Source organism: Oncorhynchus mykiss, chromosome 8 (assembly GCF_013265735.2).
Source record: "Oncorhynchus mykiss isolate Arlee chromosome 8, USDA_OmykA_1.1, whole genome shotgun sequence".
Taxonomy (NCBI): Eukaryota; Metazoa; Chordata; class Actinopteri; order Salmoniformes; family Salmonidae; genus Oncorhynchus; species Oncorhynchus mykiss.
Genome location: NC_048572.1, coordinates 35,485,197 through 35,627,030, shown reverse-complemented (window position 1 = coordinate 35,627,030; position 141,834 = coordinate 35,485,197). Strand labels below are relative to the sequence as shown.

Here is a 141,834-nt window from a genome sequence, read left to right as displayed (position 1 = left end):
GGGACATTCAGACGAGCCAGGGACTTTGAGGGGGAAGACTGTGCTCGGATACTGGAGTTGAGACAGTCTGAGTCTAATATCTTACCATGCAGCCCATAAATGATCAATTACTTAATTCTTGTTTTTGTTTCAAAGCGTCTTTGAGATTCTTCTAAATTAAATAATATATGATGCAAAACGTATCATCAAGGCAAGTTACAATTTGCTTTTTGAAAGTCCTATATCTTGAAAACTTGATTGCTGACATTTAAAACATTTTGGGACTATGAACAGTCCTTCAAAAATACCAAAATATTGTTTTTGAGTGGATTATTCCTTTAAGGGTCGATATGAGATTAGGCAATAGTTTATTGCTTGTCAATACTGGTGAGAAAGATTAGGCTACCTGAGCAATCCTTTTAGATACTGAACAAAAATATAAACACAACATGTAAAGTGTTGGTCCCATGTTTCATGAGCTGAAATAAAAGATCCCAGAAATGTTCCATATGCACAAAAAGCTTATTTCTCTCAAATTTGGTGCACAAATGTGTATTTCATCCCTGTTAGTGAGCATTTCTCCTTTTTCAGGATAGTCAATCAACCTGACAGGTGTGGCATATCAAGAAGCTGATTAAACAGCATGATCATTACACATGTGCACCTTGTGCTGGGGACCATAAAAGGCCACTAGAATGTGCAGTTTTGTCACACAATATAATGCTACAGATGTCTCAAGTGTTGCGGGAGCATGCAATTTGCATGCTGACTGAAGGGATGTCCACCAGAGCTGTTGCCAGAGAATTTAATGTTCATTTCCCTACCATAAGCTGCCTCCAATGTCGTTTTAGAGAATTTGGCAGTACGTCCAACCGGCCTCACAACCGCAGACCACGTGTATAGCATTGTGTGGGCGAGGGATTTGGTGTCAACATTGTGAACACAGTGCCCTTGTGGTGCGGTTATGGTATGGGCATGCATAAGCTACGGACAATGAACACAATTGCATTTTGTCGATGGCAATTTGAATGCACAGAGATACCGGTACGAGATCCTGAGGCCCACTGTCATGCCATTCATCCGCCGCCATCACCACATGATGTTGCATGGCCCCATGTCGCAAGGAGATGTACACAATTCCTGGAAGATGAAAATGGCCCAGTTCTTCTTCGGCCTGCATACTTACCAGACATGTCACCCATTGAGCATTTTTGGGATGCCCTGGATCGACGTGTACAACAGTGTTCCAGTTCCTGCCAATATCCAGCAACTTCACACAGCAATTGAAGAGTGGGACAACATTCCACAGGCCACAATTAACAACCTGATCAACTCTATTCAAAGGAGATATGTCGCGCTGCATGAGGCAAATGGTGGTCACACCAGATACTGACTGGTTTTCTGATCCACGGCCTGACCTTTTTCTTAAGGTATCTATGACCAACAGATGCATACCGTATATGTATTCCCAGTTATGTGAAATTCATTCATTAGGGCCTAGTGAATGTATTTCAAATGACTGATTTCCTTATATAAACTGTAACTCAGTCAAATTTTTAAAATTGTGTCATGTTGCGTTTTATATTTTTGTTCAGTATACATAAGGTGCCCAGGGGAAGGGTTAGCTGGGTAGGTAGGTGCTAAGGGCCGATTTGGAACCGAGCCATGGTTGTTAATACAAAGGCAGGAGTTCTGTGCTGTTCTGCATGAGCTGCAGGTTTTTCCCACATACCTCAGCATTCTGCTGATCCTGCTTCCAGGAACTCTTGGCCTCATCAATGATCAAGTCTGACAGTAGTCCGTTTTACTGACACTCTGTGGTGAAGTTGAGAAAATGCATCAAAACAGACTGTTCACAAGTTCAGGGAATGTTTTTCCTCTTCCCCGCAGGGTGCAGTCTAGCAGCTTTACGGCCCTGTTACACGATAACCATCGGGAGTCCGGCATTGCCAGAGTAAATCCTTCCTTTGAAATCAATGAAGGCTGGCTGCTATACTGCCTGTGTTGCGCTTGCGTTGCATCACGTCCAATGGCGTCCAAGCTCAATAATCGCATTCATTCTATCTTGCGAATTGAAATAATGAGAGAGAAAGAAGATTTTTGGTTGCATATGGCCTCGACTATACACCACTGGTTATTGTACTAAGATTTAATGAAGTCAAGAAGCTATCTAGCAGAAACTCTAGCTAGTTCACAATGTAAAACAAAAGCAAATTGTGTCATTAGAGGATCATTTACTACAACCACGAGCAACAATTTAATGAGTACTTGCGAAAAACTGGACCAAAGATATTGTACACGCATAATCAATGAATATGGTACAGTATGGGAAAATATCATTAAGGGTGCATTGGTAAATTCACCCTGGAGTGCCAGAGTGCGCTCTGGGCATTTATAAATGAGCGTTCAGAGCGCTCTCTGCTCTGGCCGAGGAGTAGGGTTGATCCAAGCGTTCTGACCTCACAAGTGCAGTCAAGCAGCGAAGCTAACTGGTTAAAGCTGGCTAGCTTGCTAGCTACTTCCAGACACAAATGAGAGAACCTCACTCTGACCATTTTACTCGCCCTAGCATAGCTGGTTAGGCTGTTTTCATGTAATCGAGAGCACTGGGGAATGTAATTATGCTGTTGGCAACAATTTAATTACGTTTTTTTGCAGAGTTGACTGACACTGGCCATATTCATCGGGTGTTGTGCGTTCTTTAATTCATCAGTTATTCTGCGCTCTGGCACACAGACGAGATTGCTCTGAAATCTGAGTAGATAGCCAGAGTGAATTTACAAACGCACCCATAATGTATCTAAGAGAGCATCATAATGTTTTTTGGTTGACTACTAAATTGCCAAATTATCTACCCTACTCTGTGCCTCTAAAAAAAAACTAATTGGGAGCAAGATCTGTTTTTGAGACACCGAATATGACATTTCCACCATATGGTAAGCGTCTCAGCTGCAGTCGCGTATCCATCTTAAAGGATTACATAAGTGGTGCTGAAACCACTGAGTTATGAAGAACGGCTGAAACTCCTGCTGCTACAGCAGTGTTTCTACTGTATGTTCACATTTTCCCAGATGTCGTTGGTGAAAATCTATTGGTTGCGGGTGGCGGGTTTTGGGGCTATTTCTAAATTGTACGGCTGCCATGACAATTCTCTTAAAATAAATACACAGTACCAGTCAAAAGTTTGGCCACACCTACTCATTCAAGGGTTTTTCTTTATTTTTACTATTTTCTACATTGAAGAATAATAGGGAATACATCACAACTATGAAATAACATATATGAAATTGTGTAGTAACCCCCAAAAAGTGTTAAACAAATCCAAATATATTTTATATTCTTCAAAGTAGCCACCCTTTGCCTTGATGACAGCTCTGCACACTCTTGCCATTCTCTCAACCAGCTTCACCTGGAATGCTTTTCCAACAGTCTTGAAGGAGTTCCCACATATGCTGAGCACTTGTTGGCTGCTTTTCCTTCACTCTGCAGTCCAACTCATCCCAAACCATCTCAATTGGGTTGAGGTTGAGTGACTGTGGAGGCCAGGTCATCTGATGCAGCACTCCATCACCCTCCTTGTTCAAATAGGCCTTACACAGCCTGGAGGTGTGTTGGGTCATTGTCCTGTTGAAAAACAAATGATAGTCCCACTAAGCGCCAACCAGATGGGATGGAGTATCACTGAAGAATGCTGTTGTAGCCATGCTGGTTAAGTGTGCCTTGAATTCTAAATAAATCACTGACAGTATCATCAGCAAAGAACCCCACACCATCACACCTCCTCCATGCTTCACAGTGGAAACCACACATGCAGAGATCATCCGTTCACCTACTCTGCATCTCACAAAGACACGACGGTTGGAACCAAAAATTTAAAATTTGTACTCGTCAAACCAAAGGACAGATTTCCACCAGTCTAATGTCCATTGCTTGTGTTTCTTTGCCCAAGCAAATCTCTTCTTATTATTGGTGTCCTTTAGTAGTGGTTTCTTTGCAGCAATTCGACCACGAAGGCCTGATTCACACAGTCTCCTCTGAACAGTTGATGTTGAGATGTGTGTCAATTTCTGAGTCTGGTCACTCTAATGATCTTATCCTCTGCAGCAGAGGTAACTCTGGGTCTTCCTTTCCTGTGGCGGTCCTCATGAGAGACAGTTTCATCATAGCACTTGATGGTTTTTGCGACTGCACCTGAAGAAGTTCTTGACATTTTCCGGATTGACTGACCTTCATGTCTTAAAGTAATGATGGACTGTCATTTCTCTATATGAGCTGTTCTTGCCATGATATGGACTTGGTCGTTTACCAAATAGGGCTATCTTCTGTATACCACCCCTACCTTGTCACAACACAACTGATTGGCTCAAACGCATTAAAATTCCACAAAGTAACTTTTAACAAGGCACACTTGTTAATTGAAATGCATTCCAGGTGACTACCTCATGAAGCTGGTTGAAATAATGCCAAGAGTGTGCAAAGCTGTTATCAAGGCAACGGGTGGCTAATCGTTAGCTGTCTTATCGGCTGCTATCTGAATATGTCCATCGGACAATTTTTTGGGGTCACTATAACTATCTATTTTGCCAATTGGCTTGGTCCCCTCTACCACACGGAACCCCACTAATCTACCGACGGAAACGCACGAGGTGGCTAAAAACAGACCTCCATCCTCTGCCAGCTTGCTACCGATGGCCCGGCTAGCTGTCTGAATCGCTGTGACCCCAGCCAACCTCACTACTCACTGGACCCTTATGATCACTCGACTAAGCATGCCTCTCCTTAATGTCAATATGCCTTGTCCATTGCTGTTCTGTTTATTGGCTTATTTCACTGTAGAGCCTTTAGCCCTGCTCATTATACCTTAAACCATCTTTCACTTCCACCACCCACACATGCGATGACATCACCTGGTTTCAATGATGTTTCTAGAGACAATATCTCTCTCATCATCACTCAATGCATAGGTTTACCTCTACTGTATTCACATCCTACCATACCTTTGTCTATACATTATACCTTGAAGCTATTTTATCGCCCCCAGAAACCTGCTCCTTTTACTCTCTTCCAGACGTCCTAGACGACCAATTCTCATAGCTTTTAGCCGTACCCTTATCCTACTCCTCTTCTGTTCCTCTGGTGATGTAGAGGTGAATCCAGGCCCTGCAGTGCCAACCTCCACTCCTATTCCCCAGGCGCTCTCTTTTGATGACTTCTGTAACCGTAATAGCCTTTGTTTCATGCATGTTAACATTAGAAGCCTCCTCCCTAAGTTTGTTTTATTCGCTGCTTTAGCACACTCTGCCAACCCGGATGTCCTAGCCGTGTCTGAATCCTGGCTTAGGAAGACCACCAAAAACTCTGAAATCTCCATCCCTAACTACAAAATTTTCAGACAAGATAGAACGACCAAAGGGGGCGGTGTTGCAATCTACTGCAGAGATAGTCTGCAGAGTTCTGTCCTACTATCCAGGTCTGTACCCAAACAATTTGAACTTATACTTTTAAAAATCCACCTCTCTAAAAACAAGTCTCTCACCGTTGCCGCCTGCTATAGACCACCCTCTTCCCCCAGCTGTGCTCTGGACATCAAATGTGAACTGATTGCCCCCCCATCTATCTTCAGAGCTCGTGCTGCTAGGTGACCTACACTGGGACATGCTTAACACCCCAGCCATCCTACAATCTAAGCTTGATGCCCTCAATCTGACACAAAAATCAATGAACCTACCAGGTACCACCCCAAAGCCGTAAACACGGGCACCCTCATAGATATCATCCTAACCAACTTGCCCTCTAAATACACCTCTGCTGTTTTCAACCAAGATCTCAGCGATCACTGCTTCATTGCCTGCATCCGTAATGGGTCAGCGGTCAAACAACCTCCACTCAAAAGCTCCCTGAAACACTTTAGCGAGCAGGCCTTTCTAATCGACCTGGCCGGGGTATCCTGGAAGGATATTGGCCTCATCCCGTCAGTAGAGGATGCCCGGTTATTTTAAAAAAAATGCCTTCCTCAACAACTTAAATAAGCATGCACAAATTTAGAACCAGGAACAGATATAGTCCTTGGTTCTCTCCAGACCTGACTGCCCTTAACCAACACAAAAACATCCTATGGTGTTCTGCATTAGCATCGAACAGCCCCCGTGATATGCAACTTTTCAGGGAAGTTAGAAACCAATATACACAGGCAGTTAGAAAAGCCAAGGCTCGCTTTTTCAAGCAGAAATTTGCTTCCTGCAACACAAACTCAAAGTTCTGGGACACTAAAGTCCATGGAGAATAAGAACACCTCCTCCCAGCTGCCCACTGCACTGAGGATAGGAAACACTGTCACCACTGATAAATCCACTATAATTGAGAATTTCAATAAGCATTTTTCTACGGCTGGCCATGCTTTCCACCTGGCTACTCCTACCCCAGTCAACAGCACTGCACACCCCAAAGCAACTCGCCCAAGCCTTCCCCATTTCTCCTTCTCCCAAATCCAGTCAGCTGATGTTCTGAAAGAGCTGCAAAATCTGGACCCCTACAAATCAGCCGGGCTAGACAATCTGGACCCTTTCTTTCTAAAATGATCTGCCGAAATTGTTGCAACCCCTATTACTAGCCTGTTCAACCAATCTTTCGTGTCGTCTGAGATTCCCAAAGATTGGAAAGCAGCTGCGGTTATCTCCCTCTTCAAAGGGGTGACACTCTTGACCCAAACTGCTACAGACCTATATCTATCCTACCCTGCCTTTCTAAGGTCTTCGAAAGCCAAGTCAACAAACAGATTACCTACCATTTCGAATCCCACCGCACCTTCTCTGCTATGCAATCTGGTTTCAGAGCTGGTCATGGGTGCACCTCAGCCACACTCAAAGTCCTAAACGATATCTTAACCGCCATCGATAAGTAACAATACTGTGCAGCCGTATTCATTGACCTGGCCAAGGCTTTCGACTCTGTCAATCACCACATCCTCATCGGCAGACTCGACAGCCTTGGTTTCTCAAATGATTGCCTTGCCTGGTTCACCAACTACTTCTCTGATAGAGTTCAGTGTGTCAAATCGGAGGGCCTGTTGTCCGGGCCTCTGGCAGTTTCTATGGGGGTGCCACAGGGTTCAATTCTTGGGCCGACTCTCTTCTCTGTATACATCAATAATGTCGCTCTTGCTGCTGGTGATTCTCTGATCCACCTCTACGCAGACGACACCATTCTGTATACTTCTGGCCCTTCATTGGACACTGTGTTAACAACCCTCCAGACGAGCTTCAATGCCATACAACTCTCCTTCCGTGGCCTCCAACTGCTCTTAAACGCAAGTAAAACTAAATGCATGTTTTTCAACCGATCGCTGCCTGCACCTGCCCGCCCGTCCAGCATCACTACTCTGGACGGTTCTGACTTAGAATATGTGGACAACTACAAATACATAGGTGTCTGGTTAGACTGTAAACTCTCCTTCCAGACTCACATCAAACATCTCCAATCCAAAGTTAAATCTAGAATTGGCTTCCTATTTCGCAACAAAGCATCCTTCACTCATGCTGCCAAACATAACCTTGTAAAACTGACCCCCCCCCTACCGATCCTCGACTTCGGCGATGTCATTTACAAAATAGCCTCCAACACCCTACTCAATAAATTGGATGCAGTCTATCACAGTGCCATCCATTTTGTCACCAAAACCCCATATACTACCCACCACTGTGACCTGTACGCTCTCGTTGGCTGGCCCTCGCTTCATACTCGTTGCCAAACCCACTGGCTCCAGGTCATCTACAAGGCCCTGCTAGGTAAAGTCCCCCCTTATCTCCGCTCGCTGGTCACCATAGCAGCACCCACCTGTAGCACGCGCTCCAGCAGGTATATCTCTCTGGTCACCCCCAAAACCGATTCTTCCTTTGGCCGCCTCTCCTTCCAGTTCTCTGCTGCCAATGACTGGAACGAACTACAAAAATCTCTGAAACTGGAAACACTTATCTCCCTCACTAGCTTTAAGCACCAGCTGTCAGAGCAGCTCACAGATTACTGCACCTGTACACAGCCCATCTATAATTTAGCCCAAACAACTACCTCTTCCCCTACTGTATTTATTTATTTTGCTCCTTTGCACCCCATTATTTCTACTTTGCACATTCTTCCACTGCAAATCTACCATTCCAGTGTTTTACTTGCTATATTGTATTTACTTCGCCACCATGGCCTTATCTCACCTCATTTGCTCACATTGTATATAGACTTATTTTTCTACTGTATTATTGACTGTATGTTTGTTTGTTTTACTCCATGTGTAACTGTGTTGTATGTGTCGAACTGCTTTGCTTTATCTTGGCCAGGTCGTAATTGTAAATTATGTTCTCAACTTACCTACCTGGTTAAATAAAGGTGAAATAAATAAAATAAAATATATTTTGATTTGTTTTAGACTTTTTTTGGTTATTACACTGCGACCTGTATGCTCTAGTCGGCTGGCCCTCGCTACATATTCGTCGCCAGACCCACTGGCTCCAGGTCATCTACAAGTCCATGCTAGGTAAAGCTCCGCCTTATCTCAGTTCACTGGTCACGATGGCAACACCCACCCGTAGCACGCGCTCCAGCAGGTGTATCTCACTGATCATCCCTAAAGCCAACACCTCATTTGGCCACCTTTCCTTCCAGTTCTCTGCTGCCTGTGACTGGAACAAATTGCAAAAATCGCTGAAGTTGGAGACTTATCTCCCTCACCAACTTTAAACATCTGCTATCTGAGCAGCTAACCGATCGCTGCAGTTGTACATAGTCCATCGGTAAATAGCCCACCCAATTTACCTACCTCATCCCCATACTGTTTATATTTATTTACTTTTCTGCTCTTTTGCACACCAGTATCTCTACCTGCACATGACCATCTGATCATTTATCACTCCAGTGTTAATCTGCTAAATTGTAATTATTCACCTACCTCCTCATGCCTTTTGCACACAATGTATATAGACTCTTTCTTTTATTTCTACTGTGTTATTGACTTGTTTATTGTTTACTCCATGTGTAACTCTGTGTTGTCTGTTCTCACTGCTATGCTTTATCTTGGCCAGGTCGCAGTTGTAAATGAGAACTTGTTCTCAACTAGCCTACCTGGTTAAATAAAGGTGAAATAAAAATAAAAAATAAATTCCATGTGTCATTTCATAGTTTTAATGTCTTCACTATTATTCGACAATACAAATTGAAGAAAAACCTTTGAATGAGTATCCTCATCTTTAGACTGGTACTGTAAATTTCACTGTGACCTGCTGCTGCTGACAATCAGGCAATGAGCAGGCTGTTACTGAGTGAGTGAATGGTGGGGAGGGGGAGGGCCGGAGGGGTGTGGCATCACACCGACAGGGTCGTTGCATTTTGGTACACCAGAAGTACATTCATTTCCAATTGAATGCTGCGTTTGCCTTGCCGCATTGGTACAGAGGCAGTGCGTTCTGTGTGGTGCACACCTTGGATGTTTCCGAACGTATCCGTCATGCATAGGCTTGACCTAAACGGTAGCAGAAGTTAAACTTTTGTTGCACACATATCCAGATGATGCTGCATACCATTTTGTGCAATGACTCTGTAGGTGTGATTAAAACATGAGAGAGTGCTGCAGTTGAGGCTGCTGAGTCACGGAGACAGACATGTTGACACGGAGACAGAGAGACGTGTTGTGACAACTTTTTACTAGTTTTAGCTAGGCTATTTATGCCTCTATCACACCGATAGCATTATGGCGCAAAATGGTAAGCAGCATTATCTGGATAAATTAATGTCAACATTCACTTTCTGTTACCATTTCTGCCAAGCCTTCTACACATACAGATTGAAGCATAGGGTACTAGCCCCCCCAAGAACAATGTCGGGTTGCTGATGTAAAAAAGCAACGTTTGAGGCAAAAAAAAAGTTGTATTTGGATGAAGGTCATGCCTAGGCGAATTAACTTTAATAGGAAATAAATGGCTACAGTTTACTCTTTTTTTGTTGTTTGTTATTTCATGAATTTTTTTTTTTTATCCCGGTAGAAGATTATGGCATAGGGTTTTACCCAATTGTGTCTTGTCTTATTGTAATTATTTAAATAGAATATGGGGGGGGGAATGGTGTTGCGCATGTCACCATTAATATCTGCACTATGAGGAGATTTGATGTAAAGTCCCTCCTTTTAATAACTCACTTGCACATTAACTGTCTTTGTTCTTTCTTTGTTCCTTTTCCACACAATCCATTATGTACAATTGCACTAAATATTACTTGAATAATGCAAGATTTAAAATCCCAGCAGTTTTTAAAATGACATAACAATAACACTAATTAACCCAGTGTAACATTGTTGCTACATCAATCTTATGCTCTTCTATTGCACAACTCTAATTTCTACATTGGTCACAAATAAAGCTATCCCCCAGTAAAATTGGAGCACAACTCATGAGCACACCTCCTGCACCGCTCACACCTGATTCCAGTCCCCACCTGTGACAGTAGCTATTAGTGAAAAACGACCATGCTATTGTTTGAGGAGAGTGCACAACAACAAAACACTTATTAGGACAACTGGTTTGATACATCCACCTCTGAAGGGAAGTAATGTACTTACATTCAGTAATCTGGCTCTGATTTGTCATCCTGAGGGTCCCAGAGATAAAATGTAAGATAGTTTTGTTTACTAAAAATCCATTTTTATATTCAAATGTAGGAACTGGGTTCTACAGTTTGAACCCCTGCAGTTTCTGCCAAACAATAACCAAATGTTTGTTTTTTGAAGTTAGGCCAAGTGTTTCTTGCACAGAGATTTCGAGATCCTCTGTCCATCACTCAAACTCACCTGTCAGATTTTTCTGTAGTTATGCACAAGCGCAAACTGGATTTATTTCAGCAAGAAGGCTGGCTCTCGAGGGAGTGTGGTGAATGGCCTGGAGTGCCTGGATACAGCCCTTAGCCAATATAAGGCAATATACCACAAACCACTGAGGTGCCTCATTGCTGTTATTAACTGGTCATCAACGTAATTAGAGCAGTAAAAATTAATGTTTTGGTAACATTGGTAACCCATTTATAATAGCAATAGGGAACCTCAGGGGCTTGTGGTATATGGCTGTTCTTTGTGGTATATGGCCAATATACCACAACTAAGGCTTATGTCCTAAGAACAGCCCGTAGCCATGTTCTAAGAACAGCCCTTAGCCGTTGTCACACCCTGATCTGTTTCACCTGTCTTTGTGCTTGTCTTCACCCCCCACCAGGTGTCTCCCATCTCCTGTCCTTATCCCCTGTGTATTTATACCTGCGTTTTCTGTTTGTCTGTTGCCAATTCGTCTTGCCCCGTCAAGTCCTACAAGTGTGTTTCCTGTGCTCTAGTTTTCCCAGTTCTGACCTTTCTGCCTGTACTGACCCTGCCTGCCGGCCTGTACCTCCCTGACTCTGATTTGGATCACGACACTTTGCCTGCCTTGGCTTACCTTTTGCCTGCCACTTGTACCATAATAAACTCAGACTCGTTGTAACGCTTGTCGTCTGGGGAAGGAGAGGAGGACCAAGGTGCAGCGTGGTAAGTGTCCACATTTTAATGAACACTGAAAACAATAAACAGCCAACGAACAGTCCTGTAAGGTGCAACACGACACTAAACAGAAAATAACCACCCACAAAACACAATGGAAAACAGGCTACCTAAATATGGTTCTCAACGATTGACAGCTGCCTCTGATTGAGAACCATACCAGGCCAAACACAGAAATAGACAATCATAAACAAACTAACATAGACAACCCACCCAACTCACGCCCTGACCATACTAAAACAAAAGACAAAACAAAGGAACTAAGGTCAGAACGTGACAGGCAGGAGGAAGGCTCTGGCAGCGCTGGACAGGCGGGAGCACCTGTAGGGAGGAGACAGAGAGACAGCCTGGTACAGGGGGCTGCCACGGGAGGGCTGGTGCGTGGAGGTGGCACCGGATAGACCGGACCGTGAAGAGCACTGGAGCTCTTGAGCACTGAGCCTGCCCAACCTTGGTTGAATGCTCCCCGTAGCCAGGCTAGTGCGGCGAGGTGGAATAGCCCGCACTGGGCTGTGCTGGCGAACCGGGGACACCATGCGTAAGACTGGTGCCATGTACACGAGGAGACGCACTGGAGACCAGATGCGCTGAGCCGGCTTCATGGCACCTGGCTCGATGCCCACTCTAGCCCGGCTGATATGAGGCGCTGCAATGTACCGCACTGGGCTATGCACACACACCGGGGACACCGTGCGCCTCACGGCATAACACGGTGCCTGCCCGGTCCCTCTCGCTCTCCGGTAAGCACTGGGAGTTGGCTCAGGTCTCCTACCTGACTTAGCCACACTCCCCGAGTGCCCCCCCCCCCCCCAATACATTTTTGGGGCTGTCTCTCGGGCTTCCTTGCCAGCCGTGTTCCATCGAAGCGCTGGCCCCATAACCTCCTGCCTCCGCTCTCCTGGCTGCCTCCACCTGTTCCCATGGGAGGTGATCCCTTCCAGCCAGGATCTCCACCCATGTGTAGCAACCCTTGCCGTCCAAATGTCCTCCCATGTCCAGGAGTCCTGAGATCGCTGCTGCCCGATACCACGCTGCTTGGTCCTTTTTTGGTGGGTGGTTCTGTAACGCTTGTCATCTGGGGAAGGAGAGGAGGACCAAGGTGCAGCGTGGTAAGTGTCCACATTTTAAATATTTTAATGAACACTGAAAACAAAACAATAAACAACCAACGAACAGTCCTAAACACTAAACACTAAACAGAAAAAAATCATAGACAAACTAACATAGACAACCCACCCAACTCACGCCCTGACCATACTAAAACAAAAGACAAAACAAGGGAACTAAGGTCAGAACGTGACACTCGTACTATCCGCCTCCTGTGTCTGCATCTGGGTCTTAGCTTGATGGGAAATTATCTGGAGATTTTAATAAGGGTGATTTCTCTTCTCTTGCAACATATTGTTAAACTCGCAATAATTATTATTTTGATGGAAAAAATGTATTTTGCGTCTTAGCCTACATCACTAAAAAATGACTGATGTTCCTTCTTAATTTGCTCAATAACACTATGGAACAAGGGTTTATTGGATAAATGTAGCAGCCCCTCTCTTGCTGTGACAAACATTTTTAGCCTAGTTTTCAGGCCTTGTGGGCCGGTTTTCTAAGGTCATTGAACTATAGATTTTTGCTAGACCTGGCAAACCTGCACGACAGTGATCGCCAAATCCGAGCCAGTGTAGGCATTACTGCTGGTTTTCTTTACTCCCTAGTGGACCAATGGAGACGCATTATCTTCGCTTCCCTTCAAATCCCACATTCATGGAAAAACTGTGCTAAATCTTGCAATCGAAAGAAATGGCACTGAAAGCTAAGAAACAGACGGAGAAGGAAAATATCTGAGTAACCTAACTAAAGGTACGTGTAACTGCAAAATGGATTCAATAGGGTTGTTGGAAAAGTTTAGCTGAACAATTTCTGTATTAGTTTTCAAATCATTTGCTCTAGCTTTTAAATAATTTGCTTGCAAGTGTTTTTGTTTTGCTTCCGATATCATTTTTGTATACAATTCTACTCATTTTGCACTCAGTTTCTTACATTTTTTATTTCAACAATCTATAATTTAACCTTTCCTCTAATATTATTTTGACATTTTCAACTTTATTTTTCATGTTTATGGTTAATTTTATTTTGAATTCAATACTTAAGGTGTGAAACCTAATATAATTTATTCATATCACTGACTAGCAAGATTTCTCTCACCTGGTGTCCGAGTGCTGAATCAGTCCGTGATAAGAGGCCTTCTTCTGTTCTGACCTAGAGGTCTGGATTTGAGAAACGGTGCCTGGCTGGGCTATATCTGTGCTGCACATGTCTATAAGCTCTGTTTGCTCTGATACAAAGGCTGGCATCTGGTCAATGCTTAAAAGAAAATACCCTTTTTTAATAAATCTGGATCATGGCTTACAGACAGAACAGCATTTGCATTCAACAACAACAGAAGGTATATTGGTTTATTTTCTTTTGTCTCCCCCCCCCCCCCCTCTCTCTCTCTCTCTCAAATTCACCTTGTCTCCAGTGGATTTTTTTAACTGAACTGAAGCGAGAATAACATTATTTCAAAGATCACTGACATATAAAAGGGAAAGTAGGCTACTTATTTAATTATACCCCCTAAAGAAATACATCGTTTCAATTCAAGTGCATTCTTGATGTGTTGTCAGCTTCTTAAACATCGCAGAGAACTCACAGGCGCACCTCTGACACCTAGTTAATATTCACAACCTGTCTATCCATTCCATTGAATCTGAAGATGGCGCGTGGGATGCAACTTTCTGATTGGTGTTTAAAGCAACTGCGTTACTCCTACCTGTGTGTGTGTGTGGTTTTGTTTGTTTGTACTAGCGGGCCTATAATTGTAAATCTTGCTCAGGCATGACGACATGGGCGCCCAAGCATTTTGCTTATTTAGGGAGCATTTATTCAGGCGATTGGCCGTCTGATTGACAAAGGCAGGGGATGCTAAAGCCTGCTACTTGTTATGCAGCTAAAGTCTGTCAAGCCTCCAACACCTGCTCTCTCAGATGCTTATTTCATTAAGCGCTTCTATCCCATGTTGAAGAGACTTCTTGTTTTTATGATGGATTGGTGGAAGGTTAGCCTGGATACCATTCTGTCGCTCTCTGCTTCAGACAACTCTTCTAGATTGTTGTTGCCATGCCAAATATTCTGGCCTTCACCGCATCTAACAGTTGGACATTACATTAAAATGTGTTTTGGTGTTGCTGTTTGTCCAAAAACTTTCACCCAGAGCACATAACAATACAATTTACACTTCGGTTCAAAAGTTTGGGGTCGCTTAGAAATGTTGTTGTTTATGAAAGAAAAGCCATTAAAATAACATCAAATTGATCAGAAATGCAGTGTAGACATTGTTAATGTTGTAAATTACTATTGTAGCTGGAAACGGCAGATTTTTAATGGAATATCTACATAGGAGTACAGAGGCCCATTATCAGCAACCCTCACTCTTGTGTTCCAATGGCACGTTGTGTTAGCTAATCCAAGTTAATCATTTTTAAAGGCTAATTGATCATTAGAAAACCCTTTTGCAAATATATTACCACAGCATTAAAACACCAGTTTCAACGTCAACAGTAAAGAGGTGACTCCGGGATGCTGGCCTTCTAGGCAGAGTTCATCTGTCCAGTGTCTGTTCTTTTGCCCATCTTAATCTTTTCTTTTTATTGGCCAGTCTAAGATATGGCTTTTTCTTTGCAACTCTGCCTAGAAGGCCAGCATCTCAGAGTCGCCTCTTCACTGTTGACATTGAGACTGGTGTTTTAATGCTGTGCTAATATATTTGCAAAGGGGTTTTCTCATGATCAATTAGCCTTTAAAAATGATTAACTTGGATAAGCTAACACAACGTCCAATTGGAACACAGGAGTGATGGTTGCTGATAATGGGCCTCTGTACTCCTATGTAGACATTCCATAAAAAATCTGCCATTTCCAGCTACAATAGTCATTTACAACGGGTACTATTTAATGAAGCTGCCAGTTGAGGACTTGTGAGGCTTCTGTTTCTCAAACTAGACACTCTAATGTACTTGTCCTTTTGCTCAGTTGTGAACCGGGGCCTCCCACTCTTTCTATTCTGGTTAGGGCCAGTTTGCGCTGTTCTGTGAATGGAGTAGCACACAGCGTTGTACGAGATCTTCAGTTTATTGGCAATTTCTCGCATGGAATAGCCTTAATTTCTCAGAACAAGAATAGACTGACGAGTTTCAGAAGAAAGTAAATTGTTTCTGGCCATTTTGAGCCTGTAAACGAACCCACCAATGCTGATGCTCCAGATACTCAAACAGTCTAAAGAAGGACAGTTTTATTGCTTCTTTAATCAGAACAACAGTTTTCATCTGTGCATCTGTGCTAAAATAATTGCAAAATGGTTTTCTAATGATCAACTAGCCTTTTAAAATGATAAACTCGGATTAGCTAACACAACGTGCTGATAATGGGCCTCTGTACACCTATGTAGATATTCCATTAAAAAGAAAATCAGCCGTTTCCAGCTACAATAGTCATATACAATGTCAACACTGTATTTCTGATCAAATGTATGTCATTTTAATGGACAAAAATGTCATTTTCTTTCGAAAACAAGGACATTTCTAAGTGACCCCAAACTTTTGAACGGTAGTGTATTGTACCTATGTACCTATCAAAACCAATCCTAACTGGGAAAGAAGTAGAAGCAAAGCATACAGCACAAATCCTCCCCAGCAAATTTAAAGTAGGAAATCCACCAGGATTTGACCCTGAGCCCTTTTCTGATATATTATTTATTATTTAACATTTATTAATGATGTCCCTGATACTCGCGCTGCTCTGTACTCTGCCTTATGAGTGCATGCATGTGCTAGTGTGGCAAATATCAATTTCCATTCCATACGTTTGGTTACAGATTAGACTAATTCTCAAATGACATCATTTTCCCCACATAGTGCACCACTTTTCCTTTAAAATATGCACATAGTCACTTACCCGGCCTTTCACTAGGGGCCAGCTAAATAGCTTATCACAAATGACATGCATGAAGCGGTTCACTTATACCTGTCCAATTGCTGCTGTGGTAACAGCGGTTGAGGTGTCTCTCTGTGAGGATCATTGGCGCTCTTGACACTGACACATATAAATGTTGTGGTTGTGGTTCTTTGCGGTGAGAACAGCTCGCTTCTCTCAGATGCTATTTTCATGCAGAAATATGTTGCCAAGGTAACAGAGACGTGAGAGGCTGAGTGAGCGCTGGGAAATTATCTGAATTCCAGGACTGCAGCAGTAGTCGTGGGGCGAGCAGAGCCCTAACATACGTTACTCTGCATCAAGAACAGGGCAGATAGGTTCACTGACAACAACAAAAATAACATTAGGCCTACCATTGTGTAGCTTTGAAACATTGAAATGTCATATTTTAGCCTAGGTGTCTATGTGACAATTTAGCCAAAATGTTCCTCGTACGGATCAAAGTGTTTTTCTCATCCACCTCCCTCTCTGTCTTTTGATGTAAATGCAAAGCGTTCAAATGCAATGCACATCACAAACGTGTCAACCTTTTTATTTGATTACTTCTATTTTATAATCCTTATCAAGTCTCCTCCTCATTCCACCCAGTTACCAAATGTGCCACGTGCGCTCCTCTTCAAAAGAGTATAGCTATTGCGTCTACATTTGGGGCGGCAGGGTAGCCTAGTGGTTAGAGCGTTGGACTAGTAACCGGAAGGTTGTGAGTTCAAACCCCGGAGCTGACAAGGTACAAATCTGTCGTTCTGCCCCTGAACAGGCAGTTAACCCACTGTTCCCAGGCCGTCATTGAAAATAAGAATTTGTTCTTAACTGACTTGCCTGGTTAAATAAAGATAAAATAAAAATTTCAAATCAGCGGTCTCAAAAGCACTGAATAGCAATAGGAATGGCTGTATCCTGTAGCTGGTTTTACACAGAAAACAAGGTCACGTTTTAGATCAAAATACCCTAAAAGCCTTGTTTCTGATGAGCTAGCTGACATTTTCTCCTTAAACACATGGATTCCCACCTGGGGCACGGTGCCATAAACATAACCCAGTGACAACTGATCAAACAAATTATTGTATTACTATTCGACTGATCAGTTCATTTGATCAGTCCAATTTTCAGTTTGTTTAGACAAGTTAGTGCAATATGACATTCTGCCCAATGAGACATTGTTTGAGAATGGTTTGATATCTCAATTTACTATGCACAGTGGAAGAGGAAGCATCAGATATCAAAGATTGCTTCTTCGAATCCCTGAGCCGGCAAGGTGTTAACATCCCGCCGAAATGAGCAAGGCACTGAACCCTAAATACTCCAGGGTCACTGTCGATAATGGCTGATGTGTCACGACTTCCCCCGAAGTCGGTTCCTCTTCTTGTTCGAGCGGCGGTTGGCGTTGCCAGTCTTCTAGCCATCATCAATCCACTTTTCATTTTCCATTTGTTTTGTCTTGTCTTCTCACACACCTGGTCTCAATTTCCCTCATTACATGTTGTGTTTTTAACCCTCTGTTCCCCCCATGTCTTTGTACCCATTTGTTTATTGTTCTGGTTTCCGGTGGTTTTATAAATAAAACTGCTCGGTTGATTAGCCAGTTTTGCTCTCCTGCGCCTGACTTCCCTGCCGCCAGTTACGCACTCCCTTACAGAATCCCGCACCACTAATGGAGTCAGCAGGAGCAGGTGCCCCTGGTATAGGGGTGGAGGAGCGCGTCCGGGAGCACACAGCAATGCTCCACAATCTTGGCACCGCCATGGACCGCGTTGTCCAAACAATGGATCGCTGGGAGAGTTCTTCCAGCTCCTCCCCCAGCACAACTGGGGTCTCCACTACTCGTCCCGTCCCCCCTTCTCCTGGGATTTGTCTCGCCCTTCCAGAGGATTCGTCTCGCCCTTCCCCGGGAATATGACGGGACGGCTTTGGGCCTTGAGAGGGTGTCCGCCCTTCAACTCATGCCTCTCTGGTAAAGCCCTGAAGTGGGCCAACACCGTGTGGGGAGAGGGAGATGCAGCGTTGGACCATTTCGAAGAGTTCACCAGCCACTTCTGGGCAGTCTTCGCCACCCGCCCGAGGGTAGAGCGGTGGGTGAGCGCCTCTTCCGTCTGAGGCAGGGGACGAGGAGCGCCCAGGAGTTCACCCTGGAGCTTCGGATCCTGGCCGCCGGCGCGGGATGGAACGACAGGGCCCTGATCGACCCTTATTGTTGCAGTCTGCGCGAGGACGTCCATCAGGAGTTGGCCTGCAGAGACACCACCCTCACCTTCGACCAGCTGGTGGACCTGTCCAACCGTCTGGATAACCTGCTGGCTACCCACGGACGTCCAGATCGGAGTTTGTCGGTTCCAACCCCCGCACCACCTCTCTGCTGGGAGGTGCGGTGCACAGGGAGACCAGAGGAGGTTCCAGCTCGTACACCATCTGTGGCCGCAGAGGTCACACTGCCGGTCGGTGCCGGGTTGGTTCCTCTGGGGATTGAAGCAGCAGGCAGGGCACTCTGGCGTCACCCCAGGTAAGCCGGCACCATTCTCACCCAGAGCCCTCTGTTGCACATATGCAAGTTTTCCCCGCATTCCCCGCATAAGGCGCTCGTCGAGTCAGGCACGGCTGGGAATTTTATAGATAGATCGTTCGCCCATAGTTTAGGGATCCCCATTGTTCCCGTGGCTGTGCCCTTCCCCGTTCACGCCTTAGATAGTCGACCATTAGGGTCAGGGTTGATTAGGGAGGCCACCGCTCCTCTGGGCATGGTGATTCAGGGGGGTCACAAGGAGATAATTAGTCTCTTCCTCATTGACTCTCCTGCGTTTCCCAAGGTCCTAGGCCTACCCTGGTTAGCTTGTCATGCATGACCCCACTGTTTCTTGGCAACAGAGGGCTCTCACGGGGTGGTTGCGAGAGTGCTCGGAGAGGTGTTTAGGGGTTTCCGTCCACAGTGGAAAGTCCAGACCAGGTCTCCACCGTGCGCATTCCTCCCGAATATTCCAACTTGTCTCCCGCCTTCTCTCAAAAGAGGGTGACTCAATTACCACCTCATCATCGGGGGGATTGTGCGATAAATCTCCTGGTAGATGCTGCACTTCCCAGGAGTAAAGTTTATCCCCTGTCACAGGCGGAGACGGTGGCTATGGAAACATACAGTATGTCACTGAATCCCTGCGTCAGGGGTTCATTCGGTCCTCTACTTCACCCACCTCCTCGAGTTTATTTTTTGTGAAGAAGGAGGGAGGTCTGCACCCGTGTATTGACTATCAAGGCCTGAACCAGTATAGCTACCTGCTACCGCTCGTAGCCACAGCGATTGAGTCAATGCACGGGGCGCGCTTGGCTATGGACGTGAAGGTTTATGTTTCCTCCTGCTCGGTGTGCGCCCAGTGTAAGGCTCCTAGGCACCTGCCAGATTTAAGTTACAACCCGTTCCACAGCGGCCGTGGTCGCACCTGTCGGTGGATTTCCTTACCGATCTCTCCCCCCTCACAGGGTAACACCGCGATCCTGGTCGTTGTGGATCGGTTCTCTAAGTCCTGCCGTCTCCTCCCTCTGCCCGGTCTCCCTACGGCCCTACAGACTGTGGAAGCCTTGTTTACGCACATCTTCCGGCACTACGGGGTGCCTGAAGAATATTGTTTCTGATCGAGGTCCCCAGTTCACGTTGCGGGTCTGGAAGGCGTTCATGGAACGTCTGGGGGTCTCGATCAGCCTTACCTCAGTGTTCGCACCGGGGGACCGGGTCTGGCTCTCGACATGAAACCTGCCCCTCTGCCTGCCCTGCCGGAAGCTGGGCCCACGGTTTGTGGGGCCATTTAAAGTCCTGAGGAGAGTGAACGAGGTTTGTTACAGGTTACAGCCTCCCCCCAATTACCGTATTAAGCCCTCGTTCCATGTGTCTCTCCTCAGACCGTTGGTGGCTGGCCCGCTCCAGGATTCTGAGGTGCGGGAGATTCCTCCGCCCCCTCTGGACATTGAGGGGGCCTCGGCGTACTCCGTTCACTCCAAACTAGATTTGAGGCGTTGGGCGAGGGGCCTTCAGTACCTCGTGAAGTGGGAGGGGTACGGTCCGGAGGAGAGGTGCTGGGTTCCGGCCGAGGACGTGTTGGACCCTTCAATGCTGCAGGAGTTTCTCCGTCCGGATCGCCCTGCGCCTCGCCCTACGGGTCGTCCCAGAGACCGGTGTTGGTGCGCAGCTGGAGCCGCGCGTCAAGGGGGGGCCTAAGTCGGTTCCTCTCCTTGTTCAGGCGATTCTCGGCGCCTCCGGTCTTCTAGCCATCATCGATCCATTTTTAATTTTCCATTTGTTTTGTCTTGCCTTCTCACACAACTGGTCTCAATTTCCCTCATTACATGTTGTGTATTTAACCCTCAGTTCCCCCCATGTCTTTTTTTTTAACCATTTATTTTTTATTTAACTAGGCAAGTCAGTTAAGAACAAATGATTTGTGCGGAATTGTTTATTGTAAGTGCATGCGCACGCTTTCTCTGGTGGGTTTTGTACCCATTTGTTTATTGTTCTGGCTCCGTTGATTTCCCAGTTTTGCTCTCCTGCGCCTGACTTCCCTGCCGCCAGTTACGCACTCCCTTACATGATGCGTCTCAGGGGGAAGTTGGGATATGCAAGAAACACATTTCCATCTCACACTTGTACAGGTTAAAATCACTTAAACAAGCAGTGAAACAAGACAAATATAAGCAACCCCTATTTGAGCAGGCGGAGCTTTGGTGTTAATAAATAGTTTTACTGTATTTGTAATCGCGGGATAAACTAAGAGGGATGACATCCATGTAGTGATTTGTTGTTAAATGACCCGTCTTCATATATTACATACGATCAGCAGTTTGCAGAGGATCGACCTATTTTGACATTGCCCATAGGCACAGATCTAGGATCAGCTTACCTTCCCTCAAACCTAACCTTAACCATTAGTGAAGCAAAAATGCAACACTGGCCTCAGATCACCAACTAGGGTCAACTTCATCTTACTCTGCATCGCTGACTGCAGGGGGCCTCTCTGACTGAGTTGTGTTTGAACAAAGAGAAATGGTCCCTGACTCCCCTAGCAGTCTCTATCCTCCAATATCCTCCATTACCGGAAATCTGCAGTGATAACAAGATTAGCATAAGCTTTGTCTTAGCAAGTCACTGAGAATGAAAGGGCTTCTTAGAGAGGATTAGTCTCCTCTCGCCCTTTGCCAGGAGCTGATAGTTATAGAGCTGACTCTGACTGACTGGCAGTCTGCTAGCCCATTAGGTAGCTCCTATTCACATTTCTCTATCACTGGCTAATCAATGAGGAATCCATCACTACAGGTGCTTAGGAGGGAGACAGAGAGAAAATAACCTCCATAAGCGATACCAGCTATCAGGCAAATGGGCAGAAAATGGTTCCTAATGGTGCCTGGCTTGTCTGGTGTAAACTGCTGCCAGCCTCTTTACCCATCCCCCCCAGAGCAGATGAGGAACTGGGAGAGAAGGAGAGAGAGGCATAGACAGAGGATAAGAGTGATAGATACAGAGTGAGGGAAGAAGAGAGCATAATGAACACGGGGTAGAATGATAGAGAGACAGGAGAGAAAGCATAATGAGAAAAAAGTGAAAAAGAGAAGAAGAGACAGAGAGAGGAGAGATAGAGTCTGGGAGAAAGTGTTTGAGACAGACAAATCAAATCAAATTTTATTAGTCACATGCTCCCAATACAACAGGTAGACCTTACAGTGAAATGCTTACTTACGAGCCCCTAACCAACAATGCAGTTTAAAAAAAATACAGATAAGAATGAGATAAAAGTAACAAGTAATTAAAGAGCAGCAGTGAAATAACAATAGCGAGACTATATACAGGGGGGTACTGATACAGAGTCAATATGCGGGGGCACAGGTTAGTTGAGGTAGTATGTAAATGTAGGTAGAGTTATTAAAGTGACTATGACTAGATGACAACAGAGAGTAGCAGTGGTGGAAAGAGGAAGGGGGGGGGGGCAATGCAAATAGTCTGGGTAGCCATTTGACTAGATGATCAGGAGTCTTATGGCTTGAGGGTAGAAGCTGTTAGAAGCCTCTTGGACCTCTGGGAACCCATGCCTACCCTGGCATGGGTCCCCAGATCCTCAAAAGGTTCTACAGCTGCACCATCGAGAGCATCGAAAGTACTGCCCAGTACATCACTGGGGCCAAGCTTCCTGCAATCCAGGACCTATATAATAGGCGGTGTCAGAGGAAAGCCCATAAAATTGTCAGAGACTCCAATCACCCAAGTCATAGACTGTTTTTATCTACTACCGCATGACAAGTGGTACCGGAGCACCAAGTCTAGGACCAAAAGGCTCCTTAACAGCTTTTACACCAAAGCCATAAGACTACTGAACAATTAATCAAATGGTCACTATTACATTGACCCCCCCCCCCCCCTCTATTTGTTTTGTACACTGCTGCTACTGGCTGTTTATTTATACATAGTCACTTCACCCCTACCTACATGTACAAATTACCTCTAACCTGAACCCCCTCGGTACCGGTACCCCATGTATATAGCTCGTTATTGTTATGTTTTATTATATTTTACTTTTGTTTATTTGGTAAATATTGTCTCAACTCTTCTTGAACTGCGCTATTGGTTAAGGGTTTGTAAGTTAGCATGTCACGGTAAGGTCTCCACTTGTTGTTTTCGGCACATGTGACAAAGTTTGATTTGATCACCTAATAAATAAAAACCTCACATGGCACTACTCCTGAAAAAGTGAATTGGGCCGGATAAGCTGAAGTGGACTCTGCTCGGGAGTCCCCCGAGTCTCAAATGGAATAGGCCCGAGTCCAGCATGTTGACTGGGTATAGAACGCCACGAGACCCTAACCCGCTTTGTTGCGCTCTGCCAGCTGTTGTTTGCCAAGTGTGCTAAGCTGAATCATGCTGAAAAATAACGTTAGTCCAATTTTGATAATTGCTGACTGCAGGAATGTCCACCAGAGCTGTTGCCAGAGAATTTAATGTTTATTTCTCTGCCATAAGCCGCCTCCATCGTCGTTTTAGAGAATTAGGAAGTCCAACTGGCCTCACAACCACAGACCACATGTATGGTGTCGTGTGGGCGAGAGGTTTGCTGACGTCAACATTGCGAACAGAGTGCCCCATGGTGGTGGTGGGGTTATGGTATTGGCAGGCATCAGCTATGGGCAACGAGCACAATTGCATTTTATCAATGGCAATTTCAATGCACAGAGATACTGTGCATCTGTTGCCATCCCCTCATGATTCAGCATGATAATGGATAGCCCCATGTCACAAGGATCTGTACACAATTCCTGGAAGCTGAAAATGTCCCAGTTCTTCCAAGGCCTACATATACACCAGACATGTCAACCATTGAGCATGTGTGGGATGCTCTGGATCGATGGGTACGACAACCTGTCCATTTCTTGCCAATATCTAGCAACTTCACTCAGCCATTGAAGAGGAGTCGGACACCATTCCACAGGCCACAATCAACAGCCTGATCAACTCTCTCTATGCGAAATAAATGTGTCGCGCTGCATGAGGAAAATGGTAGTTGCACCAGATACTGACTGGTTTTCTGATCCACACCCCTACCTTTTATTTAAGGTATCTATGACCAACAGATGCATATCTGTATTTCCAGTCATGTGAAATCCACAGATTAGGGCCTAATGAATTTTTTTCAATGGACTGAGTTCCATATATGAACTGTAACTCAATAGAATTTTTGAAATTGTTGCATGCTGCGTTTATATTTTTGTTCAGTATAGATTGGTGTCTATTAATTGAGTAGTATTTAGATAACTGGTCTGTAGTTCAATCAGACTTCAACCAAAAACCAGATATCAACCAAAATAAGATGTGTTTTTCATGATGTCAAAAACAAGTCATGAAAATGCATCTTAATCTGGTTGTGATCTGGATATAAGATGTCCCGGACAGATTTTAACCAGTGAGAGACGTCTTTATCACGTCGTATGCCCACTGGGAGGAAGTCTTTAGTTTTGATTTGACCATTTCAATTATCCATCTCTCCCTCCCCCCTCCCAGAGCAGGCAGACTACTGGAGCTTCCCCGAAACAGCCATCACATTGACTAATAATGAGAAACGTTAATTCTGGACCCATTTACTGCTCTTAATAATGCATACGCTTTGTAATTGTCTTTGCATATACAGTATGACACTGTGTGCATGTCACACACACACACACACACACACACACACACACACACACACACACACACACACACACACACACAAACACACACACACACACACACACACACACACACACTCCATGTCCTTCTGCAAGACAGATCTCTGGTGGCTCAGTGATGTTATCTGTCTTGCCTCAGGCTTAATACTTTTAAGGAAAATATGAGAATGTATCATCAAATTAAGTGAAATCAAATGTTATTTGTCACATTCGCCGAATACAACAGGTGTAGCACCTTACAGTGAAACACTTACATACAAGCCCTTAACCAACAATGCAGTTTTAAGAAAAAGACCTACAAAATCAAATAAATAAAAGTAACAAATCATTAAAGAGCAGCAGTAAAATAAAAATAGCGAGGCTATATACAGGTGGTACCGGTACAGAGTCAATGTGCGGGGGCACCGGTTAGTCGAAGTAATTGTGGTAATATGTACATGTAGGTAGAGTTATTAAAGTGACTATGCATAGATAATAACAGACAGTAGCAGCAGTGTAAAAGAGGGTGGGGGGCAATGCAAATTGTCTGGGTAGCATTTGATTAGTTGTTCAGAAATCTTATGGCTTGAGGGTAGAAGCTGTTTATAGAAGCCTCTTGGACCTAGACTTGGCGCTCCAGTACCGCTTGCCGTGTGGGAGCAGAGAGAACAAACAGTCTATGACTCGGGTAGCTGGAGTCTTTGACAATTTTTAGGGCCTTCCTCTGACACCGCCTGGTATAGAGGTCCTGGATGGCAGGAAGCTTGGCCCCAGTGATGTACTGGGCCGTTTGCACTACCCTGTGTAGTGCCTTGCGGTCAGAGGCCGAGCAGTTGCCATACCAGGCAGTGACGCAACCCGTCAGGATGCTCTCGATGGTGCAGCTGTAGAACCTCTTGAAGATCTGAGGACCCATGACAAATCTTTTCAGTCTCCTGAGGGGGAAAAGATTTTGTCGTGCCCTCTTCACAACTGTCTTGGTGTGCTTGGACCATGTTTGTTGAACTTGAAGCTCTCAACCTGCTCCACTGCAGCCCTGACAATGAGAATGGGGGCATGCTCGGTCCTCCTTTTTCCTGTAGTCCACAATCATCTCCTTTGTCTTGATCACGTTGAGGGAGAGGTTGCTGTCTTGGCACCACACGGTCAGGTCTCTGACCTCCTCCCTATAGGCTGTCTCCTCGTTGTCGGTGATCAGGCCTACAACCGTTGTGTCATCTGCAAACTTAATGATGATGTTGGAGTCGTGTCTGGCTGTGCAGTCTTGAGTGAACAGGGAGTACAGGAGGGGACTGAGCATGCACCCCTGAGGGGCCCCCATGTTTAGGATCAGCGTGGCGGATGTGTTGTTATCTACCCTTGCCACCTGGGGGTGGCCCGTCAGGAAGTCCAGGATCCAGTTGAAGAAGGAGGTGTTTTAGTCCCAGGGTCCTTAGCTTAGTGATGAGCTTTGAGGGCACTATGGTGTTGAACGCTGAGCTATAGTCAATGATTAGCATTCCTTTTGTCCACGTGTAAAAGGGCAGTGTGGAGTGCAATAGAGATTGCATAATTTGTGGATCTGTTGGGGTGGTATGCAAATTGGAGTGGGTCTAGGGTTTCTGGGATAATGGTGTTGATGTGAGCCATGACCAGCCTTTCAAAGCACTTCATGGCTACAGATGTGAGTGCTACGGGTCAGTAGTAATTTAGGCAGGTTACCTTAGTGTTCTCTGGCACAGGGACTATGGTGGTCTGCTTGAAATATGTTGGTATTACAGACTCAGACAGGGAGAGGTTGCAAATGTCAGTGAAGACACTTGCCAGTTGGTCAGCATATGCTCAGAGTACACGTCCTGGTAATCCGTCTGGCCCTACGGCCTTGTGGATGTTGACCTGTTTAAAGGTCTTACTCACATTGGCTGTGGAGAGTGTGATCACAGTCATCCGGAACAGCTGATGCTCTCATGAATGTTTGTGTTACTTGATTTAGCTTGTCTGGTCGGCTTGTGTCACTGGGCAGCTATTGACTGTACTTCCCCTTGTAGTCTATAATAGTTTGCAAGCCCTGCCACATCCGATGAGCATCGGAGCCGGTGTAGTATGATTCCATCTTAGTCCTGTATCGAGCTTTGCCTGTTTGATGGTTCGATGGATGGCACAGCGGGATTTCTTATAAGCTTCTGGGTTAGGATCGAACTCCTTGAAAGCGGAAGCTCTACCCTTTAGCTCAGTGCAGATGTTGCCTGTAATCCATGGCTTCTGGTTGGGGTATGTACGTACAGTCACTGTGGGGACGACGTCATCGATGCACTTATTGATGAAGCCAGTGACTGATGCGGTATACTCCTCAATGCCATCGGAAGAGTCCCGGAACATATTCCAGTATGTGCTAGCAAAACAGTCCTGTAGCTTAGCATGTGCTTTCTCTGACCACTTTTTTATTGACCGAGTCACTGGTGCTTCCTGCTTTAATTTTTACTTGTAAGCAGGAATCTGGAGGACAGAATTATGGTCAGATTTGCCAAATGGAGGGTGAGGGAGAGCTTTGTATGCGTCTCTGTGTGTGGAGTGATATAGAGTTAGAGTTTTTTTCCCTCCTGGTTGGACATGTAACATGCTGGTAAAAATGAGGTAAAACGGATTTAAGGTTCCCTGCATTAAAGTCCCCGGCCACTTGGAGTGCCTCCTCTGGATGAGCTGTTTCCTGTTTGCTTATGGCAGTATACGAACAGGAAAGCTAGCTTTGTATGCGGGCGTGTGTATGTTTGTATCTCAGGGGTTGTTCAAAGCAGGAATCCGCAGTAGGTGGAAACAGTGCTCCACCACCCTTGTTATTGTTTTTGTTACTAAGCTGAGGAGCGTTGTGCAGCATGGTACAATTACAGTAGGCTATGTTGTAGCTACAATCTGATTTTGTCACCTTGAAGAAAGTCCTAGTTGATTTAAAATTGGTACTTAATGCAGGAAAAACTAAATGTGTGCCGTTTTCTAATTCTCATAGAAATATTTCAGATGGCTTACACATTTACGCATTGGATAATTCTTTCATCGATCCGGTTCCCCCAATAAATATCTGGGCTTTTGGATTTACAATCATTTTACGTTTAAAAAACATATGGATGAGTTTATGAAGCTCAGATTTAAAGTAGGCTAGCCTTCTTTTATAGAAATAGATCATAACTTCACTGTTAAAATGTACAAATATGAGACACCAAACCCGTTCACAGGGATGGCTAACTCTCGAGGTTCAACTAATATGTACCAGTAAATCTGCCTTCACTTTTAGTGCCCCCCATTTTTTAGAATTGATTACAAAACTCCCAACATCTTGACTGGTGCTTCTATGGCAGTCTATGACTTTAATGTTGAATGAATTTAATGAGAATTGCAACTGTTTGGATTGAATTTGTGGTGGTTGAAGCTTTAGTGTTGATTCTGTCATTTGTAGATTTATTTTATTTTTATGGATCATTTTGAATTTGTTGTATTGTTGTCCTCAGGACACCAATGCAATTGGGAGCCTGGTCTCAGTTGGTTCCCCTGAATAAATAAATGTTTTGTTTTTTTAAGTTGAAAAAAAGTCATTTACATATTGTGCTCTTTTATCGCACGTGCAATGATGTCAGAGGTGGAAAAACTGTGTTCCTTGTTTGCAGTAACGTCTTTGTTGTAATTTAGCAAACGAATGTGCTGTTTCACCATTAAGGATTCCAGCTTTAAGAAGCTTCAATGTTTCACATATGTCTGACAGGTGATTTAGCCCACTCTATGAAGGGGTGCCAAGTGTTTACAGAACAATCTAATGCAACATTGTTAGCACCCCTGTCATCAACAGTTAAACATCTCTATCATCTTCTCTCTCTCTCTCACTGTGATCGTAATAGCCCGTTCACACTGAAACAGACTCAAAGATCACTTTAAACCATGCAATTGGACACAAATTGTTGCCATCAGTGGCCTGGTGGGATAGCTACTCTCCCTGTCCCAATTACAATTAGCAAAAGATAATTGTAGCGTCAGTAATCGTTCCAGTAGATTTCTTTCGGAATGTTAGCGGTTATGAACCAATTCTGAGAAACACATGTACAGCGGGACAAAAAGAGTATGCCAATCCATCACCTGTACCAGCAGGTAGTTAATGTAACAGGTATGATGAATATGTGAGAAATAATTGGTGGATCAGTTCCCCCCACTGAGAAGTAATTGGCCAGCTTGCCTCTTGCTCTGACAGTTGGTTAAAGCCCAGTGATCTATGATTGACTGTTCAAACCCCTACTGAGAGGTGATTGGCTGTTTGACTGACTCCGACAGACTGGCAGGGCCAGTGACTCATGATTGGCGGGTGAGTCTTTCAGCGGGACAGCGATTGGGTCTAAGGGGCATTGCAGGTCAGGATTTGATGACAGGGCGGTGTTCAGTGAGGAAGAAGAGCCCTGTAGTGGATCAAGGAAGGATGGTGGGGAGCAGAGGGTGCAGGAGGAGGGAGTAGGGGCAGATGCGGGTTAACAAGGGAGGAGGGCCGGAACCCCGCAGTGTGTGAGGGTAAACGTGTGGTTCTGTATTTGGCTGCAGGGCACACTTCACTCGGCATTGGTCCATTGCCACCACAGGAGGTTGGTGGGAACTTAATTGGGGAGAACAGGCTCGTGGCAATGACTGGAGCGGAATTAGTAGAATGGTATCAAATACATCAAACACATGTTTGATACCATTCCATTTGCTCCGTTCCGTCGATTTATTATAAGCCTTTCTCCCCTCAGCAGCCCCCCGTGACCCCCCCACCCACCTCACTCCTGCAGAGGTGCAGTGAATGCTGAGAAGCTGTAGGCTGCATGGCTGACTTACACAGATGCTCTTTTCTCTCCTCACTTTCTCTGTGTTTCTCTTTCTGGCCTCTCCTTCGCTTTCTTTACCTCCCCACTCTCCCTCTTTCTCAAAAATCCCTCTTCTTCCCCTCTTCCTGTCACGGTTCCCTTTCCTCCTCTCCCTTTCTCTATTCCCTCTTCTCATTCTCTCTCTCTCTCCCCAGGAACTCATGTATTATTATCACACACCTCTGGCACCCTCAAGAGACTGAGTGGACGTCCAGACCCGGCTCCTCCACTACACGTTTATAATTATGCATAATGAGAGAGAAATAAATATTAAAAGACCCGGTCTGTTTGGATGACATTAATTCATTTATGTCTGACATATGTGCAGCACATCTTAACAAGCCTACTGTTTAATACTCAACTATGTTTTACCAGAGAGTTTCAGAGCGAAGGTAATGGGCTGTGTCTCTTTCTCAAGGTGCAGCTCTAATTCGGCCACAGTCAGACCACATGAGAACATCTATCCAACATCAAAACCGTGGATTCAGAGCGCATACTGTCTAACAGCAGATAGAAATACTGATCATATGATTGAAGTGAAATGGACCCCACTCTCCACAATCTGAAACATTACTGTGATTGCAGATTAGTTTCTGTGACTGCAAGGCCCATGATGCCATGATTCCTACTGACCGACCGTCCGTCTTTAGCGTCATCTCTCTCTCTCTCTCTTCCCCCCTCTCTCTCTCTCTCTCTCTCTTCCCCCCTCTTTCTCTCCCTCTCTCTCTCGGCAGTGCCTGACTGGTATCCTCCTCACGAGGCTCTCTCTGACTAGGAGTGTAGATGTGCAGGCGGGTAGGGGGAGGGAGAGGGAAAGGGGAAGTCCCAGGTGACTAGCATGGCCTCTTTTCATCATTTGCTTCCCATTGCCTTTGAACAAACACAGGAGCTGAGAGCAGGGATCTGTCAGAGGTTTTACCGTTCTTTCTACTCTCAGTGAGAAGGAGGGGGGATTTAAAATGTTTTAAGATTATAATGAACCTTAAAAATCATTACAGATGAGATGATTCTCCTGGCTGGCTCGCCAGAGAAAAATATATTTCTTTTGTCAGTCATGACTCAAGATTGAAGGTAGTTTGAGATAGATTCTATCTACCAAAATGTGGGCTAGGTATCCCTCTGCATGTTATGTTGTCAGACTTCAGAAGGGTTAGTGTCAGACGGTGCCTGGAAAATGGAGCTGAAACTGAAATGACTTCTGCTGTGTCCTCAGTGTTGCATTTCATGTGATAGGACTTAAGAAAGCTACAGTAGAGACCTGGCAAATGGATGTCACAAGCAATAACTGTACAGGTATTTTCTACATTAGATAGATTTTTCTCATTGGTTTATTTATACTGGTAAACATCAAACAGAAACAACAGCAAAATCAAGAGCCGACTTCTCAGATAGACTACTGTTTTGTGGCTTTCGTTTTCTCTTTTACCAACCAGTCAATTTACAACGGTTCTTGGCCTGACATGACAAATGATGTCTTAATAATAGTAAAAAAAACATGAAAATGGACCACCAATCCTTTATCGAGCCTCATCCACCTGTTGACGTATTGGAATCGCCCCAGTCATCCTGTCTGCGTTGGTTTAGACTGTCATGTCAGTTGCGACAGGAATCCTATGAGCGTGAGTCTTTAGGTGTAATTACGTGATAAAAATGTATCGATTCAACCCGGAGGGCAGTATTAGGCTCAATCAACACCGACGGGTTGCCATGAATGCTGCATTGTGCTGTGTGTCTGGTGCGGCCTGATGAAAAGATCCAGCTCTGTCACTAGACTGAGGAGTGCGGACCAAATGGCACCCTATTCTCTATATAGTGCACTACTTTCGACCAGAGCCCTGGTCAAAAGGTTGAGCACTATAAGAGAATCGGGCGCCATTTGGGACACAGCCTGGATACCTTGTGTTCTACATCTCGGCACATTCACAATTCCTCCAAACACCGCCGCCAAGTTAATTGAGACATGTCACCAACTGTCTGAAAAACTGACGACAAGAAATATGTCCATTCATTGTCTACACAGTTATTGTAATCACTTTAAGTAACAGGCAATGTTATAACAAGCTTGATCATCCATCCCTTTTTCACCCTCTCTCTAAATGATGCTAGACCTCCAAGAATACTGCATTCAGTACTATATGAACACTTACGGGTATCGTGTTAGCCTATATGTTACACAACTCAACATTTTTGTACATGAAGTTGCTTTATACATTTTCTTTGTGCCTTTCATCAAAGTTATATCCGAAGTCGCTATACAGATGACTTTGAGAGGATATTTGCTTTTTAGGTAGAAAAACAAATGTGAAACATTTTTAAAACCCTGTTTTGCTGCCTTGTCTTCAGATACACAAGAGGAATCTATGGGTCTTGTAGATAAAAGACAAGGCATAAAGTTATTGTATGCTCCACGACGGGCCACAAATCCAATCCAGTAAAACAAAGAGCCTATAAGCCAGTAAAATCCAGATCATAGAGTGCTTTCAAGAAGCCACTCAGATCGGGACAGCTTGTCTCTGCCTCTGCGTATGTTTGCCATTGCACTCTCCAACGTGGGCAATTCTCCACTCATGGACAGACTGCGTTTGGAGCACAAACTCCCGCCAGGTTTTGGCTGCTGCTGTACCAGGCTGACATAGCAGCGCTCCTTGTACGAGTCCACGTTCAGTGAGTGCCGCCGGTTCACCCTCACACCCCCTGCTGGTACCGTCATGTAATGGTGGGAGGAGGCTCCAGGGGGGCGCGGCCGCCTAGCGACCGGCGTCCATTTTGTGGAACGGGCAGGAACAGCAGCCATTTTGGCTTCTGACGAGTTATTACGGTTTGTGTTCTCTAACTCCACATCCATCTGGCCTTCGGCTCGGCGGGCTTCTCCGGGTTTCGAACCTCCGGCGACAGTGATATCGGCCCGTTTTTGCCTCAGGGTGACCGGGGAGGCAGGGTGCCAGGAGTGGCTGGCTGAGGAAGTAGAGACAGTGCAGTCGGGGATGGAGGGCTTGGTAGATGTGGTGGTGGTTGGGGCTGGGGGTTGCTGCTGCTGCTGCTTGACCGGTTTGCGAGGAGGAAGGGCCACCCTCAGAGACTCCTTGTCCTCCGTCTCTGGTTTCTCTGGCTGGAGGATCTGCTTGGACAGAGATTTGGACATGGCCTTGGGGACACCGCAGCCCTGGAGCTGACCGTCACTGCTCAGAGATGGGATCTCACCCATCTCCAAAGCCTTATGAAAGAGATTGAGAGAGATTTTATTCATCCCCAGGGAGAAATGACCTCAATATTCATCATCACATCTGTACAATACAAATAATCCAGAGACAGTAGCCCCAAATAACAGAGTACCACTCAATACTCCTACCTTATCCTCATCGCCTTGGTTACAAACTCGGTACCTCACGATGAGGAAGATGATGAAAGCTAAGACAGACGCCACGATGATCCCTCCGATGATGACCACGATGGTCCCTCCCAAGAACTGGGACTGCATGAAGTGGCAGCGGAGGTACTGGGGCTCGGTGGTGAAGCGGACACACCCCACCACCCGCGTGGCAGTCAGGGAGGTCACCAGGTCATCGTAGATGGCCAGCACACACAGGTCGTACTGTGTACCGGCCGCCAGGTTGTTCACCAGGATACTCTTACTGCTCGAAGGGATCATTCTGAAAATACAGAGAGAGAGATGGATAGCGTGGAATGAAAGAGGTGAGAGCATACTAGACCAACTGTAGTATACTGTACATTATATTGCAATAACAAAGAGCACAGGGCTATGGCCTGAAAATGGTAAGAGATGAGAGAATGCCATAAACAGCATTGTCACGAGTGGACGAGTAACAAGGTTGCAGGGGTTCCAATGGTTAAAAAAAAGAAAGTAGAATTGCTAATGTGCAGTGAAAGGGGTGAAAGAGGAAAAAGAATACTTTATTGTCCAAATGAGTTATTTTTACCCAATCCCCCGAGACACAAAAACCCCTACTGAGAAGTCGGAGGCATTAAAGATGAAAGATTGTATGCACACCCATCTCTCAGAAGAGAAAGTCACAATAGATCCAATGGCTCGGTTGTTGGATCATGGTGCTGTGTGCTTGAATGACCCGGAGCTGTGGATTTTTTTATTCCCAAATGGATCTCTTACGATCAATATACTGTATGTACAGTATTTGTTGACTGTAAGTCACTTTGAATAAAAGTGTGTTCTAAATGGTCACGTCACATTGTATCATGAAGATAAGCTTCAAATATGGAAAGAAAAGAGTTGCCGGATGAAAGGACATTGTGTAGACTCATTTCTCAGAAGGGGCCTGAAAGATCTTCAGAAGCTTTTTGTAACATTCTGGTTTCTCTTTCATCTCGGCTTCTCCTTACAGCTCAGTGCTGACATTTCATTTTGATTCTGTTGATTAGGTATACTACAGTGGGGCAAAAAAGTATTTAGTCAGCCACCAATTGTGCAAGTTCTCCCACTTAAAAATATGAGAGAGGCCTGTAATTTTCATCATAGGTACACTTCAAATAGGACAGACAAAATGAGGGGAAAAAATCCAGAAAATCACATTGTAGGATTTTTAATGAATTTATTTGCAAATTATGGTGGAAAATAAGTATTTGGTCACCTACAAACAAGCAAGATTTCTGGCTCTCACAGACCTGTAACTTCTTCTTTAAGAGGCTCCTCTCTCCTCCACTCGTTACCTGTATTAATGGCACCTGTTTGAACTTGTTATCAGTATAAAAGACACCTGTCCACAACCTCAAACAGTCACACTCGAAACTCCACTATGGCCAAGACCAAAGATCTGAAAAAGGACACCAGAAACAAAATTGTAGACCTGCACCAGGCTGGGAAGACTGAATCTGTAATAGGTAAGCAGCTTGGTTTGAAGAAATCAACTGTGGGAGCAATTATTAGGAAATGGAAGACATACAAGACCACTGATCCCTTGATCTGGGGATCCACGCAAGATCTCGCCCCGTGGGGTCAAAATGATCACAAGAACGGTGAGCAAAAATTCCAGAACCACACGGGAGGACCTAGTGAATGACCTGCAGAGAGCTGGGACCAAAGTAACAAAGCCTACCATCAGTAACACACTACGCCGCCAGGGACTCAAATCCTGCAGTGCCAGACGTGTCCCCCTGCTTAAGCCAGTACATGTCCAGGCCCATCTGAAGTTTGCTAGAGAGCATTTGGATGATCCAGAAGAAGATTGGAGATTGGAAGATTGTCATATGGTCAGATGAAACCAAAATATAACTTTTTGGTAAAAACTCAACTCGTCGTGTTTGGAGGACAAAGAATGCTGAGTTGCATCCAAAGAACACCATACCTACTGTGAAGCATGGGGGTGGAAACATCATGCTTTGGGGCTGTTTTTCTGCAAAGTGACCAGGACGAATGATCCATGTAAAGGAAAGAATGAATGGGGCCATGTATCATGAGATTTTGAGTGAAAACCTCCTTCCATCAGCAAGGGCATTGAAGATGAAACGTGGCTGGGTCTTTCAGCATGACAATGATCCCAAACACACCGCCCTGGCAACGAAGGAGTGGCTTCGTAAGAAGCATTTTAATGTCCTGGAGTGGCCTAGCCAGTCTCCAGATCTCAACCCCATAGAAAATCTTTGGAGGGAGTTGAAAGTCCGTGTTGCCCAGCAACAGCCCCAAAACATCACTGCTCTAGAGGAGATCTGCATGGAGGAATGGGCCAAAATACCAAATACCAAGAAAACGTTTGACCTCTGTCATTGCCAACAAAGGGTATATAACAAAGTATTGAGATAAACTTTTGTTATTGACCAAATACTTATTTTCCACCATAATTTGCTAATAAATTCATTACAAATCCTACAATGTGATTTTCTGGATTTTTTTTCATTTTGTCTGTCATTGTTGAAGTGTACCTATGATGAAAATTTCAGGCCTCTCTCATCTTTTTAAGTGGGAGAACTTGCACAATTGGTGGCAGACTAAATACTTTTTGTGCCCCACTGTATATATACAAAAGTATTTGTATCAATTATGGACCCGCCAAGGCAGCAGCTACTCTAGCCTGGGGTCCAGGAAAATTAAGGCAGTTTATACCATTTTAAAAACATTACAACACATTCACAGATTTCACAACACTCTGTGTGCCCTCAGGCCCATAATCAACCACTTCCACATATCTACAGTACAAAATCCATGTGTACGTGTGTGTATAGTGCGTATGTTATTGTTTGTGTATGCAGGTGTATGTGTTGCTTCACAGTGCCCGCTGTTCCATAAGGTGTATTTTTATCAGTTTTTTAAATCTAATTTTACTGCTTGCATCAGTTACTTGATGTGGAATAGAGTTTCATGTAGTCATGTCTCTATTTAGTACTGTGCACCTCCCTTAGTCTGTTCTGGACGTGGGGACTGCGAAGAGACCTCTTGTGGCATGTCTGTTATGGTATGCATGGGTGTCTGAGCTGTGTGATAGTAGTTCAAACAGACAGCTTGGTGCATTCAACATGTCAATACCTCTCCTAAATACAAGTAGTGATGAAGTCAATTTCTCCTCCACTTTGAGCCAGGAGAGATTGACATGCATATTATTAATGTTAGCTCTCTGTGTACATCCAAGGGCCAGCCGGGCTGCCCTGTTCCGAGCCAATTGCAACTTTCCTAAGTCCCTTTTTATGGCACCAGACTACACAACTGAACAGTAGTCCTTGTTGATGGTGATGTAAAGAAGGTAAGCCTTAAGAAGGCTGCTTTATTATGGACAGACTTCTCCCCATCTAAGGTACTGTTGTATCAATATGTTTTGACCATGGCAGTTCAACTTGCTCAATTTCCACATTATTTATTGCAAAATTGAGTTGAGGTTTAGGGTTTAGTGAATGATTTGTCCCAAATACAATGCTTTTAGTTTAATAAATATTTTGGACTAACTTATTCCTTGCCATCCACCCTGAAACTAACTGCAGCTCTTTCTTAAGTGTTGTAGTCATTTCAGTCACTGTAGTAGATGTATAGTGTTGAGTCTAGAGGTCGACCGATTAATCGGAATGGCCGATTAATTAGGGCCGATTTCAAGTTTTCATAACAATCGGAAATCTGTATTTTTGGGCGCCGATTTTGCCGATATTTGTGTTTATTTTTATACCTTTATTTAACTAGGCAAGTCAGTTAAGAACACATTCTTATTTTCAATGACGGCCTAGGAACGGTGGGTTAACTGCCTTGTTCAGGGGCAGAACGACAGATTTTCACCTTGTCAGCTCGGGGGATCCAATTTTGCAACCTTACAGTTAACTAGTTCAACGCTCTAACCGCCTGCCTCTCATTGCACTCCACGAGGAGCCTGCCTGTTACACGAATGCAGTAGAAGCCAAGGTAGATTGATACAGTGCCTTGCGAAAGTATTCCGCCCCCTTGAACTTTGCGACCTTTTGCCACATTTCAGGCTTCAAACATAAAGATATAAAACTGTATTTTTTTGTGAAGAATCAACAACAAGTGGGACACAATCATGAAGTGGAACGACATTTATTGGATATTTCAAACTTTTTTAACAAATCAAAAACTGAAAAATTGGGCGTGCAAAATTATTCAGACCCTTTACTTTCAGTGCAGCAAACTCTCTCCAGAAGTTCAGTGAGGATCTCTGAATGATCCAATGTTGACCTAAATGACTAATGATGATAAATACAATCCACCTGTGTGTAATCAAGTCTCCGTATAAATGCACCAGCACTGTGATAGTCTCAGAGGTCCGTTAAAAGCACAGAGAGCATCATGAAGAACAAGGAACACACCAGGCAGGTCCGAGATACTGTTGTGAAGAAGTTTAAAGCCGGATTTGAATACAAAAAGATTTCCCAAGCTTTAAACATCCCAAGGAGCACTGTGCAAGCGATAATATTGAAATGGAAGGAGTATCAGACCACTGCAAATCTAGCAAGACCTGGCCGTCCCTCTAAACTTTCAGCTCATACAAGGAGAAGACTGATCAGAGATGCAGCCGAGAGGCCCATGATCACTCTGGATGAACTGCAGAGATCTACAGCTGAGGTGGGAGACTCTGTCCATAGGACAACAATCAGTCGTATATTGCACAAATCTGGCCTTTATGGAAGAGTGGCAAGAAGAAAGCCATTTCTTAAAGATATCCATAAAAAGTGTTGGTTAAAGTTTGCCACAAGCCACCTGGGAGACACACCAAACATGTGGAAGAAGGTGCTCTGGTCAGATGAAACCAAAATTGAACTTTTTGTCAACAATGCAAAACGTTATGTTTGGCGTAAAAGCAACACAGCTCATCACCCTGAACACACCATCCCCACTGTCAAACATGGTGGTGACAGCATCATGGTTTGGGCCTGCTTTTCTTCAGCAGGGACAGGGAAGATGGTTAAAATTGATGGGAAGATGGATGGAGCCAAATACAGGACCATTCTGGAAGAAAACCTGATGTAGTCTGCAAAAGACCTGAGACTGGGACGGAGATTTATCTTCCAACAAGACAATGATCCAAAACATAAAGCAAAATCTACAATGGAATGGTTCAAAAATAAACATATCCAGGTGTTAGAATGGCCAAGTCAAAGTCCAGACCTGAATCCAATCGAGAATCTGTGGAAAGAACTGAAAACTGCTGTTCACAAATGCTCTCCATCCAACCTCACTGAGCTCGAGCTGTTTTGCAAGGAGGAATGGGAAAAAATGTCAGTCTCTCGATGTGCAAAACTGATAGAGACATACCCCAAGCGACTTACAGCTGTAATCGCAGCAAAAGGTGGCGCTACAAAGTATTAACTTAAGGGGGCTGAATAATTTTGCACGCCCAATTTTTCAGTTTTTGATTTGTTAAAAAGTTTGAAATATCCAATAAATGTCGTTCCACTTCATGATTATGTCCCACTTGTTGTTGATTCTTCACAAAAAAATACAGTTTTATATCTTTATGTTTGAAGCGTGAAATGTGGAAAAAGGTCGCAAAGTTCAAGGGGGCCGAATACTTTCGCAAGGCACTGTATTTTAGGAAGAAAGGACAAATCTAGAATTTTAAAAGCCCTTTAAATGAAATGCCCTTTTATATAGACTACATGGAACATTCTATAAATCTGTCACTCATTTTAAGGTCATGAACTGAATTATTTTCAAAAGAAACATTGAACATCGTTTGGTCAAATCATAGTGTAAAAGCAGGTGAGCTGGTTTTCCTCTTTTAGGCAATTTTCTGGTGTTTTGTGGTGGAAAACGGAGCGAGTTGAGCATGACACGACAACCCTGTTACCAATAGAGAGTCAGGCAAAAGACAATTAACAATGTCATATTTTTTGTGAAGCTTGCATACAATTGCCACTCCCTGTTACACACAACAAGCTTCCATTCCCCCTGTCACAAGGAGATTTATGGAGGATTTAAGATAAAGTCATCAAAACTGTTACTTTATTTGGTACTTAATAGGCACTTACTATAGTCTTTTTTGTTTTTACCTCTTGAAATGGGAAAACATGTTTTTTATTAAATTGAACATGACAGAATGTAAACATTTTCTCCAAGTTATTCAAAAGGCACCTAATTGCTGGAATGACCCTGTACTGTATACGTACTGTAACACACTATACCAAGGTGACTTTTTAAGTCACTGAACAAGAATGTCAGTAAATTAATTACTTCATGCGGTTAGAGTAACAGCCCGTCAAACAATGAAACTTTGCACATTTGACATTTGAATACATTTTTCAACAACTGAAACACCCCTCAACACCATCAGGAATACTACAACAGACCATTGTGCCTAGTTTTTGCTTGTTCTCATTTGGTTCTGAGAGTCGAAATGAGGCATCAATATCACTCATCAAAAAACAGTCCCTATATAATTCCAAGGCTCACCTGTAAACCAGAGAGTCATCGTAGGTTCCGTTGTATTGGATCTGGAACATTCGGATGCCTGGTATACTCCTCTGGAAGTTGAACCTGACCAGGACGGAGGTAGACGTTGCCTCAGTGATCACCACCTTCTTCTCCTGGCTCGTCTTCGTGTTTCCCAGTGGCACCATGCCTCCGCCCTCCCCACCATCACCCGTCTTCATTACCGTGGCGATATCAGAAGAACCTGGGTTCGGTTCCTTCTTCACAGTACTGTTGGTGATGTGTGGGAGTTTGACGATCACCAGGTCCACAGTTTGTTGAGCCTCCCCGGCCGGGTTGGAGGCGACACAGGTGAAGGAGCCTGATGGAGCGATTGAGAACTTAATTATTATTATTTTTAACCAAATGTGTATTTTTTGTTAGGGGGGGGTTGAAGGTACATTATCCATGTTAAATGATATGTTTATTAAAACATGTACCAGTAGGCTGCTACTCAAAAAACCAGTAAGAAAAACATCATGTTTACATGTTTACATATTTTTACATAATACTCATCTCGTATATACAGTTGAAGTCGGAAGTTTACATACACTTAGGTTGGAGTCATTAAAACTAGTTTTTCAACCACTCCACAAATGTCTTGTTAACAAACTATAGTTCTGGCAAGTCAGTTAGGACATCTACTTTGTGCATGACCCAAGTCATTTTTCCAACAATTGTTTACAGACAGGTTATATCAATTATAACTCACTGTATCCCAATTCCAGTGGGTAAGAAGTTTACATACACTAAGTTGACTGTGCCTTTAAACAGCTTGGAAAATTCCAGAAAATGATGTCATGGCTTAAGAAGCTTCTGATAGGCTAATTGACATCATTTGAGTCAATTGGAAGTGTACCTATGGATGTATTTCAAGGCCTACCTTCAAACTCAGTGCCTCTTTGCTTGACATCATGGGAAAATCAAAAGAAATCAGCCAAGACCTCAAACCTCAAAACAAAATTGTAGACCTCCACAAGTCTGGTTTGGGAGCAATTTCCAAACGCCTGAAGGTACCACGTTCATCTGTACAAACAATAGTACGCAAGTATAAACACCATGGAACCATGCAGCTGTCAAACCGCTCAGGAAGGAAACGAGTTCTGTCTCCTACAGATGAACGTACTTGGTGCGAAAAGTGCAAATCGATCCCAGAACAACAGCAAAGGACCTTGTAAAGATGCTGGAGGAAACGGGTACAAAAGTATCTATATCCACAGTAAAACAAGTCCTATATCGACATAAAAGGCCACTCAGCAAGGAAGAAGCCAAGAAAGAAGGAAGAAGCCAAAACCACCATAAAAAAGCAACTTTTTGGAGAAATGTCCTCTGGTCTGATGAAACAAAAATATAACTGTTTGGCCATAATGACCCTCAATATGTTTGAAGGAAAAGGGGGGAGGCTTGCAAGCCGAAGAACACCATCCCAACCGTGAAGCACGGGGGTGCTAGCATCATGTTGTGGGGGTGCTTTGCTTCAGGAGGGACTGGTGCAATTCACAAAATAGATGGCATCGTGAGGAGGACAATTATGTGGATATATTGAAGCAACATCTCAAGACATGAGTCAGGAAGTTAAAGCTTGGTCTCAAAGGGTCTTCCAAATGGACAATGACCCCAAGCATACTTCCAAAGTTGTGGCAAAATAGCTTAAGGACAGCAAAGTCAAGGTATTGGAGTGACCATCACAAAGCCCTGACCTCAATCCTATAGAACATTTGTTGGCAGAACTGAAAAAGCATGTGAGAGCAAGGAGGCCAACAAACATGACTCAGTTACACCAGCTCTGTCAGGAGGAATGGGCCAAAATTCAGCCAACTTATTGTGGGAAGCTTGTGTAAGGCTACCTGAAACGTTTGACCCAAGTTAAACAATTTAAAGGCAATGCTACCAAATACTAATTGAATGCATGTAAACTGTATGTAAACTTCTGACCCACTGGGAATGTAATGAAAGAAATAAAAGCTGAAATAAATCATTCTCTCTGTCACGGTCTTCCTCCTCTTCATCTGAAGAGGAGAGGCGAGAAGGATCGGAGGACCAAAATGCGGCGTGGTATGTGTTCATGGTGAATATTTAATTAAAGAAAGCACTGAACACTGAATACAAAAACAATACACCAATAACGACCGTGAAGCTATAAATGCGACCTGTGCTGACACAAGCAACTAGCATTGACAATCACCCACAAACAAACAGTGCAACCCAGGCTACCTAAGTATGATCAATCAGAGACAACTAATGACACCTGCCTCTGATTGAGAACCATACTAGGCCGAAACATACAAATCCCAAAATCATAGAAAAACAAACATAGACTGCCCACCCCAACTCACATTCTTAAAATTAAGTGGTGATCCTAACTGTCCTAAAACAGGGAATTTTTACTTGGATTAAATGTCAGGAATTGTGAAAAACTGAGTTTAAATGTATTTGGCTAAGGTGTATGTAAACTTCCAACTTCAACTGTGTATTCTATCCTATTCTATTCTATATTAGTCTATGCCGCTCTGACATTGCTCGTCCAAATATTAATATGTTCTTAATTCCATTCCTTTGCTTTAGATTGTGTGTATTGTTAGATATTACTTGTTATATATTACTGCACTGTTGGAGCTAGAAAAACACGCATTTCGCTACAGTCGCAATAACATCTGCTAAACACGTGTATGTGACAAATACAATTTGATTTGATTAACAGCGTTTAAGTGATAATAAATTCAGTATAAACAGAAAAAGAAAAACAAAAAAATAAGTAGGCCTCCAGCCCAAGCTCCCATCCCATTCCCCCAATCCCACCCAGCCAACATGTCTCCATCCAACCCGCCCCACCCCCTACCCCCACTCCCAAATAAACCATGTGAAGGAAAAGCAGCCAACAAGTGCTCAGCATATGTGGGAACTCGAGAGAATGCCAACTTGAGAGAATGCCAAGAGTGTGCAACGCTGTCATCAAAGAATAATCTTAAATATAAAATATATTTGGATGTTTATCCCTTTTTTGGTTACTACATGATTCCATGTGTTATTTCATTGTTTTGATGTATTCAGTATTATTCTACAATGAAAATAGTAAAAATAAAGATAAACCCTTGAATGAGTCGGTGTATATACAGTGTGTATATATATATATATATATATATATATATATAGAGAGAGAGCAAGAGCGAGATGTGTTGGGCTTAAGCCAAGATTATTCTTTACAGAGTCAAGGATATTTGTCCAGGGCTCAATTGTTCCTTGACTAGCACCATTTATTCTCGCTGTTGATAATTCTAATGTTATAGCTTCTAATAGTAACTGTATTCACTTATGAATTGGAAGAGAGTGAGGTGATTGCAATCTAAGAGCCAACATCTTTTTGCAGCAGCAGCAGCAGCAGTAATCGTCTTTGATTGATTGAGAGATTCAAGGAGCTATCATAGTTAAGTACCATAACAGACGCAAAGCATAGAATATTTACATTAATATAATTCATAATGAATTTTGTGACTTTGCCCCAGAAGCATTTAACTGCAGGGCACTCCCACATCATACGGAGGAATGTTCCTACCTGATTTAGGGGACACAGTGAACAGTTGGTGTTAAATACAGTCTGTAAACAAACGTAAAATGTATATGTTTATGGTTCGGGTTACAGGATGCCAAGGTCATATTTTTTTCCATATTCTGCTCAAGTTAAAAGGTCGTTCAGATTTTAAAAAGTTGTTTATATATTATAGAGATCAGTCCTTTTCGAGAGCCTAGATCAATTATTTATAAATCCCATCATTGGACAGTTCAGTATTTGGGTTTCCCAATGGACTCTATAGGCCAGCATTGCTGTAAATATACAGTGCCTTGCGAAAGTATTCGGCCCCCTTGAACTTTGCGACCTTTTGCCACATTTCAGGCTTCAAACATAAAGATATAAAACTGTATTTTTTTGTGAAGAATCAACAACAAGTGGGACACAATCATGAAGTAGAATGACATTTATTGGATATTTCAAACTTTTTTAACAAATCAAAAACTGAAAAATTGGGCGTGCAAAATTATTCAGCCCCTTTACTTTCAGTGCAGCAAACTCTCTCCAGAAGTTCAGTGAGGATCTCTGAATGATCCAATGTTGACCTAAATGACTAATGATGATAAATACAATCCACCTGTGTGTAATCAAGTCTCCGTATAAATGCACCTGCACTGTGATAGTCTCAGAGGTCCGTTAAAAGAGCAGCGAGCATCATGAAGAACAAGGAACACACCAGGCAGGTCCGAGATACTGTTGTGAAGAAGTTTAAAGCCGGATTTGGATACAAAAAGATTTCCCAAGCTTTAAACATCCCAAGGAGCACTGTGCAAGCGATAATATTGAAATGGAAGGAGTGTCAGACCACTGCAAATCTACCAAGACCTGGCCGTCCCTCTAAACTTTCAGCTCATACAAGGAGAAGACTGATCAGAGATGCAGCCGAGAGGCCCATGATCACTCTGAATGAACTGCAGAGATCTACAGCTGAGGTGGGAGACTCTGTCCATAGGACAACAATCAGTCGTATATTGCACAAATCTGGCCTTTATGGAAGAGTGGCAAGAAGAAAGACATTTCTTAAAGATATCCATAAAAAGTGTTGTTTAAAGTTTGCCACAAGCCACCTGGGAGACACACCAAACATGTGGAAGAAGGTGCTCTGGTCAGATGAAACCAAAATTGAACTTTTTGGCAACAATGCAAAACGTTATGTTTGGCGTAAAAGCAACACAGCTGAACACACCATCCCCACTGTCAAACATGGTGGTGGCAGCATCATGGTTTGGGCCTGCTTTTCTTCAGCAGGGACAGGGAAGATGGTTAAAATTGATGGGAAGATGGATGGAGCCAAATACAGGACCATCTGGAAGAAAACCTGATGGAGTCTGCAAAAGACCTGAGACTGGGACGGAGATTTGTCTTCCAACAAGACAATGATCCAAAACATAAAGCAAAATCTACAATGGAATGGTTCAAAAATAAACATATCCAGGTGTTAGAATGGCCAAGTCAAAGTCCAGACCTGAATCCAATCGAGAATCTGTGGAAAGAACTGAAAACTGCTGTTCACAAATGCTCTCCATCCAACCTCACTGAGCTCGAGCTGTTTTGCAAGGAGGAATGGGGAAAAATGTCAGTCTCTCGATGTGCAAAACTGATAGAGACATACCCCAAGCGACTTACAGCTGTAATCGCAGCAAAAGGTGGCGCTACAAAGTATTAACTTAAGGGGGCTGAATAATTTTGCACGCCCAATTTTTCACTTTTTGATTTGTTAAAAAAGTTTGAAATATCCAATAAATGTCGTTCCACTTCATGATTGTGTCCCACTTGTTGTTGATTCTTCACAAAAAAATACAGTTTTATATCTTTATGTTTGAAGCCTGAAATGTGGCAAAAGGTCGCAAAGTTCAAGGGGGCCGAATACTTTCGCAAGGCACTGTATAAATAAATGATTTGCCTGGTAATGGGTGAAATATTGGCGGATGGGAGTATGGATCATTGTTTTTCAATGTTGAACTTCATTAACATTCACAACTCTATGAACATTTATTAGCTCTCCTGTTTCCTTTAAAACAAAAGGGAGAACTAAATGTAACGGGAGAGCAGAGGTCATCGTAGGATCATTTTGATACAGATCAAATGGTCTGAAAAGCTGACCTCGGGGCCTACTGAAAAACAAGAGCATACAAACAGAAACACTCAACATAGTCGACCACAACAGATGTTTCAATGACACCCACCTGAGTCCTTCACAGTGGTGATGAGGATGTCCAGAGTCCCGTCACTGTGCACCACGGCCCGGGAGGAATTGGACATGAGCCGGCCGTCTGGCGCAATCCAGTGGATGATGGGGTCTGGGTCGCCCCTGGCCTTGCAGCGCAGAGCTACACTCTGACCCTCCAGCGCTCGCAGCTCCTGGAGACGGTTAGATGGTGGTAGGGTTAGCGATATTACCGTGATAGGTATTGAATTATCCTTATTAAAACAGTTATCGTGGTTAGCAGTAGCATGATAATCGATGTTTGACAATTATTGCAATAAATGTGTTTATTCTGGAAAGGGATGAGATGATGATCAAAATTTAATTCATTATCATATTAAAAAAGTGTGTTCAGTGATAGTTACTTTTTTGTCAGTGTCAAATAGCATGATAAAAACAGTTATAATGCTTCTGTTATCAGTGGATTATTGCAATCCTATTGACAAATGATCTTATTATCATCTCAGCCTTACCTGGGAGTGTCTGGTGATGAGAGGCGGCTCACAGAGGAACTCTTCTTCAGACACGGTCCAGAAGTACCGTCCAGCCAGGTGCTGCGGAGCTGCACACGTCTCCAGATCATCCTCCCGCCTCAGCCTCCTCAGCCACAGCAGCTCACAGTTACACCTCAGTGGGTTCCCCCCAAAACTCAACGCGAATGACGACGGGCCCATGCTTCCTGACGTGGCCAGAACCCCAGCCCGCTGGAACACAGGGTCTGGCGGAAGCTTCTGGAGCTTGTTGGAGGTGACGTCCAGCCGTTTGAGCTTCTGCAGGCCGGAGAAGGTTCCTATAGGGATGTAGCTAAGCATGTTGTGGTCCAAGCCCAGGGTGTGGAGGCTGGTCATTCTCTGGATGGCCACCCAGGGGGTGCTTTCCAAGTTGTTGTAGGACAGATCTAACTCCTCTAGAGCCGTGAGATCATTGAAGGCCCCAATGTGGATATGAATTAGTTGGTTGTTGTTAAGAATGAGATGGTGAAGTTTGGACATCCCACTGAAGGTGTCGTTGGTGAGCCTCGTCAGACGGTTGCTGTCCAAGTGCAAGGCCCTGAGGTTCTCCAGATCTTTAAAGGCGTGAGGCGAGATGGAACCGATGGTGTTCCGAGACAACGTCAGGTCCTGAAGCTTGGTCATGTTGGCAAAGTCCCGCTGTTTGATGCTCGTGACGAAGTTGTCGCCCAGACGCATCTCGACGGTGTGCCGGTCGATGTTTGGCGGGACGAAGAGGAGGCCCTTCTTGTCGCAGAGGGTTGCCAGGTTGGGGTTGAGCATCTGGCAGACACAGCGTTTTGGGCACAGCTGGACCTTGTGGGCCTTTACAGCCATGCCAACGACCATCAGGTAAACTAGCAGGGTCTCCATCAGGCTTTCCAGTCAGGCAAACACACCTGGCCAGATAAGAGAGAGAAAGAATTGTAATATCCTACGTGGAGTTGGATAGAGATAACCCCAAGACACTGATCTAAGGTAATTTCCGCCTAAATAGGAGACAACATAGAAAGGATATTAATTACATGCAGTTGGATGAAGTTTCACCAGACTGATCTAAGGTCTGTTTTTTTTCTTCTCCTGATAGGATGGCTGCGTACGCTGGAGTAGAGACTGGAGAGAAAAGATTGTATTTGTTCATTTGGGTACAGCTACTCTTCCTGGATCCTGGGGTCCACTCAAATCACAAAACAAAGCAATCATATACACCCACACAAAAACAACGAAGTAGAGACGAGAGAGACAGAATTGTATTTGGATTTCCATTAGCTGTTACTTTATCCAGAGCTACTCTTCCTGGGGTTCAGACAAAACAGAACAAAACAATCATACACCCAGACAGAAACAATGCCAGAGACAGCAAAGTATTCTACTCTGAATCCTTAGACCTTAGAAAAAGAGCTCCGCGGGTAGTCTAGTGAGTAGCGGGGGATACTGCAGCTGGAGTTGCAGAGAGAGTTCGCCTAACTACACCTGCTCATAATGAGTTATATAACTCATTCTTATTGGCTACATGTACAGTAAACATGAATCTACCATGCGTGTCTCATGGTTCTTGATTACGAGAGGAAGGTGCAATGTCCAACGCCTAAAGATCTCACAACAACAGCACAACTCAAAAGCCTAACCTTTAGAGACAGAATGTTTTACCTGCTTTGTCATCATTGGTTTTTCTTTGGTCCTCGGGTGGCAGGTAGCCTAGTGGCTAGAGCGTTGGGCCGCAAGGTTGCTGGATTGAATCCCTGAGAGGACACGGTAAAAATCTGTTGTTCTGCAACCTGAACATGGCGGTTAACCTACTGTTCCCTGGTAAGCTGTCATTGTAAATAAGAATTGATTCTGAACTGACTTGCCTGGTTGAATAAAAAAATAAATGTTTTAAATAACTGAGGTTATATCTCTGCGTCTTGAATAATGTGTCAGTATAAATGCGTTTTTAGCCGACTAAAAGCCTGGAAGCTCTCTGTACACCTTCAAAAGCTTTTTCCACCTGCAAGCTTTTGATATAGAATCTGTAAAACAATAACCTTAACTGTCAAAATAGTGTGAGGAATTTGAAGAATGTCTCGAAATTCTCCGAATGTGTCAGGGAAGGAAGGATTCTGCAGATGGAACATGAGTGACAAACTGCCATGGGGGAACGTTCTGTTGGAACGCTAACGGAGACTGAGGCCTGGCGGGAACATAGTGACAACACCTGTCATCCGACAGCTGTAAAACACATCCCGGCCTGACGACTAAAGGGAAAAGGTTGCCGCCTAGGAGTGTGCGGCCCGACAATAAAAACGGGAACACAGTGATATCATTTTAGAGAGAGCAAGAGCACACACTGTCTCCCTGGTCTGACATTTCAATGAACGCCACGCTACATAAAAATCCCACTTTTCTTGGAGAACAGGTTTATGCCCTTGTTTTACAGGACGTTTTTAACCACGACTGAGTAACAGTTATAGAAATGTGTTGACTCTCGGTCCCGTGTTGACTGGCTGGTGCTGGTGAGAGGGGAGTGGTAGCCCTAGCAGTGAGGGCCGAAGTAAGTCGATGACAAATGGACTGTGGAGTAATTGTTAAATGGACAAGTTATGACACTCCTTAAGCAAGGCGAACGACTGCCAGATCGTGACCCGAACTGAAGAAAGACGGCTGGTGGTGTGTGGGTGTGAGAGAGAGAGAATGTGTAATGGGAGAATGTGTGTGTGTGTGTGCGTGTGTGCGTGTGTGTGTTGAGGGGTTAGGTGTTTGTCTGTTTTTGTGATAGTGGTTGCGTGTGTAGGTGGGTTTGCATGTGTGTAGGTGTGTGTGCTTTTCTGTGTGTGAAAGAGAGATCGCGAGTTAGTATGCGTGTGAGTGTGTGTTTATGCGTGCGTGTCAACCAGCCTTCTGCTTTGCTCCGGATGGCACAGCCTCTGGATGTGCAATGAGGCAGAGAGGGCCTGCTCCTTCCCGACTCAAATGGCAATGGAGACGCGATATTGATTCACTCCGTAGAGATGGGGCTTTTTTCGCCGGTGATAACTCAGCCAAACGTGAAGAGAATGGTTGAGACGGTTATCACTGCGAAATTCGTTTTGTGAGGACAAAAGTACAACCCCGTCGCCAAGACATGATGAGCAGCAGGAAATACATGTCGGCGCCTGTCTCCCTAATTTGCATTTAATTACGGTGGGGTTTCTACACAGCCATTTGCATAGCAGGTCACATTCATCCCCTAGATGAACAAATAACTAGATAATCAATCAATGATTTAATCAATGCTTTACTCAACCTTAGAATGTCAAACCTTAGATAATATAGAGAACACTTTCAGACACACACACAAATGCACACACTCACACACACACACACACACACACACACACACACACATGGGTGGATTATTCCTATTAGAAAGCAGCTTGGTAGACATCAACCTTTACAGTGACACTCAAGCGCAATGGCAGCAGCAGAGGCATACTACTGTTTTAGTGGAGGATATCTATGCTCTCCCTGGGGCAGCGATCATCCAGAAAAGCCTTATACAGCATCCTACACACACTCTCTCTCTCTCTCTCTCTCTCTCTCTCTCTCTCTCTCACACACACACACACATAAACACACTTCTGCAGCAGGCAGGCAGCTGGGCCAGTTGGGTCATGAGGGATCTGTTTTCAGATGGTCTAACGTATGCTGGGCCTCATATAGAGAAAGCCTCTACTGCATCATCACATTGCTGCTGGGCCCTGGGCTTGGATCTGGGGGAGGAGAGAGAGAGAGAGAGAGAGAGAGAGAGAGAGAGAGAGAGAGCAAATGCTTGTCATGCCTACAGATGAAACTTCTGCATAGTGGCCCTGTCTCACCTAGGTACTGCAGAGACACAGCTAGATACTGCATTCTCCATCGGAAGGAAAATGCTTTCAGTACATGTATTGAGGTTGTGGTACGAAACTGATATTTCATATTTTATAAGGAGAAACACATTAGGGGCTTGGTACCATTACAGATACCCTCATGCTGATATAAACACTTTCTGATTTGTTGACCTGGAGGGAATTGTTCACCACATGAAATGAGTTAGTGTTTGATTCAAAACATTCCTTAATTAAACTGGAAAATTGCTGTTGAATGGTTTAAGTATGTCCTGAACACACCATCCCATCAGCCTGTGTGTGTGTGTGTGTGTGTGTGTGTGTGTGTGTGTGTGTGTGTGTGTGTGTGTGTGTGTGCGTGTGTGTGTGTGCGTGCGTGCGTGCGTGTGTGTGTGCACATGTGAGAGCGAGTCAGAGAAAGAGTATGTGTGGGTGGGTGTGTGAGACAGAGAGTGTGTGTTTGTTGGAATACCAATTTACATCAGTGTCTGCCAATGCGATGTGCTAGGTCTAGGGTGACATCCTTGATACCATGGCAACACCAAAACCTCACTTTGGGATGGCATGTATTTAAAGGTTCATTCTCAGACAACCGAATACTGCGTTGAGCCGGTACTATTGTCCCACAGTTTTCAATGGCCTATTGGATTCCAATGCTACTACGGCAGGTCCATAAATAACATCTGGTGTTTTGTTTGCCATTGGGGTCATACTTTGATGAGGTCCGAATTATGGAGGAAAAGGTAAATTACATTTAGCGTGGCCTAATGAATGGGGTGACTGAATCCAACTGATCTTATAGCTCTCTCTCTATTTCTCTCTTTCTCTTTCTCTTTCTCTCTTCCTTTCTCTTTCTCTTTCTCTCTTTCTCTTTCTCGCTCACACACACACACACACACACCGTCAGATCGATCTACACAGAGGCATAAAATAATACTTCAATCCTTTGCTTTCCTTCCCATTGATATTAGATAGGTACCGTAGGTAACATGGCTGAGGTGACCTAAACCGTGGATGTAATGAGCTGCCAGCTACGTTCTCCAGTCGAGGGGATCCCAAAGAACTGTGGGGTCTGAGGTGGCACGGGTTCAGTTTCAGAATGAAGAGGGACGTCGTAGCAAGCTGAGTGAACAGGCCCCTCTCTATCAATAGAATTGTCTTCAGTGCTTTTAGAGTCTTCTTTTTTTGGTGTGAACCCTCTTTATCCCTTTTGGCGTGAAGATCCAAAAATGCATCTGTTGTTTTTCACCCTTTAGAGGGAATAGATTGTTTCTCCTGGCAAATACATCCAATCCTATGAGCCGACTAATCAATAGGCCCACTGTTTGCCTTCCCCACTTTTTTACTGAATATGCTGTGCATTCAGCAAGGCTACTGTGAGGTAAGCAATGTAAATTAGGTCGATGTGCTCACTCTACTGTAGCCCAAGCCACAGCTCCTTGGATGCGTTGGTGGTGGAAGGAGCTATACTACACAGCCCTCTCTTTTTAGACTATGAATCATGTTGGTGAAAGACATAAGCATTGCCTTCAATAGAAAGGCTACGCCAGGATGAATGTTTTCGGCGTGATATGGAATGTTGTGATCAGAGAGCGTTGTAGCCTTCCGAGCAGTCAGCAAACAGAAGCATTATAATCAGGCCTGCAGGGTGCTTTGGTGTGGCAGTTACAATGGTGCCTCAGGCTACCATGAATAATCAAATAGATGATAACCAACACCAGACATAAAAAGATGAAACACGTTGATAAGTTATTAGGGCCACATATTCACATTTCAGAGAACTGTATCAACATGCATCCGTATTGAACTGTACCTTGTCCAATCTTTCATTGGGTTACTCAATCCAGGCTGTTTTATTAAACAAGATAACAAGTGAATGACTAATTTGCATTCCAGTAAGGGCTGTTTATGGCTAATATTTTGTTTGTGGTCATATTTCATTCTCTTTTACCACTCTGCAAGTTATTTTGGTTGGACTGACAAGAACCCATATAATGCCGAGCACAAGCGCAGTCATTTCGCATCTTAATTCAATTTGATGTGATCCACCATGCATCTGTAAGTGGACAAGACGATAATTGGTACATTACATGATTTTCAGTTTCAACTAGACAAAAAACCTCAGCATGCAAGCACGGGGGTTCTATAAATACAATTTGTAATCTGACCGCTTTGCTCATCATCTGATGGGATTTTTTTTGACCTTGCGGTGTTATAGCCTAGCTTTTCAAAGATCTAGGCGCATGACAGCTGTCTTTAGGAGATTCCTCACCTTTTCAGATACCCCGCCGTGAGGCAATGAGGATGGGAGCCTAATTGCAGTAAAAACCGTACTGCTGCTCCCCATGCAATTTCTTCAAAGCCGATTACCCAAAAGAGTTCAACAGCAATGCAATGCATTTAAGGCTATAAAAATATTGCTTAAAGTTTACCTTGAAGACGGAGCATCAACCCTGTTCAATCTGGGGTAGTAGGCCTACCGCGTAAATTCTTCCGCAAATGCTGTTATGAGCGCCAAAACATTTTGACAGAATTCTGTGTAATGTAAATGGTGGTTCCTTGAGCCGACTCAGGTCTCCCAAAAATGTGCGCTGGATCCTAATATAGTCTGTGAGAATGGCCTTCGAAACCAGCGATGCCCTTCAAGAAATCCATGACCATAGAAAGCAACATTCCAACGCCTTACTTACTTCCCCCGGTGTATCTACGTGGGAAATGCTCGCTTGGTGTTGGCTATCTAAAAGAAAACTGCAGGAGGATGAGGTCCCGCTATCGCTTTGAGTCTACAGCTTTCCAGCTACACCACACTCGGACGGCATGAACCGTTTAATAGCAGAGAAAACGCCTTTGTAGCGATACGGCGCTGTCTACTGACTGCTGGTGCTGCATTCGGATCGCGTAGAAGTCAGATGTTCGCATCGCTTTTTCTCAGCAGGTCCGCAGGTGACATGCGGGCTCAAAGCAACCTAGTCAGACTGACACCCCGCTAGATCCCCTCTGTCCTCCGGTCCCGGCGTCACACAAGTCGTGGACTATACTATCAACCTTTACCCGCCAGCGAGCCAGCTCAATTTCGCGGGTGACCAGAGGTGCACTGCTGTGCTTGGAATGGTAATCGAGGGCGCCCCCCAGCACTAGGGCCATTTGTGCATTCATCCACAGACAGACAGACAGTTGCAATGCCTCCCAGCACAATCTTGCACCTGTACACTGATTATTTAAATTAGTAGGCTGTATGAACTCAGCTTCACATCTGACAATGCAGTGTCCCTATAGTAGGCTATATGGAAATACTGTATTAATCACCATGATGTTATTCATTTATCATCACAATGATTATGAGCTGAACACATTTATAAGCAATCATTAAGCCAATTAAGCTCAATGATTTGATGCAGTGACATACATTTTAAGAATTGATCTGGTGCAGGCACCTCTGCAAACAAGCAAGCACACAAATAACCAAAAATGTATAGGCTTTTGAACATGTGGTGAAATAATAGCCTTAAAATGTGTATGATCTATTGGCAAACTGAAAGATTGCCATATGCTAATTTCAAAAGCTTTCAAGAGATGCCCAGGTAGTTGGGTACCAACATGACTACTTCTGCATTCGATGAGGTCACAAGAAAAGGGCAGGTTGGCTGTAACCATCTTGGCACTCTCTGCCCTGTCTTTGGCACCCACTCCTCAGGCTAAAGCACAGGGCTAGCCAAAGGCTACTGCTGCTGTGGTTATGTAATGGAGGTGGTTCGGTGACTCACGGGGTGGCAGGGTAGCCTAGTGGTTAGAGTGTTGGACTAGTAACCGAAAGGTTGCAGGTTCAAGTCCCTGAGCTGACAAGGCACAAATCTGTTGTTAGCTCAGGTAGCTAACACAAATATTTAGGTCTCAAGCAAGGTTGTGATTTTAATCTTTATTTAACTAGGCAAGTCAGTTAAGAACAAATTCTTAATTTCAATGATGGCCTAGGGAATGGGTTAACTGCCTGTTCAAGGGCAGTCTAGGTTTTAGCCCCGCAGGCTTACACGGTTTTGTGACTTCGTAGGTCATCTTCTGATCTTATTCTGCACTTCTTCACGTTGACAAAGGTGTGTTCTCTAAATGCATTCTCTTAACAGGAAATACCATCAGACTCGCTGTTTTGGTCCTCAAAACAAAGCCCTTCCTGCCTCTTAGCCCAGCTCCTCATAATTCACAAGGTGTTGGGTTTCATCTACTACAGCATTGCACTGAGGAGTTCTACTGCGAATCAATATATAGCCTCATTCAGCCACTGTATACAGGCAGGGTTGAGATCAATAGAGACAATGTATGCCCAAGGTGTTGGAACGAAGAAATCTATGGTGATTCCAGGAGCCTTTGCAGTTTTCGTGTGTCTAATATATTCTTTAGAATGCAGAAAATGACATCCTGTTGTTGTAGCTTTCATTACCTAGTTAATCAATAAAGGACATTGTGACAAGGCAACTGTGTCCCACTTGTTCATGGACCAATGGAGTATTAATATTCTCCAATCAAACCTTCCTACTCTATTGGACCATGAATAAGTGGTCAATCTGGAGATGGAAGAAACGCAAGCCTGGTTAGGCGAAGTGCTGGCTAGCGGAGTAGAACATATTTTTAGGAAAAAAAATGAGAATAAGTGGAACATAGCCTTGGGCCTTTGGCTAAGGATATGTATCTGTTATGCATACTATGCCAGGAGGTCTGGATCCTATTGGCACATGTGGTAGTATAATAACTACAGGGTCATAGTCCTAAACCCTGCACTGAACCTGGTGTTACTCCTCAATCACTATGATATTACAAATGAAAGAATCAGAAAAACATTCATACACTCTCCACAACACCAATTTAATCACAAAGCGCCTTACAAACCCCTATCGTTGCAATCAATGTCAACATCAACATCTGTAATTGATTGGAACGTTATTGCTTCGTCATACACAACTAAACCACTCCTCCCTCCAAGGGCAAACTGCAACGCATTGACCGGTCTGCCACCGTTTACCAGAGGGGAGTGTTTGGAAGAGGGGGTGTCTGGGGTGGGCGGGGATGGCAATGATCTTTTCTGCACGCCCCCCCCCCCCCCCCCCATTGCCATCCCCGCCCACCCCAGACACCCCCTCTTCCAAACACTCCCCTCTGGTAAACGGTTCAGGGCCATCATGACCAAAACAACCTGACAGCTGAACAGTTTCTTTCCTCGTGCTGTGTTCCTCACCAATTGGCCATCTGGTCCATAGAAACTAAGGGACTATGCACTCTCTGCTGCGCACTGCATCAAGCCATCTTCGACCTGCACATATAATAACCGCACTACCGTAATTGCACTCTGCACATTAACACTGCATGTGAACTGTACATAGGCACCTGTTGTTGTACTACATCACAGAGCATTCTTACCTCTGCACATATATATTTATAATGTACATTTGTAAATCCTCTCTGTAAATTCTCTTACTGTACAGTTTGATGCATACTTTATCTATTTTGTATATAATGTACATAAACTTTGTGTAAATTCCTCTGTCTGTATTCTGTCTGTTGTCTATTGCTAGTAGCACATCACCAAGTAAAATTCTAGAAATGTTAAATATACTTGGCAAAAAAAGGTGATTCTGATTCTTACCAACAACACACTGACCGACATTTAATCCATTCACGTTTCTTTTATCAGACACCAAATTCCATTCACTGTTTCCTGTCGTTGGGGAGCTGTTTGTAGGTGAAGGAGTCGTCCCAGTCCCCTGTCCTGGTGGGGGGGGGATCTGCGATGCTGGGGCTCCACATTGGCTCTGAAATCCCCAGAAGCCCACGCACATTGGCAGAGATGGGGGGGGGGGGGGGGGGGGGGGGGAATACAGGGAGGAGCTGAGCCAAACCATAGGCTAGATCTAAGGGTCATATTCAGTAAGGTACGTTGTAGAATCTTCAGATAGAAATGTATTGTATTTTAGAATAGACATGTCCCTCTGAAATGTACAGAGTGAGGAAGAAATGGCAGCTCTATTCATAGTATTTCTATCTGCAATGTTCAGTAGGTTGCACCCTTCTATTTACAGGAATGTTCAGTTGTGCTTGAAATGTAGGGATAACCCTAACTTAATAAAAGGCTATAAATTATGATATGACCATGCACATTAGAAATATAAACCCAGGGTCCAGTTTAGATGCTACCCTCGTTAGTTGGCCTATGAAATATGAATTATTCTCAGTGCTGAATCTGATTGTCTGCATTTGGTTGTGTATGATATATCATGTTGTGCGACCCATCTTGAATAATAAGCCAACCACCAAGATGGGAAGATTGCCCAATGTTTTCTTATTGGGTTGGAACAATCCTGCATACATTCATGGTGGCGCTTCCAGGACATTTTAGTGCCTTAATGCAGAGATTACTGTAGTCTAGCCTATTTCTACTTTACATTCAGACCTTTTCAATCAACATCACTCTACTGAAATTGCTATAAGTATCCAATGCAGGCTTAGAATCTGAAAGCTTCTCAGCTTAATTTCCCTTTACCTTCATATCCTCAAAGTCTGTGATTCCTAATCTTGACAGATAGTGGTAATTTACATAAATCAGCTTTTTACCTGTGATGAGGTTCTCAGTGAACAGGCCTGGGGTGGATAAAGACAGAGTCGTTGACTAGTCGCCATCAGCAAAGTGGACTGCTGTGCACTAATGTTAGGCTAGCAAAAATAAAATGGAAAAGTTATTTGGCATTGTAAAGAAATTAGTAACTTCATAAAACAATGTGATAGCTCACTCACTGTATAATGTTGATATCCTAAGGATCCTATCCATTTTGTCAAGGCCTGGCAACTCCAGTGAAGGAATGCCATGGTGTGTGCGTGTGTGTGTGTGTGTGTGTGTGTGTGTGTGTGTGTGTGTGTGTGTGTGTGTGTGGTATCATAGAAACGGTCACATGTCAAGCTAGGTTGAAAGTGTTTATGTCATCTTCAACCTAGCTGTAAGGAAAGAAGCTAACGTAGCTCAGCCACAGTTTTCCATTGGGTCAAATTACTTTGCTCACGCCTAAATATAACATGTTAGGTATAGAAATAGGTAACTTAATTATATCATAAAAACTCAGACCAAGGCCAATGTAAAAAGTGTCTGTCACATTATAAAAAGTGGAATCAGGAATAAAGTAATGGAGTGACTTATTGACTATGGTCTATTCTATACTATTATAATTTATTCTACCTTATTCTATAAAATTCAATTTACTTAATTTAATGTATGTTCCGAAAAAAGACCAGCTCTCACATTTAAGCTCTGTTGGATAAGAAAAAAATGCATAAGGTGAAATGATGGACTCGATTTTGCACCAATGAAAGACATGTAACAGAGCTGGGGCGGGCACTAATTGTAAGGGTAAATTATTTAGCATGGCTCGGTGTCCTGGGTGTTTGGATTTGATACATTTTAGACCATTCCATTGGTCCTTACGTGAAATTCACTCAACCGGAATACCGGACCGTGTAAAACGAATTTGCCCAATGTCAACGACGACTGGTCCCTAGCATGAAAGGCCAGCCAATCCGCTTCATATATTTTGGGGCGTGTTTTTGTTTTCGCCAACTGATTGGTTCTTGTCCAAGCGTTTGTCCCTCACATGTTGCGTCCTCTTCACAGGACTCTAGCGTTTCCATTTCACAGATGAATAAAGTATCTGCTGCATTCATCAACGTAGCCTAACTTTGCTTTCTCATTGAAAGATCAAATAAAAGGTGCATCTTTTGCGTTTTCTACGTTCTCAGTCTGTTTGACTTCATCAACGTATAACTGCTAGATAGCTGACTTTATAAATGGCCAGAGGTGTCTGTGTTTAGGGACTGCGGTGTGTGTACTTTGGGCTGAAAGCAATCACAATCTCTTCTACCATGGCAGGGATTCTAGCGAGATCGTTATGGAGCAAAAAGGTCAACCACATTCCCCGTGCAGCTTTTCTAGCTAAATGCATTGTTTTATACTTGATTGGCTAGCTAGCTATATAAATTGCTAGCATTATAGCATGGCACGGTAGCTAGTTAGCAAAGTATCGCCACACTTTTGGGGAAAAAAGTCTAAGCAGTCATGTAGGATTATATCCTTTTTACCATTGCAACGTTAGCTATATTCTGTAGCATGCGGTCAATGCATGATTAACAGGTTGAACGAGTCAACTAGCTAGCTAACTAGCTTCAATGTCACAGTTAGTTAGCTTAGCTAACTAGTTAGCTAGCAGAAAGGTAGGGTTTTGGATCTTAGCTATCTGGTCAATGGCAATGAAAACGTAACGTTGACAATTGATCCTCGTGTGTCCTCTCTTCAGGCACCACTTCAGATGGGTCTCATGTGTTATTCATCATCATCAGTGGTGAGTTAGCATCTTGCAATCGTATAATAACTAGATTTATGAGTGGTCGTATGTATACTGTAGCTCGCTATCGAAGACTTGTAGTCAAATATATGCTCATTCAATCTACATCTGCACAGACATGTTTGACATTGTCGATGACATGTCCATTGTGAGGTTGTCATTTCCTGTCTTCTTGCAGCCCACCACCAAGCTGTTCATTGACGGCAAGTTTGTAGAGTCCAGCACCTCAGAATGGCTGGACATTCACAACCCTGTAAGTGTCAATGCTTACACACATACACCACAACAGGTGTACACAATGTATAAGCCGGTCGGGTCGGAAGATGAATATGTCTTGGGGTGTCATATTTTAATCTGTATGATTTGCAAAGTGTAGAAATGGAAGCCTATTCTTTACATCCAACTGACCCTTGACATGTTTATGCACTAACATTAACTATAACTCTGCATCTACTTCAGGGAAACTTGCTGTTGACTTGCTTTTGGCAAGGCAACTATATACTGCTGTTGAATGCAGAATCAGCTACACACCCAGAAGACCATAAATCTCTTCCCTACAAATAATTTCATTTAAATGTTAGCCTAAAAATGATTTATGTATTATTTATAATGCTAAAAACCTTGGTAAAAGACAGAACTCCCCCTCAAGCATTCAGTCTCACTAAAAAGACCATGATGAAGCGCTATCTGACTCAACTGCCTATTCTACATGTCATGATATAACGTTATACCTGTACACAATCCATTTTTACGTTACACCCTCCTGGACATGCCCCTTATGTAGTGTGTCTCCGTTCACAATGACATGATTATTAATCTATTGTCCTTCTCTCCCTACCTCAGGCCACTAACGAGGTGGTGGGTCGCGTGCCCAAAGCCACCCAGACAGAGATGTTAGCTGCAGTAGAGTCCTGCTCCAGGGCCTACGCCTCCTGGGCCGAGACCTCCATCCTCACCCGCCAGCAGATCTTCCTCCGATACCAGCAGCTCATCAAGGAAAACATTGTAAGGAAAGACCCTGGTCTGAAAATGGGCCTCCATAGGAATGGTTCCCAATATTTTGTTCAATGTAATGCCTTTTGAGCTGTATTGAAAATCGTGATCCAAAGAATAAGCTACAAACAAGTTTCTTTGCAACAAACATGAATGTTCATCAAAGATGTTTGGTTCATTTATTTATTTTCATCTGTGTTTTCAGAAAGAGCTAGCCAGGCTGATCACCCTGGAGCAGGGCAAGACTCTGGCTGACGCGGAGGGAGACGTCTTCAGAGGATTGCGTAGGTAGACCAGTCATGCTAAGTAGGCATGGGGAAACACGGGATAAAATGTTTGAACTGATTGAAACGGGGAGATACGACAACAACTTGTCTCTGTAGTCTGTATTGAAATCTCTGTTCTGCAATCGCTATCTCCTTGCACCACAAATATTTCACCCTCTGCCCACCACTTCTATGTCTTTCACTGCTACTCTTATCTCTAAGAGTAGCAGTTTGACCTTCTGCTTCCTGGCTTTTACTCACCGTCTCTCTGCCCCCTAGAGGTGGCAGAGCACGCCTGCAGCATCACCTCCCTGATGCTGGGGGAGACCCTGCCCTCCATCACCAAAGACATGGATACCTACACCTACCGCCTGCCCATCGGGGTGTGTGCTGGTATCGCCCCCTTCAACTTCCCTGCCATGATCCCTCTGTGGATGTTCCCCATGGGCATGGTGTGTGGCAACACCTACCTGATGAAGCCTTCCGAGCGCGTCCCAGGATGCACCATGCTGCTGGCCAGGCTGCTGCAGGACGCAGGGATGCCCGACGGGACCCTGAACATCATTCATGGACAGCACGCTGGTAAGACCAGGGGGCATGTGTGTGATGAGTCTTTATAAAACATGCTATTGAAGTGTGTCCTGTTTCCCAGGATGTAAGGAAAAACCAGGCTATGCTGATCATGTGTGTTAGCTAGTGCCTGAGGTATATTGGTAGTCTTTGAATGTCCTGTAGACCCAGCACTTTATGTTAAGTAAACGCTTTGCCTAATGTGTGTGTAGGTAAATGTGTTTAAGTGCCGTAGGGGGTAGCAGTCCATATAGGAAATACTGTTTGTTTTGTTGCAGGTTTCATTTCCAAGGTGATTACACCTCCATCTTGTGCCCTTACAGTGCCATGTTGAGGAGTGAAATAATGACCTTTGACCTCTTTCCGTAGCCGTGAACTTCATCTGTGACCACCCTGCCATCAAGGCCATCAGCTTCGTGGGCTCCAACCAGGCAGGAGAGTACATCTACGAGAGAGGATCCAAGAATGGCAAGAGAGTGCAGTCCAACATGGTAAATATGATAACCGAATAGGGTCTATGAATAGGGTCTATCAATTGGCGACTAAATGAATGAAGGGAACCCTTAGACGCTTAGGGAAATATGTCTGCCTTAAATTGTCTACAGTGCCCTTAACCATACTGCAAGATGAATAGTTCTACCACATTATCAACCCTGAACCAGTAGATGGCTAAAGTTCCTTGAGTTTCTTATTGCTTAGGTCTATGTCTTTGCACATTCTGAAAACGCATGTCAGTAAACCTACCAACCCTTGTATTCTGCCTCGTAGGGAGCTAAGAACCACGGTGTGGTGATGCCTGACGCAAACAAGGAGAACACTCTGAACCAGCTGGTGGGCGCAGCCTTTGGCGCTGCAGGACAGCGTTGTATGGCTCTCTCAACCGCCATTCTCGTAGGCGAGGCTCGTGAATGGCTCCCAGAGCTGGTGGAGCGCTCCAAAGCCCTGCGCGTCAATGCAGGTACAGTGTCTTGCAAAAGTATTCACCCCCTTGGCGTTTTTCCTATTTTGTTGCATTACAACCTGTCATTTAAATAGATTTTTATTTGGATTTCATGTAATGAACATACACAAAATAGTCCAAATTGGTGAAGTGAAAAACAATAACTTGTTTGTTTTTACAGTGCCTTGCGAAAGTATTCGGCCCCCTTGAACTTTGCGACCTTTTGCCACATTTCAGGCTTCAAACATAAAGATATAAAACTGTATTTTTTGTGAAGACTCAACAAGTGGGACACAATCATGAAGTGGAATGACATTTATTGGATATTTCAAACTTTTTTAACAAATCAAAAACTGAAAAATTGGGCGTGCAAAATTATTCAGCCCCTTTACTTTCAGTGCAGCAAACTCTCTCCAGAAGTTCAGTGAGGATCTCTGAATGATCCAATGTTGACCTAAATGACTAATGATGATAAATACAATCCACCTGTGTGTAATCAAGTCTCCGTATAAATGCACCTGCACTGTGATAGTCTCAGAGGTCTGTTAAAAGCGCAGAGAGCATCATGAAGAACAAGGAACACACCAGGCAGGTCCGAGATACTGTTGTGAAGAAGTTTAAAGCCGGATTTGGATACAAAAAGATTTCCCAAGCTTTAAACATCCCAAGGAGCACTGTGCAAGCGATGATATTGAAATGGAAGGAGTATCAGACCACTGCAAATCTACCAAGACCTGGCCATCCCCTAAACTTTCAGCTCATACAAGGAGAAGACTGATCAGAGATGCAGCCAAGAGGCCCATGATCACTCTGGATGAACTGCAGAGATCTACAGCTGAGGTGGGAGACTCTGTCCACAGGACAACAATCAGTCGTATATTGCACAAATCTGGCCTTTATGGAAGAGTGGCAAGAAAGCCATTTCTTAAAGATATCCATAAAAAGTGTTGTTTAAAGTTTGCCACAAGCCACCTGGGAGACACCAAACATGTGGAAGAAGGTGCTCTGGTCAGATGAAACCAAAATTGAACTTTTTGGCAACAATGCAAAATGTTATGTTTGGCGTAAAAGCAACACAGCTCATCACCCTGAACACACCATCCCCACTGTCAAACATGGTGGTGGCAGCATCATGGTTTGGGCCTGCTTTTCTTCAGCAGGGACAGGGAAGATGGTTAAAATTGATGGGAAGATGGATGGAGCCAAATACAGGACCATTCTGGAAGAACCTGATGGAGTCTGCAAAAGACCTGCGACTGGGACGGAGATTTGTCTTCCAACAAGACAATGATCCAAAACATAAAGCAAAATCTACAATGGAATGGTTCAAAAATAAACATATCCAGGTGTTAGAATGGCCAAGTCAAAGTCCAGACCTGAATCCAATCGAGAATCTGTGGAAAGAACTGAAAACTGCTGTTTACAAATGCTCTCCATCCAACCTCACTGAGCTCGAGCTGTTTTGCAAGGAGGAATGGGAAAAAATTTCAGTCTCTCGATGTGCAAAACTGATAGAGACATACCCCAAGCGACTTACAGCTGTAATCGCAGCAAAAGGTGGCGCTACAAAGTATTAACTTAAGGGGGCTGAATAATTTTGCACGCCCAATTTTTCAGTTTTTGATTTGTTAAAAAAGTTTGAAATATCCAATAAATGTCGTTCCACTTTGTTGATTCTTCACAAAAAAATACAGTTTTATATCTTTATGTTTGAAGCCTGAAATGTGGCAAAAGGTCGCAAAGTTCAAGGGGGCCGAATACTTTCGCAAGGCACTGTATTTTATTTTAGACAACAGAAAAGTGGTGTGCACATATGTATTCACTCCCTTTGCTATGAAGCCCCTAAAATAAGATCTGGTGCAACCAATTACCTTCAGAAGTCACATAATTAATTAAAGTCCACCAGTATGTGTATATATCATGCATGCATGCATACATACATACATGCATACATGCATGCATGTTCTGAAATGCACCATGAAGACCAAGGAGCTCTCCAAACAGTTCAGGGACAAAGTGGTGAAGTACAGATCAGGGTTGGGTTATAAAAAATATCAGAAACTTTGAACATCCCACGGAGCACCATTAAATACATTATCAAAAAATGGAAAGAATATGGCACCACAACAAACCTGTCAAGAGAGGGCCGCCCACCAAAACTCACGGACCAGGCAAGGAGGCCATTAATCAGAGGCAACTGAGAGACCAATGATAACCCTGAAGGTGCTGCAACGCTCCACAGCAGCGATTGGAGTATCTGTCCGTAGAACCACTTTAAGCTGTACACTCCACAGAGCTGGGCTTTATGGAAGAGAGGCCAGAAAAAAGCCATTGCTTAAAGAAAAAAAATAAGCAAACACATTTGGTGTTCACCAAAAGGCATGTGGGAGACTCTCCAAACATATGGAAGAAGGTACTCGGGTCAGATGAGACTAAAATTGAGCTTTTTAGCCATCAAGGAAGACACTATGTCTGGCACAAACCCAACACCTCTCATCCCCACAGTGAAGCATGGTGGTGGCAGCATCATGCTGTGGGGTTGTTTTTCATTGGCAGGGACTGGGAAACTGGTCAGAATTGAAGGAATGATGGATGGTGCTAAATACAGGGAAATTCTTGAGGGAATCTTGTTTCAGTCTTCCAGATATTTGAGACTGGGACGGAGGTTCACCTTCCAGCAGGACAATGACCCTAAGCATACTGCTAAAGCAACACTTGGGTGGTTTAAGGTGAAACATTTACATGTCTTGGAATGGCCTAGTCAAAGACCAGACCTCAATCCAATTGAGAATCTGTGGTATGACTTAAAGATTGCTGTACACCAGCAGGAACCCATCCAACTTGAAGGAGCTGGAGCAGTTTTGCCTTGAAGAATGGGGAAAAAATGCCAGTGGCTAGATGTGCCAAGCTTATAGAGACATATTCCAAGAGACATGCAGCTGTAATTTCTGCAGAAGGTGGCTCTACAAAGTATTGACTTTGGGGGGGTGAATAGTTATGCACACAAGTACATTTTTGTCTAATTTCTTGTTTGTTTCAAGGAAACTATTTTGCATCTTCAAAGTGGTAGGCATGTTGCATAAATCAAATGCTACAAACCTCCCAAAAATCTATTTTAATTTCAGGTTGTAAGGCAACTAAATAGGAAAAATGCCAAGGGGGGTGAATACTTTCACAAGGCACTGTACCTCTCACTCTTTTACTTAAAGGGACTTTCAATGCCTTGTGTGGATTTATGACTTTTTTTCCTCCACAAAACTTCTTACAAATCAATGTTTTCCCCCTATGTGTGAGAACATTGATTTAATTAAACATTTCAAATAGTACATCCAATATGACCACCAGCGCCAGTCCACATAGTGTATGTCATAGAATATAGTTCTAATTGTGTGTTTTCTTCCTCTGTGTATTTAGGTGACCAGCCGGGTGCTGACGTGGGTCCTCTGATCTCCCCTGAAGCCAGGGCCCGTGTTGAAAAGTTGATCCAGAGCGGCGTGGACGAGGGAGCTACGCTGCTGCTGGATGGACGCAATGTCCACGTCAAAGGATACGAGAATGGCAACTTTGTAGGGCCCACCATCATCGGCAATGTCACGGTAAGGGGTGGGTGTCTCTTTAATATTAGAGCTGATCCAACCCTAAAGTATTTTTATAAAAAATATATTAAACTGTCTTAGGTCAGTTAGGATCACCACTTTATTTTAAGAATGTGAAATGTCAGAATAATAGTGGAGTGTTTTATTTTAGCTTTTATTTCTTTCATCACATTCCCAGTGGGTCAGAAGTTTGTATTAGTATTTGGTAGCATTGCCTTTAAATTGTTTAACTTGGGCCAAATGTTTTTGTTAGCCTTCCACAAGCTTCCCACAACAAGTTGGGTGAATTTTGGGTCATTCCTCTTGACAGAGCTGGTGTAACTGACTCAGCTTTGTAGGTCTCCTTGCTCGCACATGCTTTTTCAGTTCTGCCCACAAATTTTCTATAGGATTGAGGTCAGGGCTTTAATGGCCACTCCAATACCTTGATTTTGCTGTCCTTAAGCCATTTTGCCACAACTTTGGAAGTATGCTTGGGGTCATTGTCCATTTGGAAGACCCATTTGCGACCAAGCTTTAACTTCCTGACTGTTGCTTCAATATATCCACAGAATTGTCCTCCTCATGATGCCATCTATTTTGTGAAGTGCACCAGTCCAACCTGCAGCAAAAAAAAAACAGAACATAATGCTGCCACCCCCGTGCTTCACAGTTAGGATGGTGTTCTTCGGTTTGCAAGCCTCCCCCTTTTTCCTCCAAACTTATTGATGGTCATAATGGCCACACAGTTCTATTTTTGTTTCATCAGACCAGAGGACATTTCTTCAAAAAGTACAGTCTTTGTCCCCATGTGCAGTTACAAACTGTAGTCTGGCATTTTTTTTATGGCGGTTTGGAGCAGTGGCTTCATCCTTGCTGAGCAGCCTTTCAGGTTATGTCGATATAGGACTTGTTTTACTGTGGATATAGATACTTTTGTACCCGTTTTCCTCCAGCATCTTCACAAGGTCCTTTGCTGTTGTTCTGGGATTGATTTGCACTTTTTGCACCAAAGTACGTTCATCTCTAGGAGACAGAATGCGTCTCCTTCCTGAGCAGTATGACGGCTGCGTGGTCCCAGGGATTTATACTTGCGTGAACGTGGTACCTTCAGGCGTTTGGAAATTGCTCCCTAGGATAAACCAGACTTGTGGAGGTCTGCAATTATTTTCTGAGGTCTTGGCTGATTTCTTTTGATTTTCCCATGATGTCAAGCAAAGAGGCACTGAGTTTGAAGGTTGGCCTTGAAAGACATCCACAGGTACACCTCCAATTGACTCAAATTATGTCAATTAGCCTATTGGAGGTGTACCTGTGGCTGTATTTCAAGGATTGCGTGCTCCTGGTGTAACTTGGGTAGTTGTTGCCACCCTGTACCTGTCCCGCAGGTGTGATGTACCGATCCTGTGCAGGTGTTGTTACACGTGGTCTGCCACTGTGAAGACGATCAGCTGTCCGTCCTGTCTCCCTGTAGCGCTGTCTTAGGAGTCTCACAGTACGGACATTGCAATTTATTACCCTGGCCACATCTGCAGTCCTCATGCCTCCTTGCAGCATGCCTAAGGCACATTCACGCAGATGAGGCATCTTTCTTTTGGTGTTTTTCAGAATCAGTAGAAAGGACACTAAAGACGCATAAGGTCACAGTTATGAGAACTTAGGACACTCAATTGCCTACCGTCTGTAAGCTGTTAGTCTTACCGCCCGTTCCACAGGTGCATGTTCATTAATTGTTAATGGGTTAATGAACAAGCATGGGAAACGGTGTTTAAACCCTTTTACGATGAAGATTTGTGAGGTTATTTGGATTTGTACAAATTATCTTTGAAAGACAGGGTCCTGAAAGAGGGACGTTTCCTTTTTGCTGAGTTTATATATAACATTTCAGTTTGCAAGAATTGTGTGTCGTTTAAGTTTTGACTGTTAGCACGCTCAGCTAAACCCTAGGTTTCCACATCTACAAACTATACAGGTTACTGTATTTCATAGATCATGTACATTTTGGTGAACCATCTCCACTACACATGGAAGGGTCATGCACATCAGTGGAGTATCTCAGAACAACGTTGAACCTTGGTACAGTGGAAATTACACTTTGACAAAAGTACAAACAAATATATACAAACTTTTGACATACCAGTGTTGGGTTCTAAATGAACCTTCTAAAGTTTCATGGATGCTTAATAAAGCGCAAGCCAAGTTTATAACCCCATTGGGTCAAACGGCTGCATAAGACAAAAGACATTCACACTGATATTTAACCCTTTCTCCTAGGCTCCTACACATCTGAACAGCCAATGCATCTCTGTTGCTTGACAGAACCTTAGTGATATCTGTTCTTCCTCACTTCATCTGACCTCTGCCCCAAAGTGCTCACTCCTCTCCAACTCACGGCTGTTATGTTGACTCGTACCAGACTGTCTTTCCCCCCCCCCCATAGGATCCCTGATGGCTAACAACATATCCGGACAGAATGTAAACGTTATACATTCCCCTCTCTCCCTGAATAAGTATTTCATATTCTCAGAACCCAACACGACAATCTAGGGCTACAAAACCTAGATTAAAAGAAAAAAAAAGTTAGCTGACATTGGCTAGTTTGTCTGGACATTTCTGACAAGTTATAAATAGCTCTCTAAAGTATGCACTGATGAGGAAAATGACGAGGAAAACTGATGATGCACTACTTAATATCAGGCTTTTTCCTCCCCTCCCCAGCCAGCGATGACGTGCTACACGGAGGAGATATTTGGGCCGGTGCTGGTGGTTCTGGAGGCTGACACTCTGGATGAAGCCATCTCCCTGGTCAACAACAACCAGTACGGCAACGGAACCGCCATCTTCACCACCAACGGCGCCACCGCCCGCAAGTACACACACGAGGTGGATGTCGGACAGGTGAGCCGTAGTTCAGAGACTTCCGGTAGGTGCTTGGGGAAGTAAGACTTGTGTGATTGGCGTCCAACAGTACAAGTAGTTTCCCATTTAACTTCATTTCTAGATAGATGGGCAACTATGCAGTGATTCATAGCTTGTGGTAACTCTGAGGATAATTTAATGCAACTTTAATGACATTTTAGTTATTTAGCAGATGCTCTTATCCAGAGCGACTTAGTGCATGCATTTTTAATTCGTACTGGTCCCCCGCGGGAATCGAACCCACAACCCTTTGCAAGTGGCATGCTCTACCAACTGAGCCACACGGGGTCATCTATTGTTTACCGCACTATTTTTGTTGTGTATGCAAGTCTTTTTCATGGATCGTTGAAGGTGTAATTTGTAGGTTAACGTTGGGCATTGTTTTCCTTTTCTACCTTTGGTTAATTTTGTTGGTGTATTGGACAAGAGATGGGTGGGGTTCTCAGATGGTTGAGGGGCAGCTCTTAGTGAACTGGGGGGGGGGGGGTCTTGGAGGGCTGGTGGTTGGGAGTTTGGGCCGGTGGCTGATGGATCGCTGGTTCGTGTCCCCATTTTTTTGATCTTGTGGGAGATCTGTCGACGTGTCCTTGAGCCTGGTTGCTTCTGTGTCATTCTGGATGGGAGTCTGATAGATGACTGATTTTGTATATATTCAATAAAAAATACATTTACTTTGAGCATGGTATGATCTTCGGTGTCTAGGGTTTCCTGAGAATGGTCCGACAAACCCAAACATCCGGTCAGTCAGCGGCAGTCCTGTGGTCAAAAACAGCTTGTTGAAGGAGAATGGCAAGAATCGTGCAAGCTAACAGGCGGGCCACAAACAGACAAATAACGGCACAGACCGGCATCTCACAACACACAACTCATCGATCCTTGTCACAGATGGTCTATTGCAGCGGACGACCACACCATGTTCCACTCCTATCAGCTAAAAAAGAGGCGGCTCCAGTGTGCATGCGATCACCAACGCTGGACAATTGAGAAGTGGGAAAAACCGCCTGGTCCGACAAATCCCAGTTTCTGCCGCGTCATGCTGATGGCAGTTAGGATTTGACATGAGTCAATGGACCCAGGCTAGTGGCGGCGGTGTATCGCGTCAGCATGGACCAACATACATGTGGAAAGTTTCCGACTTGTAGAATCAATGCCCCTGATAATTCAGGCTGTTCTGGAGGCAAAGGTAGATCCGACCCGGTACTAGATGGGAAATATCGTAAGTTTATTTTTGAAGTGTGTGTCCTATATCTGAGAGAGAAAGATCTGTAGTTTGTTGTTGACACATTTAACCCTTTTTTAGGCACTAAACTACTTCCATATATACAGTGCATTCGGGAACGTATTGAGTCCCCTTTACTTTTTCCACATTTTGTTATGCCTTATTCTAAAATGTGTTAAATACATTTTTCCCCCTCCATCTACACACAATACCCCATCATGACAAAGCGAATAAAGGTTTAGAATCTTTTGCAAATGTATTAAAAATACCTTATTTACATAAGTATTCAGACCCTTTGCTATGAGACTCAATTGAGCTCCGGTGCATCCTGTTTCCATTGATCATCCTTGATGTTTCTACTTATTGGAGTCCACCTGTGGTAAATGCAATTGATTGGACATGATTTGGAAAGGCACACACCTGTCTATTTAAGGTCCCACAGTTGACAGTGTAAGTCAGAGCAAAAACCAATTCAAACGAATTGTCTGCAGAGCTCTGAGATAGGGTTGTGTCTGCACAGAACTGGGGAATGGTACCAAAACATTTCTGTAGCATTGAAGGTCCCCAAGAACTTAGTGGCCTCATCATTCTTCTATTTAAGACGTTTGGAACCACCAGGTCAAACTGAGCAATCGTGGGGTAGAAGGGCCTTGGTCAGGGAGGTTACCAAGAACCCTATGGTCACTCTGACAGAGCTCCAGAGTTCCTCTGGAAATGGGAGAACCTTCCAGAAGGACAACCACCTCTGTAGCAGTCGACCAATCAGGCCTTTATGGTAGAGTGGCCAGACGGAAGCCACTCCTCAGTAAAAGGCACATGGCAACATGCTTGGAGTTTGCCAAAAGGCACCTAAAGGACTCTGACCATGAGAAACACTGTTCTCTGGTCTGATGAATCCAATAATTAACTATTTGGCCTGAATGTCAAGCGCCACGTCTGGAGGAAACCTGGCACCATCCGTTGAAGCATGGTGGTGGCAACAGCATGCTGTGGGGGTGTTTTTCAGCGGCAGGGACTGCCAGACTAGTCAGACTAGTATATATATATATATATATTTTTTTTTTTCTTTTTTTTACAGTGCCTTGCGAAAGTATTCGGCCCCCTTGAACTTTGCGACCTTTTGCCACATTTCAGGCTTCAAACATAAAGATATAAAACTGTATTTTTTTTGTGAAGAATCAACAAGTGGGACACAATCATGAAGTGGAACGACATTTATTGGATATTTCAAACTTTTTTAACAAATCAAAAACTGAAAAATTGGGCGTGCAAAATTATTCAGCCCCTTTACTTTCAGTGCAGCAAACTCTCTCCAGAAGTTCAGTGAGGATCTCTGAATGATCCAATGTTGACCTAAATGACTAATGATGATCAATACAATCCACCTGTGTGTAATCAAGTCTCCGTATAAATGCACCTGCACTGTGATAGTCTCAGAGGTCCGTTAAAAGCGCAGAGAGCATCATGAAGAACAAGGAACACACCAGGCAGGTCCGAGATACTGTTGTGAAGAAGTTTAAAGCCGGATTTGGATACAAAAAGATTTCCCAAGCTTTAAACATCCCAAGGAGCACTGTGCAAGCGATAATATTGAAATGGAAGGAGTATCAGACCACTGCAAATCTACCAAGACCTGGCCGTCCCTTAACTTTCAGCTCATACAAGGAGAAGACTGATCAGAGATGCAGCCAAGAGGCCCATGATCACTCTGGATGAACTGCAGAGATCTACAGCTGAGGTGGGAGACTCTGTCCATAGGACAACAATCAGTCGTATATTGCACAAATCTGGCCTTTAAGAAATGGCTTTCTTGCCACTCTCCCATAAAGATATCCATAAAAAGTGTCGTTTAAAGTTTGCCACAAGCCACCTGGGAGACACACCAAACATGTGGAAGAAGGTGCTCTGGTCAGATGAAACCAAAATTGAACTTTTTGGCAACAATGCAAAACGTTATGTTTGGTGTAAAAGCAACACAGCTCATCACCCTGAACACACCATCCCCACTGTCAAACGTGGTGGCAGCATCATGGTTTGGGCCTGCTTTTCTTCAGCAGGGACAGGGAAGATGGTTAAAATTGATGGGAAGATGGATGGAGCCAAATACAGGACCATCTGGAAGAAAACCTGATGGAGTCTGCAAAAGACCTGAGACTGGGACGGAGATGTGTCTTCCAACAAGACAATGATCCAAAACATAAAGCAAAATCTACAATGGAATGGTTCAAAAATAAACATATCCAGGTGTTAGAATGGCCAAGTCAAAGTCCAGACCTGAATCCAATCGAGAATCTGTGGAAAGAACTGAAAACTGCTGTTCACAAATGCTCTCCATCCAACCTCACTGAGCTCGAGCTGTTTTGCAAGGAGGAATGGGAAAAAATTTCAGTCTCTCGATGTGCAAAACTGATAGACATACCCCAAGCGACTTACAGCTGTAATCGCAGCAAAAGATGGCGCTACAAAGTATTAACTTAAGGGGGCTGAATAATTTTGCACGCCCAATTTTTCAGTTTTTGATTTGTTAAAGTTTGAAATATCCAATAAATGTCATTCCACTTCATGATTGTGTCCCGCTTGTTGTTGATTCTTCACAAAAAAATACAGTTTTATATCTTTATGTTTGAAGCCTGAAATGTGGCAAAAGGTCGCAAAGTTCAAGGGGGCCGAATACTTTCGCAAGGCTGTGTGTGTGTGTATATATGTATATGTGTATATGTATGTGTATATATATGTATATGTGTGTGTGTGTGTGTATATATACATACATACATTTTATATATGTATAATGTGTGTATATATATTTTTTTTAAATATCATATACTAATGGAATGGCATCTTTTTTTTTTTTTTTTTTACCTTTTTAACTAGGCAAGTCAGTTAAGAACAAATTCTTATTTTCAAGGACGGCCTACCAGGGAACAGTGGGTTCAGGGGCAGAGCAACAGATTTTTACCTTGTCAGCTCGGGGATTAGATCTAGCAACCTTTCGGTTACAAGTCCAACACTCTAACCACTAAGGCTACCTGCCGCCACAACTGCATCCTCTTTAGCGGCTTTGAACAACATATTGACACAGACAATGAAAGCAGCAGTATTTGTGACGTGAAATTGTTCTGAAAAGTGGAGGGGGAAAAATTAATCAAACTTGGTGTGACTGGTTCATTGCGTTGGGGGTGGGGAGGTTCCTTGCCAATCTGAAACTTCTTAATTTGTATAGTCAACTAATATTTAGAGAACATGGATAATAGTAATGCTACTGATAACGTAATAGTAATGTAATAGTGCAGTTTCAGAGAAAAGCCACGTTTTCTTTTGTCTTATATGCGCAAATCCCCCCCCCCACCCCCCCCAAGCCATAACTTAAATTTCAAGACCGTCACAGCCCTAATCACAACTGGTGAGAGGATATGCTGAGAAAGAAGGGCAAATTAGCAGATATTAGGCCCTTAGGCTACAGCATAGCTTCTATACATTTTAATTGCTTACTATATGTGCAGGCTACACACAACCTCTCGACGCAGTTATGGTGGATAACGTTCAATCTCCAGCTCACATTGAAATCCCCCAAACTAACGTGTGACACTGGCAGAGGCTCAAAATATAAACTGTTGCTAATCACAAAAGTGCTTGAGGAAATGTACATTTGCAACATTGTTTCATGATGTTATGCTAACAAAAGCAAGCGCACTGTGGGCCAATTGGTTAGATTTGCGATCAACTGCGATATCTGTGGTGCTGATTCTCCGCTGGCCTAGGGCTACTATTAGTTTATCTGATTTATTTAGGGGATAATCTGAGTCACCACAAACGGGTTATCGTAAAGTAAAAATAAGCCAACAAGCTGTCTGGCATATTTTTCGGGGGAAATATTAAACCCTACTCTGTGTGTGTGTGTCTCATTTAGATTGGTGTGAACGTGCCCATCCCCGTCCCCCTTCCCATGTTCTCCTTCACCGGCTCCAGAGGTTCATTCAGGGGCGACACCAACTTCTACGGCAAACAGGTTAGCTCGCAACAACCAGCACAAGCCCACAACTGTTTCTCGCCCATGTTTTTTTTATCATATGACCATATTGGTCCTAATTTAATAGTTTCTGCAGTCAACTATACAGTATGAGGTGGCCATTTTCTAGTGTTGACTGTCTGCGCCTCTTCTCTGTGTTGTGTCTCTACAGGGCATCCAATTCTACACTCAGGTCAAGACGGTTACATCACAGTGGAAGGCCGACGACGCCACCACGAAGAGCCCAGCCGTTACCATGCCGACCATGGGACGCTAAACGGAACGTTCACTTGTTAATGTGGTGTTCTCTACCTGGCACAACGTTCCACATACTGACTGACATGCGTTAACATTCAGAAGGGGTTAGCAGCCAAGGGGTACGAACAACTGATTCGCTGACAACTGATAAGTCTATTAGAGTCATGGAATATGTTTTATACCGAGTGTACTATATGAGAAACGTTTTTGTATTTGCGTTTGACCCTGTTACTGAAATTGCTTCCGCTAGGGTGATGGCAGATTTTAATCTGAAATGTACTGTTACTGTAGCAACAAATCCTCTGTTCAAGCACTAGTCATATGCTGACCCTGGGAGTCACATTGGAAGGATGGACTAGGTGGAATGCAATGGGTGAGAGAAGGCCGGTGGCAGCTAGTCTAGTGGTTAGAGTGTTGGGCCAGTAACCGAAAGGTTGCTGGATCGAATCCCCGAGCTGACAAGGTAAGAATCTGTTGGCTGCCCCTGAGCAGGCCACTGTTCCCTGGTAGGCCGTCATTGTAAATAAGAATTTGTTCTTAACTGACTTGCCTAGTTTAAAAAGGTTACATCTGAAAAATATTTTATTTTTAAAATCTAAGATGTTACTCCGCTTGCATCCTAACTACAACTATTAGGAGGGGAACAGCGAGACCAACGATAAACGGCTTCACCCAGTCCCTTGTGGGCATTAGTGTTCCCAATCTGTGAAACGGAGACACTAGCTAGGTTTCCATCCAATTGGCGATAGATTGTATGCAAATTTGAGAATATTCGCATCAATGTGAATTTTCTCACCAGAGATGTTTCCATCACGTTGACTTGTTGCCGATTTTAAAGGCTGTGGGTTATGACGTAGTGCACATAAATAAAAACTTTTGCAGTTAAATTCCCATGTACCAAATATAAATTAAAAAATACACTGTACATTGGTTTCCATCGCATTTAACTCTGATGGTTTTGTCACATCAAATGTAGCATTATATAGCGACTGTGCCCACTCTGGTTTTGGCACGTGCGCTCTAGCCAACAGTTTGCAGTGCGGATACAGCCGACAACATGAGATTATTATGGACAAAGGAGTGAGATTGACAAAAATAAACTGCAGCCAAGCATTGATCATCATGTCACAAGAATGTTCATTTTTATTCGAAAGGAGCATCAATCTCATCACCGTGCACTTCCATCCACCATGTGAAGTTCACTTATTTCATCTGTAGCCCAGGGGCGTAGCCATAATTAGTTTTTTTTTTTTTTTTTTGGATAGGCCTAGAAAAATTTGGATACGCATTTTTTTTCTACTTAATTTATCTTGCGACTTGCACCGTATATTATTTCGTAATACAATCGTTTTATACTAGTGCATAGTACTTAGAGCAACCTCGTTACATATACAAATAATGACCTATCCCAGCATATTAAACTAAAACTCACTTTAGAACAGTTGCCAATTTGCCAACAACAAACTCCTCTTCAGACACACTTTAATCTCGATGGGCAAACAAGCCTATATTTGATGTTACAATTTGTACCACGGTGGGCAGTAGTATTATAAAATGGTACCTTCAGTAGACATAAATCATAAGTAGAGGTAGGACGATTTTTCAGTTTCAAAACAATCGGTAATCGGCATTTTTGGACGCCAATTATATTGCTATCCATGAGGAGACTGCGTGGCAGGCTGACCACCTGTTACGTGAGTGCAGGCAGCAAGGAGCCATGGTAAATTGCTAGCTAGCATTAAACTTATAAAAACAATCTTAACATCACTAGTTAACTACACATGGTTGATGATATTACTGGTTTAACTAACTTGTCCTGCGTTGCATATAATCAATGCTGTGCCTGAAATTGTCACTTCTCTTGCGTTCAGTGAAAGCAGAGTCGGGGTGTATGCAGCAGTTTGGGCCGCCTGGCTCGTTGAGAACTGTGTGACGACCATTTCTTCAGAGACCGTAATAAATTAGCCCGAATTTTACATAATTATGACAATATTGAAGGTTGTGCAATATTTAGACTCGGGGTTGCCACCCGTTTGATAAAATACGGAACGGTTCCGTATTTCACTGAAAAAATAAACGTTTTGTTTTCGAAATGATAGTTTCTGGATTTGACCATATTAATGACCTTGTGTGTTTTATTATATTAAAATTAAGTCTATAATTTGATATTCGATAGAGCAGTCTGACTGAGCGATGGTAGGCAGCAGCAGGCTGGTAAGCATTCATTCAAACCGCACTTTCCTGCGTTTGCCAGCAGCTCTTCGCAATGCTTGAAGCACAGCGCTGTTTACGACTTCAAATCTATCAACTCCCGAGATTAGGCTGGCAATACCAAAGTACCTATTAGAACATCCAATAGTGAAAAGTATATGAAATACAAATGGTAGAGAGAGAAACAGTCCTATAATAACTACAACCTAAAAGTTCCTAACTGGGAATATTGAAGACTCCATGTTAAAAGGAACCACCTTTCATATGTTCTCATGTTCTGAGCAAGGAACTTAAACGTTAGCTTTTTTACATGGCACATATTACTTTCTTCTCCAACACTGTGTTTTTGCATTATTTAAACCAAATTGAACATGTTTCATTATTTGAGACGGAATAGATTTGATTTATCATCAAATCCAATTTATTTATATAGCCCTTTGTACATCAGCTGATATCTCAAAGTGCTGTACAGAAACCTAGCCTAAAACCCCAAACAGCAAGCAATGCAGGTGTAGAAGAACGGTGGCTAGGAAAATCTCCCTAGAAAGGCCAGAACCTAGGAAGAAACGTAGAGGAACCAGGCTATGAGGGGTGGCCAGTCCTCTTCTGGCTGTGCCGGGTGGAGATTATAACAGAATGTGGCCAAGATGTTCAAATGTTCATAAATGACCAGCATGGTCAAATAATAATAATCACAGTAGTTGTCGAGGGTGCAGCAAGTCGGCACCTCAGGAGTAAATATCAGTTGGCTTTTCATAGCCGATCATTAAGAGTATCTCTACCACTCCTGCTGTCTCTAGAGAGTTGAAAACAGCATGTCTGGGATAGGTAGCACGTCCGGTGAACAGGTCAGGATTCCATAGCTGCAGGCAGAACAGTTGAAACTGGAGCAGCAGCATGGCCAGGTGGACTGGGGATAGCAAAGAGTCCTCATGCCAGGTAGTCCTGAGGCATGGTCCTAGGGCTCAGGTTCTCCGAGAGAGAGAAAGAGAGAATTAAAGAGAGCATACTTAAATTCACACAGGACACAGGATAAGACAGGAGAAGTACTCCAGATATAACAAACTGACCCTAGCCCCCCGACACATAAACTACTGCAGCATAAATACTGGAGGCTGAGACAGGAGGGGTCAGGAGACAGTGTATTATATTAAGTTAAAATAAGTGTTCATTGTTCATTCAGTATTGTTGTAATTGTCATTTATTACAAATATATAAAAATCGGCCGATTAATCGGTATCAACTTTTTTTTGGTCCTCCAATAATCGGTATCGGTATTGAAAAATCATATGGTGATGATTTCATCATAATCCAATGTATCTGTCAGTTCCACCTCAAAAGACAGCAAACTGAAGTGGTTCAGCCGGGCGCTTGTCATTGATGTGCGAAGATGATTTTTAAAATCTTAGTTGTGTCTCCACACTGCATGATGTCATTGGAAGTGTGACAATGATCCTTAACAGAGTTTATATTAGGGAAAATATCATCAGGGCAGCTGTCAAGTACACTCATTATGGAGGAAAAGTCACTCTTTCCCATGTTCATTTTGCGACTCAACTGCTGAATAAAAACAGTGAATTCAGCATCCTCAATTGATATTGCATAATGATCGCATGTGGTTTGCAGCTGCTCTTTAAGGCCGCAGGTTTGGTAGTCTTTGGAAAAGGAGGCTGCCGCTTGCATGATTTGTATGTGTTTTCTTGAAATATTGAGTTCATCTCAGTAATCTGTCTGTCTAGAATGTTGTTACAAAGTTGCCTCAGGTCACTGTCACTCTTGATGCTGAATGTTTTCCCTAATGAAGTTGACTACACTGTAATCAGCAGTTTCCATAAACCCAACAGCATTTTCTTTAATCATTCTACAATGAATGTATCGGATGCACACATCAATAAGTTCTCGTTTAGATTCCCTTGCATTTCAAAGATGGTACAAAACAATACAAAACTGTTGTTTTTTTCTTTTGTATTGTCTTTTACCAGATCTATATTCTCCTACATAACTTTAACATTTCCACAAACTTCAAAATGTTTCCTTTCAAATGGTACCAAGAATATGCATATACTTGCTACAGGCAGTTAGATTTGGGCATGTCATTTTAGGCGAAAATTGGGGGAAAAAAGCGGATCCTTAGGCCTGTTTTCTATTTCTGAGTCGTACTTTGAGATGAAATTTAAGATTTCTAAAACAATTACCATAGATTGCCTCTTCAGTTTCTCTATGCCCTCTGAGTGGAATATCCTGCTTTGCACACATTAAAACAATATCTATGACCACTTAAACGTGCACTTTTTTCTATAAAATCCATGTTTGCATCACCATGCATTTGGTTCAACACAGTCCCAACGACTTCTAGGCCCATTGGTCGCCTTGTAGGATTCACATATTGCAAGGGCGCGAACATGTAATTTGCTATTCTCGTGTTTGCAGCAAGCATTTCTTGCGAGTTTTCAGTTTTTAAATCCTTCTCATATAAATCTGAATTCGACATTTGTCCCAGGAAAGTGCTTACAGTAAATTATATATTTCGCTTTACTATACTCAATCCACACGAACTGGTCATAACACCTTGAAGAGAAGCTGCATAATTTGCCAGCTTTTGGGAACTTTGCTAGCTTTTGGTTGACAGGCTGGTTCATCAACGGGAGACAAATCTGTCGGTGGACCTACTGCTGGTTCACCGCAGCATCAAGAACGAGAGGAGACCGTGGGGTAGGCAAGCATGCCTGGCTCAACGTGGCATTGGCGGTTGTGATTGCGGTTGTTTCAATCCTGGCGCCACCTGTTAAATGTTTCATTCTGGAAGCTATCTGTAGATTGATCCAAATTATTTTCTGGCACACACTCCTTTTACACACTCCATTTGGTTTACCATTGCTAGAACTACTAAATTACCTTAGCTGGTGAGTCGATTCGAGTAAACTAGCGTGGTAGAGTGTGCTAGTTTATGCGCTACAAAGGTTAGCCATGTGACGTTGCCAGGTTGTTGCGGTAAACCATCGTATGACATTTTTTTTAGGCCTATCACTGGCTGCGCGGCTGCTGTGAACAGCATGTTTTCTTGAGTGGTAGTGGAAGGACCACACAACATCACGTTATTCCAAGTTTACTGCGATATAATGGCTATTATATTCATATTTGCGCACAAAGACGTTTCCACCGGCATTTCTAATATAACTAATTGTACAGATACGAAAACATCTCACCTTAACTAGTGTATTTTGTTTTGTCGACATTTGGAAAGTTTACTGACATTTTGCTGTTTTTATCCGAAATGTGCATTATTCACATAAAAAGGTTTAATAGGATTTCTACAAATGTATTTTGTGCTGACAGGTCTCTGTTAGTATTTCAGTGAGTATACATTACAATAATACAATTTGTGATGTTAGTGCCTAGACTTCTGCTCCCGAGTGGCGCAGCCTCTCCGTGCTAGAGGTGTCATTACAGACCCTGGTTCGATTCCAGGCTGTGTCGCAACCGGTCGTGATTGGGAGTCCCATAGGGCGGTGCACAATTGGCCCCGCGTTGTTAGGGTTTGGCCGGGGTAGGCCGTCATTGTAAATAAGAATATGTTCTTAACTGACCTGCCTAGTTAAATAAAGATAACATAAAAATGATGTAATGATGCACCCTGTTTGACATGGAATAAAGATTTCCATTGAATACTGCTGCTTAAGACACTTATTTGCCTCATCGATGAGCTCTATATATTGTAACTATAACTAAGTATAACAGATTCATGCTCTCTCAAGCATGAATCTGGGAGAAACAAGTTTTGTTGAGAAGTTGTAAATTTACGAGTCAGACACCTTTTAGAGCCACCCTTTGATGAGTGGTTAAGCTTTGTGGTCCCTGAAGTTCTTGATTATATGTTCTTTAGGCCACAGAATAACACATGCGACTGGTAGGTTATATGGATGTTTGCATTTTGTAACTTACATAAACGGAACTTCATAAACAAGCTTTGACAAGGCTTTGCTGTTGTTAAAGTACAGAATTAGACATGGATGTAAATGTTTATCGTAAACATTTGACAACACTAGGTAGTCAGATTACCATGGGGTTTGCAATGTTTTTTTTGGCTACAGAGCTTGCTTTTCTATTCATCAATAGCGGAGTCCTGACCAGGGCACAGAGATTTTCCTAGCAATCCTAAATCTGCTGTCTGGTGGTTATTTTGGTTGTGAAAACCCTTTCATGTGGACATTGTGAACAGTAAAGCGGCAGAGTTTCAAACTTTAAGCAGTAAAACTGGTAATTGGCTGCCTAAGAAATTCCTATGTTTTGACAGACAGACCATGGTACTTGTTGCAAAATCCCAACAATGGAAATATGCTGCTGCTGTGCTGGCACAAAACTAATTACAGTGAGTTTCCCTTGACTGCATTGAACATGCTGAAAATTGGTATTGTGGGTTGATTATTTTGTTTCCTCAGCATGTTCATTCTTTCGGGATTAACCTTTATGGTCTTCATTTACATTGTCAGCAAGATTACCTTAATGTATGGAAAACAACAATCTACATGAGAATTATACAGTTTTCTTTGAGAGGGGGGGGGGGGGGGGGGGGGGGGAGCTCCGACTGAGGAAAAATCTTTTGAAAGGTCAACCAACTCGGAATTCCAAGAGGGAAATTCTGGCATCTTTCTAGAGCTCTAACTGTGCAACCTGAAGATCACCAACGTCTTGATTTTACCTGCTTTTTTTCTTTGAGTTCCCAATTGTTTTGCAGCATGTTTTTTTATATTTGATATTTAAAAAAATATTTTTATTAACAACAAATCAATACAGGAAGTACATGTGGGAACACAAGTATATATAAATAATATACAAAGGACAAAAGGACAATTGGGCTAGGGGGTAAAATATTACATTACACAAGGACCTTTAAGGGACATACATACACTTATTATTCTAACAGCTTTTTTGTTAGAGTATTTAATCGTCTTAAAATACAGTTCAATTTCCTTTTGTAAGGTAAGAAAAGGTGGTGTTTTCTTTGTAAATTTACATTTGTGAATATGAAATTTGTCCGAAAGAATAATGAAATGAATTACATAAAACATGTTCAGCTTATTTCTATCGTAGGCAAAGAATCCAAGCAGTACATCTCTCCACAACAGTGTAAGATTTTCATAAATGTGTTCAATTATAAATCTACTGATGTCTTGTCATAGTTTTCATACATGAATACAATGCCAAAGAAGATGCAACACTGTTTCTGGGTGGTCATTACAAAAGGAGCAATTAGAGTTGATGTTTTCCTTAAACTTCTTCATGTAGTGTATATTTATGAATAATTGTGTTAACAAATAGGTACGTGTGTTGCAACATTGTTGTTTTGCAGCATCAATAGGGCGAAGAGCCATGAGGTCACGTTCATGAGCACAACATTGATGACGTAGGTACACCCTCCAGTTTAGCTGTAGCAGGTGGATGTTGACATGAATAGTAAAATCATTAGCTAGCTAGATATGTATTTTTTCTTATGGCTGTGACGACCTGTATTGCCCGAGAAGAAATGTATATCATTTTGTTTTATTTGCAGTACATTTTGTGGTCTCTTCGGGAAGAAGTCACTGATTAGCCTAGTTAGATAGCTAGCACGTTAGCTGTCAATTGGTAAATCGTGCAACGGCATGGGTCAACTGCTGTCAGAAATGAGCTCAATATAAACTTTTGTGCCTATTTTATTCCAAGCATTTATTTACAGAACATGCCACTATATAGGTAGCAGCTATCGTTTCTTTATTTGCATGCAGTGTAAGTTAGCTAGCTAGCACAAAAATGTGTTAATTAAAGAAATGTAGGCGAGTCGACAAGGCAGGACCATGACATTATCAGAGGTAAACTGGCTTTGGCAGCCTAAACAGTCAAATGCTCCCTCTAAACATGAATCGATTCTCAATTGCGATATGGTTCTAGAAACATAAGATCTGCTTTCATAACACATCAAAAAATAATTTCAAATGCAAAATATACACTACTGTACTCTGTTTTAGTTCAGTTCAGTTACAACACTTCTGGCGTCCTTTCATTACACACAGGCGTTTGGTGGCGCTATAGTTTACTAGAACGGGTCAACAAGCGCTGTAACATGGACATGTGGGAACCCTAACGCTATACATGTGTGTGTCGTAATTCAACAATTTGTTTAATGAAAAATCTTTCTGGATTATAGTAAACTTCCAAAGGTTTCCAAAATCGCATTGGAAACAAGCAATTTTAAAGTGTAGGCAAAGCTTCGGGATTATTGTACACAATCCCATGCAGTCTTCAATGCATCAACTGAGAACCAAAGAGGAAGCCCTCTGGTGAACGGTGGCTAGCAGCTAGCTATCATAGTCTTGGGAATTTGACAGCACTGCACTGGAAATTTGAACAGAGTAGCCTTTTAACAGCCTTTTTTTTAACAGGATCAGTACAGAACTGTTTATATTCTTGACAGCTGCAACGTTGTGGTTTCACTTGCAATACTGTAGGTTTTCGATGGGGTTAGTTTATTTAACATGAGGTTATAACATGTTTATTCACTATTAAAAACCAATAACACATTCCTTTAAACAAGGTCAATCAATCAAATGTATTTTATAAAGCCCTTTTTACATCAGCAGTTGTCAAAAAGTGCTTTACAGATACCCAGCCTAAATCCCCAAAGAGAAAGCAATGCAGACAGAAGCAAAGTGTCTAGAAAAAAAATCCCTAGGAAGCAGGAAACCTAGGAAGAAACCTACAGAGGAACCAGGCCCGGAGGGCTTGCCAGTCCTGTTCTGGCTGTACCGGAACCGTTTTCAGTATACGTGGCCAGATCGTTTTTCAAGATGGACTGCATGGACAGGAGAGAGAGCATTGCATTTCTCACAATAGTCTATAGTATTTGTCACACATATAATAGTTGGTTCTTTTTATTTTATTTGTATTTATTTAACCTTTATTTAACTAGGCAAGTCAGTTAAGAACAAATTTTAATTTACAATGACGGCCTACCCCGGCCAAACCCTAACCCGGACGACGCTGGGCCAATTGTGCACCACCCTATGGGACTCCCAATCACGGCGGGTTGTGATACAGCCTGGAATCAAACCAGGGTCTGTAGTGACGTCTCTAGCACTGAGATGCAGTGCATTTAGACCGCTGAGCCACTCTGGCAAAACAGTTGTAAGGGGAGTACTGTACATTTGTCTAACAATCCTGCTTGGTGGAAGTGTCAACGTCATCCTCCAGAAGGCTCCCTTCTGATTGGTGAATGGCTAGTTAGGGTGTGGTTAAAGTGCATATAACTGTATGCTATTGCTTTGGGGCTCTTCTGTTGGTTGTTGCTTCTAGTTGGGACCTTGTGTTGTCTATCCAGTTAGGTCAGGACTCAGGAGCAGTGTCAATTATCTAGCGTGCTGTTGGCTAAACTAAACTTTCCTCTGCATGACTGCCTCAGTGTCCACTCTCCTATTAGTTGAGTTGACTAAGATACCCTTCAGTCCCTCAGTTTTAGCCTAATCCTCCTGGCCTCGTACCCATCAGAGGGACACTCATCTCCTACTCCTTCCCCAAGAGATGTCTTCCCAGGCTTCTCTCCGACCTGCGGTGGTCCTGTCACTGGTTCTGGTTGTGTGGGCTCTGACAGGGCTGACCCATGCCCAGCCCAAGGCTTCTGTCCTGGACTTCTCAGCCAGCCTGGGTAACCTCCTCCCAAGCCTCAGCCGACCAGCCAACTCCAGCCAGATCTTCTATGGGGTAATGTTTGACGCTGGCAGCACTGGCACACGCATCCACGTCTATACCTTCATACAGAAAGACCCTGGTGAGTAATGCTAAAACTCTACTGGAGAGAGAGGAGGTGTTTAGATGCTCCCTGATGTGTTACCCTGCGCAATATAGTGCTATTGAATTGCCCGTTTACTTCAAGCAAAATTGAATTGGTATATTATTAAATGCTCATCAATAAACATAACACTATGTACATCTTCATAAAACATTGTTCATGTTTGCAAATTGTAAATTAAATGCTTATTGCTCCAAGTGGATTTTGTCATCTCAATTGTATGTTTTTTTTGTTGTTGACGGATCGTTCATGTGTATCTTTTGTCTGACAGAGGAGTTACCAGTGCTGGATAATGAGATGTTCCATTCCATCAAGCCTGGTCTGTCAGCATACGCAGACATGCCTGAAATGGTGAGACAGCAGCGGTTGTAATTGTCGATGCAGCAAGTGGTATTCAAATATTTCAAAAACACTTAAAATGGCTTGAGTCCCTAAAATGCACATCATAATCATCATCTCCACCACCACATTCTCTCCCCAGGGTGGGTACACAGTGAGGCAGCTTCTGAAAGTGGCTAAGAAAACCGTCCCCCGGCTGGAATGGAAGAGAACCCCGCTGGTCTTGAAAGCTACAGCAGGACTCAGGCTGCTGCCCTCAGAGAAAGCCCAGGCTCTACTGGAACAGGTAGGGGTGGGAGCTAGGCCACTCCTAGATCTGATAGGGGGCTGGAGCACTTCTAAATCAGGTATGGCACTGCCATAGGTGTTGACACTGCATTCACCCTTTCTACTGTCATCTCACTGTCTTCCCACTCCACCCCACAGGTGCAGGATGTTTTTAATGAATCTCCCTTCTTCGTCCCAGACGATAGCGTCAGCATAATGAATGGTACAAATGAAGGTAAAGTCTCGTCTACCCATAACCCGTAGTCAACCTCCAGTCAGACCTATTCATCAGCACACCAGAGGCAGGCTTCAGCAGTGCTCGCGTCTTGGTGGCATCAGTCACTGTTCTCCTTCGACAGCTTGCTGTACACTTTCTTAACCCCGATCTGTTATGATGACGCTGTAGAAAAAGAGGGTTGTTGTTGTTAGTCTGTCTTGGTTACATCTCAAAAAGGTGTAATTATGTGGTGAATGGATTTAGTGGTTTACCAAATCTTGTGCGGTGTAATTGATTTGTCAGCATTTTGTCTTAAATGATAGCCCTCTTACACAAACTAATGTCAAACTAATGCTTATGCATGTCAAACAAGGGATTTACTGCACTAAACTGCACTGTCAGATCAGTATTACCCTCACTTGAATTATACTTTTTTGTTCTTGTAGGAATCTTGGCGTGGGTTACTGTGAACTTTTTGACAGGTGAAGCTTGTAACTTTTTGTCATAGTACATATTGTAATGCATTATTGTCACTTTTCAAACAATTTTGTTTAGGCTATTATATTATCAGGTTGTAGGCTCAGCTATAAACAGGTAACTGCCAAAATAATGGAAACACAGTAGAAGAGGGATACAAAGTATGTATATTGAAAACAAGTGCTTCCACACAGGTGTGGTTCCTGAGTTAATTAAGCAATTATCATCTCATCATGCTTAGGGTAATGTATAAAAATTCTGGGCAGGCCATTATTTTTGCTACCATGGTTATGCCACCATATGATGACAATGCCCCCATCCAAAGGGCACGAGTAAACAATTTGCCATGGCATTATCAGCCACCAGTTCTCAACCCAATTGAACACTTATGGGAGGTTCTGGAGCGGCGCCTGAGATGTTTTCCATCACAAACAAAACACTAAATAATGGAATTTCTCGTGGAAGAATGGTGTTGCATCCCTCCAATAGAGTTTTGGACACTTGTAGAATCTATGACAAGGTGCATTGAAGCTGTTCTTGCTCGTGGGGGCCCAACACACTATTAAGACACTTTATGTTGGTGTTTCATTTATTTTGGCAGTTACTTGTATATACACATAAATCAGACAGCTGACTCCCACCGTCTTCAGAGGGAACTTGTCAATAAAGTTGGTTCAAATGTGAAGCATGTTATTTTAGGTCACCTGTATGCTGAGACCAGGAAGACAGTGGGGATTCTGGATCTGGGGGGAGGATCGACTCAAATCACTTTTCTTCCTAAATCCAAGGTTAGTTTCCATTTGTACAAGTTGATTCATTTTCAATATTGTGTTTTTCTATATTGTGTTAACAGTTTTTATTGGAATGGTAATAACATTTATTGATTGATTTTCCTGTGCAGAAAACCATTGGAAGTTCTCCTGATGACTACATTGCCAGAATTGACATGTTCAACTCGACATATGAACTCTACACTCACAGGTATACAATCTATATCCACTGATGCAGCAAGTATAAACAGTAATATTTCTTCGTAACAAATCCGTAAGGTAGGTATTTGTAAAACTGTTTTCCAAGTAAGATTGATTGATTGATTGATTGATTTAATTGACAGCTACCTGGGTAATGGACTGATGGCAGCTAGACTGGCAGCCCTAGGAGCACTGGGGGCAGACGGTACAGGGATGACATATTTTACATATCATCAGCATGTTTTCTTCATTTAGACAAAATAGGTTTCAGAACATGTATTAAATGTTTACTTTGCCATGTTATTCATAGACCCCCATATATTATTTTGTTACTTTACACTCCAGGGTTAGAGTGGAGAGTGTTCAAAAGCTCCTGCCTGCCTAAGAAGTTCAGAGAGGAGTGGAGCTTTGGAGGACTCACCTACATAGTCAGTGGGAAACCTGATGGTGAGAGTCAGCCAACTCACTATATCTGCTAGAAGTACAGTCAAATATGTACCATAGTAGATCAACCTTGGAACACTTCTTTGGATGGTAACACAAAACATAGCATGCTGAGGTACCTATCAATGTGTCCTCTATGCAGGATGGTAAGGTTTACCTGAGTTTGCTCATCGGGGTATTAGGTCTCGGGTGCTGTTGAGCAGTTTGTCACAAATGTGTGTGAAAAGTGCTATACACATGCATTTCATTGATTTATTGAAAACTTGTCATAATAGTATCCTGTTTCTGTCCCTGTCCCAGGTTATGTGGGATACAAGCTGTGTTACCAGGAAGTGCTGAAGGTGGTAAAGGGCATAGTTCACCAGCCCTATGAGTTGAAAGACACCAGTGTGTTCTACGCTTTCTCCTATTACTTTGACCGAGCCGTGGATGCAGGCCTTATTGGTGAGAGGAAGCACACACTATGACTTACACACAATACTTCAACCAAGCAGTGGAATTTTCAGTGAGAGGACACACACACACAGTTAGTATAATTACTCACTGCTAGAATTAGATTTATTCACCTCCTCCCTCTCAACAGGGAAAAAAATACTCATTGCTGAGGTGATTGACTCCAATGTTTTCCCTAGGATTTCTTTCAGCAGCAGTGGCAAAGTTAGAGGGTTGGGGGTTCATGGTAGTGGGAGGGGCCAATGCATGGTTTTAGGGCAAATTTCCTGCAATTCTATACATTTTGCCATTGGGCAGAGGACATTTTACAGTTTTAAAGCTAGTTTCCTGCAATTCTACAGGTTTTGTCCTGAGGCTGAGAGACACATTTCAGTTTGAAATCATATTTTAAAAATATATTGCGCCATTATATTTTCTACATACTATATCTGGTTTTAGTAGTTTAAGTTTACACTTAAAGATTTTACCATCCCCAAATATATATTTTCTTGCATTGGTGGCAACGATTTTGCAGTGGCGTGCTGCTGCTAAATGCACTTACAGTTGAAGTCGGAAGTTTACATACACTTAGGTTGTAGTCATTAAAACTCATTTTTCAACCACTCCACAAATTTCTTGTTAACAAACTATAGTTTCGGCAAGTCGGTTAGGACCTCTACTTTGTGCATGACACAAGTAATTTATCCAACAATTGTTCACTTATAATTCACTGTATCACAATTCCAGTGGGTCAGAAGTTTATGTACACTAAGTTGACTGTGCCTTTTAACAGCTTGTAAAATTCCAGAAAATGAAGTCAATGCTTTAGAAGCTTCTGATAAGCTAATTGACATATTTTGAGTCAATTGGAGGTGTATCTGTGGATGTAGTTCAAGGCCTACCTTCAAACTCATTGCCTCTTTGCTTGACATCATGGGAAAATCAAAAGAATCAGCCAAGACCTCAGAAAAATAATTGTGGACCTCCACAAATCTGGTTCACCCTTGGGAGCAATTTCCAAACGCCTGAAGGTACCACATCTGTACAAACAATAGTACGCAAGTATAAACACCATGGGACCATGCAGCCGTCATACCGCTCACGAACGAGACATGTTCATCTCTAGGAGACAGAACGTACTTAATTAAATCGCAGAACAACAGCAAAGGGCCTTGTGAAGATGCTGGAGGAAAAGGGTACAAAAGTGTCTATATCCACAGTAAAATTTGTCCTGTTGACATAACCTGAAAGGCCGCTCAGCAAGGAAGAAGCCACTACTCCAAAACCACCATAACAAAAGCCAGACTACAGTTTGCAACTGCACATGGGGACAAAGATCACTTTTGTACTTTTTGCAGAAATGTCCTCTGGTCTGATGAAACAAAAATAGAACTGTTTGGCCATAATGACCATTGTTATCTTTGGAGTAAAAAGGGGAAGCTTGCAAGCTGAAGAACACCATCCCAACCGTGAAGCACGGGGGTGGCAGCATCATGTTGTGGGGGTTCTTTGCTGCAGGAGGGACTGGTGCACTTCACAAAATAGATGGCATTATGAGGAGGGACAATTATGTGGATATATTGAAGCAACATCTCAAGACATCAGTGACCCCAAGCATACTTCCGAAGTTGTGGCAAAATGGCTTAAGGATAGCAAAGTCAAGGTATTGGAGTGGCCATCACAAAGCCCTGACCTCAATCCCATAGAAAACTTGTGGGCGGATCTGAAAAAGCGTGTGCCAGCAAGGAGGCCGACAAACCTGACTCAGTTACACCAGCTCTGTCAGGAGGAATGGGCCAAAATTCACCCAACTTATTGTGGGAAGCTTGTGGAAGGCTATCCGAAACATTTGACCCAAGTTAAACAATTTAAAGGCAATGCTACCAAATACTAATTGAGTGTATGTAAACTTCTGACCCACTGGGAATGTGATGAAAGAAATAAAAGCCTAAATAAATCACTCTTTACTATTATTCTGACCTTTCACATTCTTAAAGTGGTGATCTAACTGATCTAAGACAGGGAATTGTTACTGGGATTAAATGTCAGGAATTGTGAGAAACTGAGTTTACATGTATTTGGCTAAGGTGTATGTAAACGTCCGACAAACTGTAGGGGAAACACTGGACTCAGTGGTGCGTTTAAGATGTGGAGTTATTACAGTGGTGTCCTTGGTTGTCGACTCAGTGAGTGAGATGAGAAAGGTTGCAGGCCCAATTGTTAGTATGATGGAGATGTACTGTGTAGCCCTGCTGTCATTATGAATGATAGTGTGATAAGTTTCTTTCTGATGGAAAGGTTAACGACCCCAATCGCTCCTCTCTTTCAGACAGGACCCAAGGAGGAATGCTGGAGGTCAGGGACTTAAAGAAGAGAGCTAAAGAGGGTGAGAACCAGATAAGCCCGAATCATGATATGCATAGCAATGGATTTATCATTACTATTTAGTGAGAGACTTGCTTCTCTGCGCAGTGCACTTCAGACATGCTGTGCATGGCAATGTATTATACCCATATCAGACTTACTGCGCTGTGTACTGGAGAAGTGTCATTGGCTGAAAGTGTCTTCCTCTCCTCTTTCCTTTACTGCACTGATCTGGAAACTGATTTTTGTTTCTTATTCCAGTGTGTAACAAGATGTCTAAGTACCGTCCGATCAACCCCTTCCTGTGTATGGACATGACCTATATCACCTGTCTGCTCAAAGACGGCTTTGGCTTCAAGGAGAACACTGTACTGCAGGTGAGACAGTAAAGCCGTAATGCACAATAGTCCCTTTTGGCAAGTCAGTAAAGCAAAACAACAATTTTTAAAGACAGGATCAGTTCAAATGTTTTATTTATTTAAATAAATACAAAAAATACATGTTGAGTGATTTGGTGTGTGTTGTCTCTCTTCCCTAGCTGACTAAGAAAGTCAACAACGTGGAGACAAGCTGGGCTTTAGGTGCCACGTTCAACCACTTCCAGAACCTAAAGATCCACAGATAGACAAGGAGCCACGGGTCTGGGTGGGCAGGAGGGGAAAACCACTGGATTAGATGGTGCTCAAAAATAAATGGACTGAGGAATTATTGTTGTTTTAAACATAAACAGCCTTTGTTCCTGCCTTGTTGTGGATTGTAATGTCTTAAAAATATGCCTTGCATCTTTGACTTACTATTTGACTATGAAGATTTGACATTTCTGAGATAACATTACAATTGTTACAACTATTTTTGTTACCCAACACCTAAATGGTTGGTCCTATAGTTCAGTAGGTCTGTTGTTTTCATGTGACTGGTTGCTATAGCACAGTGGTCTCATATTATTTACATCTCTATTAAAGCACTGGGGGCTGTCGCTGACTGAAATGCCACTATAGTTGTGTTACTGTATAAAAAGGTGGATATTTTGACCGTCTGTTTAATATCACTTGGGTGTGATCTTTATTTTCATTAAAAAAATAAACTGGTATGAGAGTGTGCTTTGCAAAAAAAAGTGTGTTCAATTGTTCTACATGCAGCCCTCTGTGCATCAAATCTTACTGTGCTTCAGTTCCAATAGCAGCTTGGGAGTTTGGAACTGATTTCAACGTTTCCTTTCCAAGAATGATGGAGGACGGAGCACATTGCTGTGGAGCACATTTAATGTCCTTTTCAAATAGTCTTACGTCAACTATTGACTTGATTCATTTGTGAATCAAGCTAAAAGCAACAGCCTTAATATTGTTTTACAAAACACTGCATGTTGAGCTTACACAATTGATTTAGTACGTTTCAACAATGACAAATCCAGGTAGCTACATGTACTTTCTTTTAATAAAACTCACGATTTGTATATCTGTCTTATTTCTTTGGAAAGTCACCTGATAGTTATTTGTATTTATAAACTACAGAAACATTTCATACTGTCTTTCTCAAAATAAAACCCTTAGTAGCTAATTACAGATATCTACAGGGCTAAAAGTGAAGGATGCATCTATGTACAGAGGGCTTTGCCTCAAATGCCTGAGATTTGCCCAACAGACTTGACTACAACAGGGCCACCACATCCTCTGGGTATGTGTGGCTTGCTGTTGTCATGGTGACCAGGTCATGGGGTTGAGAGAGAACAACCACCGAGTCTGCCGAGCCTAGAAAGGAGGAGGAAAGGAAGAAGAGGATGGAAGGCATTAAATAACTAACATGGTCATAGGCTGTTCCCATGGTTTTGGACAAGAATATAACAGCGTCGCTAACTGTTGGAGAGTATCGGGGTTTTGCATTTGTGACGGGTTGTATGACAAGGTGTGAGAGTGTGTCTACCTTGGGTTCGCAGCATGGCATGGTGGACGTTAATTGGATCAACCCCTGTAGTCATGGTGACCATGGTGTCGACGGGCGACCCGTCGGCCTCCAGTAAACTGCTGTGTGTCAAAGCCTCACCTGTCAATAACACACAGGGGACATACTGTACATTACAGGTATGTTTGTGTGCCATATTGAACATTCCAGATGGTAAACAACGGGCTGGTTCCACACACACACACACACCAAGGCTGCGGCTGAATTAGGTGCGTTTATGCTGGGTTGGAACTGGAAGAAAGAACGCTCGTAACCAGGCTTGGAGACCACTAGCCTAGTTTGTGTGTGTGTGTGTGTGTTACCCGTTTCTCTGCCCTCGTTCCCCTGGGCCTCCTCTCCATGTCTCTTCCTCATGTGAACGTTCCTGCTACCGCTCTGAGAGAACGTCTTCCCACAGATCCCACACTGGTGGGGCTTTTCTCCTGCAACACGATAACACATATCAGTGGTTGCATCTTAAATGGAACTCTATTCAGTGCACTACCTTTGCGCATAAGGCCATAAGGCTCTGGTCAAAAGGAGTGCACTATATAGGGAATAGGGCATCATGAGATACAACCAGTGACACACACTGAAGCTAAAGTTGTGTGTTTGTAGACAGTAGGAACTCGATTTCCACATATTCAGTTGACATATATAAACGAAGCTAACTGTTGTAATTTCACTATATATAGACTGAAAAGCTGAAACTGGCGTGTTGTTCTCACCTGAGTGTACGAGCATGTGTTTGCGTAGACTGGAGTACTCAGCGAAGGACCGACCACAACCATCTGCTTCACACAAGAAGGGCTTCTCCCCTGCAGACAACACACACACACCAATTAATGATCACGTTTCCCACACACACACACGCACGCTTGAAGGCACATACAGTTTTAAGGCTTCTCACCTGTAGACAACACACATTGTTAGCACTGAGGTGGTGTGCCCTAGCAGGAAGACCACTGTGTGCAGCTCACCCTGCACTATCAGCTCCAATGTAAATAACATGAGTAAGTCTACTTCTGATAAGCTTCCCAGTAAAGAATGAAAGACAATCAAGCAACCCAGAAATGTGCTAAAAAAATTGCCCATATTAACATATGTAGCCTAAGAAGCAAGGTCCATGAAGTCAATAACTTGCTTGTTAACAGACGACATTCATATTCTGACTATCTCTGAAACTCACTTAGATAATATCTTTGATGATACAGTGGTAGCAATACATGGTTATAACATCTACCAAAAAGGGGCGATTTTGCAGTACAGGAATCACATTCCTGTAAAGCTTAGAGACGATCTAATGTTAAATAATGTTGAAGTAATATGGTTACAGGTTCATCTGCCTCACCTAAAGCCCATTATTGTGGGAAGCTGCTATAGACCACCAAGTGCTAACAGTCAGTATCTGGATAATATGTGTGAAATGCTTGATAACTAATGCTGCAGAAATTTGCTTGAAAGCAGTATCCAAATCCATAGGATGTAGTGATCACAATATAATAGCCATATCTAGGAATATCAAAGTTCCAAAGGCTGGGCCTAATATAGTGTATAAAGAGGTCATACAATAAGTTTTGTAGTGATTCATATGTTGATGATGTAAAGAATATTTGCTGGTCTGTGGTGTGTAATGAGGAACAACCAGAAGCTGCACTTGACACATGAAATTGCTTATTCCAATCACTAATGAACACACACCCATTAACAAAATGACTGTAAAAACTGTTAAATCGCCTTGGATTGATGAGGAATTTAAAATTGTATGGTTGAGAGGGATTAGGCAAAAGGTATGGCAAATAAGTCTGGCAGCCCAACTGGCAAACGTACTGCAAATTAAGAAATCATGTAACTAAACAAAAATACAAATAAAATATGAAACAAAGATCAATTATATAAAGAATGATAGTAAAAAGCTTTGGGGCACCTTAAATGACATTTTGGGGAAAAAAGCCAACTCGGCTCCATCATTCATTGAATCAGCTGGCTCATTCATCACAAACCCCACTAACAACCCCACCCAACCCCACCAAACTACTTTCATGATTTCTTTCATTGGCAAGATAAGAAAACTTAGGGATGACATGACAGCAACAAATGCTGACACTACATATCCAAGTATATCGGACCAAATTATGAAAAACAAGAATTGTACTTTTGAATTCCGTAAAGTCAGTGTGGAATAGGGGATTTTTTTGATGTTGTCTATCAACAATGAAAAGCCACCGGGGTCTGACAATCTGGATATAAAATTACTGAGGATAATAGCAGACGATATTGCCACATCTTCAGTTTAAGCCTACTAGAAAGTGTGTGCCCTCAGGCCTGGAGGAAAGTGAAAGTTCTTCCACTACCCAATAGTAGTAAAGCCCCATTTACTGGCTCAAATAGCCGACGAATCACCCTGTTACCAACCCTTAGTAAACTTCTGGAAAAAAAGTATATTTGACCAGATACCATTGTATTTCACAGTAAACAAATTGACAACAGACTTTCAGCACACGTATAGGGAAGGACACTCAACAAGCACAGTACTTACATAAATGACTCATGATTGGCTGAGAGAAATTGATGATACAATTACTGTGGGGGCTGTCTTGTTAGACTTGAGTGCAGCTTTTGACATTATCGATGATAGTCTGCTGCTGGAAAAACTTGTGTTATGGCTTTACACCCCCTGCTATAATGTGGATAAAGAGTTACTAGTCTAACAGAACACAGAGGATGTTCTTTAATGGAAGTTGCTCAAACATAATCCAGGTAAAATCAGGAATTCCCCAGGGTAGCTGTTTAGGCCCCTTGGTTTAAAAAAAAAAAGTATATATTTTTTTACTAACGACATGCCACTGACTTTGAGTCATCCTCATACATAGCAACTCAACACTATACACGTCAGCTACTACAGCAACTGAAATGACTGCAACACTAAAGAAAGAGCTGCAGTTAGTTTCAGAGTGGGTGCAAAGGAATAAGTTATCCCTAAATATTTCTAAAACTAAAAGCATTGTATTAGGGAAAAAACATTCACTACACCCTAAATCTATGTGGAAATTGAGCAAGTTGAGATGACAACTGCTTGGAGTAACCCTAGATTGTAAACTATCATGGTCAAAACATATTGATACAGTAGTAGCTAAGATGGGGAGAAGTCTGTCCATAATAAACTATCAACAAGGCAAGTCCTACAGGCCCTAGTTTTGTCGCACCTTGACTACTGTTCAGTCGTTTGGTCAGGTGCAACAAAAAAGGACTTAGGAAAATTGCAATTGGCTCAGAACAGGGCAGCACGGCTGGCCCTTGGATGTACACAGAGAGCAAATATTAATAATATGCATGTCAATCTCTCCTGGTTCAAAGTGGAGGAGAGATTGACTTCATCACTACTTGTATTTATGAGAGGTATTGACATGTTGAATGTACTGAGCTGTCTGTCTAAACTACTGGCACACAGCTCAGACACCCAAGTCCAGAACAGACTATGGGAGGCGCACAGTACTACATAGAGCCATGACTACATGGAACTCTATTCCACATCAAGTAACTGATGCAAGCAGTACAAACATTTTTAAAAAACAGAAAAAACACCTTAAGGAACAGTGTGAAGCAACACAAACATAGGCATACACACACACGATAACATACGCACTATACACACACATGGATTTAGTATTGTACATATGTGGTAGTGGTGTAGCAGGGACCTGAGGGCACACAGTGTGTTGTGAAATCTGTGAATGTATTGTAATGTTTTTTTTTTTTTTTTTTTTTATTTTTACCCCTTTTTCTCCCCAATTTCGTAGTATCCAATTGTTGTAGTAGCTACTATCTTGTCTCATCGCTACAACTCCCGTACGGGCTCGGGAGAGACGAAGGTTGAAAGTCATGCGTCCTCCGATACACAACCAACCAAGCCTCTGCTTCTTTAACACAGCGCACATCCAACCCGGAAGCCAGCCGCACCAATGTGCCGGAGGAAACACCGTGCACCTGGCCACCTTGGCGCCCAGCCCGCACAGGAGTCGCTGGTGCGCGATGAGACAAGGACACCCCTACCGACCAAGCCCTCCCTAACCCGGGCGACACTAGGCCAATTGTGCGTCGCCCCACGGACCTCCCGGTCGCGGCCGGTTACAACAGCGCGAACCCAGGACTCTGATGGCACAGCTGGAGCTGCAGTACAGCGCCCTTAACCACTGCGCCACCCGGGAGGCCCGTAATGTTTTTAAAATTGTATAAACTGCCTTTCATTTTGCTGGACCCCAAGAAGCGTGGGGATCCATAATAAATACAAATACAATGATTACACTTTTTTTCTCAGACCAAGCATTATACCACTCTCTCCGACACAAATACACTTATCCCATGTCCTCCCACAGCACTGAAAACAGCACTGAAAACACATAATATACATTCAGTTTACTTCTATGCCCTACTACTGGATACAGAGCAGACTAAAAGAGATGTCTTTCCTGCGTATGTGCACTTGAGCTCTAGCGCTGTGTACCTCTGTGTGTGTGTGGTGTGTGTGTTTCTGACTGTCCCCACCTGTGTGTGTGCGTTTGTGGTTCTTGAGGTTTCCTGCGGTGGTGAACTTCTTGCCACAGTTTTTCTCTTTGCAGATGAAGGGCTTGTCGCCATTGTGAGTTCTCATGTGGACCTGCAGACGCTGCAGCACGTAGAAACTCTTCCCACAGCCCTCTGCCCCACACCGGAACGTGCGGTCGTTCCTGACACACACACACACACGTATATGAACATTTGAGGTGATATTTGAGAATATGGAGAATATGGTGTGTGTGTATACCTGTGTGTTTTGAGGTGGTATTTGAGGTGAGCAGGCCAGGTGAAGGTTCTGTAGCAGCCCTCAAAGGAGCAGCGGAGGATCTGTTTAGACGACAGTGTACGATTGGGCCTCGCCGGCTGTTCTCTCTTCGCCCCCTCCGACAGGAAGCTGGGCAGGTGGTCACCTAGACAACAAAAGCAGAAATGGGATGCGATACCATATCTTCCTTTGCATTATAGTGCACATGAAGAGTAGCTGCTGCTTTTGCAGCGGCTAATGGGGATCCTAATATATACCAAATACCCAGTATCAGCTAAAGTATCAGCTATCAGCGATAACACTTGCTCTTCAGTGGTTAGTTGGTGACAGTAAATAAGGGCTGACCCCATTTAGTCGACGGGTCGATTGTTTGGTTAACAGGCTGTTGGTCAACCAAGGTTTCTTTAGTCGAGCAGTCACAACTTTATTTTTTCCCATGGTGCACAAGACAACTATCTGATTCACGCCTGTCTCGTGGACTAATCAATTGCAGAGACCACAGGGATGGCACAGTCCATCACTCTAAAATATGTGATGCTGAAATTGTATATGGTTATAGTATGTAAAAAAAATAATGGTACACTCTAATATAAATTTACAACAAATGCGCCTTCTCCCTCATTGGATATGGTCGCTGTCCGCGGTTCTGAAACAAACTTCAGTGCACTGTAGAATTGGCGCCTTACCCCATGTTGCTATGTGCATAATAGCTAAATTAAACAGCATATTGGGATTAAGAACAATGCGGCAGAGGCAGCAGCAGCAGAAACGGCCCTGTCCTTAAACCCTATTCGGACTGGATTAGTTTTACTGGGGAAGGGAATGTAATTACGTGTACAAGCGCAAAACACACATCTGTCATTTTAGTCATGTACCAATCTGCCATGTCAGTCATTTGTACATTGCAAGAGTAACAATTCCAGCCAGAATAACCTACTGTTTTTTGGCGATAATACTAGTCCCATGCGAATCGCCATCTCTGTGTTTTGAGAGAAATGTCTGTTTGACAGGGGTTGCACAAGGTTTGAGAAGAAAACAATAAGTGATTTGATAAATTGAACAAAGTGCTGCGCATAGCCTATATATGAAGGGCCTCCATGTAACAATGATTACAGTGATTGCTGTTGTTCATCTGTTTTGTGCGTATGAATTATGAATTGAATATTGCCAAATGCATCAGTAAAAAATATTGTGGATATTTAATGTAACTGACCTAAACGTTTGTAGTTCACTTTCACATCCATAGCTTAAACATCTCAAGTGCAATCCCATCTGAGTCATTCACTGGAATAACGAACATTCTGGGGAAATAATTATGTAACCAACTTTCTCTAGTAATACTAGTCCCGTGAGAATTCTTTATTTTGTACACATTTTCTACATTGTAGAATAATAGTGAAGACATCAAAACAATGAAATAACATATGGGAATCACGTAGTAACCAAAACAAAGTGTTAAACAAATCAAAATATACAGTTGAAGTTGGAAGTTTACATCCACTTAGGTTGGAGTCATTAAAACTCGTTTTAAAAAAACAAAACAAATTTATTGGAAAAAAAATTGTAGACCTCCACAAGTCTGGCTCATCCTTGGGAGCCATTTACAAATGCCTGAAGGTACCACATTCATCTGTACAAACAATAGTATGCAAGTATAAACACCATGGGACCACGTAGCCATCATACCGCTCAGGAAGGAGATGTGTTCTGTCTCCTAGAGATGAACCTACTTTGGTGCAAAAAGTGCAAATCAATCCCAGAACAACAGCAAAGGACCTTGTACCCGTTTCCTCCAGCATCTATATCCACAGCAAAACGAGTCCTATATCGACATAACCTGAAAGGCCGCTCAGCAAGGAAGAAGCAACTGCTCCAAAACGCCATATAAAGCCAGACTACGTTTGCAACAGCACATGGGGACAAAGATCGTAATTTTTGGAGAAATGTCCTCTGGTCTGATGAAACAAAAATAGAACTGTTTGGCCATAATGACCATCGTTACCTTTGGAGAAAAAAGGGGAAGCTTGCAAGCCGAAGAATACCATCTCAACCGTGAAGCACGGAGATGGCAGCATCATGTGGGGGTGCTTTGCTGCAGGAGGGACTGGTGCACTTCACAAAATAGATGGCATCATGAGGATATAAAAATTATGTGGATATATTGAAGCAACTTCTCAAGACATCAGTCAGTCAGTTAAAGCTTGGTCGCAAATGGGTCTTCCAAATGGACGATAACCCCAAGCATACTTCTAAAGTTGTGGCAAAGTGGCTTAAGGACAACAAAGTAAAGCTATTGGAGTGCAATCACAAAGCCCTGACCTGAATCCTATAGAAAATCTGTGGGCAGAACTGAAAAAAGCGTGTGTGAGCAAGGAGGCCTACAAACCTGACTCAGTTACACCAGCTGTCAGGAGGAATGGGCCAAAATTCACCCAACTTATTGTGGGAAGCTTGTGGAAGGCTACCTGAAATGTATTTAAAGGCAACGCAACAAAATACTAATTGAGTGTATGTAAACTTCTGAACCCCTGGGAATGTGATGAAAGAAATAGAAGCTTAAATAAATCACTCTCTCTGCTATTATTCTGACATTTCACATCCTTAAAATAAAAAGTGGTGATCCTAACTGACATAAGACAGGGAATTTTTACTGGGATTAAATGTATTTGGCTAAGGTGTATGTAAACTTCCGACTTCAACTGCATTTTAGATTTTAGATTCTTCAAAGTAGCCACCCTTTGCCTGGATGACAGCTTTGTCCAATCTTGGCATTCTCTCAACCAACTTCACCTGGAATGCTTTTCCAACAGTTTTGAAGGAGTTCCCACATATGCTGAGCCCTTGTTGGCTGCTTTTCCTTCACTCTGTGGTCCAACTCATCCCAAACAGTCTCAAATGGGTTGAGGTCAGGTGACTGTGGAGGCCAAGTCATCTGATGCAGCATTCCATCACTCTCCTTCTTGGTCAAATAGCCCTTACACAGCCTGGATGTGTGTTGGGTCATTGTCCTGTTGAAAAATAAATTATAGTACCACGAAGCGCAAACCAGATGGGATGGCGTATCGCTGCAGAATGTTGTGGTAGCCATGCTGATTAAGTGTGCCTTGAATTCTAAATAAATCACTGACAGTGTCACCAGCAAAGCACACCCACACCTCCATGCTTCACAGTGAGAACCACACATGCAGAGATCATTTGTTCACCTACTCTGCGTCTCACAAAGACACGGCAGTTGGAACTAAATATCTAAATTTGGACTCGGACCAAAAGGACAGATTTCAACCGGTCTAATATCCATTGCTTATGTTTCTTGGCCCAAGCAAGTATCTTCTTCTTATTAGGGTCCTTTAGTAGTGGCTTCATTGTAGCAATTTGACCACGAAGGCCTGATTCACGCAGTCTCCTCTGAACAGTGGATGTTGAGATGTCTGTTAATTGAACTCTGTGAAGCATTTATTTGGGCTGCAATATCTGAGGCTGGTAACTCTATTGAACTTATCCTATGCGGCAGAGGTAACTCTGGGTCTTCCTTTCCTGTGGCGGTCCTCATGAGAGCCAGTTACATCATAGCACTTGATGTTTTTGAGACTGCACTTGAAGAAACTTTTAAAGTTCAAGAAATTTTCCGGATTGACTGACATGTCATTTCTCTTTGCTTATTTGAGCCGTTCTTGCCATAATATGGACTTCTTCTTTTACCAAAAAGCACTATCTTCTGTATTCCACCCCTACCTAGTCACAACACAAGTATTGGCTCAAATGCATTAAGAAGGAAAGACATTCCACAAAATAACAAGGCACACCTCTTAATTTAAATGCATTCCAGGTGACTACCTGGAATGCAAAGAGTGTGGCAAGAGTGTGCCAAGAGTGTGCAAAGAGTGTGCCAAGAGTGTGCAAAGCTGTTATCAAGTTAAAGGGTGGCTATTTTGAAGAATCTCAAATATAAAACATGTTTAGATTTGTTTACCACTTTTTGGGTTACTGCATGATTCCATATGTGTTAATTCATAGTGTTGATGTATTCACTGTTATTCTACCATGTAGAAAATAGTAAAAATTAAGAAAAATCCTGGAATGAGTAGTTGTCCAAACTTTTGATTGGTACTGTATATCTACAGAAATAAGAAAGTTCTTGCTTCAGTTGCCTCTGAGTGATTCTTTAATAACCTACTGAGCACCAAGCCACATTTTTTCGTTAGAACAGACTGGTATGGGGCCTCCCGAGTGGCGCAGCGGTCTAAGGCACTGTATTGCAGTGCTAGAGGCGTCACTACAGATCAGGGTTAGATCCTGGGCCGTGTCATAGCCGGCTGCGACCGGGAGATCCATGAGGCGGCGCACAATTGGTCCAGCGTCGTCCGGGTTAGGGGAGGGTTTGGCCGGCTGTGATGTGCTTGTCCCATCGCGCTCTAGTGACTCCTTGTGGCAGCCGGGCGTATGCATGCTGACTTCGGTCGCCAGCTGTATGGCGTTTCCTCGTACAACATTGGTGCGGCTGGCTTCCGGGTTAAACGGGCAGTGTGTCAAGAAGCAGTGCGACTTGGCGGGGTCATGTTCCGGAGGACGCATGACTCTCGACCTTCACCTCTCCCGAGTCCAACGGGAGATGCAGCAATGGGACAAGACTGTAAAAAAAAATACCAATTGGATATCATGAAATTGGGGGAGAGAACAAGTAAAAAAATAAAATAAAATGATATTACTTACTACTTAGTGTTGTTTACACTGTTCCAAACCAGAAAAATAATATTGTAATCTAACAGCACCTGTTTGTCACACACAATATACAAGCAGATCTCACTCCTATACCCTCCTTTTTCTAGATCTCCTTCTTCTTATTATTACAATTATTATTATGATCATCATTATAATAAGTCATGTCATTATCATTAGCAGTTCATTAGTTATAGTAGCCTTGTATAACCACCATCGAGCTGTAGGCCTAAGAACATGTCCTATTTAGGCTTAATAACCTAACTTAGGCCTACTGCATATTTTAATTAATGGGCTACTGTATCAACCAATAATTTATTAATTCATGCCATCACACAGCATATTTTTTTATTTATTTATTTATTTAACCTTTATTTAACCAGGTAGGCAAGTTGAGAACAAGTTCTCATTTACAATTGCGACCTGGCCAAGATAAAGCAAAGCAGTTCGACACATACAACGACACAGAGTTACACATGGAGTAAAACAAACATACAGTCAATAATACAGTATAAACAAGTCATACGATGTGAACAAATAAGGTGAGATAAGGGAGGTAAAGGCAAAAAGGCCATGGTGGCAAAGTAATTACAATATAGCAAGTAAAACACTGGAATGGTAGATTTGCAATGGGAGAATGTGCAAAGTAGAAATAAAAATAATGGGGTGCAAAGGAGCAAAATAAATAAATAAATAAATAAAATACAGTAGGGAAAGAGGTAGTTGTTTGGGCTAAATTATAGGTGGGCTATGTACAGGTGCAGTAATTTGTGAGCTGCTCTGACAGTTGGTGCTTAAAGCTAGTGAGGGAGATAAGTGTTTCCAGTTTCAGAGATTTTTGTAGTTCGTTCCAGTCATTGGCAGCTGAGAACTGGAAGGAGAGGCGGCCAAAGAAAGAATTGGTTTTGGGGGTGACTAGAGAGATATACCTGCTGGAGCGTGTGCTACAGGTGGGAGATGCAATGGTGACCAGCGAGCTGAGATAAGGGGAGACTTTACCTAGCAGGGTCTTGTAGATGACATGGAGCCAGTGGGTTTGGCGACGAGTATGAAGCGAGGGCCAGCCAACGAGAGCGTACAGGTCGCAATGGTGGGTAGTATATGGGGCTTTGGTGACAAAACGGATTGCACTGTGATAGACTGCATCCAATTTGTTGAGTAGGGTATTGGAGGCTATTTTGTAAATGACATCGCCAAAGTCGAGGATTGGTAGGATGGTCAGTTTTACAAGGGTATGTTTGGCAGCATGAGTGAAGGATGCTTTGTTGCGAAATAGGAAGCCAATTCTAGATTTAACTTTGGATTGGAGATGTTTGATATGGGTCTGGAAGGAGAGTTTACAGTCTAACCAGACACCTAAGTATTTGTAGTTGTCCACGTATTCTAAGTCAGAGCCGTCCAGAGTAGTAATGTTGGACAGGCGGGTAGGTACAGGTAGCGATCGGTTGAAGAGCATGCATTTAGTTTTACTTGTATTTAAGAGCAATTGGAGGCCACGGAAGGAGAGTTGTATGGCATTGAAGCTTGCCTGGAGGGTTGTTAACACAGTGTCCAAAGAAGGGCCAGAAGTATACAGAATGGTGTTGTCTGCGTAGAGGTGGATCAGAGACTCACCAGCAGCAAGAGCGACCTCATTGATGTATACAGAGAAGAGAGTCGGTCCAAGAATTGGACCCTGTGGCACCCCCATAGAGACTGCCAGAGGTCCGGACAGCAGACTCTCCGATTTGACACACTGAACTCTATCAGAGAAGTAGTTGGTGAACCAGGCGAGGCAATCATACCAGGCGAGGCAATCATTTGAGAAACCAAGGCTGTCGAGTCTGCCGATGAGGATGTGGTGATTGACAGAGTCGAAAGCCTTGGCAAGATCAATGAATACGGCTGCACAGTAATGTTTCTTATCGATGGCGGTTAAGATATCATTTAGGACCTTGAGCGTGGCTGAGGTGCACCCATGACCAGCTCTGAAACCAGATTGCATAGCAGAGAAGGTATGGTGAGATTCGAAATGGTCGGTAATCTGTTTGTTGACTTGGCTTTCGAAGACCTTAGAAAGGCATGGTAGGATAGATATAGGTCTGTAGCAGTTTGGGTCAAGAGTGTCACCCCCTTTGAAGAGGGGGATGACCGCAGCTGCTTTCCAATCTTTGGGAATCTCAGACGACACGAAAGAGAGGTTGAACAGGCTAGTAATAGGGGTGGCAACAATTTTGGCAGATCATTTTAGAAAGAAAGGGTCCAGATTGTCTAGCCCGGCTGATTTGTAGGGGTCCAGATTTTGCAGCTCATTCAGAACATCAGCTGAGCAGATTTGGGAGAAGGAGAAATGGGGAAGGCTTGGGCGAGTTGTTGTGGGGGGTGCAGTGCTGTTGACCGGGGTAGGGGTAGCCAGGTGGAAAGCATGGCCAGCCGTAGAAAAATGCTTATTGAAATTCTCAATTATGGTGGATTTATCAGTGGTGACAGTGTTTCCTATCTTCAGTGCAGTGGGCAGCTGGGAGGAGGTGTTCTTATTCTCCATGGACTTTACAGTGTCCCAAAACTTTTTTGAGTTAGTGTTGCAGGAAGCAAATTTCTGCTTGAAAAAGCTAGCCTTGGCTTTTCTAACTGCCTGTGTATAATGGTTTCTAGCTTCCCTGAACAGCTGCATATCACGGGGGCTGTTCGATGCTAATGCAGAACGCCATAGGATGTTTTTGTGTTGGTTAAGGGCAGTCAGGTCTGGGGAGAACCAAGGGCTATATCTGTTCCTGGTTCTAAAATTTCTTGAATGGGGCATGTTTATTTAAGATGGTTAGGAAGGCATTTAAAAAAAATATCCAGGCATCCTCTACTGACGGGATGAGATCAATATCCTTCCAGGATACCCCGGCCAGGTCGATTAGAAAGGCCTGCTCGCTGAAGTGTTTCAGGGAGCGTTTTACAGTGATGAGTGGAGGTCGTTTGACCGCTGACCCATTACGGATGCAGGCAATGAGGCAGTGATCGCTGAGATCTTGGTTGAAAACAGCAGAGGTGTATTTAGAGGGCAAGTTGGTTAGGATGATATCTATGAGGGTGCCCGTGTTTAAGGCTTTGGGGAGGTACCTGGTAGGTTCATTGATAATTTGTGTGAGGTTGAGGGCATCAAGTTTAGATTGTAGGATGGCTGGGGTGTTAAGCATGTTCCAGTTTAGGTCGCCTAGCAGCACAAGCTCTGAAGATAGATGGGGGGCAATCAGTTCACATATGGTGTCCAGAGCACAGCTGGGGGCAGAGGGTGGTCTATAGCAGGCGGCAACGGTGAGAGACTTGTTTTTAGAGAGGTGGATTTTTAAAAGTAGACGTTCAAATTGTTTGGGTACAGACCTGGATAGTAGGACAGAACTCTGCAGGCTATCTTTGCAGTAGATTGCAACACCGCCCCCTTTGGCAGTTCTATCTTGTCTGAAAATGTTGTAGTTTGGAATTAAAATGTCTGAATTTTTGGTGGTCTTCCTAAGCCAGGATTCAGACACAGCTAGAACATCCGGGTTGGCAGAGTGTGCTAAAGCAGTGAATAGAACAAACTTAGGGAGGAGGCTTCTAAAGTTAACATGCATGAAACCAAGGCTATTACGGTTACAGAAGTCGTCAAAAGAGAGCGCCTGGGGAATAGGAGTGGAGCTAGGCACTGCAGGGCCTGGATTCACCTCTACATCGCCAGAGGAACAGAGTAGGAGTAGAATAAGGGTGCGGCTAAAAGCAATAAGAATTGGTCGTTTAGAACGTCTGGAACAGAGAGTAAAAGGAGGTTTCTGGGGGCGATAAAATAGCATCAAGGTATAATGTACAGACAAAGGTAAGGTAGGATGTGAATACAGTGGAGGTAAACCTAGGTATTGAGTGATGAAGAGAGATATTGTCTCTAGAAACATCATTGAAACCAGGAGATGTCATTGCATGTGTGGGTGGTGGAACTAATAGGTTGGATAAGGTATAATGAGCAGGACTAGAGGCTCTACAGTGAAATAAGCCAATAAACACTAACCAGAACAGCAATGGACAAGGCATATTGACATTAAGGAGAGGCATGCTCAGTCGAGTGATCAAAAGGGTCCAGTGAGTGGAGAGGTTGGTTGGGGGTCACGGCGATTTAGACAGCTAAATCGGTAGCAAGCTAGCATAGGAGCAAGCTAGCATAGAATGGAGGTCTGTTATTAGCCAACTCTTGCGTTCCGTCAGTAGATTAGTGGGTTTCCGTGTGGTAGAGGGGATTAATCCAAATCACACAACAACAACAAAAATAAAAACAATAGATATAGAGGCCCAAGAAGAAAAATAAATAAATAAATAAAAATAAAATAAAAATTGTCCGATTGTCTATTCAGATAGCAGCCGATAAGATAGCCAACGGCTAGCAGGCCGCAGATGGGCGCCCAGGCAACGTTGCGCCGGAGGAGCCAGCCGGACAATTCCCTCGGGTAGACAACGTCGGCAGTCCAACTGTGAAGGCCCGGTGGGGCTCCGCGTAGGCAGCAAAACGGGTCCGGATAGGTGACTGCAGCCCAGGAGTGATTGATGGAATTCTTCAGCTGGCTAGCTTCGGAACAATTGATGTTAGCTCCGGAATCGACGAAAGCCGATAGTCACACGGATAGCAGCTAGCTAGCTGTGAGATCCAGGTATGGATGTCCAGAGCCAGCGGCCGAAATCCGGTATGTTCCGTTCCGAGCCGCGCTGCACCGCGCCGTACAAAACTGGCGATAGATTCTCGAGCCAAAGGACAGCCGATGACCACAAACCGTGGTTAGCTGAGTACTAACGATTAGCCAGTAAATAAGCTAACTAGCTTCTGAACCAGCTTCAGAGTAGCTTCTGGACCAGCTTCTGGCTAATTTCTGGCTAGCCTCTCGGAGGATTACAGATCTGAGGTAAATAATACTTTTTTATATAAATATAAATTGGTGAAGCGGATTGCAGGAGAGTGTTCTGAAGATGAGTTTTTGGAAAATTAAAAATGTATGTGAAAAAAAACTTGTAAATATATCTATATATTTATATACACGACAGGACGAGGACAAAAATACGTCTGAACTGCTATGCCATCTTGGGATCAATATGAGACATTCATGCTTTAAAATGCAATCGGGCATTTTAGTTTTAAAGTTAAATAACAAAGGGAGCTTTGAATAATTAGCCTAAAACAATAAATACACTGCAATTCACGAAGGCATGCAACTGTTTGTCGTCTGCTGTAGCAAAGGCTTTAAATATCTTGTTTTTCATTAGAACAGACTCTCTGGTCCACTTATTTACCGAATGCTGTTTACACTGTTCCAAATGGTCAGAAAAAAATGATATTGTAATCTTACAGCAACTTTTTGGCACACTCGCAATGCTTGCTCCTATACCCTCCTTTTTCTAAATCTCCAGTAATCTCCAGTAGTTTCCACAACTAAGTCAAATGTCTTCCACAGATCTGACTTCCCCTTCCCTCCTGAGCAACCAGTAAACATTCGCCCATTGAGTTTATTTTCACATCTTCCGTATCCATTCTGCTGTCGACATTACCGCGTTCGGAGTTTGTTATAACCAATTTATTGATGTGATTATGATAGGATATTGGTCAGGCCCTATTAGTCACATGCATGCCATTCTTACATGTTTCATGTAAAGAGAGCAAGGGTTGAGGGAATAGGAGATGCTTTTCAGTCAGAAACAAGTAAGACCCTAAATGTCTGTAACTATGTTGCAGCTTCAGCACGGACAGAGGAATAAACACTTGCTGTGCTGTGGTGCCTTTTCGATGCAGTAGGGAGGAGAGCGAGACAATGTGCGCCAGTCACACAGGCACTCACTGTCATTTTTTTAACACAGTGTGACCATCAGGCTCTTTCTTGGGTAATTTGTGTGTCTTAATTATTGAATCAGACATATATGTAGTTGGTTTTATTCAGATAGGGTGTGTGTGTCTATATATGGAAAAATAAGTTTAAACATTTCAACCAATCGAATGGTCATAAGAACAGGACAACTCTTGACTTACCAATATTTGTTTTTTGTCAGGGACAGCCCTACAGTAAACCATCATTAAAGTCAACCCACCACCATAAAAACCCTTCAAAAAAAGAAGAAGTGACATTACTGTTGGTGCCATTCCCAGCCCTAGCGTCCTGGCTAGCCTTGGCATCTTTAGCCAGCTGTGCCCGCGTGGCTGCGATGAGGCTGTCGTGCGCCAGCTCCTGTACCCTCAGGTACCAGGGGGCAGTGCCATCCACGCCACAGTCCCCGGACGAGATCACCTCTTCTTCCTCTTCCTCTGCACCATCTGCTGAGAAGATTAGTGGCTCAGAGGAGGCTGCTAGACCTGGGAGAAGAGGGAGGGAGGGGAGAGATGGAGGGCGAACAGAAAAAGGAGGGTGGAGGGGAGAGAGAGTTTGTCAGGGCATGATGAAGTGTCCTTGTCACGTTATCTCAGTCCTACAAAGTAAACAAAACAAGGTCATAAGAGAATAATTGTGATCATTTGCCAGACAGAGACAGAGCACCCAGAGATGAGATAATAAACACTTGTCAGTGCATTTGCATGACATTTCAAAGCTGCTTTGTCACACCACAGTACAGATAACAGTTAAATACTGCATTTCAAAACTAGGGATGGCCACGGTTATTCTAATACCCAAACGGACGTTAGTATTCGATTACTTGTGTGAATACTTTTGTTGTTGTTGTATAGGCCTATTTTAACAATGAAAGGCATTGTCTAAATTAAATTAAAATATCCATGTGACATTGTTATATACCATGACATTTGAAATTCTTAATTTAATAAAACTGAATGTAGTTTTTATGACGTGTGCCCTAGTGGGTAGGGTAGCCTAGTGGTTAGAGCGTTGGACTAGTAATCGGAAGGTTGCAAGTTCAAACCCCCGAGCTGAAAAGGTACAAATCTGTCGCTCTGCCCCTGAACAGTTCCTAGGCCGTCATTGAAAAAAATAATTTGTTCTTAACTGACTTGCCTGCACTACAGTCAAAGAGGATCCATGTGCAATGGAAAATGGAATTAAAATTAAGGAATTCAAAGTTAGCTAAATGAGAACGAGCAGACTGTAGGCTACACTGAGCAACCATCAGGTAGGCTGTTTAATCTGAATGGACTCGTTGGTTTTTGTAGACAAGCTCAGGGAGTGCAGCAAATGCTGCCTAGCTAGCAAGTTTTTCTCTCAGATTTGATGCAGTCAGGCGCTGTATGTCCTCACAAAGAGAGGGCCATACAGAAATGGTTTGTCGAGATCGGTTTGGAAGAACTTGACTGGCCTGCACAGAGCCCTGACCTCAACCATATTAGGGATGAATTGGAACTCCGACTGCGAGCCAGGACTAATCGCACAACATCAGTGCCCGACCTCACTAAAGCTCGTGGCTGAATGGAAGCAGGTCCCCGCAGCAAAGTTCCAACATCTAGTGGAAAGCCTTCTGAGAAGAATGGAGGCTGTTATGGAAGCAAAGGGGGGGACCAACTCCATATTAATGGCCATGATTTTGGAATGAGATGTTCGATGATGTTCACACACTTTTGGCCATGTAATGTAATCAAAAGTTTAGCATTTGTCCCATATTCCTAACACACAATGACTACATCAAGCTTGTGACTCTACAAACTCGGATGCATTTGCAGTTAGTTTTGGGTTATCTAAATACTGGTCACTATTACTCTTCTTTACATGTATATATTACCATAAGTGTTTATATATTCCAGCTTCCAGTCACTTTTCAGCCCTGATTACATGTACAGTTGAAGTCAGAAGTTTACATACACTTAGGTTGGAGCCATTAAAACTTGTTTTTCAAACACGCCACAAAAACTATAGTTTTGGCAAGTCGGTTAGGACATCTACTTTGTGCATGACAAAAGCTATTTATCCAACAATTGTTTAGACAGACAGATTATTTCACTTATAATTTACTGTATCACAATTCCAGTGGGTCAGAAGTTCATATTCACTAAGTTGACTGTGCCTTTAAACAGCTTGGAAAATTCCAGAAAATGTCATGGCCTAAGAAGCTTCTGATAGGCTAATTGACATAATTTGAGTCAATTGGAGGTGTACCTGTGGATGTAGGATGTATTTCAAGGCCTACCTTCAAACGCCGTGCCTCGTTGCTTGACATCATGGAAAAATCTTAAGAAATCAGCCAAGACCTCAGAAAAATAATTGTACACCTCCACAAGTCTGGTTCATCCTTGGGAGCAATTTCCAAACACCTGAAGGTACCACGTTCATTCAGCTGTACAAATAATAGTACGCAAGTATAAACACCATGGGACCACACAGCCGTCATACCGCTCAGGAAGGAGATGTGTTCTGTCTCAGAGATGAATGCACTGTGGTGCGAAAAGTGCAAATCAATCCCAGAACAACAGCAAAGGACCTTGTGAAGATGCCGGAGAAAACAGGTACAAAAGTATCTATATCCACAGTAAAACAAGTCCTATATCAACATAACCTGAAAGGTCACTCAGCAAACCGCCATAAAAAGGCCAGACTACAGTTTGCAACTGCACATGGGGACAAACATCGTACTTTTTTGGAGAAATGTCCTCTGGTCTGATGAAACAAAAATAGAACTGTTTGGCCATAATGACCATCATTATGTTTGGAGGGAAAAGGGGAAGCTTGCAAGCTGAAGAACACCATCCCAACCATGAAGCACGGGGGTGGCAGCATCATGTTGTGGGGGTGCTTTGCTGCAGGAGGGACTGGTGCACTTCACAAAATAGATGGCATCATGAGGAGGACATTTATGTGGATATATTGAAGCAACAGCTCAAGACATCAGTCAGTCAGTTAAAGCTTGGTTGCAAATGGGTCTTCCAAATGGACAATGACCCCAAGCATACTTCCAAAGTTGTGGAAAAATGGCTTAAGGACAACAAAGTCAAGGTATTGAAGTAGCCATCACAAAACCCTGACCTCAATCCCACAGACAATTTGTGGGCAGAACTGAAAAAGCGTGTGCGAGCAAGGAGGCCTACAAACCTGACTCAGTTACACTAGCTCTGTTAGGAGGAATAGGCCAAAATTCACCCAGCTTATTGTGGGAAGCTTGTGGAAGGCTAACCAATTTAAAGGCAATGCCACCAAATACTAATTGAATGCATGTAAACTTCTGACCAACTGGGAATGTGATGAAAGAAAATATTAAATAAATCCTTCTCTACTATTATTCTGACATTTCACATTCTCAAAATGAAGTGGTGATCCTAACTGATCTAAGACAGGGAATTTTCACTCTGATTAAATGTCAGGAATTGTGAAAAACTGAGTTTAAATGCATTTGGCTAAGGTGTATGTTAACTTCTGACTTCAACTGTATATATCCTACTACCCTGTCACTTTTTATGTATAAACCAACCTCAACTACTCCAGTATCCCTGAACATTGAATAAGGTACTAACACTGACCTGTATATACTTGTATTCTCTTGTTTCTTCAACCTATATCGCACTTCTGGTGTTTTTTTTCCACTTGATTATATTTACTATTATTACTACTACTATCACTGCATTGTTGGGAAACAGCTATCGGGGGAAGAATTTCACTGTACTGTTTTACACCAGTTGTATCCTGTGCACATGGTGTACAAACGTTTAAACTTGAAACAATAGGAACTGAATGGTGAATGATGACTGGAGTAATTCTCTTTCTATGCGAGTAGATAATGATGAGTGAGAAAGTCACAGATTTAAACCAGTTACAGATTTAAACCAGAGACTTGTTGGTTACGGGCCCAACACCCTCAACCTCTAGGCTACATCATTCATCATGATTATCCCATAATCATAGTAGCATACACATTTATGTAGAAGTGTTCACAAACATGTTCTATAATAAAAGTGACTCCAAAATGACACTATACATTATTCACCAGTCACTTCCTATTGGACAAAACATAATCTGAAACACAAGCAAAAGCAGTAAATGCATCCAACAAGTGTGTAAAGTCACAAGCCTGATGTAATAATTGCATTAGGAATATGGGACCAAATACTACATTTGACTACTTTAATACACTAAAAGTGAAATTTGTTCAAGTACTTAGGTCAGCTCCCACTTAGACCAGTCAAAGCTATTTTCTGTCCTGGCACCCCAATGGTGGAACCAGCTTCCCCATGATGCTAGGACAGCAGAGTCCATGCCCATACCAGAAAATGTCTGAAACCCTACCGCTTCAAAGAGTATCAACATCTCATGTTCACTTTACAGCACCACATGCAGGCATGCCCTGGAAGAAAAGGGGGCTGTCTATTTAGAAATATGGTGATAGAAGTGTTGTTTTTTTATGCCTGGGGCCTGCGTCTCCATACCTTTGGCAAGGTTCAGAAGGACATAGGAGGTGCTCTCTGACCGTTGCAGGTCATGGAGGACGGGAGGGGGGCTGGGGGGCATGTGAGGGCTGCGGGCTTGGTGGTGCACCACCATGGGGCTCCGCTCTGGACCCCCAAACTCTGAACGGGACGGAGACCTTGCTGACACATGGCTGAGACCACCCTCTGAGGAATAAAGTAACAGATTACATTAGTGGAGTGGTTAGTTGCCTGAGGACCAATGACAGAGCAGGTTCATAGAGAGATTTAGTCCAAGTGGGAATATATAATATGAAAAACACAAGGTCTTTTTATGGTCTGAGGATTTCCAGTCACTCTCTTCGATAGCTGTCTCATGCTATCTGTCTGACCTGTCAGACCCAGCTGTGTGCACAGGGAGCTGTCTGCGGGAGCCAGCAGGGGAAGGCAGATGTGTTTGGGCTCCGAGTCCTCCAGACCCTGCCCCAGCGGTATGGATGCGTTCTGGACAAACTGAACCAGCAGCTGCAGAAGCAGAGGGGGAAGTGAGGAAGAGAGAATCTATCAAGCTGTTATGTAGCTACAGGTGGATCTATAAGTGCAAATGGAAGACTCCAAATAAATACATCCATGCATTCATGTTGGCAGGTGAATAGTGTGTTGTTACCTCAGGTTTGGAGTCAAGCTCATCTGACAGCATGGATTACGCCTTGAGAGATCTGATGGGATAAATCAAACTATGCATTAAATTGGGGAGTAATTTTCATCCTTACGAAAACGTATTGTACTTTACTGTCCATTACTTACCCCCAAAATTAGCTTTTAAGTGAGATGTCCTATTAGGGTTGGGGTGAGAATTTTCATCTCGGTTTCATCAGTTTCCATTCATGAAGTCGTCATAAACCTAAATAGATTATATAAACCTCTTTGGTTGAATGACTTGTTGAAGCTAGCAACCAACATCTCAACAAAAGTGCGTGCGTTAACTGAGCTATTTATTAGTCCGTCAACTCACTAGGAATCACAACAAACTTTGCATAATCTGTGAAGGCTAACTAGTTAGCTGGCTAACTAGCACAGCCTCTATGTTTAGCTAATGCAACATCAATAATGTTGGTTGTTTAGCTGCATAGCAAGCTACCACCAGCACAGCAGCTACTGTTTCTCCAAACAGAATATAGCTAGCTATGTTACCAGTTATGATAGATGAACAGTAAGTAACACAACGGTAAAAAACTAAATCCACAGAGTTTCTAAACACAGAGTCGCAACATCGCGAGACTTCCGGGAACGCTTGCGAAACAGACCAAACAGACCAGGACGAGGTTTGGAGAGTTAAGAAATCAATGTGAGAAGTAAAAACTAATTCCTTAGTTGGTCATTTTCTCAAAATCTACAGGAACAACCTATATTCGAGACAATGTTTTACGAATTTGAACATGTCATTACTCCACCTTCCTGAAAGTGACAAACTGACAAGTTTTCCATTTCGTAAAAAAAAAACACTATATCGAAAGTGTGCCTTCGATTTGACGGCCTGCACTTGGAAATTCGGCACGAGACGACCGTTAGACACGATGACGTAAAACTGCGCATGAGCAGCTAGCAATCATCGCCTACAACCGTGATTTCTATTGGCTAAGCAGTTTCTGACTATCTTCATACAGTAAGATATTTTTTAATTCCCATTGCAGCTAAAAAATATAAAAAACTGGATCGAAAACTGTGGCTATTTTAACGTTAGCTAGTTGGCCGGTGAGTTTGTTAACATTGCAGTTAATAGCTTGCTAGCTTCTTATGCCAAAACAAAGCTTCTCAACAGTCAATCTACGTCGCACATCTACACTATAATCAAAACACTAAGACAAAACATTAATTACTAAAGATGAATTTAAACATTTTACCTTGTTTTCTTATTTGTACATCAAATAAACATACCAGCCAACCCAATTCTACGGGACTTCCTGAGAGACAAAACTAGTACTTCCGCATTTCAGTTTGGAAACGGCAGTTGATATCCGCTGGTTGCTGTGTGGTCAGCTGTAGTCTCGCGTTGCCAAACCTCAAAAACCTTGTCGTTATGCCTCCCCTTCCCGTTTAGAGAAGCCTGCTTTTCGAGCAGAGGCTTTTCTAATTATTTCAGGGGATTTTAATGAAACACCCGATGCATCTCCTGATCCTTTTCCTCCTAGAACGAATCAAAGCCCTCAAAATAGCAATATTATCACTACATTATGCAAGGATCTATGTGTTGAGGATGCCTGGCGTTATTTCAATCCGGATGCAAAGGGTTCTACCTGACCAACAAAACTATGTCACGTAAATCTAGAATAGATTTATTCCTAATTTCACCCTTTTTGTTACAATTTGTTATAGATGGCTCCCTTTTCTGATCATCACTTGATTTCCCTGAGTTTACAAGCTACTAAAAAATCCAAAGGATATTGGAAATTAAACAACACACTTCTTAAAGATACTACTCTCATTGAAAACATCAAATCGTTAGCTAAAGATATTTTTTGCAAGATATGACTTGGGTCATGGAAGTAGATGGGAATTTTTCAAATATGAAGTCAGTGGTAGCCATTAAACGGGTGAAGAGCTGATGCACTTAAAGAACCTTAGAGAAAAAGAGATGATGAGCAAGTCTGACAGTTTTCTAAAGAAAGATAATCTATCTGAAGAAGAGGAGTCTGTATTGAAGTCTTTACAACTAGTATTAGAACAGCTTTACACACATCTTGCAAAGGGTGCCTTTGTAAGGTCAAGAGCAAAATGGATTGAAGAGGGAGAAAGAAACACAAGTTACTTTCTTCCACTTGAAAAGAGAAACTACAAAAGAACATCTGTAACTGCACTTAAAATGAACAATGTTTCATGCAAAGACCCCATTACAATATCATAATTTGTCAATTCCTTTTATGAAAACCTTTACAGCTCTCAATTTCAGGAAGATGGTTGTGAAAGCTACATTTGCCACATTCAGAATTATGTCCCTGTAATTGAGGATGATTTCCACTCAGTTTGCGATTCACCTGTGTCAATTGAAGAAATTAGAGAGGCTCTGAATTCGATGAAAAAAGGGAAATCACCTGGCCCTGATGGCCTGTCAGTTGAATTCTATAGACAGTTTTGGGAGATACTAGACCTGATTTTTAATGTTTCAAGATTGCATTTAAAATGTCATTGTTAGTATTGCTGTCTTTTATATTTGATTTTTTATTGTAAAATAATAAACATATTATAAAAAATAAAATAAAAAGTGGGGAAATGGTCTCCACTATGAAACAGGACCTTATTTCATTGATTCCGAAGCCCAAAAAAGACCCTTCTCTCACTGACAATTGGAGACCAATTACTTTATTAAATATTGATTACAAATTGATTGCTCTGGTTTATGCCAAAAGATTAAAGAAAGGAATAGATACCATTATCAATGAGACTCAAACAGGATTTATGAAGGGCCGTCACATAAGCTCTAACATTTGTTTAGTCTTGGACCTTGTAGATTATTCAGATGCGGTTGACTTATTTTTGGACTTTTGTAAAGCCTTTGACATAATCAAACATCAATTTCTCTTTAGGTCTCAAACTTTTTGGATTTGGTGAAAATGTTATCAAAGTAATTTGCATGTTTTCCAAAGATATAAATAGTTCTGTGTTACTAAACCTTAATACGTCCAAAAGATTCAGTATCAACAGAAGTGTACGACAAGGATGCCCAATTTTGCCATTTTATTCATTTTGGTTGTGGAACTTCTATTTCTAGATATTCAGAATAATGCACATTTGTATGGCTTAACCATTTTTAACAAAGAAATCTACATTTCCCAACTGGCTGATGATATTACTCTTTTTTTAAGAGACAAAGACCAGGTCGTTCATGCCCTTAATGCTGTAACTGCATTTTCTATCGCATCAGGATTAAAACTGAATGTTTCTAAATGTGAAATCAAATGTTTATTTGACTCTGATGATAAAGAAATATAAAATATTCCTGTAAAGGACTGTGTTAAATATTTAAGAATACATCTGTCAAAAAACCACTTAGTCAGACAACATTTGAAATTCTCTCCTAAAATTAAGACAACCAAAACTATATTTAATAATTGGCTACAAAGAGATCTTTCTACACTTGGGAGAGTACTTTTGTCCAAGGCAGAGGGACTGTCTTGTTTTGTGTACCCCTCATTATCGTTATGTGTAAATCCTGCTACTTGTAAAGAGATCAATAAGACCTTTCTTGACTTCATCTGGAAAAATTAGAAGAAAATTAGAATAAAAGAGCTGAAGGTGGTCTGGAAGTGTTGGATTTTGTTGACACAAATAACACTTTCAAGATCAACTGGTTGAAAAGATGTTTGATCAGTACTGATTCAATATGGTATTTCATTCCAAATAATGTGTTTAATAAGTTGGGAGGTCTTCAGTTTTTACTGAAATGTAATTATATTCTTGAAAGATTACCCGCTAAATTGGCTAGGTTTCACCAACAAGCTTTAATGGCCTGGATAATATGTTTCTTGTAAAAATTTTCCCCACATAAAGCTCTTTTGTGGAATAATTCAGACATACAGTGCCTTGCGAAAGTATTCGGCCCCCTTGAACTTTGCGACCTTTTGCCACATTTCAGGCTTCAAACATAAAGATATAAAACTGTATTTTTTTGTGAAGAATCAACAACAAGTGGGACACAATCATGAAGTGGAACGACATTTATTGGATATTTCAAACTTTTTTAACAAATCAAAAACTGAAAAATTGGGCGTGCAAAATTATTCAGCTGCTTTACTTTCAGTGCAGCAAACTCTCTCCAGAAGTTCAGTGAGGATCTCTGAATGATCCAATGTTGACCTAAATGACTAATGATGATAAATACAATCCACCTGTGTGTAATCAAGTCTCTGTGATAGTCTCAGAGGTAGTCTCAGAGGTCCGTCAAAAGCGCAGAGAGCATCATGAAGAACAAGGAACACACCAGGCAGGTCCGAGATACTGTTGTGAAGAAGTTTAAAGCCGGATTTGGATACAAAAAGATTTCCCAAGCTTTAAACATCCCAAGGAGCACTGTGCAAGCGATAATATTGAAATGGAAGGAGTATCAGACCACTGCAAATCTACCAAGACCTGGCCGTCCCTCTAAACTTTCAGCTCATACAAGGAGAAGACTGATCAGAGATGCAGCCAAGAGGCCCATGATCACTCTGGATGAACTGCAGAGATCTACAGCTGAGGTGGGAGACTCTGTCCATAGGACAACAATCAGTCATATATTGCACAAATCTGGCCTTTATGGAAGAGTGGCAAGAAGAAAGCCATTTCTTAAAGATATCCATAAAAGTGTAGTTTAAAGTTTGCCACAAGCCACCTGGGAGACACACCAAACATGTGGAAGAAGGTGCTCTGGTCAGATGAAACCAAAATTGAACTTTTTGGCAACAATGCAAAACGTTATGTTTGGCGTAAAAGCAACACAGCTGAACACACCATCCCCACTGTCAAACATGGTGGTGGCAGCATCATGGTTTGGACCTGCTTTTCTTCAGCAGGGACAGGGAAGATGGTTAAAATTGATGGGAAGATGGATGGAGCCAAATACAGGACCATTCTGGAAGAAAACCTGATGGAGTCTGCAAAAGACCTGAGACTGGGACAGAGATTTGTCTTCCAACAAGACAATGATCCAAAACATAAAGCAAAATCTACAATGGAATGGTTCAAAAATAAACATATCCAGGTGTTAGAATGGCCAAGTCAAAGTCCAGACCTGAATCCAATCGAGAATCTGTGGAAAGAACTGAAAACTGCTGTTCACAAATGCTCTCCATCCAACCTCACTGAGCTCGAGCTGTTTTGCAAGGAGGAATGGGAAAAAATTTCAGTCTCTCGATGTGCAAAACTGATAGAGACATACCCCAAGCGACTTACAGCTGTAATCGCAGCAAAAGGTGGCGCTACAAAGTATTAACTTAAGGGGGCTGAATAATTTTGCACGCCCAATTTTTCAGTTTTTGATTTGTTAAAAAAGTTTGAAATTTCCAATAAATGTCGCTCCACTTCATGATTTTGTCCCACTTGTTGTTGATTCTTCACAAAAAAAATACAGTTTTATATCTTTATGTTTGAAGCCTGAAATGTGGCAAAAGGTCGCAAAGTTCAAGGGGGCCGAATACTTTCGCAAGGCACTGTAAAGGAGTCAGCAGTGTGTGTGATCTCATCCATCTTCTCTGCTCAATTATATTGACTTAGATATTATCGTGCTTCATCACCACAGACAGAGATGATGTTCTTGGAAATAGCGTTTATTAAGCAAGCAATGTATCTTCTAAAAAAATGAACAAAAAAAGGTTAACTTGAGCAACACAAACACAGATACTGCATTTACTAACCATCATTCAATTAAAGGATCCTGATTTGCATAGCTGCAAAAAAAGAAAAACGTGTTTTAGGAAGTCATGATCAATTTATTTTTCTGCAGCTTTTACATAGTTTATAATTTAAATAAAAAAATAGTAATACAAAACATTGGTACAGAATCTGTTAAGCGTTATTTTCTCATTTTGTTATCAATCACAAGCTACTACTGCTGTGCTATTGAAACATTGAGCTTATACTATTAATATAATTACATTTCATTTATGTCCTTGCGATGAGGAGGCAGGTTAACAATGATAGAAAAACAGCTGCCAACATTTAAATATAAGACAAACTTTTACAGTTTTTTACCTATTTGAACTGTGGTAACAAGCACATACAGGTGTTTTGCAGTTCCTATAGATGAGAAATTCAGGAAGCTCAAGTTTTAAAATGGCTTCCCTGAGGCCTATTACTACTTACACTGAATATACCATGTACTGTTATTAGCCTTTTTGGCAGTAAAGCACATATTATATCACCTTCTTTGCATTTGTAACAACTTCGAGGCACTCCGATGCTTTGCAGGACAAAATAACAAGATATGTCACTAAGGGCTACTGTACGTCTGACAGTCTGTCTTCTTATGGAGAACTCCTTATTTGAAAAATAAAATAAAATAATTGAACACCACATAATCAATTGTCTAAATAAGGCCATGAAAGTAACATAGGACAGGGAGATATGATGCTTGGTCTATTACAAAAACACAATCGCAGGTTTAAAAATAACTTAAACCTCATGATAAATTGTGCCAACTTAGTCTTACTTGGGAGTAACTTCCCATGCAAATACAATACAAGGTTTTAAATAAAGTTCAGCTTTTTGATAAGGCCTTGAAAATGATCTTACGTCAGTCTTTGTTGTTTAAAAAAAATGCTTTGATGAACAGAATCCTCACTGGAGTCCTGAAGGAGTCTTTAGGTAAAGCACCGCCTTTCCTTGTCCAGAGGTCCATGAATTCACAAAGAGGAAAAAAGTATTCTGTGTTGCCTGCTTTCCATTCTTCTTAGACATTTTACAGTGGAAACCTACTGGCTCTTGTAAAGCATATCAATAAAGATCTTCATTTTAAATTTAGACCATACATTTTAATTGTTGTTTGTTTGTTGGGTTCAGTTCAGGTACCCATTCTAGCACTCTCACTAGCCATACCACGCAAGCTTTCCTCAAAATAGGCCTATTTTACTCAGCATGCCCCATTTCAAGTCATAACTATAACTGGTTAAAGTGTCAGTTGGTGGACACTTACAGCTTTCAGTAAAACAGCCCCATATGGCTTATCTCAGAGATACCCAGCATGACAAGCACATCCATAACATGATGCTGCCACCACAATACTTGAAAATACAGAAGATCAACAACATTTGCATTCACTCCACATTACTGGCCTGTATGACAAATTGAAAAGAAGGAAGCCTGTGTTAAAAATCCACTTCAAATCATCCATTCTGTTTGCAACAAGGACAATGAACAAGACTGCAAGACAACACAGCAAATAAATATACAAATAAACTTTTTGGCAGCATCATGTTATGGGTATGCTTGTCACCGACAGGGACTAGGGAGTTTGTCAGGATCAAAATAAATATTAAAGGAGCAAAGCTCAGGTAAAAAGTTAGAGGGAAACCCGCCGCAGTCTTCTGAAAACCAACGCTTGGGAGTTTTATTTTTTCCGCTGGACAATTAAACAAATGTTAATGTCGAAGAATGTCTTCTTCCTAATCTCTTTTTCTCCCCAATTTTGTGGTATTCAATTGGTAGTTACAGTCTTGTCTCATCGCTGCAACTCCTGTACGGAGTCGGGAGAGGCGAAGGTCGAGAGCCGTGCGTCCTCCGAAACACAACCCAACCAAGCCACACTGCTTCTTGACACAATGCCCACTTAACCCGGAAGCCAGTTGCACAAATGTGTCGGAGAAAACCCCATACAACTGGCTACCGTGTCAGCGTGCGGGCCGGGCGCAGGAGTCGCTAGTGCCAGATGGGACAAGGAAACCCCTGCCAGCCAAACCGTCCCCTAACCCGGACGATGCTGGGCCAATTGTGCGCCGCCCCATGGGTCTCCCGGTCATGGCCGGCTGGGACAGAGCCTGGACTCGAACCCAGAATCTCTAGTTGCACACAGCTAGCACTGCCCCCCAGAATGGCTTTCCAAGAGGTGTTGAATGTTCCTGAATGGTCCAGTCTCCTTCCTGTTTAAATTGGCTTGAAAACCAGAGACAATGCTTGAATATTGGTGTCCATCAATGATTCCCAACCAAATGTAGAGTATTTTGACAAAAACAATGGATATATATTGCACTCTGTTTTGTAAAGTTAAGAGGAAACTTATTCAAAATTATTCACAGCTGTAATGGCTGCCAAAGGTGCTTCCACCAAGTATTAACTCTGGGGTGTGAAGACATACGCAATCAAGACATCTTTGTTTTTCTATTTCTTATTCATTTGGAAAATGTTCTATACATTTTCTTTCAATATGAAAATGTGGAGTAGATCGGTAGGGAAAGAAAATTGATTTAATTTTAAGGCAGCAAAATGTGAAGACTGTGCAAAGGGTGTGTGGACTCACTAGAATAAAAGTAATGCACTAGAGTCACAGTAGTGCAGTTTATGGGGAATAGAGCGATTTCATAATGTAATGGAACCTCCCATCCAACCGGGCCTGGGGTAAGGCAGGCAGGTATTAGTATATAAATATATATACAGTGCCTTGCGAAAGTATTCGGCCCCCTTGAACTTTGTGACCTTTTGCCACATTTCAGGCTTCAAACAAAGATATAAAACTGTATTTTTTTGTGAAGAATCAACAAGTGGGACACAATCATGAAGTGGAACGACATTTATTGGATATTTCAAACTTTTTTAACAAATCTAAAACTGAAAAATTGGGCGTGCAAAATTATTCAGCCCCCTTAAGTTAATACTTTGTAGCGCCACCTTTTGCTGCGATTACAGCTGTAAGTCGCTTGGGGTATGTCTCTATCAGTTTTGCACATCGAGAGACTGACATTTTTTCCCATTCCTCCTTGCAAAACAGCTCGAGCTCAGTGAGGTTGGATGGAGAGCATTTGTGAACAGCAGTTTTCAGTTCTTTCCACAGATTCTCGATTGGATTCAGGTCTGGACTTTGACTTGGCCATTCTAACACCTGGATATGTTTATTTTTGAACCATTCCATTGTAGATTTTGCTTTATGTTTTGGATCATTGTCTTGTTGGAAGACAAATCTCTGTCCCAGTCTCAGGTCTTTTGCAGACTCCATCAGGTTTTCTTCCAGAATGGTCCTGTATTTGGCTCCATCCATCTTCCCATCAATTTTAACCATCTTCCCTGTCCCTGCTGAAGAAAAGCAGGTCCAAACCATGATGCTGCCACCACCATGTTTGACAGTGGGGATGGTGTGTTCAGCTGTGTTGCTTTTACGCCAAACATAACGTTTTGCATTGTTGCCAAAAAGTTCAACTTTGGTTTCATCTGACCAGAGCACCTTCTTCCACATGTTTGGTGTGTCTCCCAGGTGGCTTGTGGCAAACTTTAAACAACACTTTTCATGGATATCTTTAAGAAATGGCTTTCTTCTTGCCACTCTTCCATAAAGGCCAGATTTGTGCAATATACGACTGATTGTTGTCCTATGGACAGAGTCTCCCACCTCAGCTGTAGATCTCTGCAGTTCATCCAGAGTGATCATGGGCCTCTTGGCTGCATCTCTGATCAGTCTTCTCCTTGTATGAGCTGAAAGTTTAGAGGGACGGCCAGGTCTTGGTAGATTTGCAGTGGTCTGATACTCCTTCCATTTCAATATCATCGCTTGCACAGTGCTCCTTGGGATGTTTAAAGCTTGGGAAATCTTTTTGTATCCAAATCCGGCTTTAAACTTCTTCACAACAGTATCTCGGACCTGCCTGGTGTGTTCCTTGTTCTTCATGATGCTCTCTGCGCTTTTAACGGACCTCTGAGACTATCACAGTGCAGGTGCATTTATACAGAGACTTGATTACACACAGGTGGATTGTATTTATCATCATTAGTCATTTAGGTCAACATTGGATCATTCAGAGATCCTCACTGAACTTCTGGAGAGAGTTTGCTGCACTGAAAGTAAAGGGGCTGAATAATTTTGCACGCCCAATTTTTCAGTTTTTGATTTGTTAAAAAAGTTTGAAATATCCAATAAATGTCGTTCCACTTCATGATTGTGTCCCACTTGTTGTTGATTCTTCACACAAAAATACAGTTTTATATCTTTATGTTTGAAGCCTGAAATGTGGCAAAAGGTCGCAAAGTTCAAGGGGGCCGAATACTTTCGCAAGGCACTGTATAATCTGACCTACATACTAGCAGTAGTCTCTACTAGCAGTATACAGTGCCTTGCGAAAGTATTCGGCCCCCTTGAACTTTGCGACCTTTTGCCACATTTCAGGCTTCAAACATAAAGATATAAAACTGTATTTTTGTGTGAAGAATCAACAACAAGTGGGACACAAGTCTCTCGATGTGCAAAACTGATAGAGACATACCCCAAGCGACTTACAGCTGTAATCGCAGCAAAAGGTGTCGCTACAAAGTATTAACTTAAGGGGGCTGAATAATTTTGCACGCCCAATTTTTCAGTTTTTGATTTGTTAAAAAAGTTTGAAATATCCAATAAATGTTGTTCCACTTCATGATTGTGTCCCACTTGTTGTTGATTCTTCACAAAAAAATACAGTTTTATATCTTTATATTTGAAGCCTGAAATGTGGCAAAAGGTCGCAAAGTTCAAGGGGGCCGATTACTTTCGCAAGGCACTGTATGTCTGTGTGATAATTGTGGGCATAGTAATGCCAGTCTAGCTGCCTCAGCCTCCCCCACTTCAACTCAGTCTCTGCCCAGTCTAACAGATGAAACCCTGCTTTTACTTAGTTCAGATCTAATCTGTATCTGCCTTTAAGCTGCTCTGCTGCCCACTGCCCTTCTCTTCCTGGAGGCTGGTCTGCAGCTTGCTCCAGATGCTGGTATCTCCGGTCTGCAGGGCCTGCAGGAAGAGGTTGGTGTGCTCCTTGAGCCGGTCCAGGTCTACCTGGGTCCTGCGGTTCTGACGAATCAGGTCCTTGGTACTCAGGGTGATCTCCAGCAGGCCAGACTTGGACAGGATGTTGTACGTGTTGCAGAAACGCTTGCGCTTTATGTCATGGTCATCGCTATTGTGGTCGTGGTTGCTGTCATCGTGGCAGCTGTTGTCGTTGGTTGTGGCGATGGTGGGTTGTGGGAGGGAGAGGGTCTTGGTTTTCTCAGGGACCTCAGAGGTGAGGGTGTCTGAAGGCGTTACGGTTAAGGCAGGGGACGGGGCTGGGGAGAACTCTGATCTACTGACGAGAGAGGATCTTGCAGGGCTGCTGCAAGCACTGGAGTCTGTGAGGGAGGGGGTGAGCCTATGCTGGGAAGAGGGGGACAGGGAGCTAGAGGGAGGAGGGAGACTGGGGGTGTTGGAACCAGAAGAACCACAGCTAGAACCTCTAGACTGGTGCCTGTGCTGTTTGTTTCTGTGGTTGTGATGGTGTTCCCGGTGGCTAGAGGCAGAGGGGGATGAAGCGGGGAAATAACAAGAGCTTACTCCCCCGGAGGAACTCGAACTGTCTCCAGGGTGAGGGGCGATCTTCGGGTAGGACCTGAGGATGGGAAGATACTTCTTGGGGCGCCGGCGTTTGGAAGTGGCCTCCTTAGGGTTGGATGTGGTGCAGTGGGAGACCACAGGGGAGACAACGGGCTGGACGAAGTCCACCTGAGGCTGCTGGACCATCTCCACAGCTGGGCTGAACCCCCATGGCTTCTGAGAGGGAGGGTTGTTCCCAGGCTGGAGAGAGAGAGGACACAGACACAAAACAGAAAGATTAGCTCATGAACAATACTATAAGAGAGTACTAAAAGGCTCAAGACAGAGGACACAGTCAACCACAATACAGACTAGCCCATGAACAATACTATAAATATTATAGAAGGCTACATAGAAATCAGTCCCAATACACAGATTAATAATCCATGATTAGGATAAAAGAAGGTGGAAAATGCAAAGACAGAATGTTCTTACACCCTGGATTTTTTTATTTATTTTACCTTTATTTTACTAGGCAAGTCAGTTAAGAACAAATTCTTATTTTCAATGACGGATGATTTGAAAAAAATAAAATAATAATTAACCATCAAAGTAATAACAAATAAAATCAGACACTCTAATAAATCATGAATAGCTACAACTTCACTGATGGTTTAGTGTAACATTTCTAACATACCTGTTTTAGGAGGACATTTTTCATGATCATGGGGGACATGTTGGAGTAGGACCCCCCCAACACAGCTAGCTGTGAGGGATGAGACCCTGACCCGGATGGAGTGCGCTGGGCCTCTCTCTTGGACACAGTGCGAGATGAGTCCTCAGAATCTGTCAGGTCTATGGTGCTGGCATCTGTGGAGGGAAGGAGAAGATCGATTCAGTGTTTTCGGGACCAGAAAGATAAAGACAACTTCAATGATATGGTGGGGGAACACAGTTGGGAATCAACAAAGGGAAGTATAGTAGAAAACACCCTTCGAAGCTAAAGATGATGAAGATGGTAGTAAAGACATCAGAACGAAGGGACTCAGTGAGGGACTAACCTGAGAAGCCAGAGTCTCTCTCCGAGTCTGTTCTGGAGCTTCCAGACTTCCTGGTCCTAGATTGCCCTTCTGCTTTCCTCTTGGTACTACTCATCTAGTTTATTTTCAATGGTCTTGTCAGTCACTCAGACTACTACACCCACATCAGTGTAGTAGAATGGATAGGAAACCTGGGATGCACCCCCCCCCCCCCCAAAAAAAAAAAATCTGCATTATTATATGGTTCGTTACTACATATATATTGCAACTCCTTCCGTGTTGTAGGGGTGCAACACTGTTCTAGGGGTGAACTACGCTTTCTATTCTGTTAGAATCTAGACGTTTCTGTGTCCCTCCTGCTAGGATTATAGTTCAGTAGCTAGCTGCAGTTTTAGCATAACTGCTAGCTACTCCAATTTCTGGATTTTGAAGTTAGCTAACTAACGTTGGCTACTTGATTGTCATAAGACCACTAGCTAGCTATACCAACTACGTTAGCATGTCTGAATGCAACGTATCTAGTTACATCTTTCCTTTGGACGTATTAGCTAGCAACGATTACAATACAGAACAATGCATAGACATGATTGAAACGATACAAATGTACCCAACTTCGTGTCCTTGCTCAATCCTAACTTGTGGTCTATCGTCCGCTCACAGTCTCTCCGCCACAGTCTGTCGGTCTGGTGTGAGTGTGTAACGTTAGTCGGCAAGGTAGTACACATATACACGGGGCTAGGCTTCTGGTGCACTCCTGCCAGCTAGCGCACATGCAGCGAGGAATTCCAGGAGAATCCGATGTGATGCGATTTTCTTGATCGAGACGGTGCAGCAACACCACAGGGAGTGAGTGAGTAGCTAATGTTCCGAATGATCAACAATGTTCTCCCGGCAGTGAGAAAACGGATGGGACACGATCTTCTCGTCTAAAGTCTGTGTACCTCACCTATCCATATTTGGAAGTTTGTGGCTGTATCGTCGTGTTCTAAGCATGTTTTGTGCTGTCTAGCCCACCCACTACTATATTTCACCCGTATGCCATCTGACGAAATTGTGTTCAACAGTGAACTATGGGAGTTGTACCACAGATAGAACAATGACACATGTATTTCACCGGATGTATAAATGTGAAGCATCCGCTTGGCCTTTCCAAATACGGTAGTGAGAGGAAGCCCTCTGGCTGGCAGTGGGAGAAGATGGAACGAGATGGATTTTGGCCGACCTTTGCAAATGTTCTCATCGATTAAACATTTGATCCCAATACAGTTTTCTGTTTTCAAAACTAAAATCTGTTATGAACAGAGTGGACTAAGTTTAGTAGACTTTATTTAGCCTTTATTTAAAAAAAAAAAAAACAGTTTATGATACAAATTGCGTTGTTTAAAAGGAGTGCAAAGGAGAATTTACAAAGGAGGCGTCCCCTAACGGAAATATGCAGATATGTTCTAGAACGAGCCAATATCATTGTGCTCGGCTCTGGCCACATCCTTGCTTGTTCTTCCCACTATGTCCAATTTGTTCCCGTTTGAAACGACAGGCTGTGGTCTGTTTAGTTATAAACATCTTAGGTTGCACAGTACCGGCATTTCGGCCGTCACTAGTTACCACAGCTACAAAGGAAAAACCCCGCCCATTTCTACAATTTGTTAGAAATGTAACCATAAACCTAACCGCACTGCTAACCTTATGCCTAACCCTAACCTTAGGACTAACCCTGACCATAAAGAAAATTTTTGTTTTCATTAATTTTCACGATATAGCTAATTTTGACTTTGTGTTTGTGGTAACGATTGGAAACCTGGCATTTCGCCTGTATGGGGAATCCGTGATGTGAGACCATAGTGTGCTGTTACATGACATATTCGTTTTCAAGGGGCGGCATCAGGACACACACACACAATCGAAACGACCCACCTGAAGAAAATCTTATATTTACTCCTTTTCAAGAGAGTCAGTCAGACACATCATGACACTCAGTAAATGAACACAGCACACTCCCAAGACAAAGATGTAATTCTAACATGAACAACTCAAAATGTAATTCCCAGATGCCGTTTCTGATACAGTGATCGCTATAAACTTATTTACATTTGAATATATTTCATTTTCATATATAATACAGCGGAATCCATGTGGATTTGTTATTCTTCTCTGTCTGATGAAAGTTAAGAGATATAAACATTACAGGTCTCGATATAACCTACAGTATGTTCATCCCTCCCTTTGATCATGCACTTCAGTTCAGACCATTCTCTACTGCAATGCGATCAACAAGGGGAGAGGTATACTGTGAAGGTGTCCGTTCTCTCCCGAGTTCAGTCCACACCCATTCTGCATCTGTTTTAGCCTTCTTTGTTGTTGTTCCATACTCGATTGAAGCTAAATCCATTTATTGGCCTACTGCTTTTCAAGAACACTGCCTGTAAGGTGCGGCTTAATCCCTTTGTCCCTTGGCGATTGCTTATCTCCTGTCCTGCCACCCCTCTGTCCACGAGGTGGAGCTACTGTATCTGCTATTACAGTGGGAAATCATCCGCGTAAAAGTATTCTCAAGGCTGATATTGGGTATCCAGTATCAGAAAACTAAAGTTGTTATTACTCTGGTATAAATTGCAGTTTGGGGTTAGTGTATTTTCATGGACAATGAGTTGAGGCATTTGTGTATCTGGGGGGTAAACAAGTAGGTGTGTGGCTTCCCCCTATGCTGTCTTCATTCCACAGCTGAGTGGTGATTGGACAGCGGACTGGAAGGACGGGGATCCAAGTATCCTACTAACTGTGTGGATGCTGACACCTGCAAAGAAACAGGTAGAGTAAATGCTCCATCTGATGCTATGCTCACACTGTCAAAAGCACTTCTCTGTTCCTCTTCTCTTTTCCTCTTTTCTCTCTCTCTCTTCTCTTTTTCTCTGTCCGACTCTCTCAATTCAAGGTTGCTTTATTGGCATGAAGTTCAGGCAGTATGTATGGCCAAAGCATACAAAACATTTACAATACAAGACGTACATTACAGATGACGTACATTACAACAACAACAACAAACAAAAAACAAAAACAAAAAAAAAATATATATATATATATATATATATATATATATGAATGGGAGTGTGTGTTGTCTTCGACAGTGGGAGGTCTGGGTCGCTGCGTAGTTCAGCTCTGACTCTCGAACCCACCACCGCGGCGTGAGTGTCAGTATCATGGGTAGGCAATTAAGTTTATCTCTCTCTGTCCTCTCTCTCTTCTTTCTCCCTGTCTCTCTCTGGTGTGTATATCTCTCTGTGTGTGTGTGTAAGACTTCCCATCACCAGCTGAGGGCAGTCTAGTGACACTTACTTGCCACAGTCTTTGGATCTTTTTCTGTGCTTCCTCCTCCTGGGATGGATCCTGACTCTGGGACTGCTGAAAAGGAGAGAAAGGAGTGGGGCTTGAGTTAACAAATCTACAGAAACAAACACGTAATTCCTATGTGATTACCATTTCACTATTACTGTACTGTAAAATAAAGTGCTACCCAATATCAGACCTGTGACCATAGAAGCAATCATTCATTTACTCACCTCTCATTCAAATGCATCTTCCTGTGTCTAAAAACAAGAGGACCTGTGTTATGAGTCTCATCAAGGTCATTCATATTCATTAGTGCGCGCAATAGCAAAACATTTGGCAACGGAAAATGAAAACAAGCATTTCTTATTCAATATGGTCAGGGTAGTCCCTTCCCGTTTTGGCCTGATTGCTTCATTTTCGTTCCCAGGGAATTACAACCCAGTTTTTAAGAGAATGTGCCAGGGTGAAAGGGCTGTTCATATTATGAATTACTTAGATAGCATTACATGCCAGATGATATTAGGCTTTATTACCTGCACTCACAGGTCTGATGCTCCACAAACGTCAGCTCCACGTACTGCCCTGTCCTCTCAGTCGGAGTTATCCTCATCAACTGACACACATACAAACACACAGAGGAAAACACAAACACATGCATTGAGGTGTCCATGCGCTCAAAGATGTGGACTGACATTGGGTGTTTTACCGGAACATATATCTCTTTAAGGTTGGAAGAGGGTAGCCCAAGGCAATGTGTGGCCTCCTGACACAAAGTGACCCCCACCTGCATGGTGACGTTACGTGTGAGGGTGGGGTGACACTCCAGGTTCTCGTCTCCACAGCAACCAGCGCATCGCCACAGGGGCACGCAGGCAGGGCTAAAAATATATTCCACCCCTCCAGGGTACTCCTGCTCCACCTCCACCAATCGCTCCATCGAACGACACAAACTCCGCCCCAAAACCTCCCGGAACAGCATCACTGCAACAAGAGTTGACCAATGAACTATCACTCAGACCCAGGTTGATTGACAGCGGACCAATGTCTTCACTGTCTCTAAGAAATATTAATAAGACAGTTACTTAACTTAAGGAACAAGAGAGGCACTTACCTCTAGAGTGTGGTTCCACTGGGGAGTGAGAAGTCTGGAATAAAAAGAAGGGGGAAAAATGCTATGTTTTATTTCAGATAGAAGGAAATTATCACAGGTAGACATCACTGTGAACAACATAGCCAATACATAGCGACAGTTGACGCCCACTCAGTCAGTCACAGAAACTTTGACTCTGAACATATTTGTTGGGCAGCTGATGAGCGTACTCTTGTGGTAGAAAGAGAATGCTACAGCTGTGAGCAAGCAAGAGTTCTGTTACAGCCTATTTTCAGCTCAACCAAGGCAGAGGGGTCAGACATAATAATCTTACAGGGCCTCAGACTCCAGACCATAGACTTATATCCAGACTAAAGCAGTGCAGTGGGATACTGTAGGATACCAGGATCATCTCCAGTGAGAGAGAGAGAGAGAGAGATCTTTCTCCTCAGGACCAAAGATTTTCTCTCCTTATTTTCACTTACTGATTTCACCCACTCTGGGGCTTTTTGAGTTCCAATGAGAGTTGACAGTTCCGGTGAAGCCATGGTTTGGATAAACCCACAGTTCCAATGCAGAATGATACCCCATGCTGTTTTAATAAACTGTTACATTATGTTAATCACCAAGCTGTTTTGTGAACTTGAAGCCATGGAAAGGATAGTCTTGCTGACACAAGCTCACGTTGCTTGCGTCAGCCGGGGTTTCAACAGACCTTTGGCCATGCAATGAGAATGTCTGTCTATAGGAGACACGTTTTCCTCGATGTTACAGTGCTGCTGAGCAGCAACAAGGAGCAGTGATGTGGCAAAACTGCAGCCATCCATCTCTGTCGCCATAGTGACGCCGCATAACCAACCATAGCCAACGATACATGACCATTAGTCTCTTCCCACTGACCACTAAAGCACAAGTACAAAAAGGCATCCCAGGATGTCTCTACTGTAAGTCTTTGTTTGGACACAGTGAGAGACATGTCTCCGGTCAGGAACTATGAACACAAACAAACACAAATACAAGCCCAGACAGTGTACAGGCAGCTCACAGAGACAATGGGAGAGAGACAGTTTTGGAGTTCTCACAGTAGTCTGCTAGCCATCCTTGACCTCACGTGGTCTCTCTTTCCCTCTCTCTCCTCCTCCTCACTCAATTTCTTCCTGTCCTTTCTCTCTCGCTCTTTTCTCATCTCTCTCTCTCTCTCTCTCTCTCTCTCATAAGTTGTATTTTATAAATGTCAGTTTGTATCTCTGGATCCAGTGGTCCCATCTGGGCTGGTTTCAATGGCTCTAATAAATCTCACCATTAGCTCCTTTTTAACTGACCTCCATTACATGTATCCTGTTGACACTAAGAGTTAGTTTCTCTCTACAGGTTTCAGCTGGTTATTTTATCACACACAACCCCCCGAAGTGAGACGGAGGCGGTGTTCAGGTTTTGTAGTGATTTCGGTAGAAGAGTGGAAAGTCCCGGGCCCGGTTTACGAGTGATGTAACATGCGTTTCCCAAAACACCATGCTGAGAGAACGGTCTCTAAGTGTGACAGAGAGGGAGAACTGCTCTCAGCTTTCTCCATTACAATCTAAATTCAAAATAAATTGCGCACCATAGAATGAACTCAGAATCATTTTTACGACCACAAATAACTATAACTGTAGTGACCCTGTGCTTATAAACGTGGATTTCGACTTTGCCACTTCAGCATGCTTTTGTGGCACAGTCGATGCCACGTAAGGGCTACGGGCCAGAGGTTTAAGGGTTTGCCAACCACCACTAACGAGCTCACTCTCCCTGCCTGTTTCGTGACAATGCGATCAGAGCCGGATGCAGACGATGATTAGTTAGGGGGAAATCAGATTTTTAACATTTCGATGCCATATTTACAATTGTATAAAATATAACCAATAAAAATATAACCAATAAACAGAGCATACTGACTTTGGGCTCTTCAATATCACGTTTTGCGTTTTCAACACCACAAAAAGTAGACTTTGTCAATCTCGACAAACAGAAAATACATCCCTCCCTACATGGTTTAGTAACAGATGTCTCTTCCCATTCATCAAATGGCTGCTGCACAGTTTGGATTGATTTAATTATTGATTTTATATGTGTCATACATATACTGAACAAAAATTTAAATGCAACATGTAAAGTGTTGGTCCCATTTTTCAAGAGCTGAAATAAAAGATCCCAGAAATGTTCCATACGCACAAACATATTATTTCTCTCAAATGTTTTGCACAAATGTGCTTACATCCCTGTTAGGGAGCATTTCTCCTTTACCAAGATAATCCATCCACCTGACAGGTGTGGCATATCAAGAAGCTGATAAACAGCATGATCCTTAGACAGGGGACAGTAAAAGGCCACTCTAAATTGTGCAGTTTTGTCACACAACATAATGCCATAATGGCATGCTGACTGCAGGAATGTCCAACAGAGCTGTTTCCAGATAATTTCATGTTCATTTTTCTACCATAAGCCGCCTCCAACAAGGTTTTTATAGAATTTGGCAGTACATCCAACCGGCTGCACAACCACATAGTATGTGTAATCACGCCTGCCCAGAACCTCCACATCCAGCTTCTTCACCTGCAGGATCGTCTGTGGAGGGGGGATGCTGAGGAGTATTTCTGTCTGTAATAAATTCCTTTTGTGGGGGAAAAACTCATTCAGGTTGGCTGGACCTGGCTCCCAAATGAGTGGGCCTTTGCCCACCCATGGCTGCGCCCCTGCCTAGACATGTGAAATTAATTTATTTAAATTGACTGATTTCCTTATATGAACTGTAAAATCTTTGAAATTGTTGCATGTTGCCTTAACAGTGTCTCCTGACCCCTCCTGTCTCAGCCTCCAGTATTTATGCTGCAGCTGTTTATGTGTCGGAGGCTAGGGTCAGTCTGTTATATCTGGATTATTTCTCCTGTCTTATCTGGTGTCCTGTGTGAATTTAAGTATGCTCTCTCTAATTCTCTCTTTCTTTCTTTCTTTCTTTCTCTCTCTCTCTCTCTCTCTCTCTCTCTCGGAGGACCTGAGCCCTAGGACCATGCCTCAGGACTGGTCCTGGCATGATGACTCTTTGCTGTCCCCAGTCCACCTGGCCGTGCTGCTGCTCCAGTTTCAACTGTTCTGCCTGCGGCTATGGAACCCTGACCTGTTCACTGGACGTGCTACCTGTCCCAGATCTGCTGTTTTCAACTCTCTAGAGACAGCAGGAGCGATAGAGATACTCTGAATGATCGGCTATGAAAAGACAACTGACATTTACTCCTGAGGTGCTGACCTGTTGCACCCTCGACAACCACTGTGATTATTATTATTTGACCATGCTGGTCATCTATGAACATTTGAACATCTTGGCCATGTTCTGTTATAATCCCCACCCGGCACAGCCAGAAGAGGACTGGCCACCCCTCATAGCCTGGTTCCTCTCTAGGTTTCTTCCTAGGTTTTGGCCTTTCTAGGGAGTTTTTCCTAGCCACCGTGCTTCTACACCTGCATTGCTTGATGTTTGGGGTTTTAGCTGGGTTTCTGTACAGCACTTTGTGACATCAGCTGATGTAAGAAGGGCTTTATAAATAAATTGGATTGATTGACCAGCTGGTGGGTAGTTTGAGTATTTAAAAAAAAATAGGCTATAAAATAAAATACAACTGAAACAAAAACTTTTGGGGGGGGGGGGGGGGGGGGGGGGTGAACCCAATATACTTTAAAATGAAACTGTGTAGAAATGATAATGGACTTTTATTCTTGACAGTCCAGCTCGCTAATAATCACTAGACAGTCAGGGATAATCTAAAATGGAAAAAACTCTGGATAGACTAAATAATTTTGCACATTTTGACTGCAAGGAAATACAACCAATTTTCAGCGCAGCCCTCCGGACCTCGACCAAATGTGAACCACAGGAAAAATAGGTTTGACACCCCTGCTTTAGGATGTCTATAGCCAGGTTTCCATTAAAATTGCGACAGATTTTCATGCGAATATTCTAAAATCTGCATAAAAACACTATGCACATTTTCCCCTCAGAGTTGTGTTTCCATCAAATTGACTTGTTGCGGATAAAAGTCTGTGCGTAAATACGTAGTGTACAAAAAAAAACAATACTTTTAAGGTTCATTTCCATGCACCAAATAAAAAATACAAGTTCAATGGTTTTGTCACTAAACATGTTGCATATGTGCCCACTCTGGTATTGGCACGTGTGCTCTAGCCAACAGCTTGCAGATACAGTGCAGGTTTAGTTTACTACATCATCAGATTAGTATGGTCAAAGGTGTGATATTATTTTTTATTTGTCAAATAGCATCCAAGCCTTGATCATCTGGTCACCAGAATAAGACCCTCAATATTTATTGAAAGGAGCATGACGCTCATCACCTTGCACTTTCACCACCCCGTGAAGTTCATCGTAATGTATTTCATCTGTAGCCTAATAAAATGCATGGTTTCCAAAGTGGGAGGAACACTCACCATGTCATCACGCGTGACTCCAAGTTTAATTCAATAGGTTGGTTGTGATTAGAGGTCGACCGATTATGATTTTTCAACGACCAAAAAAGCCGATACCGATTAATTTGACTATTTTTTAAAATGTTTTATTTGTAATAATGACAATTACAACAATACTGAACTAACACTTATTTTAACTTAATATAAAACATCAATAAAATCAATTTAGCCTCAAATAAATAATGAAACATGTTCAATTTGGTTTAAATAATGCAAAAACAAAGTGTTGGAGAACAACGTAATATGTGCCATGTAAAATATGTGCCATGTAAAAAAGCTAACGTTTAAGTTCCTTGTTCAGAACATGAGAACATATGAAAGTTGGTGGTCCCTTTTAACATGAGACTTCAATATTCCAAGGTAAGAGGTTTTAGCTTGTAGTTAATATAGTATTTATAGGACTATTTTTTTCTATACCATTTGTATTTCATATACCTTTGACTATTGGATGTTCTTATAGGCACTATAATATTACCAGTGTAACAGTATAGCTTCCGTCCCCTCCTCGCCCCTACCTGGGCTCGAACCAGGAACACATAGACAACAGCCACACTCGAAGCATCGTTACCCATCGCTCCACAAAAGCCGCGGCCCTTGCAGCGCAAGGGGAATAACTACTCCAAATCTAAAAGCGAGTGACGTTTGAAACAGTATTAGCGCACACCCAGCTAACTAGCTAGCCATTTCACATTGGTTACACCAGCCATTAGGCTGATAGGCTTGAAGTCATAAACAGCGCTGTGCTTGTGAAGAGCTGCTGGCAAAATGCACAAAAGTGCTGTTTGAATGAATGATTACGGGCCTGCTGCTGCTCAGTCAGACTGCTCTATCAAATCAGACTTAATTATAACATAATAACACACAGAAATACGAGCCTTTGGTCATTAATATGATCGAATCCGGAAACTATCATTTCGAAAACAAAACGTTTATTATTTCAGTGAAATATGGAAGCGTTCTGTATTTTATCTAACGGGTGGCATCCCTAAATCTAAATATTCTTGTTACATTGCACAACCTTCAATGTATGTCATAATTACGTAAAAGTCTGGCAAATTAGTTCGCAATGAGCCAGGCAGCCCAAACTGTTGCATATACCCTGACTCTGCGTGCAATGAACGCAAGAGAAATGACACAATTTCACCTGGTTAATATTGCCTGCTAAACTGGATTAGTAGTTATACAGTGCCTTGCGAAAGTATTCGGCCCCCTTGAACTTTGCGACCTTTTGCCACATTTCAGGCTTCAAACATAAAGATATAAAACTGTATTTTTTTGTGAAGAATCAACAACAAGTGGGACACAATCATGAAGTGGAACGACATTTATTGGATATTTCAAACTTTTTTAACAAATCAAAAACTGAAAAATTGGGCGTGCAAAATTATTCAGCCCCTTTACTTTCAGTGCAGCAAACTCTCTCCAGAAGTTCAGTGAGGATCTCTGAATAATCCAATGTTGACCTAAATGACTACTGATGATAAATACAATCCACCTGTGTGTAATCAAGTCTCCGTATAAATGCACCTGCACTGTGATAGTCTCAGAGGTCCGTTAAAAGTGCAGAGAGCATCATGAAGAACAAGGAACACACCAGGCAGGTCCGAGATACTGTTGTGAAGAAGTTTAAAGCCGGATTTGGATACAAAAAGATTTCCCAAGCTTTAAACATCCCAAGGAGCACTGTGCAAGTGATGATATTGAAATGGAAGGAGTATCAGACCACTGCAAATCTACCAAGACCTGGCCGTCCCTCTAAACTTTCAGCTCATACAAGGAGAAGACTGATCAGAGATGCAGCCAAGAGGCCCATGATCACTCTGGATGAACTGCAGAGATCTACAGCTGAGGTGGGAGACTCTGTCCATAGGACAACAATCACTGGCCTTTATGGAAGAGTGGCAAGAAGAAAGCCATTTCTTAAAGATATCCATAAAAAGTGTCGTTTAAAGTTTGCCACAAGCCACTTGGGAGACACACCAAACATGTGGAAGAAGGTGCTCTGGTCAGATGAAACCAAAATTGAACTTTTTGGCAACAATGCAAAACGTTATGTTTGGCGTAAAAGCAACACAGCTGAACACACCATCCCCACTGTCAAACATGGTGGTGGCAGCATCATGGTTTGGGCCTGCTTTTCTTCAGCAGGGACAGGGAAGATGGTTAAAATTGATGGGAAGATGGATGGAGCCAAATACAGGACCATTCTGGAAGAAAACCTGATGGAGTCTGCAAAAGACCTGAGACTGGGACGGAGATTTGGCTTCCAACAAGACAATGATCCAAAACATAAAGCAAAATCTACAATGGAATGGTTCAAAAATAAACATATCCAGGTGTTAGAATGGCCAAGTCAAAGTCCAGACCTGAATCCAATCGAGAATCTGTGGAAAGAACTGAAAACTGCTGTTCACAAATGCTCTCCATCCAACCTCACTGAGCTTGAGCTGTTTTGCAAGGAGGAATGGGAAAAATGTTCAGTCTCTCGATGTGCAAAACTGATAGAGACAAAACCCAAGCGTCTTACAGCTGTAATCGCAGCAAAAGGTGGCGCTACAAAGTATTAACTAAAGGGGGCTGAATCATTTTGCACGCCCAATTTCAGTTTTTGATTTGTTAAAAAAGTTTGAAATATCCAATAAATGTTTTTCCACTTCATGATTGTGTCCCACTTGTTGTTGATTCTTCACAAAAAAATACAGTTTTATATATTTATGTTTGAAGCCTGAAATGTGGCAAAAGGTCGCAAAGTTCAAGGGGGCCGAATACTTTCGCAAGGCACTGTATCTAGTGATTATGATTTATTGTTTTTTATAAGTTTAATGCTAGCTAGCAATTTACCTTGGCTTCTACTACATTCGCGTAACAGGCAGGCTACTCGTGGAGTGCAATGGTTAGAGCGTTGGACTAGTTAACTGTGCGGTTGCAAGATTGGAACCCCTGAGCTGACAAGGTGAAAATCTGTCGTTCTGCCCCTGAACAGGCAGTTATTGAAAATTGAAAATAAGAATGTGTTCTTAACTGACTTGCCTAGTTAAATAAAAGGTATAAAAATATATTTAAAAAATATATATATTAAAAAAAAATCGGAAATCGGCGCCCAAAAATCGGCCATTCCAATTAATCGACAACCTCTAGTTGTGATATCGATATGTTCGCATAAAGGCGTTCTCCAAACGCCATTTCTCGCATAACAGCATTTATCGACGCAAAAAGATCCCACCATGTCTAGCGATCAAATTATATGTTGGCATTCATATAATTGTAATTGTTTCCATCACAGCTGTCATGATTATTTTATATGGTACGACTTTACTCGCATCAAAACTGGATGTCAAGCCATTTTGAGGATGCTGGAATTATGTTTTGGATGAATGTGCGCATGTCTACAGGGTACATTTGATGTAGCCTAAGCAAACTAAAACATTGTGACTGGTTGCGTTTAAAAAAGTGAAATGATAAATAGTTAGGCTATAATGAAGCGTTAGGTTCTAGGTGCTTGAGGTATAGCTGCTCGGAATGGAGAGGAGGCAGAGGGGGCTTGAAGCTTTCCTGAATAACTGGGCCTGTCAGAAGCATATGTGGCCACGTTATTATAGGACGACTTGGGAGAATGATGATCTGCAACAGACAGCGTATCTCAGTAAAAAATACAGCCAGGCTGGCCAGCTATTGTGCCTTTCTAGATCGTATAAACTGTTGAGAGTAGACCCACCCACTGATCCAAATGGAATGAAACAATCAAATCACAGGGCTATTGCGCTTATTTTCAAAATACATTTTCACTGCAGCCTAGAGTAGAATTGTGTACTCACTTGAAAACAATAATGCAATTATTCATTGCATTGTGGGGTTGTAGGCTGCTAGGATAATTGTATTGTCCCGAAACAAGATCAGTGGGGTACATTGGTACAGTGGTACAGTTCCTCGCTTGAGCAGTAGTGTGACAATGACACTGCACACCCTGCTGAGTGCATCGCAATAATGTGGGTTCAACATTTCCTCTCTTTTATCTGTACTGATCTGAAAACACTGGTCAGCTGAAAGTATCACCAGTCCTGCTGTTCCACAAGGAGAGGAGGAGAGGATGCCACTTTTGATTGTTGAGATACATCCCAAGTCTCAATAAGGGTCAGGCGTTGCTACAGGAAAAGGAAGCACCTGCGTAATGAGACGCTTACCATTAGGTCCCTGAGGACCAACCCATGTCCCTCCATCTCTCCCTGCCTGCAACACCACAGTGCTTTCATTGTGTATGAAAGTTATACTTTACATGTAATAAAGAACACATTTTATGTATTTTTACCCTCTTACTTAGGACGTCCTCCTATTCCACCGTGTGATCGACGGGTCTCTATCTCTCCTCTGATCCCAGCTCCCTCCACCGACAATGTCATGATTTGCTTTCACTATCGATCCCCAACACACTCATTGTGTCTTACATTCCCAGATGCACCATTAACTCATCATTACTGCATTATTTGGTGCGCCCTGTCCACAAAGTTATTGCACCAAATTGTGAGCTGTTCTCGCTTTCAGACTGTAGCGTTTAGAAATGTAAATATCATCCATCTTTTTGTTGTTGTTGACATATCTGCTCCGTCCCAGGTGGGCTAGCCAGCAGCTGCAGATGAGATGTCTGTTTCTGTGACTTCTGCTGCTGTAAATATCTGCTCGCATGACTAATTAGCAACACGCTGTCACGATAAACAGCACAAAGCGTCCCTGTATAAACTATTTCGTCGGTATAAACTTGAAACTACATTTCCCAGAAAACCTCAACAGCCCAATGCAGGTGGTCGCCACTCAGTGTCTGTTGAATGTGTTGCTAGTGCGTTTGTAGACTCACTACTGTTATACCCTGAGAATTATCCATTATTTACCTTGATGCCACTTCAGTGTTAGGGGGTCAATATACGCTAGGAGAGGATTCATTATATTTCACTATCTCCCTAATGTTGTAAAAGTGAGTTACAGTACTAGAAAATAATAGCTCTAAATGTGACTCTAATGACTTTTTCACGTGAAGTCGTAATGAGAGTCACATTTTGGGGCCAGAGAAGAAATTGGAGATACAGACATGTGAAGCAGTTACGAACTCACCTTTTACAGAGAGTCCAGTTTGGAACATTGCATACAATAAAGTACAACATTAATAAGGTGTTACTTGCCATATCTGAAAACTAATAGGAATATATATATAGTCTATCATTATTTGTTTCTGAGTACAGAGGTTTTCAAGGAGGCTGAACCATTGTCTATCAAGAACTAAAGCCGAATGATATCACCACAACATGACAAAATCTATTGACCATTTACACAACACATGTTCGCTATTGTCCCTTGATAGTGACAGGCTATAAAACAGGCATACTACTTTACCTGAGTAGGTGCCAAGTGGAACATAAGAGTTGCCAAAATCTGCGAGACGCCGACGAGAACGTGCATCTTGAAGGAAAAAGTGTTCATTTTTTTTGCAGACAAATTTTTACAAAACAATTTCACTGAATCTGAGTAGCTGTCGGCATTGACAGTCTTGAGTCAAGGTAAAGAGATGCGCGTATTATCGACCACTGTAGAAATGACGCGATTGAGAACAGATTGAGCGAACCTTGGATGACTATCGCTGTCCGTGAAGAGCAGTCAGAGTAGGACTGACTTTTTGTGAAATACTATAATGCAGCGCTTGGACATAGCCTAATCTGAAGGTGATTAGTGAAATTCAATTAGGTTACTTTTACTAAGGTGCTTATCAAAGCGTTCCAGTGTCCCATAATGTTATGTCTTGCCCCAGCCCCCCCTCTCCCCTCTCTCACACGAACACTTTCTCCCCACTTACAGTACCAGTCAAAAGTTTGGACACACCTACTCATTACAGGTTTTTATTTTATTTTAAAAAACAACTATTTTCTACATTGTAGAACAATAGTGAAGACATCAAAACTATGAAATTACCCTTTTAGTCATGTAGTAACCAAAAAAGTGTTAAACAAATCAAAATCTATTATATATATTTATAAATATTTGATTCTTAAAAAAAATCCACCCTTTGCCTTGATGACAGCTTTGCACGCTCTTGGAAATGACTCATTCACTCCGAATCCCTTTGCATGAAGAATAATTAATACAGCAGATGTGTAATTATAAGTGATAGGGTATGATACTTAGTGATTTTTGATGAAGGAATGAACATGATAGTTCATTATTGAGACACGTGCAAGAGAGATATGACAGCATGCCAGTCCTCCCTCGCACTAAAGTCTGATTGTTTACCTTCAGCCTCTACAAATTCTCATCATCCATTTATTTTCCGAGATAATGAATGAATTACGATAATGAACCAGATATTTTGCTCTTTCAAGTGCTCAAAACACTTCATACGGAAGGAAAGCACGTCATCGATTTCCAATCTACGCAGTATTCTCAGAGCTCATTTTTACCACCCAAGTTCGAGTGAGTTGGTGCTTTTGACCCATCGCAGCGGCGAGTCTTTACAGTGGGTAAAGGGGAGTAGATTAGAACCCTCGTCTGCCAGTAGACACAAACACACCTTATCTGTCTAGACGTGTGATGGTGATGGTGCGTTTACACGACTGCAGGAATGAAGGAGGAGGATCCCTTTCGGACATTCTGCTCATATTTGGAGTGGTGCCATGATAACCTCATCATGTCTGGGGTAAGACCAGACAGGGACCACACTCTGAGGGGCCAGTGTACATACACAATTCACTGTGCATGTGCAACTCATAGGCCATGCTACTCACACCTAGAGGGAAAGATGACCTTCCATCTCTGTCCATGATAATGGTACAGCTCTGTTATTAGTTCAAAGAACAACTCTCACACCCGATGATGATGAATATAACTACTGGGCACAGGCGTCAGACGTCAGTTATTTTTTGCTTACATTCGGTTGAGTTGTCAACTAATGTGAGTTCAATGTGAAATCAACAAACAAATTCACCATCACATTGGATTTTGGTTAAAAGTTGGGTGAAAAAAAAAAAATTCCCTTATGTTGATCAGTTTTCCACATTGATTCAATGTCATCACATTGACATTTTTGCTTGAAATGATGTGGAGACAACATTGATTCAACCGGTTTTTGCCCAGTGGGCAGTAACTTGTAGTGGAACTGTGGAATCATCATACATTTCTGCTGTTAAAACCAGAGTGATAGACAACCAGATAAATAGGTTGTTTTGTTTTGAATGACGAGAGATAACCAGGATAGATGATCCCTCCATCTTACACATCTCACTTATCACATACTCTGGGGTGTTTGGTGTGTATACAAGAGTGGTAGACACTGTTATCCTTCTGAGTGATGTATACTGTATACAATGGTTTGACTCTTTCACCACAGCCCTATAATTCATTAAATTGGGAGAAATCCACAATATGAATGAAAGAACAGTATAGCAGTCAGTCGGTCAGCTTTTTACTCAGGGAGGGCCCTATAGCAGGGGTCAAAGTTAACAGCTGTGACTTTCTGTCCCTGGGAACTGAGTTGACGCCCAAGTCCCACTCCCAGCCCAGCCTGAGTGACTTGTGATTCCCCAGTCTCAGAGGAGGGAAACCGGGAAATGGAGACCAGGCTTGGTGGAGTTTCCCAGGATAGAGCAACAGCAGGTGGGACTAGCGTTGCAAAAGTCTGGGAACTTTCAATAAACTCCCTGGTTTTCCCCGAAATCCCAGTTGGATGCCTGGAATCAGGAGGGAATAAGCAGGAAATCTGGAATCAGGAGGGAATAAGCAGGAAACCTGGAATCAGGAGTGAATAAGCAGGAAACCTGGAATCAGGAGGGAATAAGCAGGAAACCTGGAATCAGGAGGGAATAAGCAGGAAACCTGGAATCAGGAGGGAATAAGCAGGAAACCTGGAATCAGGAGGGAATAAGCAGGAAATCTGGAATCAGGAGGGAATAAGCAGGAAACCTGGAATCAGGAGTGAATAAGCAGGAAACCTGGAATCAGGAGGGAATAATCAGGAAATCTGGAATCAGAAGGGAATAAGCAGGAAATCTGGAATCAGGAGGGACTAAGCAGGAAACCTGGAATCAGGAGGGAAGAAGCAGGAAATCTGGAATCAGGAGGGAATAAGCAGGAAATCTGGAATCAGGAGGGAATAAGCAGGAAATCTGGAATCAGGAGGGAATAAGCAGGAAACCTGGAATCAGGAGGGAATAAGCAGGAAATCTGGAATCAGGAGGGAATAAGCAGGAAATCTGGAATCAGGAGGGAATAAGCAGGAAATCTGGAATCAGGAGGGAATAAGCAGGAAACCTGGAATCAGGAGGGAATAAGCAGGAAATCTGGAATCAGGAGGGAATAAGCAGGAAATCTGGAATCAGGAGGGAATAAGCAGGAAAACTGGAATCAGGAGGGAATAAGCAGGAAAACTGGAATCAGGAAGGAATAAGCAGGAAACCCGGAATCAGGAGGGAATAAGCAGGAAACCCGGAATCAGGAGGGAATAAGCAGGAAATCTGGAATCAGGAGGGAATAAGCAGGAAACCCGGAATCAGGTGGGAATAAGCAGGAAACCCGGAACCAGGATTTCTGGAAAAGCAGGGAATTTTGGTAAAGTTTTGTAACCCTAGGTGGGACTGTTCTATATGAGTGTCTCCTTGGGATACCCATCTCCATATACCCAGATGTGGACAGAGACATTAAAGAGAGAGAGAGAGAGTAGGAAGGCACTCAACAAATTAAGACGGATATGTGCCGGGGAATTGTGCACAATCTTTTTCCTGGGACATATTTAAAGGGTGAACGGGCAAGACAAAATATTTAAGTACCTTTGAATGGTAGTAGGTGCCAGGCTGCCCGGTTTGTGTCAAGACCTGCAACACTGCTGGGATTTTCAAGCTCAACAGTTTCCTGTGAGTATCAAGAATGGTCCACCACCCAAAGGACATCACTATTAGGAAGGTGTTCCTAATGTTTGGTATACTCAGTGTCTATCATGTGTATATAACGAATAAACAAACTTGAACTTGAACTCGAGAATAGAGTTTGCCAAGAAGTGCTTAGTCAGATTTCTCCTAACATGGAGCGGAAGCTCAGGAGAACAGGCGAACAGGAGTGTGACCCTTAAGGGGTCTGGGTCAGGGAAGTCCTGTTGGGTTCACTGTCACTAACGTATAGTATAGGCCACAGGGGAGACCCCCACAGAGATAGCTCCGGGGCTGACGAAAGAGAAAGAGAGACATGTTGTGTGTGTGTGTGTGTGTGTGCACTATTGGTGTGTGCATGTGCATGTGTGTATATCGGCAACAGATTAAGTCAAACTGGTGATTGGTCTCGGAGTCTGAGGTGCAGCAGAATTCCTTAGTCTCTGCCAATCTTTTGAGTAATGACGCCACATCAGTTCCCAGACAGACACAGTAGCAACCACCTAAACAGTTTATGGTTCATGTGACCTCTGAGGGCAAACAACCACAACCTCAGACAGACACACCCACACACACACACTTTGGTTTCACTATGGCGCCTCCTTGTGGGCGATACATGTCTTACCCAAAACTTGAACATTTTGGTGTTAAAAGGTCATTTTCCCCAGACAGTATATGGATCCCAATGCCCATATGGGATCTATAATCAACTAGAATGACCAAACCTGATCAGACAGGTATATTCAGAGTTGATTTAATGATACAGTCAAACACAGGCACATGGACACCAAAGGGATCTCAGCTATATGATTGCATGTCATTGTGGAACTCTGGAGTGTGTGTGTACGTGTCTGTGTAAGCTGATATGAATGCAGGAGGATAGAGAACCTCGTAATCAATAACAGTCACATTGCATGTATTGCACACAATCCTACGCTATGACGGTGC

At 42.8% G+C, this 141,834-nt stretch overlaps 6 protein-coding genes across 14 annotated transcripts; 2 read left to right on the top strand and 4 right to left on the bottom strand.

Moving 5' to 3' along the window:
- Positions 1-30,626: 30,626 nt before the first annotated feature.
- On the bottom strand, positions 30,627-52,725 carry LOC110529863 (leucine-rich repeat and fibronectin type-III domain-containing protein 5). Of its 4 annotated transcripts, XM_036985379.1 has the most exons (8): positions 52,005-52,725; positions 49,325-49,458; positions 46,753-46,840; positions 45,710-46,626; positions 45,217-45,391; positions 39,445-39,784; positions 32,938-33,238; positions 30,627-32,802 (listed from the first exon to the last, which is right to left on the bottom strand). In XM_036985379.1, the coding sequence occupies exons 4-8, from the start codon at positions 46,598-46,600 to the stop codon at positions 32,056-32,058; spliced, it is 2,454 nt and encodes an 817-aa protein (XP_036841274.1). In that variant the 5' UTR covers positions 46,601-46,626; positions 46,753-46,840; positions 49,325-49,458; positions 52,005-52,725; the 3' UTR covers positions 30,627-32,055. The 4 variants fall into 4 exon arrangements, with proteins under 4 accessions (XP_036841274.1, XP_021468153.1, XP_021468155.1 ...); XM_021612478.2 differs by lacking the exon at positions 46,753-46,840; XM_021612480.2 differs by lacking the exons at positions 49,325-49,458; positions 52,005-52,725 and having other exon boundaries at positions 46,753-48,441.
- Positions 52,726-57,223: 4,498 nt separating this feature from the next.
- LOC110529862 (methylmalonate-semialdehyde dehydrogenase [acylating], mitochondrial) lies at positions 57,224-73,623 on the top strand. 2 transcript variants are annotated; one of them, XM_036985378.1, is made up of 12 exons: positions 57,224-57,315; positions 57,900-57,944; positions 58,126-58,200; positions 58,791-58,952; positions 59,146-59,224; positions 59,486-59,788; positions 60,146-60,267; positions 60,545-60,734; positions 64,131-64,312; positions 67,010-67,189; positions 72,337-72,435; positions 72,608-73,623. In XM_036985378.1, the coding sequence occupies exons 2-12, from the start codon at positions 57,912-57,914 to the stop codon at positions 72,710-72,712; spliced, it is 1,530 nt and encodes a 509-aa protein (XP_036841273.1). In that variant the 5' UTR covers positions 57,224-57,315; positions 57,900-57,911; the 3' UTR covers positions 72,713-73,623. The 2 variants fall into 2 exon arrangements, with proteins under 2 accessions (XP_036841273.1, XP_036841272.1); XM_036985377.1 differs by lacking the exon at positions 57,224-57,315 and adding an exon at positions 57,352-57,507.
- Positions 73,624-80,186: 6,563 nt separating this feature from the next.
- On the top strand, positions 80,187-89,342 carry LOC110529861 (ectonucleoside triphosphate diphosphohydrolase 5). 3 transcript variants are annotated; one of them, XM_021612475.2, is made up of 14 exons: positions 80,187-80,753; positions 82,457-82,705; positions 82,998-83,077; positions 83,208-83,351; positions 83,492-83,567; positions 83,996-84,031; positions 84,726-84,814; positions 84,928-85,007; positions 85,141-85,202; positions 85,343-85,444; positions 85,742-85,885; positions 88,203-88,259; positions 88,499-88,614; positions 88,776-89,342. In XM_021612475.2, exons 2-14 carry the CDS (start codon positions 82,459-82,461, stop codon positions 88,860-88,862), a joined length of 1,320 nt encoding a protein of 439 aa, XP_021468150.2. In that variant the 5' UTR covers positions 80,187-80,753; positions 82,457-82,458; the 3' UTR covers positions 88,863-89,342. The 3 variants fall into 3 exon arrangements, with proteins under 3 accessions (XP_021468150.2, XP_021468149.2, XP_021468148.2); XM_021612474.2 differs by having other exon boundaries at positions 82,383-82,705; XM_021612473.2 differs by lacking the exon at positions 80,187-80,753 and having other exon boundaries at positions 81,927-82,705.
- Positions 88,694-112,097, bottom strand: znf410 (zinc finger protein 410). 2 transcript variants are annotated; one of them, XM_021612471.2, is made up of 12 exons: positions 111,930-112,096; positions 110,833-110,929; positions 110,693-110,744; positions 110,418-110,550; positions 110,047-110,232; positions 105,823-106,044; positions 94,980-95,142; positions 94,721-94,902; positions 90,904-90,993; positions 90,499-90,618; positions 90,158-90,277; positions 88,694-89,985 (listed from the first exon to the last, which is right to left on the bottom strand). In XM_021612471.2, the coding sequence occupies exons 3-12, from the start codon at positions 110,723-110,725 to the stop codon at positions 89,885-89,887; spliced, it is 1,350 nt and encodes a 449-aa protein (XP_021468146.1). In that variant the 5' UTR covers positions 110,726-110,744; positions 110,833-110,929; positions 111,930-112,096; the 3' UTR covers positions 88,694-89,884. The 2 variants fall into 2 exon arrangements, with proteins under 2 accessions (XP_021468146.1, XP_021468147.1); XM_021612472.2 differs by lacking the exon at positions 110,833-110,929 and having other exon boundaries at positions 111,930-112,097.
- Positions 112,098-121,199: 9,102 nt separating this feature from the next.
- On the bottom strand, positions 121,200-124,165 carry cipcb (CLOCK-interacting pacemaker b). 2 transcript variants are annotated; one of them, XM_021612469.2, is made up of 4 exons: positions 123,665-124,165; positions 123,079-123,248; positions 122,715-122,887; positions 121,200-122,278 (listed from the first exon to the last, which is right to left on the bottom strand). In XM_021612469.2, the coding sequence occupies exons 2-4, from the start codon at positions 123,170-123,172 to the stop codon at positions 121,355-121,357; spliced, it is 1,191 nt and encodes a 396-aa protein (XP_021468144.2). In that variant the 5' UTR covers positions 123,173-123,248; positions 123,665-124,165; the 3' UTR covers positions 121,200-121,354. The 2 variants fall into 2 exon arrangements, with proteins under 2 accessions (XP_021468144.2, XP_021468143.2); XM_021612468.2 differs by having other exon boundaries at positions 123,079-124,165.
- Positions 124,166-124,371: 206 nt separating this feature from the next.
- LOC110529858 (vascular endothelial growth factor A) lies at positions 124,372-137,777 on the bottom strand. Its single transcript, XM_021612465.2, has 7 exons — positions 137,372-137,777; positions 127,496-127,529; positions 127,169-127,365; positions 126,918-126,997; positions 126,615-126,641; positions 126,391-126,456; positions 124,372-125,851 (listed from the first exon to the last, which is right to left on the bottom strand). The coding sequence occupies exons 1-7, from the start codon at positions 137,456-137,458 to the stop codon at positions 125,830-125,832; spliced, it is 513 nt and encodes a 170-aa protein (XP_021468140.1). The 5' UTR covers positions 137,459-137,777; the 3' UTR covers positions 124,372-125,829.
- Between the last annotated feature and the right edge of the window lie 4,057 nt (positions 137,778-141,834).

What these genes read in the sequence shown, in the direction of transcription:
- LOC110529863 (XM_036985379.1), bottom strand. Translation starts at nt 46,600, where the DNA reads ATGGAGACCCTGCTAGTTTACCTGATGGTCGTTGGCATGGCTGTAAAG. An exon ending in GATGACTCTCTGGTTTACAG is followed by an intron (nt 33,239 to 39,444) that starts GTGAGCCTTGGA and finishes CTGTATTTTCAG; the next exon opens with AATGATCCCTTCGAGCAGTA. An exon ending in ACCAAGGCGATGAGGATAAG is followed by an intron (nt 32,803 to 32,937) that starts GTAGGAGTATTG and finishes CTCTTTCATAAG; the next exon opens with GCTTTGGAGATGGGTGAGAT.
- LOC110529862 (XM_036985377.1), top strand. Translation starts at nt 57,469, where the DNA reads ATGGCAGGGATTCTAGCGAGATCGTTATGGAGCAAAAAG. An exon ending in AGACGTCTTCAGAGGATTGC is followed by an intron (nt 59,225 to 59,485) that starts GTAGGTAGACCA and finishes TCTGCCCCCTAG; the next exon opens with AGGTGGCAGAGCACGCCTGC. An exon ending in CCATCATCGGCAATGTCACG is followed by an intron (nt 64,313 to 67,009) that starts GTAAGGGGTGGG and finishes TCCCCTCCCCAG; the next exon opens with CCAGCGATGACGTGCTACAC.
- LOC110529861 (XM_021612475.2), top strand. Translation starts at nt 82,459, where the DNA reads ATGTCTTCCCAGGCTTCTCTCCGACCTGCGGTGGTCCTGTCACTGGTT. An exon ending in CTTTTCTTCCTAAATCCAAG is followed by an intron (nt 84,815 to 84,927) that starts GTTAGTTTCCAT and finishes TTTCCTGTGCAG; the next exon opens with AAAACCATTGGAAGTTCTCC. An exon ending in TATGAACTCTACACTCACAG is followed by an intron (nt 85,008 to 85,140) that starts GTATACAATCTA and finishes TTTAATTGACAG; the next exon opens with CTACCTGGGTAATGGACTGA.
- znf410 (XM_021612472.2), bottom strand. Translation starts at nt 110,725, where the DNA reads ATGCTGTCAGATGAGCTTGACTCCAAACCTGAG. An exon ending in GGCTGGGAATGGCACCAACA is followed by an intron (nt 95,143 to 105,822) that starts GTAATGTCACTT and finishes TTTGTTGTCTAG; the next exon opens with GTGACCACCTGCCCAGCTTC. An exon ending in CCACAAACGCACACACACAG is followed by an intron (nt 90,994 to 94,720) that starts GTGGGGACAGTC and finishes TGTTGTCTGCAG; the next exon opens with GGGAGAAGCCCTTCTTGTGT.
- cipcb (XM_021612468.2), bottom strand. Translation starts at nt 123,172, where the DNA reads ATGAGTAGTACCAAGAGGAAAGCAGAAGGGCAATCTAGGACCAGGAAG. An exon ending in GAGAGACTCTGGCTTCTCAG is followed by an intron (nt 122,888 to 123,078) that starts GTTAGTCCCTCA and finishes TTCCCTCCACAG; the next exon opens with ATGCCAGCACCATAGACCTG. An exon ending in AAAATGTCCTCCTAAAACAG is followed by an intron (nt 122,279 to 122,714) that starts GTATGTTAGAAA and finishes CTCTCTCTCCAG; the next exon opens with CCTGGGAACAACCCTCCCTC.
- LOC110529858 (XM_021612465.2), bottom strand. Translation starts at nt 137,458, where the DNA reads ATGAACACTTTTTCCTTCAAGATGCACGTTCTCGTCGGCGTCTCGCAG. An exon ending in CATCAGACCTGTGAGTGCAG is followed by an intron (nt 126,642 to 126,917) that starts GTAATAAAGCCT and finishes TCTTGTTTTTAG; the next exon opens with ACACAGGAAGATGCATTTGA. An exon ending in AGATCCAAAGACTGTGGCAA is followed by an intron (nt 125,852 to 126,390) that starts GTAAGTGTCACT and finishes GTTTCTTTGCAG; the next exon opens with GTGTCAGCATCCACACAGTT.